The 144,179-nt window shown below is 38.5% G+C and overlaps 3 protein-coding genes and 1 pseudogene across 5 annotated transcripts; 1 reads left to right on the top strand and 3 right to left on the bottom strand.

Moving 5' to 3' along the window:
- LOC149844352 (purple acid phosphatase 18-like) overlaps positions 1-8,553 on the bottom strand; it is a 16,264-nt pseudogene extending 7,711 nt beyond the window's left edge.
- Positions 8,554-18,719: 10,166 nt separating this feature from the next.
- LOC149844351 (uncharacterized) lies at positions 18,720-19,349 on the top strand. Its single transcript, XM_089997131.1, has one exon. The coding sequence runs from the start codon at positions 18,720-18,722 to the stop codon at positions 19,347-19,349; it is 630 nt and encodes a 209-aa protein (XP_089853257.1).
- Positions 19,350-27,809: 8,460 nt separating this feature from the next.
- LOC149844350 (protein EXPORTIN 1A-like) lies at positions 27,810-101,720 on the bottom strand. Of its 3 annotated transcripts, XM_089994278.1 has the most exons (32): positions 101,351-101,720; positions 99,080-99,196; positions 87,000-87,092; positions 86,763-86,834; positions 86,433-86,540; positions 86,185-86,267; positions 85,873-86,011; positions 85,699-85,767; positions 85,475-85,552; positions 85,214-85,276; positions 85,023-85,067; positions 84,648-84,755; positions 84,448-84,546; positions 67,083-67,286; positions 66,747-66,806; positions 41,236-41,346; positions 39,967-40,064; positions 39,661-39,769; positions 35,455-35,520; positions 34,731-34,829; positions 34,562-34,642; positions 34,320-34,409; positions 32,931-33,016; positions 32,690-32,770; positions 32,386-32,568; positions 32,071-32,137; positions 31,880-31,990; positions 29,918-30,025; positions 29,688-29,825; positions 29,468-29,605; positions 29,270-29,374; positions 27,810-28,472 (listed from the first exon to the last, which is right to left on the bottom strand). In XM_089994278.1, the coding sequence occupies exons 1-32, from the start codon at positions 101,444-101,446 to the stop codon at positions 28,350-28,352; spliced, it is 3,228 nt and encodes a 1,075-aa protein (XP_089850404.1). In that variant the 5' UTR covers positions 101,447-101,720; the 3' UTR covers positions 27,810-28,349. The 3 variants fall into 3 exon arrangements, with proteins under 3 accessions (XP_089850404.1, XP_089850408.1, XP_089850410.1); XM_089994282.1 differs by lacking the exon at positions 29,270-29,374 and having other exon boundaries at positions 29,375-29,605; XM_089994284.1 differs by lacking the exon at positions 85,023-85,067 and having other exon boundaries at positions 101,351-101,616.
- Positions 101,721-103,926: 2,206 nt separating this feature from the next.
- Positions 103,927-142,347, bottom strand: LOC149844349 (protein EXPORTIN 1A). Its single transcript, XM_089997183.1, has 32 exons — positions 142,070-142,347; positions 140,060-140,176; positions 139,483-139,575; positions 139,251-139,322; positions 138,858-138,965; positions 138,610-138,692; positions 138,291-138,429; positions 138,117-138,185; positions 137,908-137,985; positions 137,634-137,696; positions 137,440-137,484; positions 137,064-137,171; positions 136,853-136,951; positions 128,180-128,383; positions 127,844-127,903; positions 124,682-124,792; positions 123,886-123,983; positions 118,109-118,217; positions 115,996-116,061; positions 112,643-112,741; positions 112,468-112,548; positions 112,230-112,319; positions 111,565-111,650; positions 111,301-111,381; positions 111,007-111,189; positions 110,721-110,787; positions 110,529-110,639; positions 107,255-107,362; positions 107,033-107,170; positions 106,811-106,948; positions 106,622-106,726; positions 103,927-104,677 (listed from the first exon to the last, which is right to left on the bottom strand). Exons 1-32 carry the CDS (start codon positions 142,163-142,165, stop codon positions 104,555-104,557), a joined length of 3,228 nt encoding a protein of 1,075 aa, XP_089853309.1. The 5' UTR covers positions 142,166-142,347; the 3' UTR covers positions 103,927-104,554.
- Between the last annotated feature and the right edge of the window lie 1,832 nt (positions 142,348-144,179).

Genomic DNA, 144,179 nt, shown 5'->3' with positions numbered 1-144,179 from the left:
ACACACACACACACACACACACACACACACACATATATCACATCTGTACAGTCCAAATTTTGAAAAAACATCAGAAATCCAATAACATGTTTCATTTAGCAGTGTGCCCATTTCGTAGGTTTCCATTTCCTTTGCTTGATCTGAATTAGTGAATGTGTTTATCATTTGCTTATTTACCAAAAAAACATATGAGCATGAAACATACATAATGTAATACACGTCTTCTATCTAATACCTACCCCAGTATATGTAAGATTCATGATATTACATGGGAATCTACTTGGAGGTCATGTACTTGTGACGGCAGTATATGTAAGATTCATGATATTACATGGGACTCTACTTGGAGGCCATGTACTTGTGACGAAAGTATATGTAAGATTCATGATATTACATGGGTGTAACGACCCGATCCGGGGCCTCTCGAGCCCGGGTTCGTGGACGTTAGTTCCCAGAGGGAAATTACTCAATAATCTAAAAAACAGCTCAAAATCGTGCCAGAATTTTTTTTCCTTTTATTCAATACTTGAAGGTCCATACATCCATTTACAATAGCATAACCATCCAAAGACAAAAGCATAATAAAAAGTAAATGAAAACCATACTTCTGATGTGGCTGATGTGGCAGAATCGTACTAAGTCCTGAGAGTGGTGGCAGCAGCCCCTGAACCTACAGTTGCAACCAAAAGAAGGGGGGTGAGTCTACAATCCAGTAAGATTCCATTTACAAATAGACACGACCGTTGCAACTGTAGTGAGCTCTAAGCTCCTAGTCTTAGTTTAGTTTGCTACTTATGCACACATGTTAGTTATGAGTTTTACCCCCTTTACCGCATCTCTATTATCATTTTCAAACAACTCTTCTACTCTAATCGGCTATTCCGGACATAGCCTCCTCGGGCGTAGCAACCCATGTAGACAACTCAGAGTCTACAATGTTGGCCAGACTTATGAACCACTCACAAACAACGTAGTCCAAACCGGCCCAGACTACGGACACAGGTGCTGCAGCAGCTCGCCGGTTGCAAGCCGGGAGCGAAGGGACTCAAACGGTAGCTAGCCGAAGAGCCAGGGTGGCTATACCTGCCTCCAAGGTGTCTCAAGAAGCTATACCTGCCCCCAAGGTTTTGTGGTTCATGCTACGTCCTACATGTGTCTAGTGGGCAATGTTTTAACCCCTAAGGGTCACCTAGAAACGTCTAAGATATTCCCAGGTTACTCACGAGGTATACACCTTAACATTACCCTAGACCATGCCTCCTAGTAGAGTTCTCATCACACACCGGGTGGTCATCCTATAACAACTTTTACTCAACTTTCACATCTTGAATTTAGTGCATTATACAATCCTCAATGTATATCCACTAATTACTTTTAACACATGTTTACATGTCTGAACTGTTAAGGATGGCAACCCACCACGGATTAATTCATGACACTTACAATGCCCCTCCCAAGGCATAAGCGTGACATTTCCCAAGGTAATACCTACCCTGAGACTCTGGAACTCTACCCTCAATTTTCACGTAACACATCAATCTCATACATGCAATCATGTCATGCCACATTTATTTCATAACTCAGAAAATATGCAAGATCAGGTTTAAGCATCACACTTGAACTTTATAGATTCCTAAGCATGCAAAACAATGTCTATTCTCAATAACAGAACTAGCATACTTGAAGCATTGAAATCACATTAAAGAATGCCTAAACTAGCTAGCATGTGTTTTAATTAACTAAGGAGGAATTTGCAAATGTTCACTTACCTGAAATGCTTTAAATTCCAATTGCAACCCTTGATCTGAAAACAACGAATACCTCGTATCATCAAAATTACCAAAACACCCTTAAACTAAATTGTCAAACTCTGACTTTATTTTGTTCACAAATCCCCTACTAATAGATTCTACCCAAGCTGTAGAATCCATGGATTCAAGAATCACATAGATCTGACTTCAGGCACTTGAGGTTTTACCGTTTATAGCGATGCATCACATAAAGGATTGGGTTGCGTTCTGATGCAACATGGCAGGGTTATCGCATATGCTTCAAGACAACTAAAGGTGCATGAGATAAATTATCCAACTCATGACCTAGAATTGGCTGCAGTAGTATTCGTACTCAAAATATGGCGACATTACTTATATGGAGAACAATTTGAGGTATTCACTGATCACCAAAGTTTAAAATATTTGTTCTCTCAAAAGGAACTGAATATGATGCAACGACGATGGCTAGAATTATTAAAAGATTATGATTTTGAGCTAAAGTATCACCCAGGGAAAGCTAATGTAGTAGCTGACGCACTCAGTCGAAAAGCAGAATCAGTCACAAGACTATCCATATCAAGTCTGCTGGTGAGCATTGTAGAACAAAAAGCAGAAGTACAATGTCTTCCGAGTCGACTGATGTTTGTCCAAACAACCTTAGGGTCAGAAATTTGGGACAAAATCAAAGAAAAACAACTCCTAGATCAAGAGTTAGAAAGAATCAGGTCAACAACAATCGATGGTGAAGATCCAAATTTCAAGGTAGACGACCAAGGTATGCTAAGATTTCGGGATCGGATATGTATTCCTAAGGATGAGGAACTTAGGAAACAATTGCTTGCAGAGGCACATCATTCAAAGTATTCCATTCACCCTGGAAGTACAAAGATGTACATGGATTTGAAGGATAATTTCTGGTGGAATAGAATGAAGAGAGATATTGCTGAGTATGTTAGTAAGTGTCTAATATGTCAACAAGTAAAGATTGAACATCAGAGGCTGGGTGGCCTATTGCAACCACTACTTATTCCTATATGGAAGTGGGCAGATACAACGATGGATTTTGTTATAGGATTTCCTAAGACCAGAGAATGAATGAATGCGATTTGGGTAATTGTTGATAGAATGACCAAGTCTGCACATTTTCTCGCATGCAAGACAACGTGTTCCTTTGAACAATTAGCTCGTCTCTTCATAAAAGAGATAGTGAGATTGCACGGAGTGACATACTCCATTGTTTCTGATAGAGATTCAAAATTTACCTCCAAGTTTTGGCAAAGCTTTCAAGAAGCAATGGGAACTCAGTTGAAAATGAGCACAGCTTTCCACCCGCCGACGGATGGGCAGTCAGAAAGAACCATCCAAACGCTAGAGGATATGTTGAGAGCCTGTGCACTAGAGTATCACAACTCATGGCACGATATTCTGCCGCTAATTGAATTTGCCTATAATAACAGCTTCCAAGTGTAATAAAATGGTGGTCTTCAACAAATGCACAAATAACTCACAAACAAGTGTCTATTGGAGACACTACAAGCATGACCCTTGAAAGGGTATAAAGGGAAGAACACTTGAAAAATAAATAATACTTTATTCATGAACAAAATGCTTAAGAAGCATAGTACTTTACATTGAAGGGGTTCACCCCTATATATAAAAAAAAATAGGAGAGAGAGGAGAGCTCATTTTGAGCTCTCCAAAAAGAGACGTTGGATTCCAACGTCTCTTAATATAGTTGTTGGACTACAGTCCAACAACATTTATTATTATAGCTGTTGGACTACAGTCCAACAGCTACTTGCACAGTCAAGTTCCAACAGGAACTTGACTGGATCAAAATATCTAGTTTCTATTGAACTAGATGCTAAAAAAGAAAATAAAAAATAGAAAAATAAAATAATAAAAGAAAATATAATAATATTAAATAATATATATATATATATATTGCAGTTTACATTTTAACACTCCCCTTCAAACTTACGGTACAATGAGCGAAAGTTTGTCTAAGAGGAAGTGAAATCTGGGAGCAGCGAAAGGCTTGGTGAAGAAGTCTGCTAATTGATATTCTGATGTAACATATGTCAGATCAATGGTTTCATGTAAGTATTCCTCTCTGACATAGTGACAGTCCATCTCAATGTGTTTAGTGCGCTCATGGAATGTCCGGTTGCTTGCAATGTAGATCACACTTTTGTTGTCACGATACATCTTTGAAGCTTGCGTTGCTTTAGCTCCCATATCCGCTAGCAATCGTCTGAGCCAAACAACCTCCATAGTGGTGGTTGTCATGGCTCTGTATTCAGCTTCGGTGGAGGAAAGAGAGACTTTCTGCTGCTTCTTGCACCTCCACGAAATTAAGGTTTCACCTAGGAACACACAAAAACCAGCAGTTGAGTGTCTATTATTGGGATCACCTCCCCAGTCAGCATCAGTATATGCAATTAAATTTAATGAAGATGAAGCAGACAAGAAGAGTCCTCGTGAAAGAGAGGATTTTAAGTATCTAATAATACGCAAAATCGCTCCCATGTGCACGGAGGTGGGAGCATGCTGAAACTGACTGACTGTATGAACTGCATGAGTTATATCTGGCCTAGTAATGGAAAGATAAGAAAGAGCTCCAACAAGTTGTCTATAAGGAGTAGGATCATCAAGAAGTTCTTCATCATCAATTTTCATTTTAACATTGGCAACTTCTGGAGTGTCTACTTTCTTATCATCTGTAATTCCAGACCTGGAAACGATATCAAGAGCAAATTTAGATTGAGATATCAAATACCCCCAAGGGGAATAAGCAACTTCAATGCCTAAAAAATATCTTAATAAACCTAAGTCAGTCATTTCAAAGTGAGTTTTAAGAAGAGATTTGATATTTGCAACTCCCTGTTTGTCGCCTCCGGTGATGATCATATCGTCCACATAGAGAAGAAGAATAATGATGCCTGCATCAGATTTCTTAACAAACAAAGCAATGTCAGTTAAACAAGGTTGAAAACCAATATCAAGCATAACATGACTAAATCGGTCATACCAGGCTTTTGGAGCCTGTTTAAGACCATAAAGAGCTTTTTCTAGATGAAGAGCTTTACCCTTAGGGATACTAATACCAGGTGGGGCTTCCATGTATACTTCTTCAACGAGATTCCCATTCAGGAAAGCATTTTTGACATCTAATTGAAAGATAGGCCATGTTCTAATGGAAGCCAAGGCTATTAAAGTTCTAACAGTGGTCATACGGGCCACAGGAGCAAATGTTTCTTCATAATCGATGCCATACTCTTGGGCATATCCTTTTGCTACTAAACGGGCCTTATATCTTTCCAGGGTCCCATCACTTTTGGTTTTGACTTTGTATACCCACCTACAACCTATAGGTTTCTTACCCGGAGGAATATCTTGTATCGTCCAAGTATTGGCCTTTTCTAGTGCATCCAATTCTATTTTCATGGCTTCTATCCATTCTATATGATTTTTTGCTTGAGAATAGGATGATGGTTCAACATATGATTGTATTAATGTAATGGCGGCCCTATACGTGGGTGAAAAAGATTCATAAGACACAAATTTTTCTGGAGGTTTAGAGATTCTAGACGTTCTTCTAGGTGAGACTTCAGAGTATTTTTGTAATGCACATGGAAGATTTTGCTCTCTACGTCTTGAATATTGTAGACTAACATCCCTATGGATTTGCTCTTCATTATCATCATTTTCAACAACAATAGGACTTTGATCATTGTCAAGGTCACATCCAACATCACATTCATTGGATTTTGAAGTTGGATCAATTAAAAACGAGTATTCAGTGACATCCTTGGATTTTTCAAATTCAAAGAAGCTTTCTTTTTCCAAAAAAGATACATTTCTTGACACATATAATTTGTCATTTTGAAAATCGAAACACCTGTAGCCTTTTTTATTATCAGCATATCCTAAAAAGGCAAATGGGATTGCACGAGGAGAGAGTTTATCATTTCTGTTGGTGAAAACAAAACATTTGCATCCAAAGACTCTTAATCTAAAATAATCTAGAGTTAAATTAACAAGCTTTTCTATTGGAGTTGTATTCTTTAATGAGGAAGATGGCATCCTATTAATGAGGTAGGTGGCAGTTAGGACCGCTTCAGCCCAAAAACTTTTTGGAACTTGATTTGCAATTAGCAATGTCCTAGTAGTTTCCATAATGTGCCGATGTTTGCGTTCGGCTAGGCCATTCTGTTGTGGAGTGTGTGGACATGATCTTTGATGTGTAATACCATGTAAATTGAGATAGTCTTTGAATTCGTTGGACATAAATTCTCCCCCTGAATCAGTGCGAAAAACAGAAATATCATTTTGAAACTTGTTTTTAACCATTTTATGAAATATTTGGAAGTTAGCAAAGACATCAGATTTATGTTTAAGAAAATAAATCCAAGTATGTCTAGAAAAGTCATCAACAAAAATGACATAATATGTATAACCACCTTTGGAAATAACTGGTGTGGGGCCCCAAACATCCGAATGTATTAACTCAAGTGGTCGTGAGGAAACAAAAGTTCTACTAAGAAATGATAACCTTTTCATTTTGCCAAGAATGCAGTCTTTACAAGAAAAATTTTCAGAATTACAAAATTTTTCCAAACTTGGAAAATATTGAATTTTAGACATATGAGGATGGCCAAGCCTTTTGTGCCATAGATCCAATTCTAATTTCTGAATATTATAACAAAATGCATTCTTGGGTAATTCCAAAAACTCCATGTAATAAAGTCCTCCTTCTCTATGGCCTTCCCCAATCAGCTTCCCTGACTGGCGATCCTGTACCCAACAACCATGAGAAGAGAAGGAGATATTACATCCATAATCAGATATTTGTGAGACAGATAAGAGATTCAAATTAAGTTTAGGGATATATCTAACTTCTGGGATAAAAAATCTTTTGGATTTTTGAAGATTTTCAAAACATCTTATTCCTTTTACTTCGAGAGATGTGCCATCGGCTGTAAAAACCTTTGACACACTTAAGGAATTTTTCCACGATATAAAAGGGCTGATTTGGTGGATTCAAACTCCGGCCTTAGACCATTCACAAATTGATAGAAATGTTCCATATCGAGTTGCTTTTGGCGAAGCTCGATGTCTTCGGCACAATGCCATTTGGGCTGAAGAAGAGCCAACTCTTCCCAAAGTTCAGACAACTCATTATAATATTCTCGAATAGTTTTATCTTTTTGAGTCATTGTCCGAACTTTATCTTGTAAATAGCATACATGTGCAATATCTTTAAGGGAATACATGTTTTTGAGGTATTCCCAAGCCTTATCGGCATGCTCAAACTTAGCTAGACTAGAGCATTTTTTAATGTCAATGCTATTGATGAGCCATGACATAATTTTTGCATGCCCTATCCTCCATTCTTTCCATTTCTTTTCATAAGTGGCTAACGCCTTACTCTTCTCTTCTTCCGTTAGAGGAACCTCTTTATCACCCTCTTTCTTGGTAAGAGATAGTTTAGGTTCCAAATCGGAACCATCCACTATACCCCATAAACCTTTTCCCCAAATGTGGTGCTTCATAATCGAAGCCCACATTACATAGTTAGTATCATTTAGCTTCATAGGAATGATGGTGATCTTATCATTGTCATCCATCTTTTACAAGGGTAAGAGAGGAATAAATAGGAGGAGAGAGAGAAAAATAAAAAGAAAAGAAAAAGAGTAGACAAAGGAATAAGAGAGGATACAAAACCAAATTTTTTTGTAGCACAAGTTCGCCTTTCTTCAAACAAATCTTCTTGAGCCAAGAACAAGGTGATGAAACACCTTTTGTAAATGTGGCACGGAAATCGAGGCGGAAGTACTTCAAGATCTAAGGATTTCGTAGCTCTGATACCATGTAATAAAATGGTGGTCTTCAACAAATGCACAAATAACTCACAAACAAGTGTCTATTGGAGACACTACAAGCATGACCCTTGAAAGGGTATAAAGGGAAGAACACTTGAAAAATAAATAATACTTTATTCATGAACAAAATGCTTAAGAAGCATAGTACTTTACATTGAAGGGGCTCACCCCTATATATAAAAAAAAATGGGAGAGAGAGGAGAGCTCATTTTGAGCTCTCCAAAAAGAGACGTTGGATTCCAACGTCTCTTAATATAGCTGTTGGACTACAGTCCAACAACATTTATTATTATAGCTGTTGGACTACAGTCCAACAGCTACTTGCACAGTCAAGTTCCAACAGGAACTTGACTGGATCAAAATATCTAGTTTCTATTGAACTAGATGCTAAAAAAGAAAATAAAAAATAGAAAAATAAAATAATAAAAGAAAATATAATAATATTAAATAATATATATATATATATATATGTATATATATATATATATATATATATATATATATATATATATTGCAGTTTACATTTTAACACCAAGCTAGTATTGGGATGGCTCCCTTTGAAGCCTTATATGGGAGACGTTGTAGGACGCCGCTATGCTGGGACCAAGTTGGTGAAAGAAAAACTTTAGGACCGGAATTGGTTCAGCAAATGGAGGAGCAAATCAGATTCATTCGTGAAAGACTCCAAGCAGCCCAAAGTCGTCAGAAAAGTTATGCAGATAAGAGGCGACGTGAGTTGGAGTTTGAGTTAGGTGATCACGTCTTCTTAAAGATATCACCGTTTAAAGGGGTAATGAGGTTTGGAAAGAAAGGCAAACTAAGTCCAAGATATATCAGACCCTTTGAGATTTTGAAAAGAATAGGTTCTACAGCCTATCAGTTAGCATTACCCCCATCGCTTTCCAGAATACATAATGTATTTCATGTATCTATGTTAAGAAAGTACGTGCCAGATCCTTCGCATATACTGGATACAGTGGAGTCGGTGTTAGACATCCAAGAAGATTTAAGCATTCGGGAAGAACCAATTGAGGTAATTGAATTTAAGAAGCACAAGCTAAGAAACAACGTTGTCCCAATGGTCCTACTGAGATGGAAGCAGCATAGTAAAGATGAAGCTACATGGGAGAATGAGGCAGATATGCACGCACAATTTCCCCAATTATTTTCGAGAAAGATTCAGGACGAATCTTTTTGTAAGGAGGGTGGAATTGTAACGCTCCCCCCATCGTGGGGGGGTTACGGAAGGAGAAGGGGGCGACGCCCCTTCCTCTCCCACGAATCAGATCGTGGGAGAGGAAGCAGGCTACCCCCATTTAATTCAGAAGGTGGGAAGGGGGTAACCGAGCAACCCCCATGGCTATAAAAGCCATGGGGAGGCTCCTCTCATCTCCCCATTCTAAACGAGCAGAGAAGAAGCGTGAAGGGAGAAGAGAGATAGGAACTCCGCTCGTCACCGACCACCAGGTAAGTTTTTCTCTCTGTCTTTTGATGTTCAACGCAGTGGTCATCGGCAACGGAGGTGTCACCAGCGAGTTGCAGAGATGCAGGAGCAGGGAGAACCCTCTCTATCTGGCTCTATTAGGGGGGTCACAAAAGGGGGGTTTCCCTCTGCTATTGCCGTCGTCAGTGACTGAAAATGAGGAGGTCCGACCACTGCCCTCGTCATTGCAGAAAAAGAAGAAGAAAAGGGGTTTTCCCCTGCTACCGCTGTTGGGTCGGCAACCACTGACGATCAGCGAGCGCTGACGGCGCTGCCCTGCTTGCAGGAAGCTGCAACAAGTCCGATGACAGTAGAATTTGACTATTGCTCGTCGTGATGACAAGCTCGGTCTGCAGTTTCTGCAGGTTGAGTCGGTCATCAGGCTAGATGTGAACCAGCCTCAGTTGGTCGACCAGACCAAGTAGGCTTACGCTGGAACTGTCCAGACCAAGCCAAACGAAAAAAAAAGAAAAGAAATGATGTGTGGATATATGTGTTGTGACAGACCATAACAGTCTATACGGACCGAGTCGGGTCCGAAGTAGTTAGCAGACCGAGTCGGGTTTGTAATGGTGGACCGTTTCGGCCCAGACTGAAGGTGGACCCAATATGGGTTAGACCGACTAAATCTAGACCGAGACAAACCGGATGCGGGTGCGATTGATTTATCGAGTGCGATGGAAAAATCAAAGTAACAAAGACTCAATTTTTCCATTACAAATTGGATTCGAGTTTGGATCTTAGTTTGGACCCAAAACTCAAGTTGGATTCAATTAGACGACCTGATTTAGATCCAGACAAACCCTTTTCAAGTAGGTTTGGATCAAGAATACCGAATCCATGATACAAATCATAGTTGAGTTGAGGACCTGAGTGGTCAAATGTTATTATGAGTGTGGATCTTAAAGTAACATGGAGTACAGATGGCATAGAGGTCATTGAAAGAGCAAAAAGACCATTTTGCCCTTGATATGCCTACAAAATATACAAGGCAAAGCTAAGTGCCCGAAGTCAGATCTATGTGATTCTTGAATTCATGGATTCTACAGCTTGGGTAGAATCTATTAGTAGGGGATTTGTGACCAAAATGAAGTTAGAGTTTGACAATTTAGTTTAAGGGTGTTTTGGTAATTTTGATGATACGAGGTATTCGTTGTTTTCAGATCAAGGGTTGCAATTGGAATTTAAAGGGTTTCAGGTAAGTGAACATTTGCAAATTCCTCCTTAGTTAATTAAAACACATGCTAGCTAGTTTAGGCATTCTTTAATGTGATTTCAATGCTTCAAGTATGCTAGTTCTGTTATTGAGAATAGACACTGTTTTGCATGCTTAGGAATCTATAAAGTTCAAGTGTGATGCTTAAACCTGATCTTGCATATTTTTTGAGTTATGAAATAAATGTGGCATGACATGATTGCATGTATGAGATTGATGTGTTACGTGAAAATTGAGGGTAGAGTTCCAGAGTCTCAGGGTAGGTATTACCTTGGGAAATGTCACGCTTATGCCTTGAGAGGGGCATTGTAAGTGTCGTGAATTAATCTGTGGTGGGTGTCCATCCTTAACAGTTCAGACATGTAAACATGTGTTAAAAGTAATTAGTGGATATACATTGAGGATTGTATAATGCACTAAATTCAAGATGTGAAAGTTGAGTAAAAGTTGTTATAGGATGACCACCCGGTGTGTGATGAGAACTCTACTAGGAGGCATGGTCTAGGGTAATGTTGAGGTGTATACCTCGTGAGTAACCTGGGAATATCTCAGACGTTTCTAGGTGACCCTTAGGGGTTAAAACATTGCCCACTAGACACATGTAGGACGTAGCATGAACCACAAAACCTTGGGGGCAGGTATAGCTCCTTGAGACACCTTTGAGGCAGGTATAGCCACCCTGGCTCTTCGGCTAGCTACCGTTTGAGTGCCTTCGCTCCCGGCTTGCAACCGGCGAGCTGCTGCAACACCTGTGTCCGTAGTCTAGGCCGGTTTGGACTACATTGTTTGTGAGTGGTTCATAAGTCTGGCCAACATTGTAGACTCTGAGTTGTCTACATGGGTTGCTACGCCCGAGGAGGCTATGTCCGGAATAGCCGATTAGAGTAGAAGAGTTGTTTGAAAATGATAATAGAGATGCGGTAAAGGGGGTAAAACTCATAACTAACATGTGTGCATAAGTAGCAAACTAAACTAAGACTAGGAGCTTAGAGATCACTACAGTTGCAACGGTCGTGTCTATTTGTAAATGGAATCTTACTGGGTTGTAGACTCACCCCCCTTCTTTTGGTTGCAACTGTAGGTTCAGGGACTGCTGCCACCACTTTCAGGACTTAGTACAATTCTGCCACATCAGCCACATCAGAAGTATGGTTTTCCTTTACTTTTTATTATGCTTTTGTCTTTGGATGGTTATGCTATTGTAAATGGATGTATGGACCTTTAAGTATTGAATAAAAGAAAAAAAAATCTAGTACGATTTTGAGTTGTTTTTTTAGATTATTGAGTAATTTCCCTTTGGGAACTAACGTCCACGAATCCGGGCTCGAGAGGCCCCGGATCGGGTCGTTACAGTAGTATCAGAGTTAGGTTTTTAATAAGAAAAATTGGATTGTAGAGGAAGAATTTTGTTAGAATTTGAATTAAGTTGAAGGTCCTAAGAGAACAATAATTACAACCATCCAAAGCAATATGTGGCAACAGAGTCATAGGAAGGTCCTGAACTTATGAGTGCCTCTTGTTAGCAGGAATGGATACTAACAACGATAGTGCCAACGAGAGCGACCGTAGAGGCAGTAGGAACTCTGGGAGGCAGAGGCATCCTGAAGTGATCCAAACAGATCAAATGGTTGTCGTTCTTTCGCTCTTCGTGACAGCCATGATGGATGTCACCAGGGCAATGAGGAGTATGACACCTTCCGTTCTTTCTCCAGCCCCAGTTTCAGTCATAATCAACAACTGGGGGTACAATGATTGAGAGGAAGAGGTAACATCACCCCAACCATCCGTTGGAAAATCGCCAGGGTCACGAGGGCGTCCTCCATATAGTCACGTCCGAAGAGGTTCACTGGCAAATCGAGGTGGTAGGGGAGCTGCAGCATGTTGCTCGGGCTGCGACAGGTCTCGTTTCGGCCAATATAGGGCAGGACCGAGCAATACTACCAGTAGCGGGAGAAGTCAGAAGCAACCCGGTGCATCCGGTCATGAGGGTGTACAAGAGTCGATGGCGCAACAAGGTAGAGGCACTAATGTCATGGAGAATGAACAAATAAGAGAATCAGTGCGACCTCTTCGAGGAATGGCCTTACTGAGGAGAGGCAGGGGACATATGAATAGGCACACATACTTACGTGCTCTTAGCAACATGGCAGTGCCAGCACCAGTTAGGGTTCCTTCAGACTCCGAGGAAGAAGAAGAACCTACTTACACCCCTCGTACCCCGACACCTTAGTGTTTGTTTTGTTTAAATCGTGTAATAAAGGCCTATGGTTGCCTAGTGATAGTAGTAAGTAACGGGTTGTATTACGGAACAACCCGTGAAAAGTTATAAAAACGTTGTTTTTATTAATAAATAGTAAGTTCTTATGTCAAATGTGCAAACCTGTGTGGAATCAAACGTAAATTTTAGTAATCACTTTATTCATATTGCAGTATGAGGACTCGTCAGGGAACATCATGTTAAAATGTATACTCAAAAACCTTATTGTAAGTATAAATATATATACTTATATATATAGAGATACGTATACATATGATATATGTATACGTATCTCTATATATAAGTATATATATTTATACATTTTCCCCTTTTTTACCCGAAAAGGGTATTTTAGTCCTTTTACTGTTTTGCGCATATTCCAATTGGAATATGTTGTAACTTTTTTCTTTATTTTTTAATTCCTTTATTTTTTAATTTTTTCTTTTTGTAATTTCAAAAAGGTGCCTTGGGGGTCTCCCCAATAGAGTCGTTGGGGAGCCCCCAACGGTCACAATTGTGACCGTTGGGAGCTCCCCAACGACTCCTTTGGGGAGCCCCCTTGCACCTCCCATTTCTTGTATAAATAGGGGTGTTCTCCCTTGTAAATTATTAAGCTTGAAAGTCTCAAGCATTTCCTCTTTTTTATGAAACACATGCATTATTGCATGTTTATTATTTTTACGCTTTTCGCGTATTGTGTTCAAGTGTTGTGAAAGTGCCTTCGTGCACTTCCTTTTTAAAAGTATTTATGCTTGTATGCGTATTGTCTCTTCATAGACAATTTTACATGGTATCAGAGCTCGGTTGGTGATTAAGGATCGTGGGATTCTTCTTTTTTCGAGTGCCTCGAAAACCGTGCCTTCGGATTCTTGGAAGTTGAAGTGGTGGATCTTGCTTCTCAAATATTTTAGAAGGAGCTTGTGCAAGCTAGAAGTTGAAACATTGTGTTGGTACGCCTCCTCTTTTTCTTTACTCCTTAATGGGTGAAAAAGAGTCTCACTTCACCCTTGGCTTCAAGTAGAATGGGTCCAACTACCATATTTGGGCCGGGAACATGGAGGCTCACATAAAAGGTAAAGGATTATGGGGTTATGTGCAAGGCTCTATTCTGGAACCGGAACCCAAAATAACCGTGATGGACGGAAATGAAATCAAGGTTCTTGAGGGAGAGGAAAGGGTCAAAGCTCTTGAAGAATACTCCAAGAAGCACGACGAATGGGAAATGAAGAACTTCAAGATTCTTTCTTGGTTCTTCGCATCCGTCGAAACAAAGATTAATGCCAACATTATCAAGTTCAAGAAAGCATCCGAAGCTTGGCATTATCTCGAGAAAATGTATACATCAAGAGATCTATCCCATAAGTATTACCTTCAAAAGAAGGCCATCTCCCTTACTCAAGGTGAAATGTCCATTAGGGAATATTATGCCGACCTCTCCTCCATTTGGGATGAGCTCTCCATGCTTGAACCAAAATGGAGTGGAGAGGCAATTGAACTCCGCCACAAGCAACTTGAAGAAGATCGGTTCTTCAATTTTTTGAATGGGTTAAGACCGGAATTTGAGCAAATAAGTTCATCTCTTCTTTCCTCATTTACTCCTCCATCTCTTGAAGATGTTCTCACCAAATTAAGTGGTGAGAAAACTCGTATGAGCTTATGTAATCAAGGATCAAATGTTCTTGTGGTTCCTTGATATCATGAAGAAAACAATGAGGTCAATGCTGTATCAAGACCCGGAAATAATGTAAAGACCTATCGTCCTCCTCATTTCAAATTCCAAAATCAAGGAGGAGATGGTGGACAAAGAGGAAAAAGAGACTATATCAAGACTATTTGTCACTTTTGTAAGGAACCGAGGCATATCAAGCCCGTATGTCCCAAATGGAAGAGGCTTCTCGCTATGGCCACCACCGGTGTACCACAAAAGGAAGAGGCATCATCAAGTGAGTCACTCTCGTTGAATCAAATAGTGGAAGCCCTTCAACCTCTTCTCAAGGGAGCTACATCCGGTGCCGCCGCGTCTACCTCTTCCATTCCAGGTAAAGTCTCTTGGCTTTTGGACTCAGGTGCATCTTTTCATATGTCCCCAAACATGTTTTCACTTTCCGATTTTTCAAAAAATGTTTCTCCATCCTTTGTTTCCACTGCGGATGGAACCTCTCTTGAAATTAAAGGAATAGGTAATTTTGAAAATCAAAGTTTTTCCATTCCAAAAATTAGATTTATACCTAAACTTAACTTAAACCTTCTCTCTGTTTCTCAACTCTCGGACCATGGATGCGATATTAAATTTTCATGTGACAAATGTTTAATACAGGATCGCCGGTCCGGGAAATTGATTGGGGAAGGCTTTAGAAAAGGAGACTTATACTATATGGAATCTCTCCAAGTTCCAAAATCATTTTGTAATGTTGCCCGGAACAAAGATATAAACATATGGCACAAAAGACTTGGTCATCCTAATGCCACCAAGTTATCTTATTTACATTTTGCGAAGGATTTATGTAAAAGTTCATTTTCCTGTAATGATTGTATTCTTGGAAAAATGCAAAGTTTGCCGTTTAAGCAAAGAACTATGTTCTCATCTAAGACCTTCGAAATTATTCATTCCGATGTTTGGGGACCCGCACCTGTTGTTTCAAAAGGAGGTTTTTCTTACTATGTTATTTTTGTGGATGATTTCTCCCGGTATTCATGGATCTATTTCCTAAAGTACAAACATGAAGTTTTTACATGTTTTAAAACCTTCCATTTAATGATCAAGAATCAATTCAATAGTAATATAAAGATTTTTAGAAGTGACTCTGGAGGAGAATATCTCTCCAACCAATTTAAAACATATCTTGAGGATCACAGAATTATTCATCAAAGGTCTTGTCCTAAAACCCCTCAACAGAATGGATTGGCCGAAAGAAAACATAAGCATATCATTGAGACCACTAGGACCCTGCTTATTTCTCAAAATATTCCTAAGAACTTTTGGGCTGAAGCAGCCCTCGCTTCTGTTTATCTGATAAACCGCTTACCATCTAGGATATTAGGAAAAATATCCCCTTTTGAGATCTTATATAAACTTGAACCTGATTATAATAGGTTACATGTTTTTGGGTGTAAATGTTTTATTCTAACGGATAAAAATGACAAACTCTCTCCCAAAGCTATCCCCTGCGCCTTTCTTGGGTACTCCGAAACTCAAAAAGGATTTCGTTGCTATGATCTTCGAGGTGATAAGTTATATGTTTCTAGAAATGTAACGTTCTTAGAAAATGAGAGTGGATTTGAAAAAAATGTTTCTCAACAAGAAAATTTTGATTACTCATTCCTTTTTGATTTATTGGCTAGTAATGATGATATATCTAGTGATGATGATGTATCATCAAATCACGATGAGGAAATTGATGGTGATGTCGAAGAACATAACCCTCTCAATGATCAAGAAAACAGGTTTTTAAGTGATTCGATAACCTACTCCCGTAGAAACCAAGACACCTTTAGAAGTGCCATTGACCAATATAGTGAGCTTGTACCTACTCTCGATCACCGAAGATCTGAGAGAAATAGGAGACCGCCAACTTGGTTTGTCTCTTTTGATTCCTTTTCACCCCGGTATAGGGCTTGTCTTAGTGCCATTCATTCTTATTTTGAGCCAAGGAATTTTGAAGAAGCTAAAAAATGTATAGAATGGCAAGAAGCCATGCAGAATGAACTTATTGCTCTAAAAAGGGCTGAAACTTGGGATTTCCAAACTCTACCCATGGGAAAGAAAACTATAGGTTGTCGATGGGTTTTTAAAGTTAAAACTAAAAGCGATGGATCCCTGGAAAGGTATAAAGCTCGCTTAGTTGCAAAAGGGTATGGGCAAGAGTATGGAATTGATTATGAAGAAACCTTTGCTCCTGTAGCCCGAATGGTTACAGTTAGATGTCTCATTACCATTGCATCTATTAAAAATTGGAATATTTTTCAAATGGATGTGAAAAATGCTTTTTTAAATGGAGAACTTAACGAAGAAGTGTATATGGAAGCCCCACCAGGCATGACGATTCCTAAAGATAAAGTTCTTTGTCTTCGAAAGGCTCTTTATGGTTTGAAACAGGCCCCCAAAGCCTGGTATGACAGATTTACCAGTGTAATGCTAGAAAATGGTTTCTCCTCATGTTATACTGACACTGCTTTATTTACTAGGAAATCTAAAGCAGGGATTGTAATATTGTTACTATATGTTGATGACATGTTGATTACAGGTGATGATGTTCAAGGAGTCAAGGGTATTAAGTCCGTCTTGACTTCAAAATTTGAGATGTCAGACTTAGGTTTTCTGACATATTTTCTTGGAATTGAGGTTGCTTATTCGCAACGTGGTTATTTTCTATCTCAGTCTAAACTTGCTTGTGAGATTATTGACAGATCAGGAATCTCTGATGACAAAGTATGCGAAACTCCTGAAGTTGTGGGAGCCAAAATGAAGATTGACGATGGTGTTCCTCTAACCGATCCTACTCCCTACAGGCAGTTGGTAGGTTCTTTAATGTATCTTAGCATTACTCGACCTGATTTGTCACATGCTATACACATCGCCAGTCAGTTCCAGCATGCTCCCACAACCGTTCATATGAGTGCTGTGCTTCGCATTATCAGATACTTGAAGGGAACGGTGAATAAGGGAGTATTCCTATCCTCTTCTTCTGAATTAAAATTGCTTGCTTATACTGACTCAGATTGGGGAGGTGACCCTAGTAACCGTCACTCCACCACTGGCTTTTGTATTTTCTTAGGAGAATCTTTGATCTCATGGCGATGTAAAAAGCAACAGAAGGTCTCATTATCATCCACTGAAGCCGAATACAGAGCCATGGCATCTACCACCATGGAAATAGTATGGATTAGACGCCTTTTGGAAGATATGGGAGTAGTTGTCAAAGAACCAACAAAGCTTTGCTGTGACAATAAAAGTGCAATTTACATTGCCAAGAACCACACATTTCACGAGCGAACAAAGCATATAGAGATGGACTGCCATTATGTCAGGGAAGAATACTTGAAGAAGGTCATTGATCTACCATACGTGACGTCTGAGTATCAACTTGCGGACTTCTTCACAAAAGCACTTTGTTCGCCTAGATTTCATTTCCTTCTTGACAAACTTGCGATTATCACACCGTAGGTTTGAGGGGGGGTGTTAAAATGTATACTCAAAAACCTTATTGTAAGTATAAATATATATACTTATATATAGAGAGAGATACGTATACATATGTTATATGTATATGTATCTCTATATATAAGTATATATATTTATACATTTTTCCCTTTTTTACCCGAAAAGGGTATTTTAGTCCTTTTACTGTTTTGCGCATATTCCAATTGGAATATGTTGTAACTTTTTTCTTTATTTTTTAATTTCTTTATTTTTTAATTTTTTCTTTTTTTAATTTCAAAAAGGTGCCTTGGGGGTCTCCCCAATAGAGTCGTTGGGGAGCCCCCAACGGTCACAATTGTGACCGTTGGGAGCTCCCCAATGACTTCTTTGGGGAGCCCCCTTGCACCTCCCATTTCTTGTATAAATAGGGGTGTTCCCCCTTGTAAATTATTAAGCTTGAGAGTCTCAAGCATTTCCTCTTTTTTATGAAACACATGCATTATTGCATGTTTATTATTTTTACGCTTTTCGCGTATTGTGTTCAAGTGTTGTGAAAGTGCCTTCGTGCACTTCCTTTTTAAAAGTATTTATGCTTGTATGCGTATTGTCTCTTCATAGACAATTTTACACATCATACCAGTCAAGAGGTTCTCAAGTAAGCAAGAGACAGGCAGGCCCTTCTCAAGCAAGGCCTGTGAGTGAGGGCTCTGCAAGGAGAAGTGTGGCAAGCCCCATTGGTCCTGTGTCTCCACAAGCATCAGATAGTCTACCTCCAAGGAGCATGGGAGCAGAAGGTGGAGGTGCTTCACCAGTTTCACCTCGACACGAACGTGCTACAGTTGGTAGTGGTGTGCCTCCCGGCTATACCACAGAAAAATTTTGTATGAGCTATTACAAAATTCACTGCATCAAAGTCAAAACCAAGTAGCGTCAGGAAGCAATTCTTGGGCCGAGAAGTTCAAGAATATGAGAGTGCCCACATTCGACGGAACTTATGGAGGAGTAGCAGCAGAGAAATGGATGATGCAAGCAGAGAAAGCACTAGATGCGATACAATGCCCAGAGGACCAGAAAGCATGGGTCGCGGCATCAAACTTAATTGAGGATGTTGAATACTGGTGGCGATCCATCAGAGATGTCCTGGGAAGTGGAGAGTTTGTTTCCTGGATTACCTTTAGGAACAAGTTCTACAGACAATTCTTTCCCAGGATCGAGAGGATGGAGAAAGAAGAAGAATTTAGAAAGCTCAAGCAGGGAAGTATGAGTGTAGCAGCCTACACCGCAAAGTTCAATTCATTATCCAGATTTGCGAAGGCTTTAGTATCTACTGAGAAGCAAAAATGCAAGCTATATGAGCGCAGATTAAAACCTGAAGTTCTGAGGATGGTGGGACCTCTGCAAATTCAAAGGTTCGACAGGTTGGTGGAGATGGCATCTCGGTACGAGTTTTGGGATGCTCGAATAACAAAATCGGAGATACAAGAGAAACCAAAGCAAGTACAACAAGGACAAACTAGTTCATCGTCCCGAAGGTTTTTCAAGAAGAGGCAAGGCAACGACAGATCTTCGAAACCACAGGAGGGAAGCAGTGCATAAAACAACAATAAGCAGCAGGGGAAGAAGCCTGAACAACCAGAAGCTAAGAAACCTCAATACCGAGGAGCGCCTTCCAAGGGAAACAACTGTAGGACTTGTGGCTTCAAGCATGAAGGTCGTTGTGATGATAAGAATATTAAATGCTACAATTGCGGACAAATGAGACACATTGCAAGGAAATGTCCCCAGCCCGTACAGGGAGAAGGAGCAAAACCCAGGGAGAAACCAGTTGCTTCAGGACGAGTTTATGCAACAACTCTGCAGGAAGCTTTGACTAGCCCTGACGTGGTGGAAGGTACACTCCAAATTTCTGGTGTTAGTGCACATGTTCTAATTGATTCAGGTGCTACACATAGTTTCATCACCCCTATTTTTGCTGCACTATTACATGTTTCACCAGTACCTCTAAAAATAAAATATCAAGTAGAGACACTAGTAGGAAAGTCGGCGTATATAGATGAAGTCATCCAAGGATGCATGGTACAAGTTGAAGAACGTCTATTGTCGGTAGACCTTCTAATACTGGACTTTAAGGGAGTGGACGTTATCTTGAGCATGGATTGGTTATCTAACCATCATGCAACGATTAATTGTCGAGGAAAAAGTGTCAGTTTTCAACACCCTGGAACTTCAACTATCACCTTTCAAGGCGTTAGAAAACTTGCAAAACCGATAATCATATCATGTCTTCAAGCCAACCGGTATCTACAGAAGGGCTGGATTGGATACTTGGCTTATATGAAGACTGAGGATGACGATAAACTTTTAGTCACAAAAGTAGAGATTGTACGGGAATTCATGGATGTTTTTCCGGAAGAACTTCCAGGACTTCCATCGGATAGGGAAGTAGAATTTCAGATAGATCTAGCTCCAGGTACAACGCCCATTTCTATTCCTCCATATAGGATGGGACCTGCTGAACTCAAAGAACTCAAGGATCAACTGCAGGAGTTGTTGGATATCGGATTTATCCAACCATCGATATCACCTTGGAGCGCACCGATCTTGTTCGTGAAAAAGAAAGATGGGTCATTGCGTATGTGTATCGACTACAGGAAATTAAATGCGGTGACAATAAAGAACAAGTATCCTCTGCCAAGGATAGATGATCTATTTGATCAACTTCAAGGTGCAGCCTGTTTTTCTAAGTTGGATCTACGTTCTGGATATCATCAGCTAAAGATTCGGGAAGAAGATGTTGCCAAGACAGCGTTTCATTCAAGATATGGTCATTATGAATTCCTAGTCATGCCTTTTGGGCTGACGAGCTGCATTCATGGATTTAATGAACAGAGTATTCAAACCATTCTTGGATAAGTTCGTAGTGGTGTTCGTGGATGACATCCTTATATATTCGGCTAGTAAGGAACAACACACAGAACATTTGAGAATCGTTTTGCAAATACTTAGAGGTCAAAAGTTATATGCTAAGTTCTCTAAGTGTGCATTCTAGCTTGATCAAGTGTCATTTTTGGGGCATATTATCAGTAAAGAGGGAGTGATGGTGGACCCAGCAAAAGTTGAAGCGGTAACCAACTGGCCTACACCCAAGAATGCCACAGAAATTCGAAGTTTTCTTGGGTTAGCTGGTTACTACAGACGCTTTGTAGAAGGATTTTCTATATTGGCAGCTCCCATGACTAAGCTGACAAAGAAAGAAATGAAGTTCGAGTGGAATGAAAAGTGCGAGAAAAGCTTTCAAGAAATCAAGAAGCGATTGACCACTGCACCAGTGTTAGTTTTGCCTTCTGGCACTGGAGGTTTTAACGTTTATAGCGATGCATCACATAAAGGATTGAGTTGCGTCCTGATACAACATGGCAGGGTTATCGCATATGCTTCAAGACAACTAAAGGTACATGAGATAAATTATCCAACTCATGACCTAGAATTGGCTGCAGTAGTATTCGCACTCAAAATATGGCGACATTACTTATATGGAGAACAATTTGAGGTATTCACGGATCACCAAAGTTTAAAATATTTGTTCTCTCAAAAGAAACTGAATATGAGGCAACAACGATGGCTAGAATTATTAAAAGATTATGATTTTGAGCAAAAGTATCACCCAGGAAAAGCTAATGTAGTAGCCGACGCACTCAATCGAAAAGCAGAATCAGTCATAAGACTATCCATATCAAGTCTGCTGGTGAGCATTGTAGAACAAAAAGCAGAAGTACAATGTCTTCTGAGTCGATTGATGTTTGTCCAGACAACCTTAGGGTCAGAAATTTGGGAAAAAATCAAAGAAAACCAACTCCTAGATCAAGAGTTAGAAAGAATCAGGTCAACAACAATCGATCGTGAAGATCCAAATTTCAAGGTAGACGACCAAGGTATGCTAAGATTTCGGGATCGGATATGTATTCCTAAGGATGAGGAACTTAGGAAACAATTGCTTGTAGAGGCACATCATTCAAAGTATTCCATTCACCCTGGAAGTACAAAGATGTACAGGGATTTGAAGGATAATTTCTGGTGGAATGGAATGAAGAGAGATATTGCTGAGTATGTTAGTAAGTGTCTAATATGTCAGCAAGTAAAGATTGAACATCAGAGGCCGGGTGACCTATTGCAACCACTACCTATTCCTATATGGAAGTGGGCAGATATAACGATGGATTTTGTTATAGGATTTCCTAAGACCAGAGAGGGAATGAATGCGATTTGGGTAATTGTTGATAGACTGACCAAGTCTGCACATTTTCTCGCATGCAAGACAACGTGTTCCTTTGAACAATTAGCTCGTCTCTTCATAAAAGAGATAGTGAGATTGCACGGAGTGCCAGACTCCATTGTTTCTGATAGAGATTCGAAATTTACCTCCAAGTTTTGGCAAAGCTTTCAAGAAGCAATGGGAACTCAGTTGAAAATGAGCACAGCTTTCCACCCGCCGACGGATGGGCAGTCAGAAAGAACCATCCAAACGCTGGAGGATATGTTGAGAGCCTGTGCACTAGAGTATCGCAACTCATGGCACGATATTCTGTCGCTAATTGAATTTGCCTATAATAACAGCTTCCAAGCTAGTATTGGGATGGCTCCCTATGAAGCCTTATATGGGAGACGTTGTAGGACGCCGCTATGCTGGGACCAAGTTGGTGAAAGAAAAACTTTAGGACCGGAATTGGTTCAGCAAATGGAGGAGCAAATCAGATTCATTCGTGAAAGACTCCAAGCAGCCCAAAGTCGTCAGAAAAGTTATGCAGATAAGAGGCGACGTGAGTTGGAGTTTGAGTTAGGTGATCACGTCTTCTTAAAGATATCACCGTTTAAAGGGGTAATGAGGTTTGGAAAGAAGGGCAAACTAAGTCCAAGATATATTGGACCATTTGAGATTTTGAAAAGAATAGATTCTACAGCCTATCAGTTGGCATTACCCCCATCGCTTTCCAGAATACATAATGTATTTCATGTATCCATGTTAAGAAAGTACGTGCCAGATCCTTCGCATATACTGGATACAATGGAGTCGGTGTTAGACATCCAAGAAGATTTAAGCATTTGGGAAGAACCAATTGAGGTAATTGAATTTAAGAAGCACAAGCTAAGAAACAAGGTTGTCCCAATGGTCCTAGTGAGATGGAAGCATCATATTAAAGATGAAGCTACATGGGAGAATGAGGCAGATATGCACGCACAATTTCCCCAATAATTTTCGAGAAAGATTCGGGATGAATCTTTTTGTAAGGAGGGTGGAATTGTAACGCTCCCCCCATCGTGGGGGGGGTTACGGAAGGAGAAGGGGGCGACGCCCCTTCCTCTCCCACGAATCAGATCGTGGGAGAGGAAGCAGGCTACCCCCATTTAATTCAGAAGGTGGGAAGGGGGTAACCGAGCAACCCCCATGGCTATAAAAGCCATGGGGGGGCTCCTCTCATCTCCCCATTCTAAACGAGCAGAGAAGAAGCGTGAAGGGAGAAGAGAGATAGGAACTCCGCTCGTCACCGACCACCAGGTAAGTTTTTCTCTCTGTCTTTTGATGTTCAACGCAGTGGTCATCGGCAACGGAGGTGTCACCAGCGAGTTGCAGAGATGCAGGAGCAGGGAGAACCCTCTCTGTCTGGCTCTATTAGGGGGGTCACAAAAGGGGGGTTTCCCTCTGCTATTGCCGTCGTCAGTGACTGAAAATGAGGAGGTCCGACCACTGCCCTCGTCATTGCAGGAAAAGAAGAAGAAAAGGGGTTTTCCCCTGCTACCGCTGTTGGGTCGGCAACCACTGACGATCAGCGAGCGCTGACGGCGCTGCCCTGCTTGCAGGAAGCTGCAACAAGTCCGATGACAGTAGAAGTTGACTATTGCTCATCGTGATGACAAGCTCGGTCTGCAGTTTCTGCAGGTTGAGTCGGTCATCAGGCTAGATGTGAACCAACCTCAGTTGGTCGACCAGACCAAGTAGGCTTAGGCTGGAAGTGTCCAGACCAAGCCAAACGAAAAAAAAAGAAAAGAAATGATGTGTGGATATATGTGTTGTGACAGACCATAACAGTCTATACGGACCGAGTCGGGTCCGAAGTAGTTAGCAGACCGAGTCGGGTTTGTAATGGTGGACCGTTTCGGCCCAGACCGAAGGTGGACCCAATATGGGTTAGACCGACTAAGTCTAGACCGAGACAAACTGGATGCGGGTGCGATTGATTTATCGAGTGCGATGGAAAAATCGAAGTAACAAAGACTCGATTTTTCCATTACAAATTGGATTCAGGTTTGGATCTTAGTTTGGACCCAAAATTCAAGTTGAATTCAATTAGACGACCTGATTTAGATCCAGACAAACCCTTTTCAAGTAGGTTTGGATCAAGAATACTGAATCCATGATACAAATCATAGTTGAGTTGAGGACCTGAGTGGTCAAATGTTATTATGAGTGTGGATCTTAAAGTAACATGGAGTACAGATGGCATAGAGATCATTGAAAGAGCAAAAAGACCATTTTGCCCTTGATATGCCTACAAAATATACAAGGCATAGCTAAGTGCTCGAAGTCAGATCTATGTGATTCTTGAATCCATGGATTCTACAGCTTGGGTAGAATCTATTAGTAGGGGATTTGTGAATAAAATAAAGTCAGAGTTTGACAATTTAGTTTAAGGGTGTTTTGGTAATTTTGATGATACGAGGTATTCGTTGTTTTCAGATCAAGGGTTGCAATTGGAATTTAAAGCGTTTCAGGTAAGTGAACATTTGCAAATTCCTCCTTAGTTAATTAAAACACATGCTATCTAGTTTAGGCATTCTTTAATGTGATTCCAATGCTTCAAGTATGCTAGTTCTGTTATTGAGAATAGACACTGTTTTGCATACTTAGGAATCTATAAACTTCAAGTGTGATGCTTAAACTTGATCATGCATATTTTCTGAGTTATGAAATAAATGTGGCATGACATGATTGCATGTATGAGATTGATGTGTTACGTGAAAATTGAGGGTAGAGTTTCAGAGTCTCAAGGTAGGTATTACCTTGGGAAATGTCACGCTTATGCCTTGGGAGGGGCATTGTAAGTGTCGTGAATTAATCCATGGTGGGTTGCCATCCTTAACAATTCAGACATGTAAACATGTGTTAAAAGTAATTAGTGGATATACATTAAGGATTGTATAATGCACTAAATTCAAGATGTGAAAGTTGAGTAAAAGTTGTTATAGGATGACCACCCGGTGTGTGATGAAAACTCTACTAGGAGGCATGGTCTAGGGTAATGTTGAGGTGTATACCTCGTGAGTAACCTGGGAATATCTCAGACATTTCTAGGTGACCCTTAGGGGTTAAAACATTGCCCACTAGACACATGTAGGACGTAGCATAAACCACAAAACCTTGGGGGAAGGTATAGCTCCTTGAGACACCTTGGAGGCAGGTATAGCCACCCTGGCTCTTCGGCTAGATACCGTTTGAGTTCCTTCGCTCCCGGCTTGCAACCGGCGAGTTGCTGCAACACCTGTGTCCGTAATCTGGGCCAGTTTGGACTACGTTGTTTGTGAGTGGTTCATAAGTCTGGCCAACATTGTAGACTCTGAGTTGTCTACATGGGTTGCTACGCCCGAGGAGGCTATGTCCGGAATAGCCAATTATAGTAGAAGAGTTGTTTGAAAATGATAATAGAGATGTGGTAAAGGGAGTAAAACTCATAACTAACATGTGTGCATAAGTAGCAAACTAAACTAAGACTAGGAGCTTAGAGCTCACTACAGTTGCAACGGTCGTGTCTATTTATAAATGGAATCTTACTGGGTTGTAGACTCACCCCCCTTCTTTTGGTTGCAACTGTAGGTTTAGAGACTGCTGCCACCACTTTCAGGACTTAGTACGATTCTGCCACATCAGCCATATCAGAAGTATGGTTTTCCTTTACTTTTTATTATGCTTTTGTCTTTGGATGGTTATGCTATTGTAAATGGATGTATGGACCTTCAAGTATTGAATAAAAGAAAAAAAAATTGGCACGATTTTGAGCTGTTTTTGAGATTATTGAGTAATTTCCCTCTGAGAACTAACGTCCACGAACCCGGGCTCGAGAGGCCCCGGATCGGGTGGTTGCAATGGGACTCTACTTGGAGGCCATGTACTTGTGACGAATTGTGGCTTAGGAGAGAGGGAGGAGACGTCAATATAGATGCTAATGACGGCGAAGATCAACAAAAAAGAAAATTAATGATTCATCGAAAACCTTACAGAGAAAATCCACGTGGGGTTGGGGGAGAAAAGGAAAGAGGGGTGATAGGTAGGGGAAAACGCCAACCTGTTGGGGAGAAGGAGAGGAGGCCAAAGGCCTGGGCTTCCATCTCCAAGAAAGTCCAGGTTCCGACGGGGAGGCAGCAGCACATATCTCTCGTCCGCCACGGCCGAAGCCAACAACAAGGACACCATGATTACCAGTAACGTTGCAGAGGAGTCCATCATCTTCAACCCTCGCCCTGTCCTCTTCCTTCCTCGTGCGCTACCTTCCACCACCCTCCCAGCTAGTTGCGAAAAAAGGGGGAAAGCGTTCAGACGCAGACGCAGTGCTGCGAACAGAGACAAACAAAGGACATCGTCGGGTTTTCCCTTCAAATGACCAAATTGCCCCTCAACTTTGGAGTCGCAGCAGACGCAATCCCTTGGTATAAAATCGTTTTCCCTTCAAAACATATTCCGTTGTCGTCTAGTCCAGTTGGGACATATGGCTTTCACCCAGGCGACCCAGGTTCAAATCCCGGCGACGGAGGGTTTTTTGTTTTATGACATTTTTTTAGTGGCAGTCCCACTGGAAACAACACTACCAGTCCACTGGAACCACGCCAAAGCATACACCACACCCCTCGGCTCAGTTAGCACGACCTTATCCAGCCTAATCTAACCGTGTTGTGGGTCAGGTCCAAGGAAGGCGAAGAAACCTTCATCACCGTTCATCCTTAAGGCATACGGAATCCAAAAACCACCCAACTAGCTAGTCCTCACCAGGGTTGCACATGGCTTTTTGCAGATTTTGGTTGTCCCAGGTTCGAGCAGATCCAACTCTCCAATGTATTTAGGTCCGATCCCCTTTGGGGGTGCACTACCCCGACCTTGGTCTTCTGAGAAGGGTTTGAGTGAGAGCATGCCTGTCTGGATCCGAAAGATGGTAAAATATGCCTGAGAGAGGTGAAACCAAAAGAAACTCTGGTGGAGGCCCGCAGCGACACTGACGTAGAAATCGTTTGCCTAACTTGAGAGGGGCAAAAGTCTAATCGAACCGTCTAGTAGCTGGTTCCCTCTGAAGTTTCCCTCCCTAGTCCTCACGTGGATTTGCCCCCGCAAGGTTTCCCAAATGCCATTGGCTGTCTAGATGGGCGTCATCAAGGGCTGACAAATGGACCGTATTAAAGTGTGAAATAGATTACGAGTTTTATTTCCAAGATGATGGGTGTGAAGGAGTCAGACGGTTTTTTCGGTCCAAGGTGCCTTCGACACAATCGGCACTCAGTAAAGGCACCCTGCAATTGGTTGGCAAAACCTCTAACCTTCTATCGCTTGTCCAAGCGTGTCATGTGTGCCGCGCAACCATGTTAACGTGTCTCTATGACATAGCATAGAATGTGTTCAGCCCCAACCGATGTATCCCTGTGAAATAGCATATAATGCGTGCAGCCGCAAACACTGGATGTCGCGTAATGCCTGCGGGCCCCTCGTTTTAAGAGGGAGGCCCCCCACACCTCCTGCCACCTTCAAAGGGACAGCTACTGGTCCACGCTAAACACTAGATTGATATAGAGGGCCAAACCCATCCAAATTTGTGGTACGGACACGTGCTACGACGGATTTGGGTACTAAGCTTAATAGCCCAACCTTAATTCCTCAGCTGATTTGAGGTCAATGGATTCGAGAAAACGTGAAAGGAATAGCTGCCAAGCCGCTGGCTTCTAACCATTAGATATGTTGATCCTGAATTGAAGCAATAAGATCTACAGCCATCCGCTTGGTACTGAAATACACGAAATCAAGTTCAAATTGTGAAACTACTGATTTTGTTCATTCCCCCAAATGTTATCCAGGCCCCACACCAACAACTCGCCCAAAAGAACACGCCCGCCAAGCCCAGGAATTACAGCAAGTATCAGTTCGTCACCACCACCCACAATCAAATGAAAGAGAAAATCAGAAAATCACAAAGCCTCTAAGAATACAAAATAGCTTGGCAGAAACAAACCATTTCTGCAAAAACCGGAAAGTCACAGGAAACAACCTTACTCTGAAGACAAAACACCTGCAGCCGGAAAAATACCCCTAAACGCAACCATGAAACCAGAGAGCCATCACTACCTCAACTAACACAAGCACATCATCCCGAAAGCATCATCAGTAGTCCACAGACAGCTCTTGCACCAGGAACACATCAACACCCCCGTCCATCATAAAGGGAGAAGAAAAGAGTTGCTTCATACTTTTTTGGTACTTGTCATTGAATAGAATCAGGCAATTATCAAGACGGCTCCTTGGCGTATTTGGAGAAAGAGCAGTAATTTATGAGTGGCAGTCAACAACTATGAATCAACCATCTCGTCTTGTAATTCATTGGGCGCAATGAGACCTGGAATTGAAAGCATCCGTTGCCGGTCCCTTTCTCTCTGAGCTGCTGCTTCCTCAGCATAGAGATCTTTGTTGTCCTGAAAGTTCAAGAGGGAGTCAATGAAACCCATAATTCCTTTTGTTACCAGTCAGCAAAGGACAGTAAACTGATCATATCTGGACTTAGCCACAAAATTGGATAACCCGACAGATTCTGATACTTCTACAAAATACATTCCATCATATCCCACTTTAGATATGTGAGACAAAATACCCCCTTAAATAATGGCTGAAGATGGACATTCTTTAACAGCTAAACCATCACTAATCTAAACTTGATTAGAGAGAGAGGAGAATGAATCAAAAGAAAGAACTAGAAAGACCCCAGAACTACAACAGCCAAACGACCTAGTTAAACACTGAAAAAATGACCCCCAAAAGCATAAAGTGAAAAAAAAATGACTAAACAAAGGATCAAAATTGTAAAGAACGTGATTAATGAACAAAAGACAAGCCCACACAATCAAAGTCAAAAGTTCAGTGATGATGGGAGCCATATAGGTATACGTGAAACAACCTTTCCATATAGCATGAAATCAACCAGGGACTGGATACTATGGGAACATATAGATATGACGTGAAACAACTTTCACATATACCAAGAAATACACAGGGACTGGATACCAACAGACGCAAGAAAAATGCACAGGAAAGTCCCATACCAAGTTAAGATAAATCACTTGCATTGAAGAAAAGTAGAAAATCCAACAATCATATGGCCACCATCTTCACACAGAATTCATCATTATGAAACAAAAAAAGGAAAAAGGCAAGCAGCTGACATGCCCAATCATTTAACCAACACTAAGAAAATGACACTAACTACAGACTGTACCTGAGCAGAAAATTCTTTGGATTGAACAAGGAAATCACGAATATGGTTTTTAAAGGTGGGAAGGTCATTCCTTAATTCAAAAAGCCCATCAACAAAGTGAGTTACCTGAAAAACAAAAGAACATTTTAAGATGTGGCATGACAGTTCACTTGCATAAAATCCAAGGTAGGTCTTCTTTAGGTCCAGTTGGTTTCTAACCTCTGCTGTTGTCATGTTAGGGAATGATGTTCCAAGCAGTTTTATAGTATAGTCACGAACAAAAAATGTATTATTTGGATAGGTATATGGAACAGCATCCACATCCCACAACGGCTCTGTCAATGAACCAGAATCAACCTGCAAATGCACAATTGCAAGTATCCCGCATCATAGAGGAATCAAGAATAGAGACTGGGAAAAAAGGGCCAAAATCAAATACCAGCGAAAACAAGTGCTGCAGCACTAAAACATGCAGTTTGAAACCAGGTTTGTGGAATGTATCTGTCAGAACAGCAAATATCTCTTGCACAATTGTGAGGAAATAGGCCTTGTGAAACTGATTACAGAAATCAGAAGCCTGCAAAAGGAATAAAAAAGACCATCAAAACATAGAAATGGTCATCAAGAAGGAACAACTATGAACCAGAAATTCAAACAAAAAAATCTAACCTCAAAGTTTTTTAGCATTTCTAAGAGAAGGTTAAGGCCAGTCTCGGCAATATTTCTTTCAGTATGTCGAAATGCCCAGTTTATAGAATCCATTATAAGCTTCAATTGCTGCAAGAAAAAAAAAATCTGTTAATGCCAACAAAAAAACCCACATCCATGAGGGTACAATATAACATGAAAACAAATACCAGAAGAAAAATCACAGAAAGGCACCAGACTTGATGTAATGCAGGATGCTGGGATCCTAAAGATGAATAAGATCATGACAAGATACAAGGCAAGAAACTAGGGCCCTCATGAAGTTTGTCATCCCTAACTTCGCCCTAGATATATCATAATTTTTTTGAAGAAAAATAGAAAAAAGATCTTACAAAAGGTTAGGAATTATGAGTTATTCATGAGGAAAATAAGCAAGTATCACTGCTCAAATGAATACACAAAATTATACTGATTTGCTTTCCTAAGATTTCCTTCTTTTCTTCCATATCCACACCAAATTTATACATACTTTTTTTTTGTTTAGGTTTTATGTGACCATATGTGCAATACCATCTAGTCGTATCCAAAAGGATGATAAATTTAAAAATATGATAAAAAGTATAAACAGTTTTCAGCATTTGGGAACAATTCAGAGTTATGTAACAGGAAAACACCCAAGCAATGATCTTAGTTAAAGATGTTCTGAAAACAAAATCACGCAGGGTCAAATACATTGACATGATATTCAGGTAAGAAAATTATGCGATAAAAGAAAAAAAAGGCCATACAGACATTGCAGTAGGGATGCACAACGAACCAAGCCGGCCCGGGCTCGGCTAGAGCGGTAAATGAGCAGAGCTTGTACTAGCTCTGAGGCTCTGACCGAGCAAACAAGCCGAGCATTATTGGCCTACTGAGCTCGATAAGGCTTGGTTAAGCTTTTCCGAGAATTTCGGACCTGCCTCGCCCCTGAGCAGCCCCACTTACCTCTCTCTCTCTCTCTCTCTCTCTCTCTCTCTCTCTCTCTCTCTCTCTCTCTCTCTCTCTCTCTCGGGGAGGAGAATGAGAAATTTCTCGCATGGTAGGAGGATGAGGAAGATGAAGAACAAGGACAAGAAAGAGGGGAAGAAGGAAGAAGAAGAAGAAAAAGAAAGGCAGTGGTGGCTCAACGGACCACTGGTGGGTACTCTCTCTCTCTCTCTCTCTCTCTCTCTCTCTCTCTCTCTCTCTCATCCTTGACCGAGCCCGGGACTGCTCGGTCCGTTGTGCTTAGTGTGAACCACTGACCCGGGCTTGGCCCGATTAAGCTCGGCTCGGGACGAGCTCGAGCGAGCCTGTACATCATTTTTTTGGCGAGTCGAGGTTGTACATGCCAAGCCCGGCTCGATCCCAGCCTGTGTGCATCCCTACATTGCACTAATCAAGTCACGAGCTGAAAATCATTTCAATATAGGGTCAACCTTTAAAAGATAGATATATAAGTTCTACCAATAAGAGAAATCTATTGAAAGTGATAATATTGAATTCGGATGCACACAGAAAAAATTATAGAGGAAACAGCAAATAAGTTATCAAGTATCTAAGATTCCAAATACTAATCAAAATAGCCAAGTGGTTTTCCCATTTCATTTGCTTAACACTTTTCACTGACCCAAAACAAATTTTTTAAAGAAAAAAGGGAAGGTCAATATAAAAAGGCAAAAGAAGAAAAAAAAGGATGTTGGTCAATGGTGCACATCACCAGGGTGAAATATACACGCCAACAAAACAAAGTCATGCCTACTTTGAATGAAAAAAACTTGCACCTCAAGCCGTTTGCCTCCTGCTTGCAGGAGTCAACTTTCAAAGAACCACAACAAATTGACATCATAATCTGATCCTACCAATCCAACAAAAGACAAGGGCATTCAACATATTGGGTAAGCAAACATAAAAACCATGCATGTGCATTCAAACAGACAACCAAAAATTATGTTAACACACCTGACTTGACAAGTGAATTAGAGCACTGAAACAATGAGTAGCAATGGCCCGTAATAATGAGAAAAACTTTAGCCGGTGCTCAGGGTAATCTTCAAAGTTCTTGGTTATCATCTGCAGAATGACACAGTAATGGGGCTGAGATTTTCCAAGTCAGGCAACAAGATGAAAGGAAAAATAGAGGTGAAATTTACCTCAAGGGTACACTCAAAAACAGCTTCAAATATACGAGGTACATCCTCTGTCATGATACTTTTGTACCTATTCGTGGCAAAGTTGATAAATGAGGAGATGTGAGGATTGAAATAGATGTTTGTGAGAATATGAGAGCATACAATTGCTCCCGAAATGAGCACCTCACAACTGTTTTATGAACAAAGTGACTGTTGAGTATGAGAAGAACTATTGTGGACAGTAACTTGCTCCTAATGCATTCACTTGAAGAAATAAAGTGCAGCAAATGAAAGCAAAAACACCCAAAAAGGGACAAAACAGGAAAACAGAAATACTTGTTTATTATAGTTGCAAATACTGATAAAACTTCAGACTCTCGGGCATCTGGCAAATTCCTAGCATAGTCACCAAGAACAGGGTCCATCATTGGTGGCACAAACTGCTTTCCTATCTGCGACTGATCTTCAGCCTTGTCCACAAAAGTTTCAATCAGCTTCAGTGTTTCTCTCTTGACCGACCTGTTTGATAGACAAGGCCATATGATAAATCACTCCAAATTAGTGACTATCTTCCTCAGAAGGACAAAAATAGAAAACATCTGTAGATGTTCTTGACTACAAATATCCAATTTCATGTTACCTCAGAAGTTTTACATAGGATGTTCTTGATGCATATGGGCCTCCTTCGAGTATGCTGCTTGAAATAAGTTCACTGTACATTCTGTTTTAAAGCATAAAATCAATAACACAAAGCAATCATTTTTCCTTTCATTGCAGAATCAAGAAGAGTTAGCCAAAATATGGTTTTTGTCTAAACCAGTGATCTAAAGCTGCCTGATTTACACATCTACAACGAAACAACATATGAGGGAGAGAAATACCTGTACACATTAAGCATATCCAAAAAGATCAATGATATCTGAGATGAAAAGTATGTTCCAAGCGAACTGGAAACACTGGTGTTTATCTGCCAAACAAGTTCAAAACAAATATTAAAGGAAATTGCTATTAAGAAGCCGCACCCATGTTGTACAGCAGAAAAAAAGACTCTTAATGGTCTAAGCATGAAAATAGATCTCGATCAACAATTCACAGCAAGATTTCTCCAAAAAAGGACCAGTATGGGGTAATATTCTAAAACTTTTATTGCAGCCAAAAAAATCATCTAGTAACATGCATAGCCTGCTATGTCACATGGGTGCGGGTGCGGGGGTGCGACACTTTCAAAAAACTTGGGTGCGGGGGTGCAGCAATATATATATATATATATATATATATATATATATATATATATATATATATATATATATATATATTATAACTTTTGAGTTTTAACAGTTAACAACATTAACACTAATGAATGTTCATCTTGGGCATGCCCGAGTCGAGCTAGGTTAATTTGGGTTGGGTCAGGTCTACTCAACCCCACTTTCATCCCTACACTGCAGGGCGTAAAACATAAATGGACATGATATTTTACTGGTCAAAGCAATTAACTTTTCTAATGCATTTATTGATTGCTTATATATACATAGAGGGAGTAATTAATGGGAACTGAGCAGTCCATTCCTTTATTAAATCTCCACCCCTCGGCTGTTACATCTTTGCTAGCCTCTAAGAAGTTTCTTCCCAAGATAAAAGTAACAAAAAATCATGTAGAATTAATTCTTTTTTCATTTTCTATGTAACCCCTTTAAGTAACCATTAGTGGTAATGTCCTTACTTTTTCCATGATGCCTAGGAACATGTATCGGCTAGTATTTACCAACCAAACACAAGTTACAAGAAGCAAACAAATACTTCATCAATCAGCCATTTTTTTGTTCAAAAATTGGACACAAATGCGCCTGGGTGCGGTCGCCGCACCTGCACGCGTACCCGTGTTGCGTCGACTCGGGTGCGGCACCCAGTTGGCTGAATCCCTGTGACATAGATAGCTTGCATTATACAGTTTAGCAATAATCATGGAAAGCATAATAATTTTCAATCAAATCAATAGAATGGAAAGATGGCATTCTTAGCTTTCTTTTGTTTTGAAACCTTCCTAGTATGGCTATTATTGCAGGACATTTTATTCAAACATTTTTGTAATAGCTCTCCATAGCTTCTACCCAAACAATTTCTATCAAACGCTACAGTATAAGTTGCTGTTCTCTACTCATTATTTTGGTCATATATTCTACTAGGAGATCAACAATGCTTCAAAAAAGCATCACAAGCAATGTATACATTAACAGATAGCCGCAAGCTTGTGAGGATGAAAAGATCACCTGCAATATGTCAAGTACAGTTCTAATAATGGCCTGATCCTTCAAAAAATCAACACTTTGGCGTGCTTGGCCAATGATCTCAGCCCATCGCTGCAAGATAATTAATGGTTTCAGTCATGAAGCACCTAAAAATAAAGACGCTTGTCCTGAACAGTTAGAACTAGGGTAGAATTGAAATGCAGCACAACTAAAGAGTAAATAATGGCTACATTCAAAGGCAAACTAAAAGCATTTGACAGGACCTGGTTAGGGAACTGCATCAACCTCAGCAGATATTCATCTCTTTTCTGAGGGTCAGATTCTGCCTGAATCATATGACCAACCTGCAAATACTCAGCAAGCAATCATTTTCGGCCGACCAATGATTAGACATAATGATCAAAGAATTTGAGATTTAGATTTCTAACACACCGACTCATAGAATGTATGAATTTGATGAGGCTCAAGATCCACAATAGTAGTCGAGAGACCAGTTAAAAGCTCAGATACAAATGGCTCACTTTCTCCGACCTGGAAAATTGGGGTAAAAACTCATTATTCAACCATCAGATTATAGTCAGACAGGTTGTCCTCAAGATGATTAAAACACCAGTAACTAGAATACCAACAAAAAAGGAATTCCATTTGGTGACACATGCAAACATCTCATCTCTGGCAACCTACTTTATGTTACACCGTACTGTAATACCAATTTCACTAGAATAGTAAATGCATTTGCACTAGTAGTGTACAGGATGGCTGCCATCAGGCACTTGATTGGTTGCAAATAAGATGGATATTAGGATATACCATGGAGAAACAAGGACACCATCAAGAGAAACACCACCCAGCAGTAGCAGGCATCTAGGTACATTAAATCTACAGTCAATAACTTAAAATAGACCACCTTCAGAACATATGCTTCATTTTATACTATAGAACTGATCATCCCTTGGTGAAACTGTCTCGCCACCTCACATAAATAAAAGGACTTAATTGGGATGAGTTATCAATGGTAAGCATTTCATTTGTTAAATAGTAGTAATGAATCATGATCAACTGATGAAGTACAGCATTAGTAGAAAAAGGAAACAATTACTCATAAAAGGAACAATGAACAAAACCTTCAAATGAATAAATTAAAGATTGTTCTTACCTGAACAATCACAAACTTCCTCTTGCATTTCTGAACAATCTTCAAGAACGTATCACAGGCCATATCCTGAAAAGGGTACAGAATAAGTTGGCAATCGTAGGCAAGCAAGAATATACCACAGAGAACTGCCTACTAATCAGAGATGCATCCCTATCATGCCATGATATACACACTCAAGGCAAACATGCACAAAAGCAGATGCAAAAACACAGATGGGGGAGATAGATGGGTTTAATGTGTGGAAGACATCCAACTGGTAACAAATACAGCAATCAAACCAAAAACAAGCATATATCATTGGGGACAACATTAATGACTGGAGAAGCAAAAAAAGTAGAAAGCCTAAAAGAGTAAAATTCTACCAATCACATACAATGCACACAAATACGGCAGTTAAATGGAATGGCTAAAAACTGCAAATAGTTTGATCCACCATATCTTATTTGAAGGACAGAAAATGATCAGAATCTAGATAACATAAACAGAAATAACCAGTGCCATTTGATAATAGGTTTATCAGTAGCCCAACCCACAGCATCATGTCATGAGATCAAAGTTGTTACTGGATCATGCAATGTGGTGTGTATGAGAGAGAGAGAGAGAGAACAGTGGTTCTTATAAGCAGGCAAAAATGCCTAGTCGAGTGAGAAAAGGAAGCACTAGATCCATCAGCATCCAAGCACACATAATCAAGACAAGCATGTGGATACCTAATTGCTATGTCACAGGGACTCGGCAAAACAGATGCCGCACCCGCGTCGATGCGACGCGATGCGGGTGCGGCACCAGGTGCGGTCAACACGACCCTGGGTGCGGTCAACGCACCCAGGGTCATTTTTGTCCATAATTTGGGTGTAAAAAAAAAAATCCCCCGATGAAAAGGAGGATTAGGGCAAAAAAAAATTTTTGCCATAATCTCTCCTCTCTCTCCCCCGAGCTCGAGCTCTCCCATCGCCGCCCCCAGCTCCGCCTCCCAAGCTCCTCCTCTCATTTCGCAGGTATGTCTCTCACTCTCTTCTTGGGTCGGCTGGGGAGGGGCCGAGCACCCCCCCCCCCCTCTCGGTCTATTGTTGGGTCGGCAGGAGAGGGGTTGAGCCTCACCTGCTCCCTCGTTTTTCGGCACAGGAGGGGCCGAGCCCATCCCCCATCTAGCTCTTTTTTTGGATCGAAAGGGGAGGGGCCGAGCCCCTCCCCCATCTGTTTGTTTTTTTCTTTGGGTCGACAGGGGAGGGGTCGAGCCCCTCCCCCATCTGTTTTTTTTTTTGGGGGGGGTCGACAGGGGAGGGGCCGAGCCCCATCTGTTTTTTTTCTTTGGGTCGACAGGGGAGGGGCCAAGCCCCTCCCCCCATCTGTTTTTTTTTTGGGGTCGACATGGGAGGGGCCAAGCCCCCCTCGCTCTCGCTCTCTTGTTGGGTTGGCAGGGGAGGGGCTGAGCCCCCCCTTCTCCCTGTGTTTTCAAATTGATTTGAAAATTGTAATGTATTTTTTTTGTGTTTTCAGGATAAAAATGACGGATAAAGGGAAAGGACTTGCATCATCCTCATCCCAACATGTGAGTTCTGCTGCTAGTTTTGCTGATAGTTGCAGTGGGATTGATGATGTGGGGCCACTATGGATACATGTAGATAAACTTGCAAAAACTGGAGAAGGAGGTGGTGGAAACAAAAGATTTCGATGCAAGCTCTGCGAAAGAGATTTTGTTGGGTCTTACACAAGAGTGAAGGCTCATTTGTTGAAGATACCAGGACATGGCATTTCAGCTTGCAGAAAAGTTGATGAGGCAATGCGAAGGCAATACAAGAAAATACAAGAATATGAGAAGAGAAAGGCAATGACTGATTCTTCTGCAGTCAGTGTGCCATTTGCAAGCCACCAAGAAGATGCTGAAAAAAAAAGAAAAGTCAATCTAGGAGGTAGAGGAACGATACAAGCAGCATTCAATATATATGGAAGAGAAGAGTTGGATATAAAAGTTGGGAGGTATTTTTATTCTGCTTCACTCCCATTTAATGCGGCTAGAAATCCTTATTGGAAGGATTTAGTAACATCCTTGGCAAATTGTAATTTGAGTGGTTATGTGCCTCCAAGTTCAGAAAAAATACGAATCACACTTCTTGCAGAAGAGAGGGCAAATGTGGAGAGGTTGCTAAAAATTAAAAAATATTCATGGGAGCAAAATGGAGTTTCCATTGTGTCTGATGGATGGACAGATATTCAAAGGCATCCATTAATCAATTTCATTGCTTGTTCGCTTAGTGGCCCAATATTCTTGAAAGCAGTTGATGCATCTGGGGAATATAAAAATGCAGAGTATTTGAATGGATTGTTTATAGAAGTGATAAAAGAAGTGGTACAAATCATTACAGACAACGCTCCGGTTTGTAAAAGTGCAGCGTTGAGTTTGGAGAGTGAGTACCCTCATATTTTTTGGACTCCCTGTGTAGCACACAGCTTAAATCTAGCCCTAAAGAGCATATGCAACCCCAAAGAAGAAGAAAATTCGCAAGCATATGTTTTATGTTCATGGATTGAAGATTTAGAAAGAAATGTCAAAAGCATTAGGAATTTTGTTGTTAACCACCATCGTGCTACTGCTATATTTAATAGGCATTCTGATTTGAAATTGTTGAAGGTCGCTAAAACACGTTTTGCGTCCATCATTGTGATGATGAAGAGGATTAAAAGAGTGAAGAATGCTTTGATTAACATGGTGACTGATGAAAATTGGACATTCTATCGTGTTGATGATGATATGAAGACTCAAGAAATTAAGAAATTCATTCTTGATGATGAGTTTTGGGACAGAGTGGTATACTTCCTTCAATTTACGCAACCTATTTGGGAAATGTTAAGAGAAGTTGATAAGGATGAGCCCATGCTTCACAGAGTTTATGAAATGTGGGATAATATGCTTGAAAAAATACAAGCTATAGTTTTCATGCATGAAGAAAAAAATCATGCATTGGATGATTCAGATTTTTTTAATCATATTCATTCAATTTTAGTCAGAAGATGGGATAAGAGCAACACTCTTTTGCATTGCATGGCACATTCTCTTAATCCAAAATATTATGCAAATAAGTGACGGGCTGGTGGTATTGGTCGTGTCCCTCCAAATTTAGACCCAGAGCTATCAAGACATAGAAATGTGTATGATAAGACTTTTTCCAGAAGCATGTCTTCTACATCAAGTCACACAAGAGTTTGAAAAATTTTCATCTTCGAGATTATATGCACCGGCATTATTCGCGAGAGAAGAAGATAATATAGATCCTATCACATGGTGGTCAACATTTGGATCAAAAACACCTCTTCTGCAACGTCTTGCATTAAGATTGTTATTGCAGCCTGCTAGTTCATCTTGTTGTGAAAGAAATTGGAGCACATATTCTCAAATTCACAACATGAAGAGAAACAAACTCACCAGCAAGCGTGCAGAGGATTTAGTATATGTTCATTCAAATCTTCGATTACTTTCGCGAAGCAATGATGAATACAGGTACTAATCTGCTCTCTTAGTTATTTGATTATTTCTTAGTTTTCATTTAAATATACTTGTATTGTATTTATCATTTTCAAATTGGGTTTATAATGCAGACAAGGAACATCCAAATTTTGGGATGTAAACCCAGAAGAGTGTGACTTCGAGGGAGAACATGAATTCAACGTAACAAACATGGATTTAGCTGAGCCCAGTATTCCTTCTAATGATGCATTTGATGATGAAGAAGAAAATTATTAGCATCCATTACTTCATCAGGATATACTTTGGTATGTAATTTAGTTCTTTTATGCAATACTTATATGATTGATATTTAGGTCGATTTATGTAATTGCTTTACTTATTTGATTGATAATTTGATATTTAGGTTGATATACTGCATGCATGATGAATCATATTATGAGTTTACGACAATGTTTACTGTTAAATGTTAAATTGTTAAAACTTCAAAATTATATATATATATATATATATATATATAAATTTTTTTTTACATTTTTGCCCCTGCTGCACCCCCGCACCCGCACCCGCACCCATGTGACATAGCCTAATTGACTAATGTCTGGTTAAACATATCAATGATAATGAAGACTAGCAGTCCCTTATTCAATACATGGTAATATGCTGGCACAATCAGAATAAAGACACAAACAGAAACCACGTTGGCCCAAAATGGATAACAGAAAATATAAGAAAAAACTGACCTGAACTCCAGGATGAGTTTCATGCATAAACTCAAATAACTTGTTTACAACAGTCTTAAGAAATTTCCAGTGAGCCCTCAAAAATCTTGGGTACTGTCCAACCACATACCTGCATAGTTAACAATAAGAAAAATTAGAATGGCCATGCATGCGCAAGGTACACAGACCAGAGCAAGCACCATACTTATATCACTATACACTCCATGCAGCCATGATCGGGCATATGTATATGAATGCGCATAAGAAGAAGCATGCACTTGAAGGGTAAAAGAAAAGGTAAAAAATGAAACTACCCATGATACTCACATGATATTGCTAGCTATCACAGCTTTATTGTCTTTCCCTTTCGTGATTTCGCACAGGTTTAGTAAATCACGGATAACCATAACCAGAAACCTGTTTTCCTGCATAAGATAAAAATAAAAAGTAACATTGTTAACAAACAGACAGAAGAAATATGAGTGCTTCTATGGTGGCACAGTACCACCATAACTTATGGTGGTACACACTTGATTTAATGATTTACAATTTTTCATAGATCTAAGATCCAAAAGCAAAATCTAACCTTTGGAGCATGTTTAGCATATTATATTTACTATTTGCAAGTACTAAAATTGACTCAGATATGATGTTTTATGGATTTTCGAACCACCCGTATCTTAATGAATTGTTATTGATTTTTACCATCTCAAAAATTGAATCTTACAATATATTAAACATGATAAAACATTCTAACATAGCAAATAAATTACTACATCTGTACGGTTAAATCTAACATTTGGTGGCTAGTTCCATACAAACAAAAGTGAGTATCACCGTATGGTAACATGGTACAGAACCACCATATATTTTCCCAAATATGAAAATATAAATGTGATCTAGACGTATGACTCTTTTTAGCCAAAGGAGGGAGAAAGATGTGCCCCCAAAAAAAATTTATACTGTGCCCAACCGAGAAGTAGTTACATACATATGACCAGCAACGAGAAAAAAGTAATCAAGCAAGCACAAAGTAATAAAGCAGAATGGAGCATTGGCACATGAGAAAGAGAAGCATGCAGGTGATCAGCCACAATCATTGGCATCTACGATATTTCACATGTTTTATTTAATAAAGTAAGTCATCAACTCAGTAATTTACCATCATATACTTCTAACTCTTCGTATGTACAATGTTTGCCTCTCAAAAGAGAGGTGACAAGCCGGAATCCCACCCCTCTTTCTCTCAAAAGTGGTGATACTGAAATATATATAGATCACAAAATGTATTATTCAACTTTTATGTCAAAATTTAATTATATAAAATAAAACATGATTCATTTTATTTTATTTTCTCTATCCATTCCTTTTATTTTGTAATATTTTTTATAGGCAAGCTGGGAGATAACACTTGCAGGATTCGAACACAAGTCCTCTCGGTTGTGATGATGCAACCCAACTATCCAGCCATCTCATTTGTAAACTTATTTACAACTAGCAATTTTTTTAGAACAGTAATCATGAATACAAGTTGCCTGCCCCAATATCGTTTGCTATTGTGAAATACATGTGGATTACAAGATTTTCATAAAATACCTGCTCCTCCACCATAGACCCAGATATCGATCCGATGGCCCAACAAAGAGTGTTCAGGTTATTCCAAGTCCATTCCTCTCCATTTAACTGCTTGTTTAGCTTCTTCAACATCTGCATTTCACACAGAAGATATAAATCTCAATACAGTTGATATATACAGTACCACCAACTTGTAATAAATTAAACATCACGAAAACAAGGGGGAAGTCAAATTAAGAGACAAAAAAGGTTTAACTCGCTTATCTCCAAGAATGCCTGACTCAGAAAGAAAGTGTCTATTACAGAGCATAGTAATGCTTGGAAGAGTGAAAAATAATGCATAAAAGTTCACCCTCCAAACAAAAAAATAATACACAAAGACAAAACAACCATCATGGTTCTACCATGTGCATAACCTCATGTGGCAGTTGGGGGGTCAGCAGACAATGGGTTGAGAAACTTTTATGGAAAGAACCTAAAATAGGAGGCAACATGAAACAACAGTAAACTTTTTGCAACATGACTTTGTAGTCAGGAGACCATTTTATTAATCAGGAACAGGAATAAATTATACTTGAAGTTCATATGAAAATAGAACCCTTTTTAATCAAATGAGATAAGGTTGTGCAAAAACCAAACATTTGAGCTTTTAAAGCACAATAGAATTTTTTTTATTACATGGGGAAACCACCCTTGGGATCATAGACCTGGTTGCACTGGTCTTAGCCTGTCATATATACAGCCACAGTCCCGTTTGTTATCTTGATATATCTTGATGTAATTTAGTATGCCCACAAGGGCATTTTCCTCATTTCATACAGGTTATTTTGATAATTTAGTCTGCCCATCAGGGGCATTTTGGCCATTTCATACATGGGTATTGTTGTCAATGCACCCATTATAGACGTTGTGGCATCTCCCAACGGTCATAAATATGACATTTGGGAGCTCCCCATCGTCTATAATGGGAGCTCCCTTGGTCTCTCATTTGTATATAAACAAGGCTCAAAGGCCTTTGTATTTTCATGCTTTTCTTAAAGCTATTCATTAATAATAATATATGTTTTATGTGTGTTCTTGTCTCTTTTGAGACTATTTAGCACTTATGTGATTGTGTTGTGCCATAGTGCATTATTTTCTTGCTCGGTGATCATGTGTTCTCGTTGGATCATTCTCTTTTGTGGCTCCCGTACACTTCATTACACCGTTAGCATAGAACTCCATGGGAGACCCCCTCGGCCCACAGGGATCCTCCTGCTAAAGCACAACAGAAGTCTCATGACATGTTTGCTACAGTTCCATATAACCAAATACAGTAAGAAGTTCCGCATACAAGAATCAGCCAAATGGAACCAACATGATGTTAGAGAGTAATGTTACTTAGATTTTTTGGGCGGTTATCTGTAAGGGTATTTTTATCTTTCAACCACATATGTGCAATCATGTCATTTACCCTATTTTATAGGGCATTCTGCTTGTACATAGTTAGAGATGCCTTAATGTGGAGGAGCATCGTTTTCCACCTTAACCCATTTCCTACGATAATCTTCTCCTTCTCAACACTTGACAATACTTGTCTGTGCACGCACACGTGAACAAGCACTCCCACCCTCTTAAGAAGTTTGCCCCAAAAGTTTCTCTCCACAGAACACCATTACGCATCATTTCACATGTAAATATAGGGATATTTCAGACAGTATCAAGGCTCAGATCTGCATCTACGAGGTAGAACAAAAGGCACACTTTATCACCTGATGACATCAGCATGGTGGGCAATGAACAAAAGTTAAAAGCTCGGATGATTTTGGGTACTCTCGCATTTGCCAACAAAAGATTTTAGAAGCTGTTTTCTCTAGATTTTGTGTAATATTGAAGGCCCCGTGGACCTTTTAATGTATTATCTGCCAACCAGTCTCACACCCTGTTTTTTGAAGAAATAAAGGCTATGTGACCTCTCAGTCAGCTTTTGATGGGTAATAGTGAGTTGGGCACAGTGTGACAAATATCGCGAGATTTATGAAAATCTCGCGATAATATCGCGAGAAATTGCCTGAAAGTTTAAAACGGCAATTTCTCGCAAGATTTATGAAAAAACATAAATACCGGGATTTAAACGTGATATTTACGTTTTAAACGGCTATTTATCGCAAAAAAAATCCTATATTTTTTTTAATTAATTTTTATTAATAATTTCTTATAAAATATTTTTTTATTTTTTAATTACTTTTTTATTCCCGAGATTTTGCCGAAAAAATGCGAGATTTATGGATTTTTTTCAATTTCTCGTGAGTTTTTGAAAAATGAGAAATTGCTGATAAAAACTTGTCACTATGGTTGGGCAGTGAGGTTAGAGAAACCCACACCCTCTTAAGAAGTTTGCCCCAAAAGTTAGGGGTGTTTGAGATTGTTTTAAAGGGCTTTTGGTGAGTGTGAGGCTAGAGGCAACCCTAAGTGGGAACCAGTTGGTGAGTTGATCATAAAGGGCCTGTGATAGATCCCAAGAAAGCAAATTTGTAAGGTAGAGTTAATGTGTTTGCGGAGTAGAAGAGTAATGGCTACTCATAGAAGTGTAAAACGGGTGATCCAAGTGATACAAAATTGAAGAAAAGGAAGGTCCCAGGGTCAAAAATACCTCAATTTTGAGTGGTGTGGAAGGATTCCAAATCACAAATGTAAGGTTGGATGATAGGAACTATAAAGAACGGACAGTCATTGGAATTGGCCATTCCTGCAAAGGGTAAACGGGAGTAGATCAATGGAAAACATAGAAGAATGGATGAAGAGTCCCCAATACACAAAGCCAATAAAGGAGAATGCACTGGACATCTCTTGGATTCTATGTCACATGGGTGCGGGTGCGGGGGTGCGGCACTTTCAAAAAACTTGGGTGCGGGGGTGCAGCAAATATATATATATATATATATATGACCCTGAGTGCGGTCAACCCAGGGACAGGTTGACCGCACTGGGTGCCGCACCCAAATCGTGTGGCGTCGATGCGGGTGCAGCACCCAGATGGCCGAGTCCCTGTGACATAGCTTGGATTCTACAAATAGATGTTACCAAACATTGCTAGGACATTTCCGTATCTACATACGACAGAGGAAGTGTAAGAAGCAATAGTGGAGGCATATTTCAAGAAAAGAAATGTAGTAAAAAAGTATGAGATACTTGATAAAAATAAGAAAGTGTCATCAAGGGAGTAGGACCATAAGTTAGTACTATGTGGAAGTGGAACAGTAGAGATCATGGGATGAACTGTACTTTCTCAAATTGACTGTCCAACATGTGCAACCAAAAAAAATGAGACAAGTGAAAGGAGGAAGTGTTTGATTTCCAGTGGGAGCAGTAGAATATGAGGTCTTTAAGGTGAACATTCTTGGTGAAGAACCATCGCTAGGAACCACCTACTCTCTTCTTCTAAGAGAGAAAGATAGGAGGATGTTGGAGCCTAGCAATGAAACTAATGTTGATAGATTGGCTCTTGTGGGAGGCACATGTGAATCTAATTCTACATTTGGATGTAGAGGAGTATCCTCCAGTCGAAGAGGTCGAGGAGTGTAATGCTATGAAAAAGGCTGAGGAGTGTTTGGAAGCGATGAAAAAGATAAATTGAAATGCTGTCACTGTGGGGAGACTCATCACACCAAAGAAGATCGTTGGGAGTTCCATGCATCCAGTTCAAAGGATAAACAAGGAAAGGTCTCTATAAACGAACTAACTACCAAGACAAACCCCATGCCCCTAGGCAGCTCAGTAAGATTTGTTTCTTCACAGATCAAAAAGACACCTAACTTATCAGCTATTTATAGAAAGCTGCTCAAACTTTGGGGTATTACATTTTACCTCTGAATACAATTCAAATGCCTGCTTGAGGCATAAAATAAAATTTGTCTTTTTGTTATAAAAAAACTATTTCTATGTCATTTTGTGCTCTTTGTTAAACAAATCAACAATGAGTTCATTTTAGCCACTTTGACTAAACAAAGTTTAATTGAATGATTTTGACTAAACATGTCTTTAAAACATAAGTTATAAAAGCAGTCAACTAAACGTAATAACCAAAATGTTCAGTGGCTTTCTCTAAGTAGCTGGTAAGTTGGTGGCATTTTGTAAATTACTTTTAACAGAATTTTATCAAGGGTGAGGTTAAAGATTGAGGCTGCTGAAAACATTGATCATTCTTCACCTTTGACGCACCCATCTATCAGAAAAAGTTGAAATTTTAACTTGGACTTGCACCAAAGTTTGGAAATAAACCTTCTATCTAACGTGTTAGTGATGCAGCCTTCAATGGGTTTTGCTAACGGCAGTGAAGGCACGGCCACCTGATGCCGGCTGCAACCTCACGTGGCCTTGATGGAGGTTGTGAAGGCACGACGTTACACAGTCGTGAGTTGAACAGACTAAAAGATTAATACCCCACCCAGACGGTGAGGCTTGAATGTATTTATTTCAATGCCAAATGTCAATGACAAGTTGCTGGATAAAAAAATGAACGAAAGGCAAACAATGAACAGTAACAGTAGTAGAAAGTGAAGAAAAAAAAATGACAGGGAAACAAAGGGGAGCTGCTGAAAAGAGAACTGCGGTTATTCTTCAAAAAAGGAGTCCCTTCATGCAACCCTAGACAGTGCCTTTAAAGATGACCACTGGATCCGGGTCTCGGGTCCCAGACCCGGACCCATGAAGGCTTCAATTCGGGGCTGGATCGGTGTTGAGCCGGGCCTTTCCTCTTCTGGAGTAGGTGTGCATTATCTTACTGCATCGAGTCCACTCACCTGTGGTCGGATCCTGCTGCTGGATCCGATCGTCCATTCCAACTGGTGGGTCGGGTTCCCTAGTCGTGCTAGGGTCACACAGTACCGCCTGCTCTGCATCATTCTCCCCTGGTTGGGAAGAAGTCGACTGTGACGACTTGTTGTCCCCACAGTAAGCATATAGATCAGACACATTGAAAATCGGGGAAATGTTCCAATCGTTGGGCAGTTCCAAGAGGTAGGCATTCGGACCTAATCGACGTAGGACCTTGAATGGACCATATTGCTTAGGGCTCAGTTTACTATAAGTACCCACGGGGAAACGCTCAGGACGTAGGTAAACCCAAACAAACTGACCAACTTGAAATTGAATGTCGCGACGACCTCGGTCAGTGAAGGCTTTGTACGCTTCGTAACTCTCAACGAGTTTGGCCCGGACTTCCCTATGTATATCACGCATGTATTCAACGACATCAAAAGCGTCTGGAGTTGGGGCGGGGAGACCGGACACTGGAGCTAGATCGACGACATGAGTGGGCGACCGACCATAAACCAATTGAAAAGGCGACTTGCTCGTAGACCTATTGATGGAATTGTTATACGCAAACTCGGCTTGAGGCAAGACTAGATCCCAAGTTTTGACATTTTCCCCTACGAGAATCCGCAACAAGTTTCCTAAGGTGCGGTTCACAACTTCGGTTTGGCCATCGGTCTAGGGGTGGTACACACTACTGAACCGAAGCTTGGTCTTCAATAAGACCCATAACGATTTCAAAAAATGGCTCATAAAACGAGTGTCAAGATCAAAAGTGATCGTGTGAGGTAAACCATGAAAGCGGGTGACATCCTTGAAATAATAGGACGCTATTAAAGAGGCGTCGGTGGTCTGCTTACACGGGACAAAAATAGCTATTTTGGAGAACCGATCAACGACTAAAATTGAATCAAAATGATGTGGCGTTCTAGAAAGGCCCACGATAAAATCCATGGATACGTGCTCCCATGGTCGTTTAGGAATGGGTAATGGAGTATACATGCCACTATTCTGACGATGACCCTTAGACACTTGACACACATGACAACCTTGAATGAACTTGGCAACATCTTTGTGCATTTTGGGCCAAAAGTATCATTCATCTAACAGAGCAAATGTCTTATCATGTCCGAAATGCCCAGCTAACCCTCCCTCATATAATTCGGAAATCAACTGAAGCCTAAGGGAGAAATCAGGCATACATAATTTGTTCCCACGAAAGAGGTAACCATTATGAATACTAAAACGGGAGTCGATGGTGCGATATGAGGAGATGCACCCCTCCCAGACTTGCTGAAAATCAGGGTCTGTTGGGTATAACTCCTTGCACTGCTCGAACCTAATGACTTGCACTGACATGGTCATCAGAAGGTTGTTCTTCCTACTAAGAGTGTCAGTCACCTTGTTCAGAGTACCAGATTGATGGCGAGTCGAGAAAGTGTACTCTTGCAAGAAGCTAACCCACTTGGCATGACGAGCACTCAACTTCTTTTGACTATTCAGATACTTCAATGCCTCGTGGTTTGTATACAAGACAAATTCTTTATAAATAAGATAATGTCTCAAATAACGAAGGGCTTGTACAACGACATAAAACTCAACATCGTAAGTGGAATACTGGCACCTGGCCGGAGTCGACTTCTCACTAAAGAAGGCAATAGGTTTACGGTTCTGACTCAAGACCGCGTCAATTCCCACCTTGAAGGCATCGCACTCAACCTCAAAGACTGCACTAAAATCAAGAAGGGCTAAGACAGGAGCACTAGTCATTCTCTCTTTGATGATTGTAAAGGCCTTTCTCGCAGCCGGTGTCCAATGGAAACTAGCACCCTTTAGGCATTCTGTGATGGTGCTAAAGTTTCTCGCGAAACGTCGGTAAAAAGTGGCCAACTCGTGGAAACTACGGACCTCTCCTACAGTCTTTGGAGTAGGCCAATCTACAATCGCACGAACTTTCGCGGGATCTACCTTAACTCCATCAGATCACACAATGAAACCTAAGAACACGACACTGGATGTCATAAACTCACACTTTTTCGCATTGACATACAATTTTTCTCTCCTCAAAATTTCTAAGACCCGACGCAGGTGACTCAAATGATCGGACAAAGACGAACTATAAATCAAAATATCATCAAAATAGACAACGACAAACTTCCCTATACACGGACGCAACACTTGGGTCATTATGTTCATAAAAGTATTTGGGGCGTTAGATAACCCAAACGGCATGACTAACCACTCGTACATCCCATCACGTGTCTTGAATGTTGTTTTCCACTCATCCCCCTCTCATATACGAATCTGGTGATACCTGCTTTTTAAATCTATTTTGAAGAAAATGGAGACACCAGATAACATATCAAACATATCATCCAAACGGATGATGGGAAAACGGTATTTGACCGTGATGCAATTGATCGCACGACTATCAACACACATGCACATAGACCCATCTTTCTTAGGAGTAAGCAGGGCGGGTACTGCACAAGGGCTCACACTTTCACGAATAAAGCCCTTTTGTAGTAACTCCTGAACATGCCTCAACAACTCGGCATGCTCAGAGGGGTTCATGTGATATGCGGGGAGATTAGGGAGACTCGACCCTGGCACAAAATCAATCGCGTGTTGCACGACACGCATGGAAGGAAGCCCATCTGGAAGGTCATGTGGCATAATGTCGCTAAACTCTTCAATAAGGGGGGCGATGTCTGTAGGAACTGATAACGACGTACTCAACGACTTAGCCACCACAACATAACAATAACCATGCTCATGACAATGGTTCAAGAAAGACCGGTAGGATAGCCCCGCAAGCCGGGGAACTCGTTGAGGCTTATCTACCATGGGAAACCTCGTCTCCTTGATGGGGAGAAGGATTATCTTATGACCTTTAAATATGAACGAGTATGTGTTCCTACGACCATCATGAATGGTCTTGCGATCATACTGCCAAAGGGCGACCCAACAGGATGTGACACACGCTCATAGGGGCTACATCACACCACACCTCATCGTGGTAGTGCTCCCCCATGGAGAACCAAACTAAACAACGTTGGGTGATGGGAACCTCGTTTCCTTTCTTGAACCACGCCATCTTGTACGGGTGAGATAGTTTCTCTGTTTTCAGGTTCAAGGTAGACAATGTGAAAGTAACTTTAACAAGATACTACAGCCAATAGAACAATATTCTTGAAAATAAATACGTACACATACGCACAACAAGAACACTTGAAACACTTGTGCACAAAAGCACAAAACACGAACTCACAAATGTGCAAATGCACTCATAAGATTCATAAACAACAAAAGATTGGGCAATAATCCCAAAACCCTTAAAGAATACAAGAAATAGTGCCCATATATATAGGGCATTGAGAAGCCTTGGAAGGGGCTCCACATAGTCGTTGGAGGGGTCCATCGACTAGTGGGTTGGGCCCCTCCCAAGGCAAGTACAAAATTAAAAAAAGAAAAAGAAATTAAAGAAAAAGAAAAGAAATACAAGCATATTCACGAAAAAGAATGTGTAAAATGCCTAAACTACCCCTAAGACTAAAGATAGAAATATATATATTTTATATATATAATAGGTAGATACATATACATATATATATATATATAAAATATATATACTAAATTACAAGTTTGATTTACATAATTTAACACCCCCCCCTCAAACTTGGAGGATGACCGAGAGTTTGCCAAGGATGAAGTTGAACCGCGGAGCACATAAAGCTTTAGTAAAGAAGTCTGCCAACTGATACTCCGACGTGACATAAGGAAGGTCAATGACTCCTTTGAGATACGTCTCATGAACATAGTGACAGTCCATCTTGATGTGTTTAGGCCGCTCATGAAAAGTGTGATTTTTCGCAATGTAGATTGCACTCTTGTTGTCGCAACACAGCTTGGTGGGCCCTTCTATTGTGATCCTCATGTCTTCTAGCAACTGATGAATTCATACAATCTCCATGGTAGTAGTCGTCATAGCACGATATTCGGCTTCAGTTGAGGAGAGTGACACTTGTTGTTGCTTCTTGCATCTCCACGAGATTAGTGAGTCTCCTAAGAATACACAAAAACTAGTGGTGGAGTGACGGTTATTTGGGTCACCTCCCCAATCAGAGTCAGTATAAGCAATTAATTTTAAATCAGAAGAAGAGGACAAAAAAACTCCCTTATCTAGAGTACCCTTTATGTATCTTACGACTCGCAAGATGGCACTCATGTGAACTGATGTATGCGCATGCTGAAACTGGCTTGCAGTATGGACTGCATGAGATATATCTGGTCTGGTAATACTCAGATACATCAATGATCCTAAGTTGTTTGTAGGGTGTAGGATCCGAAAGAGGAACATCATCATCAATTTTCATCTTTGCCCCTACCACAGCAGAAGTTTCACAAACCTTCTCATCTGTAATACCTGATCTGTCAATGATCTCAGAAGCAAGCTTAGTTTGAGATAAAAAATACCTTCTACGAGAGTATGCTACTTCAATCCCCAAAAAGTAAGTTAGAAAACCCAAATCAGACATTTCAAATTTATCTTTCAAAATAGATTTTATACTCTTAACCCAGTTAGAATTACTTCCAGTGATGAGCATGTCATCCACATATAATAATAAGATCATAATCCCTGCATTGGATTTTCTAACAAATAGAGCGGTGTCAGTAAAGCAAGAAGAAAAACCATTTTCAATCATTACAGAATTAAACCTATCATACCAAGCCTTGGGGGCTTGTTTTAAACCATAAAGTGATTTTTTAAGACGAAGCACTTTTCCCTTGGGAAACTCCATTCCAGGTGGAGCATCTATATAAACTTCTTCGTTCAAATCGCCATTTAAAAAGACAATTTTAACATCCATTTGATAGATGTTCCACTTGTTGATAGAGGCAACAATTATAAGACATCGGACAGTGATCATACGAGCTACAAGAGCAAAAGTTTTCTCATAGTCAATACCATACTCTTGACTATATCTTTTTGCAACCAATCGAGTTTTATATCTCTTAAGAGATCCATCACTTTTAGTCTTTACTTTGAAAACCCATCTACATCCTATTATTTTCTTACCTTTAGGAAGATTTTGACACTCCCAAGTTTTGGCTTTTCTCAGAGCTTCAAGTTCATTATCCATTGTTGTAATCCATTAAGGGCACTTTCGTGATTCTTCAAAGTTTCTAGGTTCTATATAAGAATGAATGGCACTAAGATAGGCTCTATATTTAGGTGAAAAAGAGTTATAGGAAATGAACCTAGAAGGAGCTTTTCTAATTCTTTTGGTTCTACGGGGGATCACTTCACTCTGAGGAGCTCTTGGACTAGCATTATCATATCTTTCAAGAGCACTTCCAAAGGTGTTTCGGTCTCTATGACTATAGGTGATAGGATCTCTAGGTAATCCTTCATCAATAGGTTGATGAGATGAAGAGAGCAAGGGAATGTTTTTCTCAGTTTCAATATCACTAAGTCATTTTGATCCGACTCATCATCACTAGTATCATCGTTTTTATCTAGTAGAACAAATAGAAAAGAATAATCTACATTCTTATCATGAGATTCACAATTTTCGAAGCCACTAAAATTTTCCAAAAAACTCACATTTCTGGAAACATACAGTTTATCACTTTTGACATCATAGCAATGAAAACCCTTTTGGGTTTCAGAATAGCCAAGAATAGCACAAGGAATGGCCTTTGGAGAAAGTTTGTCATTTTTATCAGTAAGAACAAAAACATTTACACCCAAAGACCCTTAACCTGCTATAATCAGGTTCCTTTTCGTATAATTTTTCAAAGGGAGAAATTTTGCTTAAATTTTTTGATGAAAGTCTGTTTATGAGATAGACAGAGGTAAAGGCTGCCTCAGCCCAGAGATTCTTTGGAATGCTTTGTGAGATGATCAAAGTCCTAGTTGTTTCAATGATATGCCTATGCTTTCGTTCGGCTAACCCATTTTGTTGAGGGGTTTTCGGACAAGATTTTTGCTGAAGAATACCAAAACTTTCAAGATAACTCTTGAATTCATTTGAGAGGTATTCTCCTCCAGAGTCGGACCTAAAGATTTTTAGGCTTCCATTGAATTGATTTAAAATCATCATATGAAAATTTTTAAAAGTTGAAAAAACTTCATGTTTATGTTTAACAAAATAAATCCAACAAAACCTAGTGTAGTCATCCACAAAAATCACATAGTATAAAAATCCTCCCTTAGATATCACAGGAGCCGGACCCCATACATCAGAATCGACAAGTTAAAAAGGTTTTGTCGTAAACATGAATCTTTGAGGAAAAGGCAAACACTTCATCTTCCCAAGAATACATTCATTACATAAAAAATCACTTTTACAAAGATGTTTAATAAAAGGCAAATAGGAGATTTTAACAATATTGGGATGACCCAATCTCTTATGCCATATATGAATATCTTTGTTTTGAACAACATTACAAAATTGACTCTTGGGAACTTGAAGAAAATCAACGTAGTAGAGGTCTCCTCTCCTATAGCCTTCCCCAATCAATCTCCCGGACTGGCGATCCTCTATCCAACATTTATTAAAAGAGAATTTTATATCGCAACCATGGTCCGAGAGTTGGGAGACGAAAAGAAGATTTAAATTTAGTTTTGGGATAAGATGAATTTTTGGAACAAAGAAATCTTGTTTTTCAAAATTGCCTATTCCTTTGATTTCAAGAGGTGTTCCATCCGCAGTTGAGACAAAGGATGGAAGAGAATTTTTAGAAAAAATTAAAAAAGAGCAAGTACTTGGTGTCACGTGAAAAGATGCCCCAGAATCTAAAAGCCAAGATGTCTTACCGGGAGGGGAGGAAAAGATGCCCCAGAAATATATATTTTAAATATATAAAATATATATTTCATATATAATTTATATATATAAAAGAAGATACATATACATATATATATATTTCATATATGTATATGTATTCATCTACTTGTATATATAAAATATATAATTAAAAACACACAAAAACCAGTGGAGTGACGATTATTTGGGTCACCTCCCCAGTCAGAATCAGTATAAGCAATTAATTTTAATTCAGAAGAAGATGATAAGAATACTCCCTTGTTTAGTGTGCCTTTATGTAACTCATAATCCGCAATATGGCACTCATGTGAACTGATGTTGGTGCATGTTGGAACTGACTTGCAGTATGAACTGCATGAGAGATATCTGGTCTAGTAATACTCAGATACATCAAAGATCCCACAAGTTGTCTGTAGGGGGTGGGATCGGAGAGAGGAATACCATCATCAATCTTCATTTTGGCTCCTACTTTAGCAGAAGTTTCACAAACCTTATCATCTGTAATACCTGACCGATCAATAATCTCAGAGGCAAGCTTAGTTTGAGATAAAAAAATACCCTCTATGAGAGTAAGTTACTTCAATACCCAAAAAATAAGTTAGAAATCTCAAATCAGACATTTCAAACCTATCCTTCAAAATTGATTTTATGCTTTTAACCCCTTTAGAATCACTTCCGGTTATAAGCATATCATCCACATATAAGAGCAGAATGACAATCCCTGCATTGGTTTTTCTAACAAATAAGGCAGTGTCAGTGAAACAGGAAGAAAAACCATTTTCTAACATTACGGAGTTAAATCTATTATACCAAGCCTTAGAAGCTTGTTTTAAACCATAAAGTGATTTTCGAAGACGAAACACTTTTCCTTTGAGAGTCTTCATTCCTGGTGGAGCATCCATATATACCTCTTCATTCATATCACCATTTAAGAAGACGTTTTTAACATCCATTTGATAGGTGTTCCATTTGTTGATTGAGGCAACGGTAATGAGACATCGGACAGTGACCATTCGGGCCACAGGGGCAAAAGTTACTTCATAGTCAATCTCGTATTCTTGACTATATCCCTTTGCAACTAATCAAGCCTTATATCTCTCAAGAGATCCATCGCTCTTAGTTTTTACCTTAAATACCCATCTACACCCTATTGCTTTCTTACCCTTAGGAAGATCTTAGAACTCCCAAGTCTTTGCCATGTTGAGAGCTGAAAGCTCACATTCCATTGCTTTCAGCCATTTATCATTCTTTTTCGAATCTTCGAAGTTTTTGGGTTCTATATAGGAATGAATGAAGCTACGGCAGGCTCTATGTTTAGGAGTAAATGAATCATATGAAATAAACCTAGAAGGCATCCTTCTACTTCTCTCAGTTCTTTGTAGGTTTTCATCATTTGTTGAATTGGACCCACTAGGTTCACTGAATTTTTCAATTGCACTCCTAAAATTGTTTTTATCTCTATGGGTATATGTTATAGGATCTCTCAATGCTCCTTCACTTCTATGTTGGGAGATAGGTGGATGGGAAGAGCCATCTTCTTTATCATTGACGTCATTATGAATGAAATCGTCATCACTATCATCACTATCATCATCATGTGCTAACATTTCAAACAAAAAGGAGTAATCCATGTTTTCTTCCAAGGGTTCACTCCTTTCAAAACCATTAACATGTTCCATAAAACTCACATTTCTGGAAACATATAGCTTGTCATTCTCAATATCATAACAACGAAACCCTTTTTGGGTTTCAGAATATCCAAGAAAAGCACAGGCAATGGCTTTTGGCAAAAGCTTGTCATTCTTGTCAGTAAGAATGAAACATTTGCAACCAAAAATTCTCAACCGACTATAGTCGGGTTCTTTGGTATACAATTTTTCAAAAGGCGAGATATTGTTCAAGTTTTTAGAAGGTAGTTGATTTATCAGATAGACAGATGCTAAAGCCGCTTCAGCCCAAAAACCTTTTGGGATGTTTTGAGAAACAAGTAATGTTCGAGTTGTCTCTATTATATGTCTATGCTTTCTTTCGGCTAATCCATTTTGTTGAGGGGTTTTGGGACAAGATCTTTGGTGAAGAATACCATGACTTTCAAGATAATTTTTGAATTCACTTGAAAGGTATTCTCCACCAGAGTCTGTTCTAAAAAATTTTAGATTCTCATTAAATTGATTTTTAATCATCATATGATAGGTTTTAAAAATTGAGAAAACTTCATATTTGTGTTTAAGAAAACAAATCCAACAATATCTCGTGTAGTCGTCAACAAAAATGACATAATATGCAAAGCCTCCTTTTGATAGGACGGGTGCTGGTCCCCATACATCCGAATGGATAATTTCAAAAGGTCTTGTTGTAAACATAGATCTTTCACAAAAAAGCATTTTTTTCATTTTCCCAAGAATACAGTCATTACAAGTTAAATCACTTTTACATAGACTTTTAACAAAAGGTAAATGAGAAATTTTTGCAATATTTGGATGTCCAAGTCTCTTGTGTCACACATTAATATCCTTTTGTTTGACAACATTACAAAACGGGTTCTTTGGAATTTGAAGGGAATCAACATAGTATAAATCGCTCTTCCTAGAGCCTTCCCCAATCAATCTCCTGGACCGGCGATCCTATATCCAACATTTGTTAGATGAGAACATTATCTCACACCCATGATCCGAGAGTTGAGAAACAGAAAGCAAATTTAAGTTTAATTTGGGTATAAATCTAATTTTTGAAATAAAGAACCCTTGTTTTTCAAAATTTCATATTCCTTTTACTTCAAGAGATGTTTAATCTGCAGTTGAAACAAAAGATGAAGAGGGATTTTTTTAGTATTCGGAAAAAGAACTAAAACTTGGGGTCATGTGAAAAGAAGCACCCGAATCTAAAAGCCAAGAGGTCTTACCAAGAGGAGAAGAGGTTGACATGGCGGCTCCGGAAATAGCCCCTTTTAAAAGAGGTTGAAGTGCATCCACGATTTGTTGCAATGAAAGAGCTCGATTTGAAGATGACGAGCACTCTTCCTTTTGAGGTTGGGATATAGTAGCCATGGCAAGTAACTTTTTCCACTTTGGGCAAATAGGCTTGATATGCCCCGGTTCCTTACAAAAATGACATAAAAGCTTGCTATAATCCTTCTTCGCTCCTTGACCACTTGAGTTTTGATTCTTGAAGTGAGGAGGCTTGTAGGTCCTTAAGTTGCTCCCTGGTCTTGAGACGGCATTAACTCCTTCATTTTCTTCATTATAGGAAGGTGTAGCTAGAACACTTGGGTTGTTTTTGCTTATACCCATACGAGTCTTTTCCCCACTTAGTTTAGTAATTACATCTTCAAGAGAGGGGGAAGTGAAGGCGGATAAAAGAGAAGATCGGATTTGTTCGAATTCAGGCCTAAGCCCATTCAAAAAATTAAAAAATCTATCTTCTTCCAATTGTTTATAACGAAGCTCTATGGCTTCTCCACTCCACTTGGGTTCGAGCATAACAAGCTCATCCCCAATAGAAGAGAGTTCGGCAAAATACTTCATTATAGTCATCTCTCCTTGACGAAGAGTTAGAGCTCTCTTTTGGAGGTAATATTTATGAGACAGGTCCCTAGAGGTGTACATCTTCTCAAGGTACTCCCACGCTTGAGAAACCTTCTTAAACTTGATAATATTGGTGTTAATTCTTGTTTCTATGGATGAGAAAATCCATGAGAGGATTTTAAAATTCCTCATCTCCCATTCTTCATGCTTTTTGGTGCAGGCTTCAAGAGCCTTGGCTCTTTCTTCGCCTTCAAGCATTTTTATTTCTCCTTTCTCCATCAAGGTTATCTTTGGCTTCGGTCCGGGAGTCGAGCCTTGAACATAACCCCAAAGCCCTTTTCCTTTAATATGAGCCTCCATGTTTCTGACCCAGACGTGATAGTTGGACCCATTGAGTTTGAAGCCGAGAGAAAAATGAGAGTCTTTTTCACCCATTAGATGTAATATCCGGAAATTTTTAAGTTCTTTTTTTTATAATATTGTGAAATTCTTGAATTTCATGCCAATATAGAATCCTAAATTCTTTAAAAATGAATGTTTGAATATATTCGTAAGACTTAAGGGGTTTAATTATGTTAAAATGTAGTAAATTTAAACCCTACACATTTTAGGATATTAGAGACAATTCTAAGAAATGTCTAATTGAAAACGTTTTTCTTAAAAAGAAAAATTTTGATTTTTCTTTAAGTAAAAATTTTTAAATAAAGTAATTTAACAAAAGTAGATTGTAAAAATATACATATTAATATGCTTAATAAGTTGGAATTAGCTTATATTCAATTCCTTTACATTTTCACATGATTTGTGGTTATATAAAACAAAAACAATTTTTAATTAGAATTTTATGGTTATTTAATTATAGTTTAATAAAATAGATTTTTTTTATTTATAAATTAAACCCATTTTATTATTTTAGTAGGAGCCAATAGGTGGGCCGTCCCATCCTATGTGGCATCTTATTTCCAATTTTATCCTTTGGAAATAAAGGTTTGGTGATTTTCAAGTTATTTAAAGCATGAAAAGTCAAAGTGGAGATCAAGGGCTCCAAATGGCTTTCATTAAAGTGATCAAGGGCTGGAATTAATTGCAGCCCATAACCTAACTAATGAGGGGTTATAAAACCCTCTCATAGCCCACACCCCCTTCATTTGGGCTGAAAAAAAAAAGTTGTGGAGCTTCTCTCTCCACCAAAAACTCTCTCCTCTCTCTCTTCTCTTTCCCTTCTCTTTTTCCCTTTTCTTTAAGTTTTTTTTTTAGCTTCTTGAGTGCAAGATCCAGACTTCAAGGGGTGTGGGGAGGTCATCTAAGGTCCCCACCTTGCTGGAAGAAGGAGCTGATCGGACGGATCGTGCAAAAGGATCCATCCAACCATCAAAAAATGTTTTATTCAACAAAATGTAGGGTTTCTATGCTTTTCTTGCAAGAACGGAGTTCTTGGCATGAATTTTGATATTTTTTCATGAGTTTAGATCATGATCAAACCCTCCTAATTGTGGGTTTGACTCAGATCTAATGATCCATGGCAAAAACATGTTTTCCCCTAAAGAAAACCATTTTTGAAATCGGGTTTATCATAAAAATCGGTTTCTTAGAAATAGATTTGTAAAATATATTTGTATTTGATTTATTCTATGATTTTTATGCAAATATTAGTTTGGATTGATAGATTATGAATTGTTCCATCTACTGTGAATATTTTAGAATTTTCGAAATTTTATTTCATGCGTATTTCCTATTTCTTTTAATTTTTCTTGGGATTCGGGTGACTCGGTTTGATTCACCCAAATGCAAATCTCGAAATTCCAGGTTTTGACGAACAGATTGTTGCGTTGGAAAGCTAACTCCATTGTGCATCTACTGTAGAAATTTGGGCTTTGTTCATGAACCGAGCACGTCTCTGTGACAGTCGAAACAAAAACTGATAGGTTTGTAGTAAAACATGCATAACTCCCTCAAACGGAGAAGTTTTTACAAACGGGTTGCGGCTATGGATAGCTGACAACAATTCCTATATACTGTAAAAATTTCAGCTCTGTTCATGGAGCCAAAAAAATTCTATGAGATGTGTACCAGTCGGACAGAGTTAAGAAATTGGAAAAAAATAAATTAAGGCTCAAAGGGTGCATAGTATATATGTTTTTATTCAATTTCTTTATAGAATTAGTATGCATTACGTGAATGATTATGCAGGTCTGATTTTATGCAATCTTATATGATTATGACATGAATTGTAAATGAAAGGTTACACGTTAAAGATTTAAGATCAAAAAGTCCAATGAATACAAGTTTATGTTTTAAATTCTAAAAATGTGTTGACTACATGTATGTTCATGATATCGTGATGATATCATTGTTTCATTGATATAGATGTTCATATATGTTCTCCTTATTGCATTGGTCATATACATGCATATGCCTTATGATGTGTGAAAATGAATAAGATATTTATGTTACGCATGTGTTCAAGTGTCTGTTACAAGTTTAATTAAGTGATTTTGTCCAATGCTTTATAAGAATGCATCCATGACCATAAAGTGGTTTAAGTTTAATGTTGCATAAAAAGTATGATTGTAATCAAGTAATCATGTGACATTAAAACCCAAGATATTTGTTGGGAGAGTAGCAAATGATACAAAACTTCGTGGGGCAAGTCTGTTATGGGCACGGAAGGTTGTTCCTCCCCTCCCACGATTTTAGGGGGAAAACCTCTGCATGAGGAAAAAACTGATGCATCGGGTTGAAAGGTGTTGGGAATCTCTCTCGTATTAACGTCCCTCACCCTGTCTTAGTGAATGGACCTGACCAGGCTAAAGTCACCCATGTATGTAAAACACGTCATGTGTCATGGTCCTGATCTGAAAATGTTTGCCTATGTCGAATCAGCAGGGCTAAGAAGTGATAACTTAAATGGTGTGTGCATTAATTTGGCATCGCATGCATCATTTAATTAAGAAAATGTAACTAAAGATAAGAAAATATGCATGCATTGAAAGAGCTTCTGCATATGGTAAGTCATTCATACTATCTGTTCATGCATGGTGTATTTTAAATGTATGGATTTATGTTTTTCTGTTATATATGAAAATTCTAAACATGCATGAGTTGTTGTATGATTGTTTAAGTTAAATTAAATGTTAAACCATGAAATTTCTATTGAAATCTTTGTCTTGTTATTCTGTCTTACAAGTTTAGCATATTTACTCTACTGAGACATGTTGTCGGCCCTATATGGTTTAATATTTTTCAGGTAATGAGTAGGTACTTACGTGCGAAGGCGGAAAGTTGCGACGGGGACTGAGCCTACCTTTCCTCTGCTTCATGAAATCTGAACTCTGATTTTTACATTAATTCAATTCAAGGACAAATGTGATTAATTTGGATATTTGTGAAACCTAAATATTATTTCATGCATAGTTAATGTATGGTTGCAAGCATTCATATGAAATAGCACGCCAAGTTTTATGCCCAATGTGTTTTTCCGCTATTAACTGCTAAAAGATTTAAATGTATTTCAAAAAAAAAATCCACCAATTTCGGGTTATAAAAATTGGGGTGTTACATTAGAGAGGAGAGATGATGAAAAAGAATACGTACCACAAAGGATTTTTAGACCTTTATTGATAGAAGAGTCTTCTAAAATATTGGATGAACAATCTACTTCAATCACCAAAAAAATCGAGGGCATGCTTTTCGAGGCACCCGAAAAAGTGAGAATTCACACGATCCTTTTTTTTCTCCAACCTTGCTCTGATACCATGTGAAGAATCATTGCAAACAATCAAGTTTTCAAATAACCTGATACTTCAAATACTCAATACACAAAATAAATGCAAGTGTTTATAAGCTTTACACCACAAAAGAAGTGCAATAAATGCACAGTGATTATAAGCTTTACACCAAAGAAAGTGCAATAAATGCACAGTATTTATAAGCTCAATGAGACAACTCCTTACTCTAATACATACATACAATGGGCTCACATAGCCCTTATTTATAAGCAAACTTAAGAGACGTTGGGCTATTCCCAACAGCTCTTATTAGAGACGTTGGGAATCAGCCCAACGTCTATCTATATTTTTAAAACTGTGTACACAGTCAATGGCTGACTGTTGTACACTGTACACAGTCAACAAAAACATTATATAAAAAAAACAAAAATAAGAAATGAAAAAATTACAAAAATAAAAAAATAAAAAGAAGGAATTACAATCATATTCAAAAACATGAATATGCGTAAAATGTAAAAATGACTAAAATACCCCTACAGCCAATACAATAAAGAAATATATATTTTATATACACAAGTAGATGAATACATATACATATATGAAATATATATATGTACATGTATCTTCTTTTATATATATAAAATATATATAGAAAATACATTGTCTTATAAATTACAATTTAACAATAGCGGCTCCGGAAACGCCTCCCTTGAGAAGAGGTTGCAATGCTTCTACGATTTGTTGAAGAAAAAGAGACTCACTTGATGATGAAGGTTGTTCCTCCAATTGGGATGCCATAGCCGTTGCAATTAATTTCTTCTATTTAGGCCACTGCCCTAGTTCTTTACAAAAATGGCAATTCAATTTGCTATAGTCTCTTTTGCCGTACCGATCATTTTCTCTTTGACCTTGGTTCTTGAAATGAGGAGGTATATAGGTCTTCACATTATTCCCCGGTCTTGACACGGCATCAACCACTTCACAATCTTCTTGAGTAGAAGAGGTAAGAAGAATGCTAGGATTATTCTTGCTAATCCCCATACGGGTTTCTTCACCACTTAACTTAGTGATTACATCTTCAAGTGAGAGAGATGTAAAGGCGGAGAGAAGAGAAGACTGAACTTGTTCAAATTCGGGTCTAAGACCATTTACAAAGTTGAAGAACCGGTCTTCCTCAAGTTGTTTGTGCCTTAATTCGATAGCTTCTCCACTCCATTTTGGTTCAAGGATGGCAAGCTCGTCCCAAATAGAAGAGAATTCGACAAAGTACTCCCAAATGGACATCTCATTTTCTTGGAGGGTCAAAGCCCTCTTTTTTAGATAGTACTTATGAGATAAGTCTCTTGAAGTGTACATTTTCTCAAGATACAACCAAGCTTCGGAAGCTTTTTTAAACTTGATGATATTGGTGTTTATCTTGGTCTCAACGGATGAAAAATCCAAGATAAGATCTTGAAGTTCTTCATCTCCCATTCATCATGCTTTTTAGAATATTCTTCAAGAGCCCTGTGTCTTTCTTCCCCTTCAAGGATCTTAATATCCCCTTTGTTAATGATGGTGATTTTGGGTTCCAATTCCGATATTGAGCCATGAACGTAACCTCAAAGCCCATTTCCTTTAATATGGGCTTCCATATTACCGGCCCAAACATGATAGTTTAAGTCATTAAGTTTAAACCCAAGAGAGAAGTGTGAGTCTTTTTCGCCCATTAGAGAGGAAAGAAGGCAAGAAATAATACGTACCTCAAATATTTTTCGTGTCTTTCTTAATAAAAGAGACTTCTAAAATATTGCTCGAAGAAGGTGATCTACTTCAAACTTCAAAATTTTGAAGGCACACTTTTCAAGGCACTCAAACGGAGGAGACTCGCAATTCTTCTTCTTTAACAAGGCTCTGATACCATGTGAAAGTATCGTTAACAAGATACTACAACCAATAGAACAATATTCTTGAAAATAAATAGATGCACATGCGCACAACAAGAACACTTGTGCATAAAACACGAACTCACAAATGTGCAAATGCACTCATAAGATTCATAAACAACAAAAGGTTGGGCAATAGTCCCAAAACCCTTAAAGAATACAAGAAATAGTGCCCATATATATAGAGCATTGGGAGGCCTTGGAAGGGGCTGCACATAGTCGTTGGAGCCCCTCCAACGATCACAAATGTGACCGTTGGAGGGGTCCAACGAATAGTTGGTTGGGCCCCTCCCAAGGCAAGTACAAGATTAAAAAAAGAAAAAAAATTTAAGGAAAAAGAAAAAAGAAAATACAAAAGAAATACAAGCATATTCACGAAAAAGAATATGTGCAAAATGCCTAAACTACCCCTAAGACTAAAGATAGAAATATATATATTTTATATATATAATAGGTAGATACATATACATATATTATATATATGTATATGTATTACCTTATATATATATATATATATATATATATATATAATATATATACTAAATTACAAGTTGGATTTACATAATTTAACAGACACAACGCTCTCGGACACCATGTTCTCACAAGCACCGGTGTCGATAATAACATCGCATGCGTGGCCCTCACAGTTGCACCGGGTTCTAAAGAAGTTGTTCCGCAGCCATTTTGTGGGGGTCGACTCACGAGGTGCGGTCAGAACATGACGGATGGATAATAGATTTTCGACGTTGTCGTCGAACTCTACGACTTCCCTCTCATCCTCATCTTCGACCAAAGACTCACTCTCAGATGTTGACTCAACAATACCTTCGACGAGATGGATGTTCTTGCTCATAGTGGGACACCTAGATGTGACATGCCCTAACTCCTGACACCTAAAACAACAGATGGTAGAATCACTAGGTTTGGCTTTAGACTGGGCATTAAATGCGGGTCCAGACGGGTCAGGTTTGCTAGGTTCTGCTCTAGGGGTAGACTTTGAGTCCTCCTTCCTAGGGGAGCTTGCTCCCTTGGTTGAGAAACTCGACTTGGGTCGACTGGACCGTTCACTACGGGAGGTCCTATAGTCCTGCCTCATTTTCAACTTTTCCTCGATGTTCATGACATAACTGCTTGCCTGATCTAATGTTTCAACTGTGATACAACTAAAGTCGTCAGAAATGACAGGATGGAGACCAGAAATGTACCTCGTGACCTGCTGGCGGGCAGTTTCCTCGATCTGCACCCGTAGAGAAAGACGATGGAACTCGGCAGTGTACTCCGCCACAGTTCGAGTGCCTTGACGCAGGGTCAGGTACTCCTTGTAGGCTCTCTCGACGTGATTTGAAGGCACGAATTTTGACTGTATCTATCTCTGCATCTCCTCCCACGACTATACACGCTCTAGTCCATGTCGCTCTCTCGATCGTTGCAACTCCACCCACCATGTTTGTGCTAGTTCTCTCAACTGAGTAGACGCTAGAGAGACACGACGATGCTCAGCTACGGTGTGGTAGTCAAAGAAAAATTGCACGACATAAGACCAGTCGAAGAACCGCTCTACGTCGAACCGCCCTGCAAACTCTGGAAGGTCCAGCTTCACCCCATAAGTAGAGGGGTGCTCAGGTGCTCTCTGCTGACGAGCCTCTACCATTCCTGCAGGATACTCGTTCCAGAAAGTGTCATCATCCCACACTGCTTCATTATCCTCTATGCGGTACTGCTCGCTTGGGTGTTGGTGCTGACGAACTCCACCGAGGGGTGACTGACGCTCAGGTCACGCCGCTCCCTGCTGAAACTGTCGCGGCCTGGTTTGCCCACGGGTGGGGGTCGCTGTTGCACTGGTATATAAGGAGGTCCCACTAAAGGTGGACGGGTTTGTTGGGTCTCTGGCTCTAAGTGGGTAGGAAATGGGTAATACGGGTTTGGGTTATGATAATGGTGTAGGGTCGGGCGAGGAATTGGGTTTTTGGATCGGGAAGGGGTTACTAGGTTGGTTTGAGTTCGGGTATCGGGTTGGGTTGGTATAGCACTGGGATGATTCGCCCGACTGGATATGGATCGGGCCTAATCCTAAACTACTCGTCGAACCCAGATTTGGATAGGTCGGGTTGGGGATCGAGTTGTGGGGGTAAAGGGCTTGGTTTGAACTCGATCCACGGTCCATATGATTATGGGTCTGGTTTTGACCCAGCTCAAGATCAAGCTGGAGTGTCGCCTGGGTCTGATACAAGTTTGGGTCGGTAGGAGATCCATTTTGGGGTTCAAAATTCACGGGTTGGGTCCAGATTTGGAGCGAACGGCGAACCAAACCCAACTGGGTAGGCTGGGTATAGGGTTGCAAGACCCGGACCCGCTCTCGAGAACCCAAAGGGTGGTCCTCGGTAATAAGGCTCGGACCCGATTAAAATAAGTTCCTGACCGGTCCCTGAGGGGTCAGGTCCGGACCACAGGGGATCGATCCCCTTAGTCTTTGAGTTTCCTGCGACCGCACCCCCGCGCGGGCGCTGGGAGGGTTGACAGACCCATCCCGACGCGAGCTGACATGCCCACGGGCAGATCCGACGTCACACTCGGGCCACGCAGGCCGGGTCCAGCCTGCATTCCCAGGTGCATGGGTCGATGCCGGACCTACGGGTTCACGCCAGTGAGGGAAGGATCTCCAAGCGGTCCCGGGGTTGGCTGCGTCGCAGTCGCACCAGGGTTCAGGGTTGGCATACCTTGCTGGAGCGTCTCTTGATAGGCAGTTCGGCACAGACCTTGCCCAAAACCCTCCAGCGATACCGCAGGCTGAGGACCCAGTTGGGTTGGGTCGATCGTTGCAGCCGTGATGATGCTTATTGCACCATCGCCCACTGTGGTACCCACTGGTTTGGTTGTCGCCGAGTTCGACCCTGTCGTCGATTCTATGGCGACGAGTCGACCGTCAATCCCATCCAACCTCTTTGTGATCCCAACCATTTCTTTGTTCATGTGCAGCATATTCTCTTGCATTTTTGTCATGATCTCCATCATGCACATCATTGGGTCTTCGGTACCGACTTCTTCCCATTCTTTGCCGCGTGCCGGATTCGTTCCTCGCCTCTTGAGCCATGCGGCTGCCTAAGGAGGATGTTTGGGCTCTGATACCAAGTTGATGCAGCCTTCAATGGGTTTTGCTAACGGCAGTGAAGGCACGGCCACCTTATGCCGGCTGCAACCTCACACGGCCTTGATGGAGGTTGTGAAGGCACGACGTTACACAGTCGTGAGTTGAACAGACTAAAAGATTAATACCCCACCCAGACCGTGAGGCTTGAATGTATATAAATGCCAAATGTCAATGACAAGTTGCTGGATAAAAAAATGAAAGAAAGGCAAACAATGAACAGTAACAGTAGTAGAAACTGAAGAAAAAAAATGACAGGGAAACAAAGCGGAGCTGCTGAAAAGAGAACTGCAATTATTCTTCAAAAAAGTAGCCCCTTCACATAACCCTAGACAGTGCCTTTAAAGATGACCACTGGATCCGGGTCTCGGGTCCCGGACCCGTGAAGGCTTCAATTCGGGGCTGGATCGGTGTCGAGCCGGGCCTTCCCTCTTCTGGAGTAGGTGCGCGTTATCTTACTGCATCGAGTCCACTCATTTGTGGTCGGATCCTGCTGCTGGATCCGATCGCCCATTCCAACTGGTGGGTCGGGTTCCCTGGCCGTGCCAGGGTCACACAGTACCGCCTGCTCTGCATCAGTTAGACTTTATCTTTTCGTGTCATCTTGGTTAAGTGAGAACTCTACTATTTACTTGATTAAGATAAAATGTATGACACAGGCCGAAGAAGAAATTTGCCAAAATAATGAGCTCTTGCTAGAAAAATATGCATATGAAATTATCAAGATCTTATGGAACTCCAAGAAAAAAGAGACTTTTAAAACAAAACATATAGATAGTCCTCAGCCTCTGGCAGACAAGACAACCTATGACACAGCTAAAGAACATGAAAACACACTGTTTTGTGAGTAGTTTCCAATTAGCATATAAGGTAACACAACAGGTAGTAAAATGGAATATCCTGTGATACAACAGGGAGTAAAATAGAATATCCCCGTGAGTTTCTGACAACAACTTCTACAGTTCTACTACAGATATGATTCCTAGTGGCATAATTGGAACATTGACCAATTACCAGGAGCCACAGAAGCATTTGCTGAACAGCAAAAGGCAAAGGTGCAATGCCATAGGACATTTTTAGTATTCAAATAATACAAGCACAAATTTTGCCAAAATCTGTTCATCAGGATTACAAATATTTTCAGGAAAGGCCAGACATGAAAACTTCAAAATTCAGATAAGCTAATTAAATCAACAGACGTAATATTGATTTTGCTACCATCAGGTGGTAGAGCAACTGATGCAGAAGTTTAATTGCTGATGCAGACATGAACTTACAATTCCTCTACAGGAATATTGATTTATAATGCAAAGAAAACACAACTGGGAGAAATATCCACAGGATCTTCATGGTTCCAATAGTCCTTAAGAAGTTTTAAAACAAAAAATGTTTGGCATATGGATAGCCATAAACAGTAGAAGAATCATATAATCACATAGAAAACTATGAACAGCAGACAATGTGAGCAAAGAAGCACATGTTATTATAAGTTATAACAGAAACCTAACCATAACAACTATCTTAAAAAACAAAACACTACAGAATTGCCTCATACAAAAGATTTTTGAACGCAAAGCACATACCTGCTGCTCAGTGTCTTCATGATCTAGATGTGACAAGTATATAAGTGTTTCTCTCATAATCTGCAAAGTACAAAAATTATATACAAAACAACCAGAAAAATGTCTACAAAAAAATTTATAACTACATAACAGTTAAAGTAGAAACAACAGCATGATAAATAATCTGAGTAATCTGCAATATAGTGCAACCCTAATGACTAAACTTAGCAATAGAAGAAGTAAATAAAACAGATCCTCATTTTATTAAACAGAATATTTGAGACCCAAATATAAAAGAATAAAGGGCTATGATGATCAGAATTGAATAACAAGTTTCCAAGATCTTGTTAGTCCAACCTTATACTGAACAAGAACATCATTGTCTTTCATAGTTTCGCGGACAATGTTCCCATTTTCATCCTCTACAATGAGAACCTCTTCAGGTTTTGCCATACGGCAGATCATAAGCATTCTCAGCTTAGACATTGGACCAGAATATAACTGACGCCTCTGTGAAAGTTGTGAACCAAGACCATCAACCATACCAGAGAGTAAAGGTACCTGCAATTACATGGTGTTGAGTTGGCAAAATTAATGACACAAATTGTGATTTAACAAGATTCAAGATGAAATTTTGGGCATATACTAACATGAAAATAAATGCTCTTTTCTGAAGCTCTTTGGATGGAAGCTGATCCATGGAACATTAAAATAAGGTTGCTCATGAGCAAACGTAGGTAGTGGAAGATGCATATAATAAAGGACCACGCAGAACAAAAATAAAGTTGTGTATGGGACAAGCACAGAATGTGCAAGATACATATAAGGGCCTATAGTTGTCAGCACCATAGAAGTAAATATTAACAGTATAAGATGGTTTATTAAAAGAATACAAACTAAAGAAGGAATAACCCAAAATCCATAAAGGCAATAACAGAATGACTTGCTCCCAAGAACTTCCTTGTCAAGCCAGTGAAACTCGAAGACATGGGGATAAATAAAAAGAACGGATTATACTTAAAATCATTTGCTCTCCAATGCAGCCATTAAATCTGTCAAAATGTATAGGGCTCATTTCCATGTACTAATTAGCCAAATTTTTGCTCAATTCACAATAAGCAGCCAAAAACATCTTTATATGAAATTTCAATTTTCCCTTATTCCCAAATATATAGCAATTTTTCGTTTATTGACTTGCAAAAACTCAAAAGTTTTAAATTTCAGTCCACAAGGGATATTATTGCCATAGCCCAGAATATCATTAGATGTAACCTTTGATGAAGTAACTAAGTAACGCCCCACCAAAAATTTTCCATGATAATAATTATTTGAATGCTTCTCATGAAACCCATTCAAGGAGTTGAAGGTAATGATTTTGGGGGAAATGAGTATGATCTTATCGTTATTTCAGCTAATGCAGATGAAGAACTTGAACATTTTTAGAAGATAATATACTTGTAGAGAATCAAAACACAATGAGGGACTAAATTCTAATAAAATTGATGAAGCAAAACATGTGCAGCCAGCCGATGATCAAGCATAGCCAACTTTCAATCATATAGGCATCTCTCATTCAACTCAGTTGGAAGGCCAATAATAGAGCGTGTGTACGTCAAAAGATCTAAGGATCGAGAAGGAAAATCCACAACAATAGAAGGCAGAGAAAAGCAAAGAAACCAAACACAAAAGAATTAAAAATGTAATATCTCGTAAATTTTCCTGATATGTTTCAAGTTCGAAAATATAATTTTTAATTCAATAATTATATTTAATGTCAAAAAATAATAAATAATTAAATATGGGCTCACATCAATATGGGTTTGGACATGGCTTAGGGCCCATTGAAGAAATTCATACATAATGTGTAATACCTGTGATTTTTATTCATTTTTTACTTTTAAATTCGAGCGAATTCAAGTTAAAATTAGGTTAAATACAGGAGTTATATGAAACTAGGACCCTAGTTAGATCTGCTATGAAATGTAGATCTTGTAGGAGATCTGATTTGGCAACTTTGGATATGAGTTGATTCAGAAAATGCGTTTTTCAAATCAGACCGGTCTCTATTTTGGGTCTTTTTCATTTGGATCAGAGTCGACTGGCTTATATATATATATATATATATATATATATATATATATATATATATATATATATATATATATATATATATAGTTTGATGTCAATATGAATCTAGACCTAATCCAAGATCAATATTCATTTGTGCCCATGAATGGGCTGAAATCCAAATGGATATAGATTTGGATCATAGGTCCATCTCAGACCCATAATCCATCCATAACTTATTTAAAACAAAGGGAATTTAAAACTTTAAGAAACATATATGTGTTTTAAGGATGTCCCAAAAAAATCATAGTGATTCAATCATGCATATATGTGTTCTAAGGCTGTCAAGAAAATTTCATAGTGACTAAATGATGCATATAAGTATTCTAAGGCTGTCAAAAAAAATTCATAGTGACTCAATCATGCATATATGTGTTCTAAAGTTGTCAAAAAAAAAATCATAGTGATTGATTCAATCAAGCGTATTTGTGTTCTAAGGTTTTAAAAAAATATTCAATCATGCATATATGTGTTCCAAGGCTGTCAAAAAAAATTCATAGTGATTCAATCATACATATATGAGTTCTAACGCTGTCAAAAAAATTTATTGTGATTCAATCATGGATATATGTGTTCTAAAGTTGTTAAAAAAAATTCATAGTGATTCAATCATGCATATATGTGTTCTATCGTTGTCAAAAAAAAATAAAATCATAACGATTCAATCTTACATATATGTATTCTAAGGCTGTCAACAAAGTTTCATAGTGATACAATCAATGCATATATGTGTTCTAAGGCTGTCAAAAAAATTTCATAGTGATTCAATCATGCATATATGTGTTATAAGGCTGTAAAAAAAATTGATAGAGATTCAATCATGCATATGTGTTCTAAGGCTGTCAAAAAAAATTCATAGTGATTCAATCATGCATACGTGTGTTCTATGGCTGTCAAAAAAATTCATAGTGACTCAATCATTCATATATGTGTTCTAACGTTGTCAAATAAAATCCATAGTGATTCAATCATGCATATATGTGTTCTAAGGCTGTCATAAAAATTGTATAGTGATTCAATCATGCATTCCACCAATACCCATCTCTATCATATCTGATCGAGATCCTCGGTTTACTTTTCGGTTTTGAGGCCACTTGCAACAGGCCTTAGGTACAAAGCTGAAACTGAGTACCGCTTTTCATCCGCAGACCGACGGTCAGCCAGAAAGGACTATGCAAACACTTGAAGATATGCTACGAACCTATATGTTGGATTAGAAAGGCGAATAGGATAAGCATGTGGTTTTGGCCGAATATGCCTATAATAACAGTTATCGTGCAAGCATCGGCATGGCGCCTTTCGAAGCATTGTACGGACGACCTTGCAGATTGTCTGTGTATTGGAACGAGGTTGGTGAACGCTCGATGGAATCACCTACCGTGTTGCAGCATTATACTCAACAAATCAAGATGATCAGAGATAGACTACTATCAGCCCAGAGTCGTAATGTATTCCATGTATCTATGCTGAAGAAGTATTTTCAAGATCCGTCACATGTCATCCAATATAAGGACGTGGATAGAAAGGAAGACCTAACAATAGCAGAAAAAACAGTGAAAATATTTGAACGAAACGAGCGAGTCTTGAGATCAAAGACCATTCCTCTCTTCAAGGGGAGATGGCAACACCATGACATTGATGAAAGCACTTGGGAACCTGAGGCCAATATGCGAGAGAAGTACCCCAATCCTTTTGAGTACGCACTTACATGTAAATTTCGAGGACGAAATTTCATTTAGGGGAAAAGGATGTAATAATCTATTTTTTCTCATTAATTGTTTGAAAACTATTTAAAATAATGCGTAAATTATTGAATTGGGCTTGGGATCCGTATTTCGGATCCAAGATCCATAACGGATCTATACATGTATATATAACATGTTAATACGCAGACCCGCAGTGGATCCATTTGGATCCAACCTACGGATCCACACCGTAATGGGGTGTCACGGATCTAGACCGTGTCTGGATCCCAGGTCTCAAACCCGAACCTGGGCCATGCCCCATGAAAAAAAAGGGATTTTTAAGTGTAGGGGCGTATGAAGGCCCGATAGAACCTGTTAGGGTTCTGAAGGAACCCTAACGCAATGGAAAGGGGGAGGGGAGGTGTGTAGCCGTCGGAGTGAGGGTAACGGCCTCCTCCCTTTTTGGGAGGCCACCCTCCTACTAATGGGGTCCTGAACCCCTCTTCCTCCCACTCTCATCTTCTCTCTCTGCCTTCTCCTCTCTATCTCCCTATCTCTCTCGCCTTCTCGCTCCCACTCTCGAACAACTTCGCGGTGGTGCAATCGGAGTCGACCGACTTCCCCACGTGGTAGCAGTAGCCTCCTTGCCGGAAAAAAGTAGGGTTTACTGTCTTTTTTTCTCTACGTGTGTGTCATGGGTTGAGCCTATGGTGTGGGTTGTCCGAAAAACCCAAATCAATCGATTTGGGGATTTCAGTTGTTGTGAAGGGAACCCCTAATTGAAAAAAAATATAAGGGGGGAAGGGGGATTTAGAGTGTTCATTAGTTGGCTTATACTACCGAAAACCCCAAATCCCTTATTTGGGGGTTTTTGGATTTCTGCTAAGGAGAGGGTTTTCGGATTTTGATTTGGGTTAGGGTTCGATCGAACCACACCCGCACCCACTGGTGCATGTAAAAAAAATGAAGATAAGTATGGGGGGCGCTGTGCAGGCTCGATATAAGGCGTGTTAGGGTTCAAAACCCTAACACAGGCCAAATCATAAGAGAGGGGGGGAATGTGTGCAGCCGTCAAAGAGATGAGGGTAACGGCCTCCTCCCTTTTCGGGAGGCCACCCTCCTACGAAAACGCGTACGCTCCTCTCTCTCTCTCTCTCTCTCTCTCTCTCTCTCTCTCTCTCTCTCTCTCTCTCTCTCTCTCTCTCTCTCTCTCTCTCTCGACTTCTCGCTCTCCCTCTCGAATCTCTTGCTCGGCAGCAGAGCAACCATAGCCCGAGACATTCCACTCGCGGCAACAGCCACCTCGCATAGCAAGGTAGAATTTTACTGTTTTGTTTCTCTGTTCAGTATGTCATGGATTCAAGTAGGTGGTATGGGTTGTCGTAAACCCCAAATTGACATATTTGGGGATTTCGGTTGTTATGAATCCCTAATCGTAGGTGTCTCTGTGATTTGAGCATATGCACTCATGTGCAAGCGTGCAAAGGGTTGTTGTAGAACCCAAATCAAAAAAAATGGGGATTTAATGGGATGTCGTAAACCCCAAATCGACAGAATTGGAAGTTTCGGTTGCTATGAACCCCAAATCAAAAGAGGAGTTCTAAGGGCTGTCGTAAACCCCAAATCGGCAGATTTGGGGATTTAGACATTTCTGTAACGTGTTCAACAGAAATTAATTTTGGTATGAATGTTTGCTTTAAAAATATTTAGTACAAGGTTAATGAAGGAAATTTCTAATTCGTATGAAGTTGAGGAGCAGTTGCAATAAAACGTCTGTTGTTGTAACGGTAGGAGTCTCATCTTGAGTGCCGGTTCATCGTCAGCCCCTCTCTCAAAAATATAACCTTCTCTTGATCATAGTTATGGCTCCCTTCTAATCACTTATATCCTACCCTAGATCACAGCTTTATGAGTTTTCAAGTGACCCCTGTTAGTTGGGCATAGAGAAACTGCACTTATTCTTTTATGTGCCAGATCTATTGCTCTTCTGGGGTTTTGGTCTTCCAGGATTGACTGTGCTTAGCAGATTAATGTTTGGAGGCTCCTTGAGATTCGATCTTATAGGACATATAGTGGCACTATACTTCTGCTGGCCTTCTAGGTTAATGTTGCTTATCATCTATCAGTCTTGTGCGGTGGCGTCCGGCTCCATTTGGTCTTCCCTTCTTGGATAGATAAGACTTGCCATCTTTAATCGCAAGTCTGTTGTCTGAAAAAAAAAATATGGTTAATTCCACCTGATTACATCTGATATGATTTAGTACAGATTTAGGTATATATCCTCTTTTGTTAAGCTGAAGATGTCATACAAATGACCCATAGGTTATTTAGTTCCTGCATTTTTTTTAATGTGAATCCTTTATTTTCAACATTTTAGAAATCTGGTAATTATTTTATTCTAGCATTTTAGGAACCTGAGTTTTCCCACAGGTCTGATCCTTCGAAAAATCTCTGGGCTGCAGGGTTGCTTGTTGGGATTTCCTGTAATTTATTAAATAGAACTCGGTGTAGTGCCCTATGTGTTTCCAATTGATATTTAGGGGTTAAATATAATGGCTGAATGATCATATGTAGGAAGTTAATACAAATTAAATTTCTGTGAGGATCCATGATAGAAATTTACATTTTTGTGTGTCAAGGTCCATGTTGAAACTCTGAATATGTGCATTTTCTACATATTAATGCATAAATGAATTAAGGTGAAAACACCACAATATGTGTTTGTGCATTTATAGTTTCAACCCAACTATGTGCTCAGTTTGAAAATCGACAATTTTAATATTAAAGATCAGTCATGAGTCTCAAGCATCTTTATGAATGTAAAAGAAAGAGAAAAATCAGTTTAGTGCTACATAGATGATCTGTAATCATAACTCAGTTTCAGCTACTCTAAAAGTAAGCTGCATGTGACATGATCCATTGTTACAAATGAATATGAACAACAAATGTCGTGATTCTACGTAGATTGGTGGTGGTTCTTATGGTGGGCTTAAATAACTTGAATTGTGGAAAATGGTGGTTCATATCAGAGTTACCAGTAGAGGAAGCGGGAGCGGGAAGCGAGGCAGTTTCAAAAATTTAGGAAGTGTGGGACCACTTAGAAGAAAATTATGAACCGTCTCGAAAGCGACCTAGGAAGCGACTTAGGAAGCGAATCGGAAGCGAGGGGGAAGCGAAAAAAATGAGGAAGCAACGGGGAAGCGTGGGGGAAGTGTGCTTCCCATAAAAGGGAAGCGTGCTTCCCAAAAAAGGGGGACGATTCCCCCACACGTTTCGGAAGCACGACGTTTCGCGCTTCCGAAGCGCGTATCGGGGAAGTGCGCTTCCCCTTACTCCTAGGCGCTTCCGGTAAATCTGGTTCATATGCATATTCTCTATGCATAATGTGAATGGCGTCTTGGCTGTTGTGTAAACCTTGCATGCTAAATTACAAAAAAGGGATTTGTGTATTCTCTCTAGATCACCCATATGTTTGATGAATGACGGTTGGCTCATGTAGAATAAATTGATAGGTATAATTGAATGAACTGATGTTCTTAAGGATGGATCCATAGTTAGATATATTTTGTGATGTTATCTCCTACATATGAATACCAATCACATGTGTTGTACTCTACATCATTGATGTTTACAGGTTTTATACCGTGTAAGTTTAAGATTTGGTTTATTGTGTTCCCGGGAGAATCTCAGATTAAATCTCAATTTATTATTATTCCTGTTATTTGGAAACTTTGATGTCAATATTTATTTAGAATAAAATTAATGTTGTTGCTTGATCACTCATGTAATGCGCCTGAATGCTTAACCCAATGAAATGGTTGTTTCTGCTGATATATAAAAAAAAATCTTCTAAAAATTTGGGTTAAAATTTCGAGGCGTTACAATAGGTCCATCTCAGACCCATAATCCATCCATAACTTATTTAAAACAAAGGGAATTTAAAACTTTACGAAACATATATATATATATAGTTATATAGTTATAGTTATAGTTATGATAGGGTAGAGTTCTACAGTTCTACCTTTGGTAGAACTCTACCCCAAATGGCATATACTAGAGGAAGTTAGGATAGGGTAGAGTTCTTGGTAGGACTCTACCCCAAACAACACTTATCTACAAAGAAGGTGTGACACCCCTTAATGAGGGAGTCTCTCTCATTATAAAAAAAGAGAGAGGTTACACCTCTCTCAAAAACGTCAAGAAGAAAGAGAGGGAGAGAGAGGAGCATCTTCAACGTCTCCTCCTTCCTCTAAGTTTTTTTTTTCACAAATCCGAAAAGCAAGGTACGAGATTCTCACTCTATTCCGATTAGTGAGAGGATTTGTGTGGGTTGAATCAAGTATGGGTTTGAGAGAGAACTCAAATCTGTATATATACATACAGATTTACAGATTCTATCAAATCTGGAACTATGTTGGCTGTATTGGATATTGATTCTTCATTTAGGTTTTGATGGGTCTGAGCGTCAAAATTTTTAGCGCAGTCGTAATAGAAAGAAAAGTGTTGTGATTGAGATGATCTTTCTTTTCAGCCATATATATATATATATATATATATATATATATATATATATATATATATATATATATATATATATATATATATATATATATATATATATATATATATATATATATATATATATATATATATATATATATATGTTGTTAGCTTTAAACTGATGATTTGTTTTCAGCTATGTCACAGGGATTCGGCTAGCAGGGTGCCGCACCCGCATCGACGCGATGCGGGTGCGGCACCGGGTGTGGTCAACCCGTCCCTGGGTGTGGTCAACGCACCCATGGTCATTTTGGTCCAATTTTCGGACTTAAAAAAAATGCCAAGAAAATTTTTTTGCCCTATATGTCACAGGGATTCTCCAACTAGGTGACGCACCCCCCCCCCCCCCCCGCCCCTGATGCACTCAACCTACCCTGGGTGCAGTCAACACACCCAGGGTCATTTATGTTCAACTTTTGGACTTTATATATATAATTTTTTATATTTTTGCCGCACCCCCGCACCCGCACCAATGTGACATAGGTTTTCAGTTAGCATAAACATGATTTTAAATTTGTGTGTTATTGAATCGAGTTCAAGTTGGAGGTATCATGACTTGTTAACCAATGCTTATAAATCTGACTTTACCTTGATTGAATGTGTAGTTGTTCCAAAGTTAGTTTTATTTTCAATTTAAGAAAAAGAAAACCTGATATTTTTTGTTGTAAGTTTTGTAGTTAACATAACTCCGCCTGTGTATAACTGTTTAGTTATACACTGCCGGTCCCAAGCCCGGATAAAGGAGGAGGGTTGCGGTAGGCCTGTGACAGCCAGCATAAAAACTTTGTCATACCCTATGAAAATGAACCAATATGAGAATTTCGTTGGGGTGTTCCCTACTGAGTGACGCGTTGTACTCTCTAGGCCCGAAGGCAGTGATAAATGGGCAAGGGTTGCTAGGTCGTCGCCCAGAAGCGACGCGTCACACCGGCGTCCGGGTGTAGTGTCAAATAGGCAAGGGTTCCCTCACTTTGTTGGACGGGTGGGGGTAAAGAAGTTAGTCCAAGACCATAAAATTAGGTTAGCCACTTGGAACATAGGGGCTTTAACTGGTAAGTTGGTAGAGTTAGTAGATGTTATGTGTAGGAGAAAGATTGATTTTTTATGTCTTCAAGAGACCAAATGGGTAGGTGAGAAAGCAAAAGTGATAGATTTGGTATACAGGAATAAATAGGAATAGGAATGGAGTAGGGATTGTTATGAGTCGTCAGTTTATAGATAATGTAGTTGAGGTCCGTAGGAAGGGTGATAGAATTTTACTTATTAAATTAGTATTAGGTACGGATATTATTAATATTATTAGTGTTTATGCACCTCAAGTAGGTTTAGATGATTCCATTAAGCATCAATTTTGGGAAGATTTAGATGGAGTAGTACAAGGGATATCTTATGGAGAAAAGCTTTTCATCGGCGGTGACCTTAATGGACATGTAGGCATTAGTAGGGATGGATTTGAGAGTATCCATGGAGGCTATGGTATAGGAGAAAGAAATGAAAGTGGAGAAAGGATTTTAGATTTTTGTTTGTCCTATGATATGATCTTAGCAAACACTCGGTTTAGGAAGAGGGAGTCTCACCTAGTAACATTTAAAAGTGGGGTTAATACGAGTCAGATAGATTTTTTCCAACTTAGAAAGAGAGATAGGGGTTGTTGCATCGATTGTAAGGTTATACCGGAAGAAAGTGTAGCTACACAACATAGAGTCTTAATTTTAGATCTTAGAATTAGACAATGCCGCAAAAGGGATAGGCATAGGATAGATCCTAGAATTAAGTGGTGGGCACTGAAAGGAGCTAAACAAGGAATGTTTGTAGAGCAGATAGTTAAGGAAGTTGATTGGTGTCTCGAGGAGGATTCAGAATCAATGTAAAATAAGATAGCGGGTGGCATGAGAAAAGTGGCTAAGGAGGTATTGGGTGAGTCTAAAGGCGGTGCACCACTAGGTAAGGATACATCATGGTGGAACGAGGATGTCAAATTAGCTATTAAGGTTAAAAGAGAGTGTTATAGAAATCTAAGTAAGAGTCGTGATAATGAGAATTTAAAGAAGTATATGATAGCAAAGAAGCTAAAAAAGTTGTTCGAAACGCGAGGGCTAAGGTATATAAGGAGGTTTATGACAAGTTGGATACCAAAGAAGGCAAGAAAGATATTTATAGGCTTGAAAAGATGAGAGATAGGAAATCGAAGGATTTGGGTATGGTTAGATGTATCAAAGATGAAACGCAAAGGGTTTTAGTCAAAGATGAGGAGATTAAGGAGAGATGGAAAGATTATTTTGATAAGCTATTTAATGATAGTCATGCTCAAGATCTTGGAGACTTCTCAATTCCTTTTCATGAGATAAATCGTGACTTCATGCGCAAGATTCAAAAGAAAGAAATTGCAGAGGCTTTGAAGAAAATGAAATCAAGAAGGGCAGTTAGCCCAGATGGTGTACCTATCGAGGCTTGGAAATGCTTGGGAGAGAAAGGTTTAGAATGGTTGACAATTCTTTTTAACTTGATTTGGCGATCAAATAAGATGCCTAATGAGTGGAGGAAGAGTACTTTGGTGCCTTTATATAAGAATAAGGGTGATATACAAGATTGCACAAACTATCGTGGTATAAAACTCATGAGTCATACTATGAAACTTTGGGAGAGGGTGATTGAGTCTAGGTTGAGGAAGGTTGTCATGATATCAGAGAATCAATTTGGTTTAATGCCTGGAAGATCAACTATGGAAGCTATACATCTTCTTAGACAACTTATTGAAAGATATAGAGAGAGGAACAAAGATTTGCATATGGTTTTTATTGATTTAGAGAAGGCATACGATAGAGTACCTAGGGACGTTCTCCGGTGGACAATGATGAAGAAAGGTGTTTCTCTCAAGTACATTAGTATAATGAAAGATATTATGAAGGAGTAGTAACCAATGTCCGCACTTGTGGAGGGGTGACAACCAATTTTCTGATAACGGTTGGGTTACATCAAGGATCTACTTTAAGCCCTTTCCTATTTGCGATAGTGATGGATGAGCTTACGAGATCAATTCAAGAAAATGTACCGTGGTGTATGTTGTTTGCTGATGATATTGTTTTGATTGATGAGTCTAGAGATGGGGTTAATGCTAAGTTAGAATTATGGAGACAAACATTGGAAGCTAGAGGTTTTAAGTTGAGTAAGAGTAAGACTGAATATATGGAATGTCGGTTTAGTAAGCAACGAAGTAGTGATGGGAATGTAGTGAAGCTTGGTGAGCAAGAAATACCGGTGAATGATTATTTCAAATATTTGGGATCCATCATTCAAAAGTATGGAGAAATTGATGGAGATGTAAATCATAGGATAAAGGTTGGGTGGATGAAATGGAAAAGTGCAACTGGAGTGTTGTGCGATCGTAGAATGCCGTTGCGGTTGAAGGGAAAGTTTTATAGGACGACTATTAGACCCGCTTTACTATATGGTACGGAATGTTGGGCTACCAAGAGACATCATATTCAAAAAATGAGTGTAGCTGAGATGCAGATGCTTAGATGGATGTGTGGAAATACAATAAAAGATAAGATTCGGAACGAGGAGATACGTAAGAAGGTAGGTGTTGCACCCATTGAAAATAAGATGCGAGAGAATCGTTTACGGTGGTTTGGACATGTTCGGCGAAGGCCTAATGATGCTCCAGTTAGAAGGTTGGAGAAATGGGAAAATATATTAGTTAAAAGAGGTCGGGGTAGGCCTAGAAAGACTTGGATGGAGATGATAGGAAATGATATGAATGATTTGAACCTCACCGAGGACATGGCATTGGATAGAAATGATTGGAGGAAAAGGATTCATGTGGAAGACCCAAAATGAATTTTTTTTGTTCATATCGCTAACCCCAATTGTTTTGGGATGAAGGCGTAGTTGTTGTTGTTGTAAGTTTTGTAGTTAACATCTGATGCAAAGCAGGCCAAGAATAGCAGCAAGCAGAGTTTGTCTTGGGTCCAGGTCTTAACCCGAGACCCAGATCCAGTCAAACCCTTTTAAATAGACCCTCTTAGGGTTGCGTGGGCAGGCAGAAATTTCAGAAATCACAGCCGCAACTTTCCTTTCCTCTGCAGTTTTCTTTTCTTCATTTTTTTATTGTTTTCTTTTACAGTCTGACGCCTTTGTTGTTTTCCTTTTGGTTATTATTGCTCTGTCAGTTGTTTTGCAGCAGTCCTTTACTTCTTTTTGTCATTACTTCCTTTCTTCCCTATTGTTTATTATTTCCATTGTTTCTTTTCAGTTTCACGTCAGTCTTTGCAGCCTTTCTTCACTTTGTTTATTTGGTATTCCAGCCGCAAGTTTCAGTTTTACTTATTACTTGTCATATTCATTGTGCTCCCTTACCGATCTCATAATAAAGTATCGCTCGGATTGATTGATCTGAGTTTTCTGGTTCACATTTCTTGTGAATACTCGTGGCTGATCGAATGGCTATGCGTTTGAAGACCAACATCATGTCAACCCCTCACTGCGTTGGATCGTGCCCCTACTTGTTGCACCCAAGTGCATCCCAGAACCCGATCTCCCACTAGAGTCGTGATTTTCACCCTCTGCTCCAGGGTGCCTCGCTGGAGTCCGATCTCCTCACTGCAGCACATTGGCACCCATTAACGTGGGTTGTGTGCTAATCGAGTAGCATCAACGTCAGCCCCATTAGTGTATCAGCGTCGACCCCTTTGTTACACCAAAAGCGTGTCCGGTACCCATTACGTGAAGGCCGACCTCGGATTTTTCCCTCCGTTGCATCAACATCCCAGCAAGAATATAATATTTCTTGGATATGTTAGATCTGATGCCCAGGTACAGAAATTTTGTTTCTTGTTGTCTCTTTTCATGCCCAGAATTTCTGTGGATTCAAAATTTAACTGTATGTCGATAGTGGATGTCGGAGTGAGTTTGTAGATTTGTTCCAATCCTTGTTTCACAGCAAGGTGGGTCGATGAGAATGTATATATATGTATTCATAACAAGTCAGAAATATATATGCCAGTCAGTCTATACATATAAAACAAGTCAGAAATATATACACCAGTCAGCTTGTATGTATGCTGATCTGGATATATATATTTCCATATATTATGCAGCACACACACACACACACACATATAGAGAGAGAGAGAGAGAGAAAGAGAGAGAGAGATCAGCAAACATACAGGCTGACTGGTATATATATTTCTGACTTGTTATGAATATATATACCAGTCAGCCTGTATGTATGCTGATATATATATATATATATATATATATATATATATATATATATCGACTGAGATATATATATTTGTATTCATAACAAGTTAGAAACTGTCACATGCGTGCGGGTGCGAGTGCGGGGATTCGGCATTTCCAAAAAACCCGGGTGCGGGGTGCGGCAGGGGCAAAAATGTAAATATATACATATATAGAGAAGGGGGTCCAGGGGTTCCCCCGGCGCCGGTCGGGGTCCAGCATTTTTTTGCTGGTGTGTTTGTTTGAAGACTTGTTACCCACGTTCTGCTTGTTGTGTACTTTGGCACAACGGGACAAAATTGATGAACCAAAAGGATTGGCAATCTGATCGACCCAGCCTGCTGCGTTCTGCTGACTGTCATGATTCAATCATGTCTGAAACTCCCTGGTCTTCACGAAAAAAAATATAAGCAAAAGGTTTGATGTGGTTTGTTGGAGAGAGAATCTTCACGAGGCCTACGGCTCCACTGCCACGCCACTGCCTAGGGTTCTTCAAATTTCATTTTATACACAGTTGCACACAGATCACAACTAAAAGAAATTTATTTGATTTGACATGTGGAAAAGAGAGGTCTACACAAGGCTACGGCTAGAGCACCCATCTCGTCAGGAGAAAAGTGAATACTAATAGCCACCAAGGCTACCACCACCATTATCATTTATTATGGAGAGAGAAAATCCTTGACGAAGAAGGATCATCATTTTCAAGTTAACAGTATGTTTTCCAACGCTGCGAATTAATTGTTTGGAGGCAGGAATAGCATGGGATGCCAACAAAGCTCGTCAGATGTTGTGGACACAAGTGCCCCTTTATAAAACAAGAGCAGCAGCAGCAAGCAGTTGTCATCAGAATTTTTTTTTTTAAATTCCGCAGCCCATTTCATAGCGCAAATTTTTTTAAAAAAAAATCCAAAAAATGGACCGAAATGACCCTAGGTGTGGTCAACGCACCCAGGAACGGGTTGACCACACCCGGTGTCGCACCCTCGTCGAGTCGCGCCGACGAGGGTGCGGCACCCTTCTAGCCGAATCCCTGTGACATAGGTCAGAAATATATATACCAGTCAGCATGTATGTATGCTGATCTGGATATATATATTTTCATATATTATTCAGAACACACACATATATATCGACTGATATATATATATATATATACATGTGCATGTGTGTATATCCGGCAGTCAAATTTCTATGTATTTAATAGGGTATACACTTAAATGCATTCAGACTTGCAGTTAGTGTCTTCTGATGTTTTGGTATTCTGATTTCCATAACTTAATGTTTGATTCTTTTTCTAATGATTTAGTTATATGCATACCATGTTTAACTTCTTGTTTTAGTCTTGGCATGCACAAAATCAATCATGTGAATAACTATGTTGCAATCTGATTTCAGTGTTTCTCTCAGTCATGCCTTTAGAAATATGACTATAGTAATTGCCGCATTGCATACATGATGAATTGTGTTATGTATGGGGTTTGCTTCCTTAAATATGAGTATTGTTTTGTTGAATGAATTAGAAATCATATCTGAAAAGGCCTTTTTGAAAACTACATTTTACTTATGTTATCCCTAAAAATCTGATTTCTTTTGGAATCATGAAATCTGGTTGGTCATGGATATTTTATTGAATCTGAACCCAATGAGTGTCAAAACTAGTCGGTCTCAAAAAGTTTGGATTCTAAACCAATATGATAGATTTGATTGTGGTTTATAAAATTTGCACACTTACTAGCCATGAATATGTTTTGGTATCATGTCTTGCAAGCTGTGAACATTAAATTGTTCTCGTCTATGGATGGTTGTTGTTACTCTGAGATGTGCAATGCTATTTAATTCACGTAAGTAGTTACGTGTGAACCACATGTGTAGATCATATTGTAGTAAATTGAAAATTGCATTGCAAAACTATTTTGGTATTGCCTTTGAATTAATTGCATTGTTGAATGGATAGGGCAAGGGCTCGAATTTTTTATTGCATGTTGATTTGCATAATTGTTCTTGGGTAAAAAACTCTTAATTAATTAAGATAGTAAAAGACTCAAACAATATAATAATTTTCTTCCTTGGTGTCTCTTTGAAAGGGTGAGAACCTTGGATAGCGTTCATGAGAGACCGTGAGGATACTAACACGGTGTGCATTTATTATCCCCAAGAACCCGTTGTGTAGTTTTAATTTCCGACCACGTTTTTAGGAAGCTTTCAGCCACTTTGCCTCGGAGTGGTGGTGTTGACTCAGCTGTAGTTATTGGTATACCAAGAAAGTGACGTCAATGGATGATAATTTCCTAGTCATTATGGTATTAGGTGATTATTCTTAATGTTCTGATTCCTAATATCAGTCGAAGAACAAGTGTGCAACCCAGTAATTAAAATACAAATTGTGTTAAGTTATGACTGAGAACTGTCTTGAACCTCGAAAACTTGGGTCGTTTTGAGTATCTGCGGGTTTGTAAGAATGTGAAAATTAAATTTGTATGCATTAAATAAGGACATGCATGCAAAAGCAATTTTGATAAATTAACTTAAAAAGTTATTAATGCATGTTGCATTGATTAATGCATTCCTAAATGTTTAGCATTAATTTTATGCATCCCTAAATGTTTAATTTACCATGAAATTATGGTTTTTTTGCTTAAACTGCATAAATAGTAAAATTGTTCTACTAATATGTTACCCGTGATTCCTCTTAAACTTGTGTTTGATTTGATGCAAGTTAAATTCCTTACTGTTGGATTTTGAGAGAATCTTGTACGAGAACTTCGATTCTTACCCGTTTTCTAAAAATGTTTTTCAGGTAATGAGGCTCCGTGATGATGGGACTGGCTAGCTAGAGGACTCGAGGTTTATGGTCTGGTGGCCCGGGTTTTGACGTACACTAGATCAACCGGATTTGATTTGAACATTTATTTAAAATCGTATTGACAATATTTGATTTAGTAAATCAATTTTCAGTTCATGGTTTAAGTTGATTACATGTCCGAAATGGTTGATGGTATGTGAATATTAAATTTGTAATGTAGCCCTGGTCCCTGGAATGTTTTCCACAATCGTTTAAAAAAAAATCTACATTTTTCGAGGGTCAGTTTGGGGTCGTTACAGAAAAGGTGAAGCAAAAAAGACATCAGATTGAAAAATTGGTCTCTTATGAGGCTTGCACTCATGCTTTTCAAATTTATTTTCATGAATGGTAAAAGAATACAAGTAGATAGATGCTATGAGTGAAGAGAATGCAGCTTTGCATCTCAATCACACATTGACGTGGTCAATTTTTCCAAGGCTGCAAAATAACAATGTTACGTTTTACAAAGTAAAAAACAGAAGACTAATGAGTTTAGGCAAGGAGTCTTTCAAAGATTGTATGGTCAGGAGTCTTTTGCATGATTTAGGAACCCAAGGAGGACAATCCACCATATATTGTAATAATAGACATGCATTAGCTCTCGTTGCTAATCCAATGTTACACAACAGATCTAAACATGTTCATACTGATTATCATTTTGTGTGCGAGAAAGTTAAAAATGAGGAAGTCAAAATAAAGTTCGTGAAATCAGAAGTACAAGTGGCAGATATGTTTACAAAAGGACCACAAAAGAACATATTTTGATTCTTACAAGGCGCACTGTAGGCGTTGGAAGCCCTTGCATAACTTGAGGAGGAATATTAGCTGAAGTGTAGTCAAGGCACACTTTTGTCATTTTACCTGGTTATTACTTCAATGTTCATGTCCTAGATCTTCAACTTCATGCTATGTATCATTCTTTTACTGTTTGTCTTAAAATTGGTATAATTTTTGTTGTTCATGTGTGTGTTATGACTAATATTTAAACATGTTAGCCTCTTGTATTAGCCCCTTATTGAGGGCTTCCCTTATTAATGACAAGAATCATTTTGGGGCCTAAACACTCAAGGAAATCCTTCCCCCTCCTTCCTACCTCTAAAGTATTCCAACTTCTCCACAATCGCCAATATGAACAAAAACCAATCATAATGAACCTGGAACCTTAAGAAAAGAATAAAGAAAAAGAAAAAAAACTTTTGGCAAGTTCAGACACACCAAAGGGATTCCATTACAGAAACATGATATAATACTGTCAGATTACCTGAAGCCCCATCATGCTTGCAGAACTTGAAGGACTATCTATACTATGGTGTGCTTCAAAAAGCTCCGAGACCAATGAATTCCAATAGTCTAGGCAAACCTTCACATATATATGAAGAAAAGATGAGCATTTGCATTCGACCACAACAAGTAGCAATGAGAAAACAGCAATTATAGGTCAGAACATAGCATCATCCATACCTTGAAAACCTCTGTGTCATCAACATAAGAGATTCCAATTACATGTTCAAGACCCATAAGAAGAGCAGATCGATTCTCACTAGTAGTTTCAAGAATTTGAATATGAGACTGCACAGAAATTTTTCTTCTCAGGTGGTGCAAAACTCACTCAAATCCATGTAAGCTTTTCCATATTGAGAATATAAAAAATGATAGTGGATAATGGATGTTACGCACGCAATTCTCAAGTATAATCAAGATATAATAGGTAATAAAAACCACAGAAACCAACCAGCAAAACACATCATCCTAATCAAAGAAACTTTTGTATGCAGTAAACATCTGTAAAGAAATCACTTTCACACAAGAATGTTGCCACCAAGCAAAAGACCTTGCCTTGAAAAAAGAAGTGAAGAAAAGAGCCAGGTTTTGAATAAATGCCTGCATAGAAAGAAAAATATGTAGATGCATAAGAAGTGACCTCAGGAAACAACCAAATCCTAGGGAGATCGACTGGCATGTTTGCAGATGAACAATCTTTTAGAAGCACCCCCAAAGTAAAGGAAAAAAGATGAGGTCAAAGTTACCTGCTCCTCACTGGAACCATTAACATATGCTTCCGGTATATTTGTTCCTGGGGGGAGAATTATCTGCAGATCATAACACAAAATTCAAAATCAAGCCATATCAAAAACAATTTAGAGTATAGAAATATTTCAGCATGACCATGATTATTTGTGTCAACCAATATATAAGCAAAAAAGTAGATAACACAAATATGGAGTACAAAAATAACAGAAATAGGGCCCTTCAAGAATTAGCACATGACATACAAACAGGTCTAATACCTGCAACTGTACCATAAAAACAGTATACATGGTGATATACTGACTGTCATAGAAATCTCCAAATTGAAGGGCAGCCACCTAGGGAAAAAACATACAGAAAAATGAAGAACTTATAAATAAGCTTAAACGATCTTAAATACTCAAAAGATAAAAAAAAACTGCAAGTAAAATACAGACTTAAAATCAGCACCTCTGTTTTTCATTTAGGAAATTAAAATCAGTACCTCTGTTAAACATTGCAGTGTTAAATTTCTGTATGATGCAATTGGAAAGAATTTCAAAAGCGTCTCCAGCTATTCTCCCACAGAAACAACCAAAAAAATGAAGTAAGCTTTGTGTTACAAGTTCTGCAAACTATGAAATACTGAAAATGCTCTCCGAGCTGCTCAAGAACCAACCAATGGAGACTCAAAAATATAGCCCAGAGGGATCCATGACAGAAATGCATGAAGTGTTGCTAATGTTGCCCTTATAAGTTCCGTTCTTTGGGACATGGACAGTACATATAAGCATAGCTCATGTATAAGTTGAAACTCACTGCAACAAGGCCAACAAAAATACAAAAAGGTTCAGATTAAGAAAAGTCAAACATTTTATAACTATGTATGAAAAGGTACAAAGGCGTTTGGCTTAAAACACAAAGAGGAAGGTGACCATAACAAATAAAATAAAAAACAAAACTTGAAATAAAGGACTTCACTTGAGGTTACCTGTTCAATGATTGTTTTAATTCTTTGATCTTTTGCTGTGTCATCTCTCCTCTTGAAAAATCAAAAACTTCCTCACTCAGAAGCTGACAGCAAAAGACATATGTTAGCCCAAACATCATAGCAAGACCACATCAAGCAGATAACAGCCGATGCTGTTTAATTCTAGTTGATCTTTTCCTTTTTGTGGTAGCACTGGTGGACTACAAAAGCTAGAGAGTCAAACACAGTTACAGAATTTCAGATGTTACCTTTAAAATAGCCATGCAATTCTCACATATTGTTTCACTACTCTTTGCAGCTGAAACAAGATCAGAAATAAATGATGGCCATCTAACAGGCCATTCATGTTTCAAGACCTGCAATACAGAAAAACAATTTTGGAATTGAAATCACTGCACTCCCAACTGAAGAAGTGTTTGCATCAGTTGAAAGACTACGTGCTATGTTTCAAGCTCTTTTCTTCTGCTATATCCATGTGTGTGTGTTAGCTCACATGAAATGCTGAGCAAAATTTGCAGAAAACTGATGTAAAGGAAAAAAAACAAAAGCACAAACGACAGAAGATTCTTTAATCTTACCTGAACAAGTATAATATTAAGTTTATTGACATAAAGCCTTTCCCTCCTAAACGAGATCTCATTACTTGAGAGCTATTTTAAGACAAAAAACATCAAAAAAATATTAGCATAAGGCACAAAAGCAAAGAAATACAAAATAAGCAAATCACCAAATAATGCAAATAACTTTTACACAAAAATTACGAGCTTGAATAAAAATATTCTCAATTGCGAAAATAAATGAATTCCATAGCTTACTTGTACAATAAGATCTGAAATGTAATTTTTTATCCCATCTCGTTGTTCAACAGGCAACGCATTCCACCGATATTTGATGACACCTTCCAGGACCTGCATATCAAGGAAAAGCAGGTTGTTATTCAAATTTAGACACTTGACAACCCATATGATAAATGAGGGTACAAACGACAATAAAGTTAGACTTCATTCTATGCTCTTTCTAATAAACAAAGTAAGATAGCAGGCAACATCAATCAAGAATAGACAATATTAAATAGAAAGGCACCAGCAAGGGATGCAGAGGACAAGTTTCCTTGGGGAAAAATGTTTTAACATTGTAAAGACACAAAAAAAGAAGGAAAGTTCAAAAAAGTTGTGCTTGGCATATATTCCATTATCTCTGTTCCTTTCTGAACTAATAATATTTTGATTGCAGTCATGGCATAACATCCCTGACCTTCATTACACTAATAATGCTTGGATGATATTGGAAAAACAAGCTAGACAACCAAGCTTAATAGTAAACAGTGTTAAAATCAAGATGAACATGTAAAAATGCATTTAAAGTGCTGTTCTAGATGGAAAGTAGACAGAGAAAAACAGGAAAAATACAAATCATGCTCCAAGAAGATCCTGATCAGGGATGTGATACTGTTCGAGAATCACACAAACCTCACATTAGACGTGATAAAAGCCTCTAATTAATAAATAAAGCATGCTAGATACATCTGTATGATAAGATTTAACATTTGGTGCGTAGACCCATACAAATAAGAGTGTGTACCACCTTATGGTATCATGGTACAAAACCACTTATATATTTTCCTGTATAAACGTGTGTGTGTGCCATCAATAACACAACTTTGGCTCCTCTTTCTAAGATTCTAAGGAATTAACTAGTCAATTAGGATATATTTACCGCCTTCAATCTTCAATGATTAGTCAAGGAAATTACAATTTACAACAAAGATTAGTTCATGGCTTAAGGATTGGCTGGAATCAGTGCACCAGCCCTTCTTTAATAAATAGGTGGGATTGGTTCAGTTGCTCTTTCAGTCAACTTTCTGTTAAAATGTATTGTATAATCAAATGTATATATTGGGTTGTGTAATTAGGGTATTTGACCAGGGGTATTTTGGTTATTTTTGTACATGTAATAGATGTTGTCCATTAGGGACAGGTTAATCATTTTATTAGGCTATTATTTTTTGTCTTTATTGATTTAGTGTATGGGCATTATGGTCTTTATGAACATAGAGATGCTGGACTGCTCCCAACGGCTATAAATATAGCCCGACTCTTGGGAGCTCCCCAAGGCCATAGCCTCTTGTATAAATTGAGGGCTTTCACCCTCATTTGATTTTATGTTTTTTCTAAGCATATTGAAATAATAGTTATTTTATATTTGTGTTCTTCCTCTCTTTTGAGAGGTTTATGTTCTTGACCATTTGTGGGTTTCATGTATTTGGCCCATAAGTGGCATTTGTATTTGTATGTGCACATTTGTAGCCCTTTTGTGGCATTGTTGTAGTGCACTTGTTGTTTCATTACACTTTCAAGATGGAGTAGAAGATTGGCTTTCAGCATGCAACAAACTATGTCACACGGACTCGGCTAGGGAGGTGCCGCACCAGAGTCGACATGCCCCGACACGGGTGCGGACACGGGTGCGGCTTCGGACACGGCCCGGACTCGATCAACGCCGAGTCGAACTCGGTCAACGAGTCGAGGCCGAGTTCGTCCTTGTTTTGGACTCGGTCAATGTTGACTGAGTCCAAAAATATCCATTTTTAGGGTAAAAAACAAAAAAAAATGATCTTTTTATATATTTTAAAATATATATAGCATGAGTCTCAAACATAAGCCCCAGAAAAAAAATTGGATCAGGGGGAGCCCCCGGACCCCCCCCCCCTTCTGCAAGGGCAAAAGTACAATTTGCAAAGTTTATAAAAACACTCATGTTGGTGCCAAACTTTAAAGGACAATATCCACATATCCACATATCCACATATATGCACACAGGACATATTATTATTATTATATATATATATTTAAAATATATATATATAGCTGAGTCCCCATGTCCAAAATTTTTAAAATTGCGCCACACTCGTGTCGCACCCATGTGACATAGGCAACAACATATATTCAGTGGATTAACTGCAGTTACTACATCGTCTTAAGAGGGAAATTACTCGGTAGGTCTCCCTTTCCCAGTAGGATCAGTAAGGGAATGAGGTGAAACCTGCAAGCTGCAAGTATTTGAAACCAGTAACCGTTCGTTAGAACATAGAGGAGAGAAAGAGTTTTGTGTCTGCTATTGAGACCCCTATTTCGGTGTTATCAATATTGCATCATATTGTACGATATAATACATTGAAACACATTATTGGCTTTCAATATGAAACAACATAAAAATTTGCAAGGTAACAATTATGGGGTCTTATCAGCTCATATTGCACAATACGGGTGTGCAGTATGTTTATTGTACGAGTCGATTCTCTTTTTCTTTTTTTAACTTTTTCAACGACTAGAAAAGTGGAAACCAGACACTTTTGGGCCCCTTTTTAAACTAAAAGGGGTCTTTTTAACTCCATTTTCTCTCTTTAAACTGGTTTTCCCACTCCTCTCTTTTATTTTGAGATCAAATCACCCCCCAGAAATTGGGAATTTGCCCACAACCGAGCCCTATGAGCTTGATGGAGCTACATATACCATTTTCACTCCAACCACCTTTTTTGTGCTTCTAAAGCTCAAAACCGAACTCAGAAAAGTTTACTAAAGGTATTTTCTGCAAGATCCTATGTGATTGAAGCTAGAGGAGGGCTTCAAACTGCTAAAAGGTATTTTGTTAGAAATCTACCATCGTACAATCCCTAAAGAGGTGTTTGTGTAAGGATCTTAAATTTTGAAACAAATTTGCGACGTAGCAACTTTGATCTTTACTATTTTAAAGAGTTTTTCATTGTTTTAAATTTTTTGTATGTACTTTTTGGTTTTAAAGGTAGATTATATAAATTTAAATGCAATGCAAAGCAGGACGGAGTCTGGCCTACACAGGGTGACCCAAGCGTGTCCATGGATCTTGGCACCAATGGGATGGACGATCGGGCCCAGACAATGGATCTGATCGCGAGTCTGGTGCCCCAGTGCAAGGAAGTGGTGCCCCTGCGCACTTACTCAGGGCGAGCCAAGGCTGGAAGCAGCACTGTGCATTGATAGCGCCCCGATCCACCAGCAGCAACAACTTACCTCGGGTTCAAGGACTGGACCCGAGACCCAGATCCAGTCATGCATTATTAATACCCTGTTTAGGGTTGCGTGAAGGCAGAGAATACTGAACATTGCAGCAGCCTTTTCATTTTGTCTTTCAACAGTTTATTTTTTTTTTATTCCTTTCTTTTGGTTAATGTTCCTTCTATTGATCAATTGAATTCTATATTGAAAATAAAAACAAGTGTTATCGTTTTCGGTGGACCACCCTCTTATTTTTTGCATATCGCACGACCGTGAGGGTCGTGCCATCATCGTTCGAGATCAAGGGCACCAAAGTCGGTTCCCTCACTGCATCAAAGTGGTATCAGAACACCAGGGTTCCTCCTTCGTCAGCGGCATGGCTCAAGAGGCGGAGAACGATCCTGCAAGTGGAAAACAGTGAGAGAAAACCGGCAACGAAGATCTGATGTTGTGTATGATGGAGATGATGACCCAAATGCAATAAAATATGTTGCGCATGAACAAAGAAGTGGCAGGGATATCAAAACGGCTGGATGGATTCGAAGATCGGTTTGTCGTCCTTGAATCACCGGTGGAACAACACGCAGCTTCAATACCAACATCGGGAGCAGATCTGGTTCATGGCGCAACGGCTCGCATGAATCCCATCTTCGTAAAAACAGGCCAGCCGATGCATCCTCTGCCTGTCCGTGTCACCGCCTCGCCTTCGGTCCCCCCTCTCCATTCAGATCTGGGTACCCTCCAATTGAACCAAGGGATCGCGGTAGGACCCCCCCCCCATCGCTCGGGTGTACCACAACCCTGGCAGCGAGTCCCTGCCACTGCGTTGCAGGCTGGACCGGGTCTGCAGGACCCCAACGTAACGTTGGGTCCAGCCGCAAGCTTGGGTTCATGGTTGCGAGCCACGAGGGTTGCATCATAGGCCAGACCTGGTTTGCAGGACCCCAGCATCACGTTGGGTCCTGCCGCGAGTCTGGGCTCGTGGCCTCGAGCGACAAAGGTTGTGCCATAGGCCTTGTCGGGTCTGCAGGACCCCATCGTCACGTTGGGTCTTGTTGTCGGTCTGGTCACGTCAGCCCGACCTTGAAAGGCTCCCCCTTTCCCTCCTGAGCCCGTGCATGAAGGCCTTGTGGCAGCACACCCACGAGCGGGAGCCGGTGGGCCCCTTTGGCTTGGGCCAAATCCGAGAGGGTCCGAACCAAGATTCTCCTCAGCAGGGCCCAGACCTGGTTCTCAGGGACCATCCCTTGGGTCCCAGGGAGCGGGTTCGGGCCTCGAACCCCCTTATTCGACTTACCCAGTTGGGTCCGGCTCGTGAGTCGCCCCGAACCAGATCCAACCTATTACTTTTGAACCCCAAAATGAATCCAATGTTGACCCAAACTTATATCGGACCCGGACGAAGCTCCAGTTTGAATTTGAGCTGGGTCAAAACCAGACCCATTTTGTTACAGATCAAGGATCGAGTTCAAACCAAGCCTTCTCACACCATAACTCGATCAATGATCCTACCCACCCCATTCTGGGTCTGACGAATAGTTTAGGACTTGGCCCGATCCAGATCCAATCGGGTGATTCATCCCAATACTACACCAACCAAACTCAATACGCGTACCAGCCCCAATTCGTTAACCCATCCCCGATCCAAAACCCAGCACCATACTCGACCCACTACCTCTACATTAACCCAACCCATAACCCAGACCCATATTATCCCGTTCCTACCCACCTAAAGCCTGAGACCTGACCTCCTGTTATATTGGTGCATCAACGCCGGCCACAGATGGTTCCCACTCACGGGCAAGCCAGACAGAGACTGATTCCTATGCAGATTCAGCAGGTGCCAGCGCGACCTGAGCGCCGACCACATGTTATGGGAGTTCGTCAGCACCAGTTACCAGGCGAGCAGTAGCGCGGAGAAGGAGATGATGTCGTGTTGGATGATGATGCTTTCTGGAACGAGTATCCTGTAGGAATGGTGGAGACTCGTCAGCAGAGAGCACCAGAGCACCCCTCCACCTACGGGGTGAAGCTAGACCTTCAGGAGTTCGCAAGACGATTCGAAACAGAGCAGTTCTTTGACTGTGCCTATGTCGTACAGTTTTTCTTCGACTACCATACTGGAGTTGAGCATTGTTGTGTCTCTCTAGCATACACTCGGTTGAGGGGTCTAGCGCAAACATGGTGGGTTGAGCTGCAGAGACTGGAGCGCATACAAACATGGGTTGAGCTGCAGAGGTCGAGGGAGCGGCAGAGACTAGAGTGCATACAGACATAGGAAGAGATGCACAAGTTGATGCAGTCAAAGTTCGTGCCTTCAGACCACGCCGAGCGAGCCTACAAAGAGTATCTGATCCTGCGTCAAGGCACTCGTACCGTGGCGGAATACACTGTTGAGTTTCATCGTCTATCCCTGCGAGTGCAGATCGAGGAGACCGTTCGCCAGCAGGTAACGAGGTATATTTATGATCTCCGTCCCGCTATTTCTAACGATTTCAATTATGTCACAGTTAAGTCATTAGATCAGGCAAGAAGTTATGCCATGAATGTGGAGGAAAATTTGAAAAGTCTCCCGCAATGACCCGTCCAGTCGACCCAAGTTGAGTTTACCAACCAGGGGAGCGAGCTCCCCTAGGAAGGAAGACTTAAAGTCCACCCGTAGAGTAAACCCTAGCAAACCCGCCAAGTCCGGACCCGCATACCATACCAGATCCAAGGCCAAGCCTAGTGAGTCTACCATTCGTTGTTTTAGGTGTCAGGAGTTAGGACATGTTGCGTCCAAGTGTCCCACCGTGAACAAGAGCGCCCATTTCGTCGAGGGTATTGTTGAATCAGCGTCCGATAGTGAGACTGAGGGTAAATCGTTGGTTGAAGAAGATGACGAGAGGAAAGTCGTGGAGTTCGACGGCAACGTTGAAAATTTATTGTCTATCCGTCATGTTTTGACCGCACCCCAAGAGTCGACCCCTGCAAAATGGTTGCGGAATAACATTTTTAGAACTCGGTGCATCCTTTCATATGTCCCCAAACATTTTTTCACTCTCCGATTACTCGAAAAATGGTTCCCCATCTTATGTCTCCACTGCGGATGGAACCTCTCTTGAAATTAAAGAAATAGGTAATTTTGAAACTCAAGAGTTTTTTATTCCAAAAATCAGATTTATACCTAAACTAAACTTAAATCTCCTCTCTGTTTCTCAACTCACAGACCATGGCTGCGATATTAAATTCTCTTGTGATAAATGTTTAATACAGGATCGTCAGTCCGAGAAATTGATTGGGGAAGGCTTTAGAAAAGGAGATTTATACTATATAGAATCTCTTCAAGTTCCAAAAGTTTTGTGTAATGTTGCCCGACATAAAGATATAAATGTGTGGCACAAAAGACTTGGTCATCCTAATATCACCAAGTTATCATATTTACATTTTGCAAAAGACCTATGTAAAAGCTCTTTTTCTTGTAATGACTGTATTCTCGGAAAAATGCGAAGTTTACCTTTTGAGCAAAGAACTATGTTCTCTTCTAAAACTTTCGAAATTGTTCATTCAGATGTTTGGGGACCTGCACCTGTTGTTTCAAAAGGAGGTTTTTCTTACTACGTAATATTTGTGGATGATTTTTCCAGATATTCGTGGATATATTTTCTTAAGTTTAAACATGAAGTGTTTTCGTGTTTTAAAAATTTTCATTCAATGATTAAGAATCAATTCAACAGTAACATAAAGATTTTTAGAAGTAACTCTGGAGGAGAATATCTCTAGAAACATGAAGAGATGATAAGCTATATGTCTCTAGAAATGTAACTTTTTTAGAAAATGAGAGTGGTTTTGAAAAAAATGTTTCTCAACAAGAAAATTTTGATTACTCCTTATTCGACTTATTGTCGAGTAATGATGATATATCTAGTGATGATGATGTATCATTAAACCATGAAGAGGAAAATGATGGAGATATTGGTGAACATAACTCAATCAATGAACAAGAAAGTAGAGTTCCAAGTGAGCCAATAACCTACTCTCGTAGAAACCAAGACACCTTTAGAAGTGCTATTGATCAATATAGTGAGCTTTCTACTACTCTTGACCATAGAAGATCTGAAAGGAATAGAAGACCTCCAACTCGTTTTGTCTCTTTTGATTCTTTTTCACCCCGATATAAGGTTTGTCTTAGTGCCATTCACTCTTATTTTGAACCAAGAAATTTTGAAGAAGCTAAAAAATGTATAGAATGGCAAGAAGTCATGCAAAGTGAACTTGATGCTCTTAAAAGGGCAGAAACTTGGGATTTCCAAACTCTACCTATAGGAAAGAAAACTATAGGATGTCGATGGGTCTTTAAAGTTAAAACTAAGAGTGACGGTTCTCTAGAAAGGTATAAAGCTCGCTTAGTTGCAAAAGGGTATGGGCAAGAGTATGGAATTGATTACGAAGAAACATTTGCCTCGATCGCTCGAGTGGTCACGGTTAGGTGTCTTATTACTATTGCATCTACTAAAAATTGAAACATTTTTCAAATTGATGTTAAAAATGCCTTCTTAAATGGTGATCTTAACAAAAAAGTATATATGGATGCCCCACCAGGCATGATAATTCCTAAAGATAAAGTTCTTCGTCTTCGAAAGGCTCTCTATGGTTTAAAGCAAGCCCCCAAAGCCTGGTATGATAGGTTTACCAGTGTAATGCTGGAAAATGGTTTTTCCTCATGTTATACTGACACTGCTTTGTTTACTAGAAAATCTAATGCAGGGATTGTAATTTTGTTGCTCTACGTTGATGATATGTTAATTACAGGTGATGATGTTCAAGGAGTCAAGGGTATTAAGTCCGTCTTGACTTTAAAATTTGAGATGTCAGACTTAGGTTTTCTGACATATTTTCTTGGAATTGAGGTTGCATATTCGCAACGTGGTTATTTTTTATCTCAGTCTAAACTTGCCTGCGAGATTATTGACAGGTCAGGTATTTCTGATGACAAAGTATGTGAAACTCCTGAAGTTGTGGGAGCAAAAATGAAGATTGACAAGGGGGTTCCTTTAACCGATCCTACTCCTTACAGGCAGTTGGTAGGTTCTTTAATGTATCTTAGCATTACTCGACCCGATTTGTCACATGCTATACACATCGTCAGTCAGTTTCAGCACGCTCCTACAACCGTTCATATGAGTGTTGTGCTTCGCATCATCAGATATTTAAAGGGAACTGTGAATAAGGGAGTATTTCTATCTTTTTCTTCTGAATTGAAATTGCTTGCTTATACTGACTCAGATTGGGGAGGTGACCCAGGTAACCGTCACTCCACCACTGGTTTCTGTGTTTTCTTAGGTGAGTCTTTGATCTCATGGCGATGTAAAAAGCAACAGAAGGTCTCCCTGTCATCCACTGAAGCCGAATATAGAGTCATGGCATCTACCACCATGGAAATTGTATGGATTCGACGCCTTTTGGCAGATATGGGAGTGTTTATCAGAGAACCAACAAAGCTGTGTTGTGACAACAAAAGTGCAATTTATATTGCCAAGAACCACACCTTTCACGAGCGAACAAAGCATATAGAGATGGACTGCCATTATGTCAGAGAAGAATACTTGAAGAAGGTCATTGATCTGCCATACGTAACGTCTGAGTATCAGTTTGCTGACTTCTTCACCAAAGGTCTATGTTCGCCCAGATTTCATTTCCTCTTTGGCAAACTTGCGGTTAGCACACCGTAAGTTTGAGGGGGGGTGTTAAAATGTATCTCCCAAAATCGTTGATGTAAATATAAATATATATACTTATATACATAGAGATACATATACATATAATATTTATATGTATATGTATCTCTCTCTCTCTCTCTCTCTCTCTCTCTCTCTCTCTATATATATATATATATATATATATATATATATATATATATATTTATATATTTTTTTCTTTTTGTTTACCCGAAATGGGTATAATTGTAATTTCCCTTCTTGCGCATATTCCATTTGGAATATGTTGTATTTTTCTTCTTTTTATTTTTTGTATTATTTTTATTATTTTTACCTTTTCATAAAGGTGCATTGGGGGTCCCCTCCTTTGGGAGCCCCTTTGCACCTCCTTCCTCTTTTATAAATAGGGGTATTCCCCCCTTGTTTTCTTTAAGCTTGAGAGTCTCAAGCATTTGCTTTTTTCTATAAAATACATGTCATAGTGCATGTTTATTATTTTTACGCTTTTGCGTACTTTATTCAAGTGTTGTGAGAGTGCCTTCGTGCACATCCTTTCTAAAGTATTTGTGCTCGTATGCGTATTGTCTTATCATAGACAATTTTACAGTAAAAAGCAGCAAAAAGTCTCTCTTTCATCAACCGAAGCCGAGTACAGAGTCATGGCTACAACCACCATGGAAGTAGTCTGGTTGAGGCGACTGCAGAAAGATATGGGTGTTGAGAGCACAAAAGCATCACGGTTATGTTGTGACAATAAAAGTTTCATTTACATTGCCAGCAATCGAACATTTCACGAACGGACCAAGCATATTGAAAGGGATTGCCACTACGTGCATGAGAAATTTCTACAAGGTATCATTGAGCTTCCATATGTCTCATGATATCAACTGGCATATTTCTTTATCAAACCTCTTGTTGCTCCACGATTCCACTTTCTTTTAGACAAACTTTCGGTTGTTCAATCATAAGTTTGAGGGGGAGTGTTAAAAGTTGTAATCTCATAGACAATCTCATATGTAAATACCACATCATATGTAATCTTTTAGTTTAGTTACAATAGGATAGCTAGTTAACTTTATTTTATTTTTTTTGGTTTGGACCATTGTAAGCTTATGCTTTTTGACCAAGTCAAAAAGCATAAAGCAAAAACCTTTGGACACTTTCTTAGACCTTTGCTTTTTTACTAAGTCAAAAAGAAAAGTCCATGAAAGAGTCGTTGGACACTCCAACGGCTCTATTAGAGTCGTTGGAGAGTCCAACAACTCTTTCTATGGATCCCTTCTTCAACATTATAAATATGGGGTTTTGTCCCCTTGTAATACATACTTTTGAGTTGGGATTTCTCCCATTTTAATGAAGTTTATTTTTCTTCTTTGTGCATACCCTTTTTTGAGTATTTTGTATGAACCCTAGTGGTTCTTGTGCTTGAGTGAGCATTATTTGAGAGCTATTTTTGTTGTGAACTTCTCTTCCTTACAGTGTATAAATAAGGGGGTGATCCCCCTCTCCATTGTAGCAATGCTTTTATGCATTTCATATGAATGAAATAAAGTTTATTATTTTATCTTTTGTGTTCTTCCATTTATGCCTTTTTGTAGGTTATGATTGTAGTGTCTTCAATAGACACCTATCATAAGCATTTGTGCTTTCGTGAAAGATCCTCATTTCCTTACATGCATTACCAGTCTTGATTCACAAATTGATTCATCATAAGCTTCCAGATTAGCAGGCATAATTTTGTCTTTTTTTTTCCTCTTTTTACTTTTTTGTTAGTAGAGTAGCCCTGCATAATTGAGGTTCCCCATTAAATGAAACTTATACTTTGATCTCCTACTCAAAGAAGGCCCATGACTGGCACATGTAGGGGTAGAGTACACACACTGAACTGGCCTCATTCAATCAAATCAAATTGTCATGAAATCCAATATTGTTTCCTCTGTTTAATTATGCAAATATAAGATGCATTAGTTGGAAAATAGTTATTAGCATTGGCATTAATATGGCATTCTTTTCTGGCGAATAGCATCACTTAAATACCACTGTTAGATTGGTGCATAAGCTTCGGGGTCCCTTTCAGAATTGGCTGGCTGTAAGAGCTATTGAAGTTTGACGGTAGAAACTCTAACAGAGGGACAACAAATCCAGGCAAATTAATGAGAAAACGGTTAACTGCTGAGGTTGGCACTTATACTCTGTTATTCACTGTTGACTTGGTTCACTGTAGGAGAAATGCAAATAAGACAGTAGATATGGTAGTGCATAAGCAACAGATCCAGTTGACAATTGAAATAAATAATCAGTTAACTGTAAACAACGACACTTCCATGGAAAAAGATATTTACAGCAAAAACTTTTGATTATTTAAGAAGACTCCTATCACAACCTCTTACTCCTCTTTTTGGTTAATAGGTAACAAACAGTGAAATTTATTAAATGAAAGAACAATATTTAAAGTATAACAAAAACATAAGTTGTTCAGCACGAGCCCAACTGAAAGGATACAACTTCAAGTTGCATCAAATTAAGAAAACAGCAAATGTTTTCAGACACAAGATTTCCACTGAGAAAGATGCTAACGGCCAACATCAAGGTGGTTATAGAAGGTGATTTTTTCCTTATGTGTGTGTTGCACTCTTTAGGCAGCCCCTTTATTTTCAGAGGCAAAGTGAAAAAGGCAATAAAACAAATGTATAACTTAATTATCAGAAGCATAGTTTGAAAGTACGCAACCTGAAGCAAGATGTGAGATATGATTTGGTAAAGAGAAGATTTAGTAAAATATTTAAACCATGGAGTAAGATTTTTCAACATGCAAGGATGAACATCTAAGAGTAAAAATAAAAATTTGTTCTTCCACATAAATGATTTAGTATAGATAGAACTTGCTGAGTCAGAATTTCTTGTAAAAAAATAATGCAAAAGAAATGCTCATCCCTCCATTCAAAATCAAAAGCTAACTTGGGTGCAACATGCACAAAGAAATATAACATAAGCTTCCCTAATTCATATGGATAATGACCTCAATCAAATCACAGATATGGAATTACAAAAGTATGAGATGAGACATTTCATAAAGTGATATTAGTAAATGCCGCTGTAGATACTTCTAATCTAACTACTAGTATATCATCTGCAAAGCCATGATCTATGAACAGGATAACTTGCCTGAAGAGCAAAGAACTTGGTATTGAGGTTCTGTGAATTTTGCAGAATGTGAACTACTTGCAGCCACGTATCAGGGCTATTCTGTAACTCACGCAATATCTGATCTGCAGCAGCTCTCTGCCACAAAAAACCAGAAGCACCACTGTCAGTAATAGAACTCCATCAACTGGATTTGTTCAGAATTCAAATGATTAATGCCAAAAAAAACCTTGTCAAAAAATACAATAGCACATTCTTCCTAATCGCCTAGCACTGAAAGGATTTAAAAAATAAATAAAGTGCTTATCAAAATAACTTTGAATTTCAAAATCATCAAAAAGTAGAAAACAAAGTCTTGTTGACAAATGGAACAGGTAAGGTTATATGCTCTTTGCAAACAAGCAACGACTTTCACTGTGAGTTTTCAAATGTCTCACTTTGCATTGCAACAAATGCAGCAAAATAGCTGCAAATACAATAATGCAAGCTGGGTTTTTCACTGATTTTTTCCACATATGCTGAAATGCAGCATCGTTCCACGAATGGTAAAAGCTTTGATGAAGTTTCAATATCATAGCTTAAAATAAAATAGACTAGAGAATTAACGTTTTACAAAACAAGCATGAGACAGGATATAGTTCAGAATTTAAAAGGATTAAGTAACTCAAACGCAATCCCCAACCAATTTGCAACCAAGCCCAAGAAAATGGGCATGATTTAGTTTAAGAAAGACAAATAAATAAATAAAAAATAATGATATAATCATTGAATGAATAGTTAAGCATCATAAACCTGAGAGATGGTCACAACTAGTCTTTAAGAGAGAGAGAGGGAGAGATGTTTTGGTCATTCAAATAAAGTAATATTAGCTAATCAAAATCAAGAACTAGCATAATCATGTTCTCTAGATCAGCTTCGTAGTGCATACAGTTGTGAAAATGTTACATAGGCTACAAGCAACACATTATCACAAAGAACCAAACTTTTCCACGCATATCTTCCTTCTTCCCTTTTCCAATTTGATAAGAAACATAACTACCTTGATGCTCAAAAACGTGACCAGCAATAGTGCCACTTGAATTAGAGTTTCCAAACCAAAATCATGCACGTGGGATACTTCAGCATATCAGAATAATAAATCCGAGATATTTGCATTAAAATACCAAGCAAAATAAAATTTATCATTTCAATTAAATAGGAAGAAAATACAGACCATAGTCTTTTCTGAAATTTCTCTTCCAAGAAAGTTCCCTTTCACTAGAAAACCTTCCGGTGTCCTCATGTTTATCCTTCTCCAAATTAGATACATTTTTATAAGAGGATCATTCAGTATCTTCATGCAATCTCATGATAACATCCAGTTATTGTTTTGCTGATGCTCTGAAAATATTTTAACGAATTTGAGATTTATTTTACCAAACTTCATCAAATTTATTGATGACCTTTTCCACAAACGCTCGCTTTTTCTCTGCATTAGAGAACGGCAAAATGCAGGCTTACCAATCATACATTTTGTAGTCATGTTAGGTTGGTATACTTCTCGGAATCTCTTCCCCTTTTTCCTCGTTTCCTCTCCTTCATGACTCACGAACTTCCACAAGTGTTGTGTTTCCTCCGTACACAAATGTATGTTTTTCTACTTCAATGATTTTATGGCAACTTTTGTCATCATTTGTTTCAGTTGATATGGGATCTTCATTTTCTTTTCCATTGAGGGTTGGTTTTTCTTCACACATTCATGCGCATGTTTCTGGTCATGTTAACAAACTAAGCTACCGAGTTTCCATAGGGGCGTCTTGAGCATGCTGCTAGAAGCCAGAAATCTCTCAACCATTAGTGATCAAGGATGGACTGAAGTAACCTTAGTTAAACGGACGAGAATCATCGAAAAATGTAAGCGGGAGGGGAGGGCGGAGGGGGAAGCAGTGCAGAAGGGATCGGAACTGCTAGGCCCTATCATGACGATCACGTAATGACAGTGGAACCCCAGCCTTTCAAAACAAAATGAGCACCAAACATCACAAGCCCAATCCCACTCCCAACGAATTAGGCCTCAGAAACCTATAAACCTCAATACGGAACCACTCGAAGATTCACATAAAATCAAACACGGGAATGAAAGATGGACAACCAAAAAAACGAAAAAGAAGATCCACCCAAGCAATGCGGCAAAGACCAAACCGGGAGATAGCTGAAGACGAGAAAAACCTTAAATTTTCCACGTAAAGAAGAAAAAAGAAAAGAGAACAGGAGCATCCATCATCGAGGAATGAGTAGAAAAAAGAGGCGTACCTCCTCCTTAGATCCTGTGCCGTAGAAAGCAGCGACGGTAGCGTCCAGGAGTGGGACATCGATAGGTTGACTGAGGTCTCTGAGCTTTTGCGCCATGGTTGGGATCTTCTTCCCACGGGGAAGAAGCTCCAAACCCTAGAGGCACTGCAGAGAGGGAGAGAGAGAGAGAGAGAGACCCACAAGAACAAGCAGGAGGGAGGGCCACACCACCTCCTGACAACAAATCCTCCCCCCGACGGAAAAACTACGCGATGCGCGACTGAGACTGGAGGAGTCGGAAGGGAGCCCGCTTCTTAAAATATACTTTGAAAGTCTCTCTCTCCCTCTCTCTGTCTCTTGTTTTTTTTCTTTTCTCCGTGCCTTTTCTTTTGCTACCAGCAATGCCTAGCCTTCTTTCTTTCTCTCTCTCTCCATGTATTGTTTATTTTATACAAGCGAAAAGAAGGGCGGTCAAGGAAAACGAGAAAAAGCGCTTCCACTTCCGGCTTGTCCAATTTTCCCCCGTTCGCTTTTTTTTTTTAAGTCAAACTGGGGTTAGGCAGACCTCTACCAGTTCATTGATCAATAAGGTAAATTGTATACAAAAGCACCCTTTAAAAAGGGGTGTCAATCTTGGGTTGGTCTTTCCAATAGTTGGTCAATCCCTAACAACTAGCAAGCTGAGCTAAGTTTTTAACCAAAAACATGTTTAGATTTGGATCTAAATCTAACTCTAACATTGGAAGAAAGCCATGGACTTTTTATTGGCTATAAGCATCAGTTCAAGATCCAACAAAAAATTGTGAAACCTCTTCCTTTCATGCCCAAATAAATATGTTTCTGGATCAATAATATGGGTTACATCCAAGTCAGACCTAAATAGATCTCCACCTTTCTGAAATCCTACTTTATATTACAGTAACATAGTTTTATCATATATAATTTACTATATTAGCCTCTTCAATTCATTATTTTACCATTGGCTGAAAAATAATATCTTAAAAATGTTAATATGCCAGTTTAATTTCAGAAAAATCTTAATATGTGAAGAAATGCTATATATAGGGAAAAGAGAGAACACACTGTTAAATGTGGATAAGTTTCCTAATAATCAAAGCCTTCTTGTTTGAAAAAGTGTATCATAAACTTTTATGAATATATTGGTCATTACAATAGGTAACTAATGGAGGTTGTGGATGGTTACTGATATAGGTGACATTTGTTTAACCCAAGGAAAACCTTTCATGGGTAATTGAAAACCTTAAAAAGTTTGATATACATCTGAATTAGATCCAAAAGTTTGGTGTTTGTCTAAAAATTTACCTATATTAAATGAATAATGATTGTCATAGCAAGTAACACTTTTTCATTTAAAGACCCAAAGCCCCAAGTGGCCAAGGATTATAAGAAGCTCTCCTTTATCTTTAGCTGTTTTAAAAACTCTATCTTTATATATCATTTAAAACCCCTTCAATTTTGACAAACTTTTTTTTCTAGCTTTTTTTTTAAACGAAACACAACTCTTTAACATTGATTCGGAGTCTCCGACACACTACTAATTTTATTTTGACTTTCTAAAAATTCGCATGCTGACTGTTCACATCAATTTGTCAAATAGTTGACAGCAGGCATTGATGTGACAAGCGTGGCAAATCCAATATGACAAAAGCAACCATCTTAATATGCAGCCAACAAGACATTAAGCGTTTGGATATTTTGAAAGAGAATTCTCTAGAAAAGTTGAAATATCATTCCAAAGAAAAATCAAGAAAGAGAATTCTCATTTGGATAACTAGGGTGTGCTCAATGAATTCTTTTAAAAATTCTCAAGTTATTAAAAAATTTTCTCATGTTTATAAAAAAAATACTTTTGTTTTGTTTACCTCCCTTTGCCTCTCATTTTTTTCCCTTTTTTCCCTTCCCTCTTTTCCTATTCGATAGAAAGGGGGCAAGGGTTATGGTGAAGCTGGAAATGCCACCTGCCACCTGCCACCATTCACTATGTCGGCACCAAATTCTGACACATAATGGTCGGTGGGGAGGTGCACTAGCTGGTTGCTGCGCTTGGTTTGAGAGGTGTGTGAGAGACAGGAAAGGATGCGGATGAGAGAAGGAAAAGAGTACGACGAAGGGTTGGGAAGAGCTTATATGCTCTAAGAATTAGAGTTCCCACCTTAAAAGATGGGAACTTTAATTAGGCCCTGTTTAGAATCTCGGTGACTTACCACTCCGGTGACCACAGTTCCCAAACAGAGTCTAAGAGATGTTGAATTCTAACTACCAGAAAAAGAAAGGAAATGGATCCAAACAAATGAGTCTGAAGTGCTAGGTCATTAGAATTCTATTTCCACCAATTTCCCATGTAACGAAAAGCACACTAAAGGGAAACAATGGGAGAAGCTGGCGCGGTTAGAACACGATCACTAAATTGACATGCAGAGAACCGAGGCCACTACCACTGATTAGCGGGAGTAAAACTCAACCTCAAGCTCCGTCGATTACACGCCAACGGTTTCTAGATAGCGTTGATGGAATTGCCCAAGATCAATATAAATGCATAAATGAAGTACCCTTGTTTCATGCATACCATCCCCTGGTTTGTTCTAACAATTCGTCATGGCGTGTTTAAATGAAAGCAATAACACGGTGATGTAACATCTTGCTATGCTGTCGAATATTACACTAAATCAATAGTCAAAAAGTGAAAACATTCATTTTGTTCATCCCTCGAATGGTAATCAGGACCCATCCACCCACTCGCCCAAAAAAACAGACCCCCGTAGCTCAGAAATTACAGCAAGAACCAGTTTAACACCACCACCCGGCAACCAAGTTAAAAAAATTGAAAAGTATAAAGCCTTCAAGTATACAAAATAGCTTGCAGAAACAAACCATTTCTGCAGAAACTACACCAGAAACACCTGCAACTTGGTTGAGCATAAACACCGACTGCATTTGGTCAGCCGAAAAAATACCTGTAAATGCTACCGGTGAAACCAGAAAGCCAATCCCACCTCAACTAACACCACCAACATCATCCAGCAAGCATCTATCAGATAATCCACAGACAGCTCTTTCATCACCAAAACATCAACAACTCCCCGGTCCGTTTGAAAAAGCAATTCTTGATACTGTTTGGGTCTCATTGAATGAAATAGGGCAACATCAAGAGGCTCCTTGGCGCACTTGGAGAAAGAACAATAATTTATGATTGGAAGCCAACAGCTATGAATCAACCATCTCATCTTGTAATTCGCTTGGGGCAATGAGCCCTGGAATTGAAAGCATCCGTTGCCTGTCTCTTTCTCTCTGAGCTGCTGCTTCCTCAGCATAGAGATCTTTGTTGTCCTGACAGATCAAGAGGCAGTGAATAAAACCCATAGCTAACAAGAAAAGGACTGTAAACTGAAGCTCTGTCACAGTTAAGAAACCATCACCAGAAGTTTAAAATCACGATTAAATTTTAAAAGCATACTCATAAATATCACTGATACTTTGAAAATACCAGAACTTTATCACAATATTTTAAAGATCGATAGTATATTAAAAAATGCAATCTTTTCTAAATATTAACGTCCAAAAATAAGTCCGATATCTTCATTTTAGTGGATAAAAACATATTTTACAAGATTTCTACACACACACACAAATATATATATATATATATATATATATATATATATATATATATATATATATATATATATATATATATCATAAGGTGGTACACACTCATGTTTGCATAGATCTAGCCACCAAATGGTAAATCTAACCATACAGATGTGTTTAAGATGATTTATTTAGTATAAAAAAAGGTTTCATCATGTTTAACACAACTGATAGGGGTCGGCCTAACCCCAGCTTTCTCTGTCAAAAAAAAAAAAAGATTTCATTTTTGAGAATGTGAAAATCAACGGCTCACAATTCATTATAATAAGAGTGGTTTAAAAATGACATAAAACATCATATTTGAATCAACTTTAACACATGAAAATAATAAGTAGAATATGCTAAACATAATTCAGTGGTTAGATTTTGCATTTGGAGCATACAAATGAATATATATATCATTGTCAACATTATCGCCGATATAGATATTGAGAATATATCACGATATTTTCAATATATCTTGCGATAATATCACGATAAATATCGCTACAGAAAACTGCGCCTGTTTTCAGATTTTGCTTTTCTTAAAAAGCCCCAAATTTATTAAATATCAAAATTTGAAAAAATCACTATAAAATTTTTTTTAAAGCTACCTTGGCCTCAAAATTTTGTTTGATTTGGTTCAAAAATCAAATCAAATCGATGAGTTTTGCATATTTCGTGATTTTTTTGTTACTTGTTAGTTATGTAGTTGGTTGTTACTTGTTATGTTGTGTTATGTAGTTATTAATTTCTTGCTTGGTAGTTGTTAGCTGCTAACTTAGTTGCTCGTTTATCAATTTATCTTGTCTATTTTAAGGTCTTTATCTTAGTTTTTTTTCTATTTCTGTATTTTTACTTATTTTAAAAAATTATTTAATTATTTATATATTGCTGAGATTTATCAACTTTTGAAAATCTCTCTGAGAAATTACCTTTAATGATATACGTGACTATGATATATATATATATATATATGAGTGATGATAATATACAAAATGAAATATGCACAATGAAACATGTTAAATGGCCTTTTCAGGGGATTTTTATTTCTCCTTTAAACCTCAGTGATCTACAAGCTTGATTTCATATGGATCAGCTCTTTGATCATCCAATTCCTTCCTTCCCTTGTTGGTGAAGCATATAGTATCACAAGTCATGTCATTAAGAGGACTTTTCTGCTCAGTTGGAGCAGCACCCGCATTAGTGGTGGTGGTGGCTTGAGCTTTTCTTGTTGGTGGAAAACTCTATTGAGATGGTTATGGAATGCATTCCTCTCTTTTTCTTGATAGGTTCCATGTGCGTGAGTGTGTATGTTTCCCCAAAAAACTAGTTTTTTTTTAAATATCGTAAGACTTTCCAATGCCATTACCCAAGAAAGAGATTTGTGACTACGATTAAAAGAAGCATGTAAAGGTTACAGTACAGTGAAATGGAATGTGTGAATGAGATAGCTGTGATTGTGTGCGTGTTGGGTTGGGTTGGGTTGGGTTGGGTTGGATGGGGGAGAAAGAGGAAGTGAGAGAATTCTACAATCATATCCTCGTACAAAGAAACTTATCATTATGAAACAAAGAAGAGGCTGATGAGATGCCCAATCATTTAAGCAAACACACTGAAAATAATATCTACTCCATACTTTACCTGAGAAGAAAATTCTTTGGATTGAACGAGGAAATCACGAATATGGTTTTTGAAGGTGGGAAGGTCATTCCTTGACTGAAAGAGCCCATCAACAAAGTGAGTTACCTGGGAAGGAAAGGAACATTTGTAAGATTTTGGCATAACATACAAAATTCAGTTCACTTGCAAAGACAATTGCGGGTTTCTAACCTCTGTCGTTGTCATGTTAGGGAATGATGTCCCAAGCAGTTTTATGGTGTAGTCACGAACAAAAAATGTATTATTTGGATAGGGCAAAGGAACTGCAGCTGCATCCCACAATGGCTCTGTCAATGAACCAGAGTCGACCTGCAAATGCACAATTGCAAATACCTCGCATCTTAAGAAAAATGAGGAAACAGAGACAGATAAAAGGAGGCAAAACTCAAATACCAGCGAAAACAAGTGCTGCAACACTAAGACATGCAGCTTGAAACCAGGTTTGTGGAATGTGTCAGTCAGAACAGCAAATATCTCTTGAACAATTGTAAGGAAATAAGCCTTGTGAAACTGATTGCAGAACTCAGAAGCCTGTAGGAGGGTGAAAGAACATCAAACCATAGAAAATCTGATCAAGAACGTAGTAGGGCTCTAAACTTGACTAAAAATTTGAACCTGAAAATTCTTCAGCATTTCCAATAAAAGGTTAAGGCCAGTCTCAGCAATATTTCTTTCAGTATGTCGAAATGCCCAGTTTATAGAATCCATTACAAGCTTCAATTGCTGCAAGAACAAAAAAAATTACTAGTTACATAAACACCCATAAGCATCACATACGATTTAACATGGAACAAGTACCAGGGAGAAAAAACCCACAATAGGCACACATGAGGTAGTGCAGGACGCTGGGGTCCCGAAGACTCATAAGACCATGACAATGCAAGGCAAGACACTACGGCCTCATGAAGTGTGGCACAACTAACTTTGCCAAGTAATTATAATTTTTCCAATTTTAAAGAAATATAGATTATTGGGATCTTGTAAAAGGCTAAAGCAATTATGAATATTTTATGAGAAAATTATGCAAGTAACAATGTCTTTGTCTTAATTTTCAAAAGAATGCAAACTCAAATAAATAAACATTATTCTGATTTGCACTGTTAAAATTTTCTTCTTTCCATCCATATATATATATATTCCTTTTCAGGTCCATTTAATCACCATTAATGTGTGCTACCATCCAGCCATGTACAAAATAATTATAACCAAAAGATCTAAAATGAAAATGCAATAAGGGTAAGGGGCAATTTCAGGGACACGTAACAGGAAAGCAAGTAAGAAACACTCTAGCTAACAATATTCAGTAAGCAAAAGAAAAGGTCAAATACATAGGCAACACTAACTAATAAAAACAAAAGCCATACCGACAGTGCAGCTTTCAAGTCTTGAGCTGCAAATAGCTCATGGTTGCCTTTTAAAAGTATATGCACAAGTTCCAGTAACAAACAAAAACCTTGGAAATAACATATGAATTGGGAAGAAAAAGTAGAGAAAACTATGAAAAAAAGGAACAAATATGTTCAAAAGTCCAAATATTCAACCAAAACAGTAGTATTCTTTCCCTTTCTTCTGTTTAAAACTCTTCACTATCTCAAAATGAATTTTAAATACAAAAGAACAAGGTCAAAAGGGTGGGTGGAAAAAACACATCAGGATGTGCTTGGTCAAAGAAGATCACCAGGGAAAGATGTGCAATCCACCAAAGCAATGCCTAGTTAAAATGACATGCTTGCACCCCAACACAAGGTGTGTGCCTCCTGCTTACAAGAACCAACATCAATAAAACTACCACCAATTGACATTACAATCTGATTCTACTGGAACAGATAAAAGGACATAAGCATTCAAAAGAAAAGTTGGGGTATGGAAACATAAGAAGCCACATGTGTGCATGCAAACAAAGCTATGGCACATAGGTGTGGGTGCAGATGCAGATACTTGTGCTGAAGGTATGGCACAGCAATATCTGTGTGTGTGTGTGTGTTTGTGCATGTATATATTTATATATGTAGTATAAATAAAACTGGACTTGGTTATGGTCTATGTCACATGGGTACAAGTGAGGGTACGGCATTTCAAAAATTATGGGTACGGGGAGACGGCTATATATATATATATATATATATATATATATATATATATATATATATATATATATATATATATATAAAGAGAGAGAGAGAGAGAGTTTGGATCTGGGGGTGGTGTTAAGATTAACGTAATAATATATATTATATATATTGTAAATATATATAATATATATGGGAGACAAGTCAAAGCTAGTCTGACTTGCTCCTAACGGCTAGAATTCTAGCTGTTGGGAGATCTCTCTCATTCCCTAATGAGAGAGGTTGTCTCCTCTCTATTCCACTTCTTCTCTTCTTCTCTCCTCTACTTTTCTCTATAAATATGGGTGGGTGGTGCCTTTGTAAGGTGAGAGAGTGATGGGTAGTTCTATATATTTTTTAGTGTTCTTGAGTGCATTTTGTAGTGAGGTTTTTATGTATTTATTTTTTATGTATTTTATTGTTCATTATGAATAAAAGCATTTATTCACAAAACTTTTATTAGTATTCAAATGTATTTTGATTTGGCATTTGCATTGCGATTTAGAATGTCTTGTGTTCCGCATCATTTCATTGCAGATGGATTATGTATGAATCCACTATTTTTCATGCATTTTGTGATTTTAATGCATAACTCCCATAAAAGAATACTCCTTATAAAGAATTACATGTTATTAAATCATAAATATTAACAATTATGTATAGTGGAATACTTATATAGCTTAGTCATTCATGTCATGTGCTAAATTTAGTGATTATACAATATGAATTTTGATTTTTTCCATATCTTAACACTAGAAAATGCATAGTCCTAACTCGTCCGAGTTACCGAGTCAACTTGTTGACTCACAAGTCAAGGGGTCGGGCGATCCGACTCTGAGTCACGAGTTTGCCAACAATGCTCTCTCTCTCTCTCTCTCTCTAAAACCCGATTTTTCAAAGAGAAAAAAAATCGGACTCGGGTTGGATCTGAATCTGATGCAGACCAGAGTCTCCCCCCCCCCCCCGTACTTATAAATAAGCATGCGAGGAAGGGTTCCGCTTACGCAGAAGAGGAAACCCCACCCCCGGCTCTCCCTCTCTTCTCTCGTTGTTCTCTCCCCAGACCCTCGCTCTCGCCCTCTGATCTTCTCTCCCTCGGTTCGTCGACGACCTTCCGTCGACCCCCCCCCCCCCTTCTCAGGTGAGCTCTCCATGTTCTCACCCTCTTCTCTATGTCTCTTGTCTCCTCGGTTCGTAGGGAGGGTCGCCGCACCCTCCCTGTTCTCTCTCTACTCGATTTGTCGGGGAAGGGCGCAGCCCTCCCCGCTCCTCTCTCTCTCTCTCTCTCTCTCCCTTTGTTTGGTTTCGCAGGGAAGGGGCACCGCCCTCTTCCTTGACCTCTTTTCTCTCTCTGTTTGGGTGGGGCCGGACTCGGCCTGGTAGCCGAGCCCACCCCACCTCTCTCTCTCTCGGGGTTGGGGCCTGACTGCTGAACCCACCCCACCCCTCTCTCGGTTTGAGTTGTGGTTGGGCTCGACCGAGTAGCCAAGCCCACCCCACTCCCTCGCATTTGTCTGGCCAGCGGGCAGGGGCTACGCCGTCCAGCCATGTCGACACGGGTATGGCGGGTGCAATGGAGTGTCGGTGTGACATAGGTTATGGTTAACCCAGATCACTTTCAGATAGAAATTGATTTCGATGTGGTTCATCTCACCTGACACAGCAAAAACCGTGTCCAAGTGTCACACGCGGACCAACGTGGGTACAATATGGTTGTGTTTACCTTTTAGAAGTATACATGTTACATAGAGAAAAAGAAAAGTACCACTGTGATAACGCACCTGACTTGACAAATGAATTAGAGCATTAAAACAATGAGTAGCAATTGCACGTAATAAAGAGAAAAACTTCAGGCGATGCTCAGGATAATCTTCAAAGTTCTTGGTAATCATCTGCAGAATACCATAGTAATGTGGTTGAGAAAATTGCAAGTCAGGCAGCAAGATGAGAGAATAGATGGAGGTGAAATTTACCTCAAGGGTGCACTCAAAAACAGCTTCAAATATGTGAGGCACATCCTCTGTCATGACACCTTTGTACCTACATGTAGCAAAGGTGATGAATGAGATGGTGGTGCCGGTGCTTGAAATACATGTTTGTGAGAATGCAAGAGTATAAAAATAATACTCCTGAAACGAGCACTTCATAACTGCTTTATAAGAATAAACATTGTGGACAGTAACTTGTTCCTAGTTTATTCATTTGAAGAAATAAAAGTGCAGCAGATGAAAGCTAAAACACTGAGGAAAATAGAAATACTTGTTTATTATTGTTGCAAAAACTGATAAAACTTCTGCCTCTCGGGCATCTGGCAAATTCCTAGCATAGTCACCAAGAACAGGATCCATCATTGGTGGCACAAACTGCTTTCCTATCTGTGACTGATCTTCAGCCTTGTCCACAAAAGTTTCAATCAGTTTCAGCGTCTCTCTCTTCACCGACCTGTTTGATAGCCAATATCATGGGTTAAACCACCAAAAATTAATCTTTATTGAAAGAAGAAAATAGAAAACATGCATGTGTACTTGACTATAAATATCCAATTCACATTACCTCAGAAGTTTTACATAGGATGTTCTTGATGCATATGGACCTCCTTCAGCTATGCTGCTTGAAATAAGTTCACTATACATTCTGTTTTAAAGCACAAAGGCATTCATTGACAAGAAACCATAAGTTTTTTTTATCTCATCACATAGGCCCTAACACAAATCAAGAACATTTGGCCAACTAGGATGTTTGTCTAAACTGCAGCTCCAATGGCTGTCAATTTTTCAAATCTACAACTAAACAATGAGTGAAGAATCAGATGAATACCTGTACACATTAAGCATATCCAAAAAGATCAATGATATCTGAGACAAAAAGTATGTTCCTAATGAACTGGAAACACTGGTGTTCTTCTGCCAAACAAGTTCAAAAGAATTATCAAATAAAATTGCTAAAAACAAGTCACAACCATCTCGTACAGCAAAAAACAGGTACTTTAATGGGATAAGCATATGATAACAAACCTAGATCAAGACTTCACAGCATCCCTGATGCAGATGATTTCTTTAACAATGACAGTGAAGGGCAATAATCTAAATTTTTTATTGCAGATGAAACTCAATCATCTAGTTACTTGAATAGCATGCATCATATAGAATAATCTTAACCAAGCCAAACATGTTACATCATTCAAATCAACAATATGGATTATATGATTTAGTCAGTGCATAAGCACCAGAAACCAGTTAACTAAATTAATAAAAGATTATGATGGATTAGAACAAGAAGAGATATATGGAGACAAAACTTGTTAGATGGGGATCCCTAATGCTATAGCAGATAATTTAAAACACAAGCAACTTATACATTAACAGATGGTTGCAACGCTTGAAAGTAAACAATATGAGATATTGAAACATTCCAAAACAAGATTAGTTTCGACAAATCTTCTAAAAACATATGAATAATTTTTGGTGCCATGAAATGATCACCTGCAATATGTCAAGCACAGTTCTTATCACAGCCTGATCCTTCAAAAAATCAACACTTTGGCGTGCTTGGCCAATAATCTCAACCCATCGCTGCAGGATAAATAATGGTTAAGTCATGTAGCGCCTAGAAACAAAAACGCTCGTCATGAATCATTAATACTAGCGCAGGATAAGACGCAGTACAACCAGAGTAAATACAAGCTGCATTCAAATGCAAACTGAAAACATTTGAGAGAACCTGATTAGGAAACTGCATCAATCTCTGCAGATATTCATCTCTTTTCTGTGGGTCAGATTCGGATTGAATCATATGACCAACCTGAAAATATTCAGCAAGAAAAATACCATGCATTATCATCCTACCCAATGTTGGAATTGAACATCAAAGACTTAAGTTTAAATTTTTAACAGACCGATTCATAAAATGTATGAATTTGATGGGGCTCAAGATCCGTAATAGTTGTAGAGAGACCAGTTAAAAGCTCAGATACAAATGGCTCACTTTCTCCAACCTGGAAAATCAGGATGAAAACCAATTATTCAACATTCCAATGATAAGGCCGAATGAGTATTACTCAGTCAGGTTGCCTTCAAGATGATTAAAACACCAGGAACTAGAATACAGAGAGGAAAAAATAACCTAATTTGGCAACTATGTGCAGGAGAGCTCATGCACATGCACAAGCAAATGCCTCATGCCTGTGAATCTATTTTACAAAATACCTGGTGTAATATAGTGCTTCAGCACCAATTTCACAAGTAGTTTTATCACATTTTGCACTCGAATAGACAGGATTATTGCCAGGCACCTGATTGCCTTCAAATATGGACTTACTATGTAGGAAACAAAGACTATATAAAAGGGTATGAAAACACCATCTAGCAGTGCTAGGCAGCTAGTTTCAATATAATGTTAGAATTTAACCATCCTATGGGGATCCTTGTGTTAAATTATAACTTAGAAGTATATATATATATATTGTATTCTGTTATGTAAACTGAAATACCCATCAGGGGTATTTCAGTCATTTCACTATGTAATAATTCAGTCCTCTAGGGACTGACTTGTCATTTGTTTATTTATTAATTTTCTGTTTCCTTTTTTTATTTATTGTACTTTATAGCTGTTGGGTTCTCTTATTATGTTATATTTGATTGATGATTATACTAGGAATACTTGGATCTATTTTCTTAGGCATAAATCTGATGTATTTTCATCTTTCAAAAAAAATCACAAAATTGTGCAAAACCAAATTCAAAGTAATATTGTCATTTTTTCGATTAGGGGGAGAATACTTCTCTAATGATTTCAAAAATTGTATGAAAGAACGTGGGATTTCACATCAAAGATCTTGTCCGAATATCCGTCAACTAAATGGCTTAGCCGAGAGAAAGCATCATCATATTATTGAAACTACGAAAACTTTGCTTATCTCAAAAAATGTTTGAGAAAGGTTTTGAGTTGAAGGTGCCTTAACTACGGTTTATCTTACCAACTGAATGCCCTCTTCTTTATAAAACATATCTCCAATTGAAAAACTTTATAAATCCTCTCCAAATTAAGTAGTCTAAGAAAAATTGGATGTAAATGTTGTGTTATTTGAAAAAAGAGACAAATTATCCCTCAAAGTCATTGAATGTGTATTTTTTGGTTATGCCAATAATAAAAAAGGGTATAGATGCTATAATAAATGACAAATTATATGTTTCAAGAAATGTAAACTTTTTCGAAAATGAAAAAGGTCTTGATGAGCCTAAGAATGATCTTGAGTATTCCTTTCTATTTGACTTATTGCCAAAGAAGGTTTTTGATGAACTTATACATGTTAATGACGATTTTGATGATGTGCATATTGATGACTCTAGTGTTCCCATAGAAGATACTCAGAATCGTGATACTCAAATCTATTCTAGAAGAACTGTTGAACATCTTTCATGTGCACTTGATAGGTAATCCGAAAATCAGAATCTAGGAGAAACTAGTGTTAGAAATTATAGTAGAACTTCTAGACTTCCTGATAGGTTTGTGTCATATAAAACCTTTTCACCTAAATATAGAGTTTGTTTTATGTCTATTCACACCATAGTTGGCAAACCCGGCAAGTCGACTCGGATCGGACCCCTAATGGGTCACCAATTCAGGTTACTGATCCTAATGTCGATTATAAATTTTTTTATCATGTATTTTATGATTTTAATGCACAATTCTTATATAAAGTCACTTATTATGAAGAATCTAATATTGTTCCATGAAAAAAGTTAATACAACAAACAAAAAACAACTTAATTGTTGACATATTAGCTTGAAGTTTAGTTATTTTCATGTCTTATTTATGTGCTTACACTATAAAATATAGTCCTGATTCATCTGAGTCACTGAGTCAACCCGTTGACTTATGAGTCAAGGACTGGACGATCCGAGCCCAAGCTTGCCAACTATATTTCACTCCTTTCATGAACCCTTAACCTACAATGAGGCTAAAGAAATTCCCGAATGGATTAATGTCTTGAACCTAGAATTAGGAACCCTTGAGGTAGCCAAAACCTGGAAAATTCAACCACTACCTATAGGGAAAAAGACTGTAGTGTATATATATAGTATTATGTTTTTGTAAACTGAGATACGTATTAGGGGTATTTCAGTCATTTCACTATGTAATATATGTCAGTCCTCTAGGGAATGACTTGTCATTTGTTTATTTATTAATTTTCTGTTTTTTTTATTTATTGTACTTTATAGCTGTTGGTCTGGTCCAACTAGCCGTTGGACCAGTCCCAATGGCTATAATTATAGTCGTTGGAGCTGGGCTGGTCCAATGGCTAGTTGGGTCAGCCCCCTTGTGCCTTGGAGTGCCTATTTAAAGGCACTCCCTCTCTTGTATTATGTTTTTGTAAACTGAAATACCCATTAGGGGTATTTCAGTCATTTCACTCTGTAATATATGTCAGTCCTCTAGGGACTGACTTGTCATTTGTTTATTTATTAATTTTCTGTTTTTTTATTTATTGTACTTTATAACTGTTGGTCTGGTCCAACTAGCCGTTGGACCAGTCCCAATGGCTATAATTATAGCCGTTGGGGCTGGGCTGGTCCAATGGCTAGTTGGGCCAGTCCCCTTGTGTCTTGGAGTGCCTATTTAAAGGCACTCCCTCTCTTGTATAAGCAATGCTTTCTAAAGCATTTTCTAAGTGAAAGTTATATTTTTTGTGTGTGTTGTGCTAAGCCCATAGTGGCTTTGTATGTCCTATTGTATGTTTAACACTGGATGCACTCTTTTGTTTCTTGTTTGCCCTTATTGGGTTCTCTATTGTACATTTGGCTGCTCCTTTCAAAAAACATGATTCAGAATCACTTTCTAATTTGCTTGAGATTCAGAATCACATGGGATCTCATGTGATTTTGAAGCTCAAGCAAATTGAAAAGTGACATTTTTGCAAAGGAAAATGAGATTCACTTTCTCACAGCTTAACGTATCAGATTCACTTTCTCATTCAAATGAGAAAGTAAATCAGAATGATCCAACCCAACGTGCTCTAAATAGCGTGCCCTGAACAATAGATCATCCTCAGATGACTAGGTCATCCTCGGGTGAGATTGTAAAAAGACTATCAATTTGATTGATCTAACACTGGCAAGCATTTAATTTTTTGAACAGTAGTTCTGAATCATGATCAAGTATAGCACTGGAAGAAAAACAGTATAATTGAAAAATAAAGGGAACAATGGTGAATGCTTCAAATGAATAAACTGATATATTGTTTTTACCTGAACAATTACAAACTTCCTCTTGCATTTCTGAACAATCTTCAAGAATGTATCACAAGCCATATCCTGACAGTTACACAGAATAAAATGTCAATTATAAGCAAGCAAAATATATAGCACAGTGTTCTCTTAACCACAGATCATCTCTATTGTGTTATTATATAAAGTTATAAACAAGAAAAACATGCATGCAAGCAGATTCACACAAACACAGATGGGGACAGCTGTAGGCTTAATGTGTATAAGATATCTAACCGAAAACAAAGACAATAATCAAACCCAAAGCAAGCAAATATCAATGTGAAAACAGTAAGAATAAGTAAAGAAATATCAAATGAATAAAATACCACCAATCACATACAATGGATGCAAGTTTGGCCAGTTAATGGAAACACATAAAACAATGAATCGTTTGATCAACCAAATCTTTAGTCTTGGGATTTGTGTGTTTTGGGACCTCCACGTGTTATGAGTTTTGATATTTTGTAACTGAACTATGTATAAATGAACTCTCATTTGAATGAAATGAAAAGATTAGTTGGTTTTGAATCTTGGGTTCAATTCAGTGTTCAGTGTTTTCTCTTAAATCGGTCCGTTGTTTTCAATATCATTAAAAATATCATTTCAAAAAAAATCTGCAAATTTGGAGAGCATCACAATCATTGGTATCAAAGCGAAGTTATCATAATGGTCAAAGATTCGAAATAGAAGCTCGAGATCCGCATCCTGCCAACCGCCTAAGCCTATTAGTATGGGTAGTATTTTAGTGTGAGGTATGAATATGATTGTTGTTTGTTTGATAGAAGCATTGAATAGATTGTTTGTTTCCAGGTATGTTGTGTACATCTGCAAGTTAGTTCCTATAGTGATTAGATTTATTTGTACATTTTTATATGCCAAGATATTCAGGTGACTGGATGAGTCAGGGGGATTTTATTATGGAGGCTCTTTTGGCCCTTACCCAAACTGTGTAGACGCAGTCGTCACAGGGAATAATGTACAAGAGATTCATGAGCATGGATCCTCCTTTATTTACGGGTACTAATCCAGAGCGAGCTGAGTTCTGAATCCAAGATATCGAGAGCGTGTTCGAGGTTTGAAATGTGCCCGCATCAAAAATATGTTCATAAGTGATAGAACAACCCTACAACCTCATTAGGCTCACATACAGTACACCAACAGGTCATGTATCCATTTGGTTCATCTCTAGAAGCAAGTCATGTTCATCTGGCTAACTTTTAGAATCATGACATGCATTCAACCACAAGTTCTCAATTCAAGACTGTTAGGACATAATTTCTTAGTCATTAGAAATTTGTGCCATAAATCATACAAAATGATTTTGGCTCTAAAGACTTTTACTGCTGATTCATAAACATGTTACCATGTGGGCCCTACAAAGGTTTATCTGGACAACAAATGGTCAAAATCTAGACTACATACATCATAATACCATCTATTTCTATTGGCACAAGCATATAGATAATAGGTTCATCAGTCACCACAATTCAAGGCACAAGCAAGTAATTATTATTGAATCATACAATGTGTGCTTGTGTGTGAGAGAGAGAGAGAGCACATACTTATCAGTAAAAGGAAATGTTGGTCCTTATTATAGATAGGCAAAAAGGCCTACATACATCATAATACCATCTATTTCTATTGGCACCAGCATATAGATAATAGGTTCATCAGTCACCACAATTCAAGGCACAAGCAAGTAATTATTATTGAATCATACAATGTGTGCTTGTGTGTGTGTGTGTGAGAGAGAGAGAGAGAGAGCACATACTTATCAGTAAAAGGAAATGTTGGTCCTTATAGATAGGCAAAAAGGCCTAGTTCGCCCAAGAATGGAAGCACTAGATAATATCTAAAGAACCCATCTATGTCCCAGAACACGTAATCAAGACAAGCATGTAGATAAATTTTGATTGACCAACTGTAGCTAAACACAACATTGATGCAAAAAAAAGGCTAATCCAACATTTATCAAGCAAGCCCATACTCATCCAACACATTTTAATACAATAGCTTACTAGAGAACAAAGACACAAAGAGAAATCCTGAAATAGATAATGGATGATATAAAAAACTGATCTGAAGGGCTGACCTGAACTCCAGGATGAGTTTCATGCATGAACTCAAACAACTTATTCACAACAGTCTTAAGAAATTTCCAGTGAGCCCTCAAAAACCTGGGGTACTGTCCAACCACATACCTGCAAAGTTAACATTAAGCAAAATAAGGAAAATCATGTGCATGCTATTAAAATACGTAAATACATTGTATATATATGTGTGTGTGTTGTATACATGCATATGTATGTGTACATATATGTATATATATATATATAGATTCTTTTTTTATTGTAAATTATTTTTATTTATTTTAGTCAACTAGAGTTGACTAAGACTAGCTGTTAGAGTTGGTCTAACGACTAGCCATTAGACTAGATCTAACAGCTAGATTTCTAGTCGTTAGATCTAGTCTAACTGCTAGAGAGTTCTCTCTCTTGTCTCTTATTGCTGTCTTCTCTCTCCCTTACAACAACAACAAACAACAACAACAACTACGCCTTCATCCCAAAACAATTGGGGTCAGCGATATGAACCAAAAAAGAAATTCATTTTGGGTCTTCCACATGAATCCTTTTCCTCCAATCATTTCTATCCAACGCCATGTCCTCGGTGAGGTTCAAAGCATTCATATCCTTTCCTATCATCTCCATCCAAGTCTTCCTAGGCCTACCCCGACCTCTTTTAACTAATATATTTTCCCATTTCTCCAACCTTCTAACTGGAGCATCATTAGGCCTTCGCCGAATGTGTCCAAACCACCGTAAACGATTCTCTCGCATCTTATTTTCAATGGGTGCAACACCTACCTTCTTACGTATCTCTTCGTTCCGAATCTTATCTTTTATTGTATTTCCACACATCCATCTAAGCATCCGCATCTCAGCTACACTCATTTTTTGAATATGATGTCTCTTGGCAGCCCAACATTCCGTACCATACAGTAAAGCGGGTCTAATAGTCGTCCTATAAAACTTTCCCTTCAACCGCAATGGCATTCTACGATCGCACAGCACTCCAGTAGCACTTTTCCATTTCATCCACCCAACCTTTATCCTATGATTTACATCTCCATCAATTTCTCCATACTTTTGAATGATGGATCCCAAATATTTGAAATAATCATTCACCGGTATATCTTGCTCACCAAGCTTCACTACACTCCCATCACTACTTCGTTGCTTACGACATTCCATATATTCAGTCTTACTCTTACTCAACTTAAAACCTCTAGCTTCCAATGTCTGTCTCCATAATTCTAACTTAGCATTAACCCCAGCTCTAGACTCATCAATCAAAACAATATCATCAGCAAACAACATACACCACGGTACATTTTCTTGAATTGATCTCGTAAGCTCATCCATCACTATCGCAAATAGGAAAGGGCTTAAAGCAGATCCTTGATGTAACCCAACCGTTATCGGAAAATTGGTTGTCACCCCTCCACAAGTGCGGACATTGGTTACTACTCCTTCATACATATCTTTAATTATACTAATGTACTTGAGAGAAACACCTTTCTTCATCATTGTCCACCAGGGAACGTCCTTAGGTACTCTATCGTATGCCTTCTCTAAATCAATAAAAACCATATGCAAATCTTTGTTCCTCTCTCTATATCTTTCAATAAGTTGTCTAAGAAGATGTATAGCTTCCATAGTTGTCTTCTCTCTCCCTTGATGTATATAAATATAGGACTTCCCCCATTGTTTGGTATGCTACTTGCATACTTGTGATCAATCAATAAAATAATATTTTTATATTGTGAGTCTTCTTTGTCTATACCCATTGTGGGTTTTGTGAGTGTGCCCTTAGTGGCCACTTTTGTGTTTGCCCATTGTGATTCTTGGTGGATACTTTGTTCGTGATCGAAGGCTCTTGGTTTTTTTAATGGTATTAGAGCTTGGATATGCTTGCTCATTGGTGATTGACGTTCAAGTGTTCTTGTGATCGTGTATTGCACTCTTGAAGATTGGATTGATTCTTTGGTTTGTGTGATAGTGGATCTTAACCAAAGTTCATGGTGTGGTAAGTGTGCTCTTTTGTTATCAACATCTATCTCCCTTTCTCACCTCATCTCTCTTTTCTCTCTCTATCTCGCTTCCTCTTTGTAAGAATGGATGACAAAGAAAGTGTCACCATCATACCCAATAAACTTAACAATACCAACTATGTAATGTGGTCTTCTATGAGGATCATATTTGGGGAAAAGGATTGTGGGGATTAGTTGACGGATCCAACCTGAAGACTAAACTAATTCTTACTAAGGTGGAGAAATAGAAGGAAGTTCCTCTTTTGGATGGGGAATGAAGTAAGGCCATATTCAACTACAAGAAAAAATGGAAAGAGTAAGAATGGGACATGCCAAGATAATGTCTTGGCTCGTTAATAGTATTGATATTAAAAAATGTTCATGTTAATAATGCCTGAAAATACCTCAAAAATAGGTATTCCCTAAAAGATATTTGACATGTGTGCAATTTAAAAGACAAGGTTCGGATGATAACCCAAAGAGACAAAAGCATTAGAGAATACTACAATGAGTTATCCGAACTTTAAGAAGACTTGGTCCTTCTTGAACCAAAGTGGCATTGTTCTCAATACATTGAGTTCCCACAAAAACAAATTGATATAGAGCATTTTTACCAATTCGTAAATGAGATAGTACCCGAATTCGAATCCACTAAATTGACTCTTGTACATAGAGAAAAAATCCCATCTATTGTTGTACTATAGAAGAGCTAAGTATGGAGGAGAATAGGTTGAAGAAAAATTCACTCAAGAATGATGAAGAATCCATTTTAGTCGTATCTAGGTTGAGTACCTACACTCGCACATACAAATCACCTCAATGGACACAAGGCAACGAGTATGACAACAAAAGAAAAATTAGTTGTCATCATTGACATGAACCAGGACATATTAAACCTATGTATCCAAAGTTAAGAAAAAGGGAAGAAAAGAATATGGCTACGGTTGAATCACAAGAGACTAAGGACGTAAACAACTTACAAGATTCATCCGTTGGAATAGTTAAGTCCTTGTCACAATTGATAGAAGCTTTTCAACCTCTTCTTAGAGGGTCATATTTTTTAACTGAAGTCACGGTCTCATCCTACTCCAACCCCAATAAGTTTCTTTGGCTTCTTGATTTCAGTACAGTGTTTCACATGACCCCAAATTTTGATATTTTATTTGAATATCATACTAACTCAAGTGTGCTTATTGTTTTCACTGTCGATGGCACATCTCTTACTCTTAAATCGAAAGGATAGGGACTCTTGGAAAAAGCTTTCGAAACTCTAAAAAGATGTCAATTCCAAAAATTAGATATATTCTCAAATTGAATTTAAATCTCTTATCTGTTTCACAGATATCGAACCATGGTTGTGATATCTCTTTTTCATCGAATGGTTGTTGAGTGCAGGATCGCCAGTTGGGAAAGTTAATTGGGCAAGGCCATAGAGAAGGAAGTCTATACTGCATGGATATTTAGGATATGCCCAAGAATACATCTTGTTGTAATGTCCAAAAATTAGATTTAGACTTATGGCATAGAACATTAGGACATTTAAATGTATCCAAAGCTCCATATTTTAGAAACTTGAAAAATTTTTGTAACATTGATAATTTTAATTTGTAATGATTGTATTCTTGGCAAGATGAAAATATTACATTTTTATAAAAGAACTTTTGTTTCTACTACACCACTTGAGCTAGTTCATTCGGATGTTTGGGGTTCGACACCAATTATGTCAAAAGGTGGATATGCATATTATGTGATTCTTGTGGATGACTTCTCTAGATATACTTGGATCTATTTCCCTAAACATAAAACCGAAGTTTTCTTGCATTTTCAAAACTTTCATAACTTAGTCAAAAATAGGTGCGGCAATAACATTTTTATTTTTCGTATTGATTCAGGGGGGAGAATTTTTATCAAAAGAATTTAAAAAATATTTCAACTTGGATGGCATTACACGTCAAAGATCTTACCCACACACACAACAACAAAATGACTTAGCCAAAAGAAAACATAAGCACATTGTAGTAACTACAAGAACTTTACTTATTGTCAGTCATGTACCTAAGTTTTTTTTGGGATGAAGTCGCTTTAACCGTTGTGCATCTTATAAATAGAATGTCATCTTCATCATTACAAACTATTTCTTCTCTTGAAAATGTTTTTAAACTCACTCCTAATTATTCTAGATTGACATTTTTTTGTTGCAAATGTTTTGTTTTAACCAACAAAAATGATAAGTTTTCGCCTAGGGTCATTCATTTTGGTGTTATAATCCTAAAAATGAAAAATTATATGTTTCAAGAAATATCTTTCTTAGAAAAAGAAAACTTCTCTGATGGTGAAAAATATAAGTAACTGAGTACTCTTTTATACTTGATTTTGGTTTTAAGCAAGATGTTGATGATTGTGATTGTGAGTTTGACCTTGATAATGATAATGAAGTTATAAATGATGTGATTAGTGAGTGAAGAGCAATCCCATAGTGACAAAAATTACTTGCAGTACTCTAGACATAGTGTCCCCAAACCTTCATGTGCACTTGAGAAATATTTTGATATCGAAAACCAACATAAAGTGGAATAAGAAGATCATCTAGATCCTTCAAGCCATCAGAAAATTTTGTGTCTTATGATTCTTTTTCATCCAAGTACAAGGCATGTATATTGTTAATAAATTTCTATGTAAAACCCTCAACTTATGCTCAAGCTAAGAGACTTTTCAAGTGGGAAGAAACTATGAGAGTAGAGTTAGAAGCCTTAGAAAAATTCAATACTTGGACATTTCAAGACATTCCACATAACAAGAAACCTATAAGTTGTAGGTGGGTATACAAGGTGAAAACCAAGAGTGATGGAACCCTCGAAAGGTATAAAGTCATCTTAATTGCCAAAAGATATTTTCAAAAATATGATATAGATTATGAGAAAAATTTTGCTCCCATCGCTAGGATGACCATTATTATGACATTAGTAGCAGTAGCCTCCACTAGAAGTTTGCCTATATATCAAATTGATGTTTATATTGATGTTGATTGGAGAAGTGATCCCAATAATAGACACTCAACTACGGGTTTTGTGTATTTTTAGGAGAATTCCTAATTTTGTGGCGATGCAAGAAGCAAAACAAGATCTCTTTTTCATCAATGGAAGTTGAATATGGAGTCATGGCTACTACCACAATGGAAGTAGTACGGCTAAGTAATTTGCTGGCAGATATGGGAATTCAAGTAACATGAGTCTCAAAAATGTGTTGTGACAATAAAAGTACGATATACATTGCAAGTAACTGTATTTTTCACAAGCACACCAAACACATCGAGATGGATTGTCACTACCTACGAGAGGAGTATCTACATAGCAATATTGATCTGCCCTATATTATATCAAAGTATTAGTTGATGGACTTCTTTAAAAAACCTCTCAACTCTTAGGTTTCACTTCCTTTTAAGAAAACCTTCAGTAATTATATCGTAAGTTTGAGGGAGAGTGTTAAAATATGTAAATATATTGTATATATATATATATATTCTTTTCTTTTTTATTGTAAATTATTTTTGTTTATTTTAGTCAACTAGAGTTGACTAAGACTAGCCGTTAGAGCAGGGCCATTAGACTAGATCTAATGGCTAGATTTCTAGCCTTATGCATCTATGGGTACACAGAGCAACACACATACCATACTTGGCAGCCATAAGCAGGTATATGAATATACATGTGCATAAGAAGCAGCATGGGTGTTGTGGAAAGAAAAAGGTAAACACTGAAACTACCCATGATACTCACATAATGTTACTAGCAATCACAGCTTTATTATCTTTCCCTTTTGTGATTTCACACAGATTCAGCAAATCACGAATAACCATAACCAGAAACCTATTTTCCTGCAAAGGATTAAAAAGAAAACAACAAAAGTAACATTACAACAAAAGAATGGCAAACAAGGACAAACTTTAAAATATAAGTACTCGTTAGCCAAGTGAAGGAGTGGGGGCAAGAGCAAAAGCATCATGAAAGCTCAAATAAAGGAATAACAGAACATTGGCAAATGAGGTAAAAAGATGCATTTTAGTGGTAAGAGAGCCACAATCAGTTGTATCTAGGATATTTAGCTTGTTTGATGCAATCAATAATCTCAGCAAGTCACAATCATATATACTTACTCATCATTTGTATATTTTCAGATCCAACTGAAAAAAATAGAGAAAATCCCAAAAGCTGAATTAGGCCAGTATTGCAATTTATCATTCTCTTCATGGAACTTTGTCTCCTACTCAAGCATACTTGGTTAAAGCCATGTTTTCCAAAGCTTGTGGAGAGGTGCATCATCCAGAAAGCAAGTTTATGGGGGGGGGGGGGGGGGGTGAATCAAGTGGTGACATTAAAATATATATAGCTTGCACAATAAGTTGTTCATCTTTATGTCGAAATTTATTTTATTTTTCTTTCTTATTTTCAAACCCATTTACAATAGAATAGTTTTTCAGTAGAATAAAAGTGTAAGCACAAGTTGCTTGTCATAATATCATTTGCTGTTCATGAAAATGGCAACACCCACTTGTACAAGATTCAGATAAAGTACCTGCTCCTCCACCATAGATCCAGATATTGATCCAATAGCCCAACAAAGAGTGTTCAAGTTATTCCAAGTCCATTCCTCTCTATTTAATTGTTTGCTTAGCTTCTTCAACATCTGCATTGAACAAAGGAAAGATAGAGCTAAATAAAGCAAATATATTCAATTCCACAGACCAATAACAAATTCAACATCACAAAATAATGGATGAAACAAAATTAAGAGATAGAATTTAGGGAAACTTTCAAATAGCCCCCAAACTTTTGGGTCTAATTCATGAACACACCAAAAGTTTGAGAGTTTGCAAATTCGCACCAAAGTTGTAACTTAGGTTAATCAAATCCCCCCAATCATGAAATAACGTTGGGTTGTTCTTGGGTTAACACTAACTCATGTTTTAAAATTACCATTTTACCATTGTAACTCATGAGATGAATTACTAATTTACCCCTATTCTAGAAGCCTGGACAAAGTTTGACCATAGTCCTGTCAATAAAATTTATTTAATGTAAAAAGGTCTATTGATTAGAATGATACTCGAACTCTTAACCTCCCCAATATAAAACAAAAACACTAACCACTACACCAATTAAGAATTTATTGAAAATTTCTAGAAAAAAATTATATAAGCATGTTTAAATTCCAGCAAGCCAATCAATCCAATAATGACCCGACCCACCGATGGCATCACCGGGTCCGTGTTTGGTATGCGTACGCATGAAATTTCGAGTTTGGACTTGGCTTTGCTATCAGGGACGGGTCATTGTTATGTTGATTGGTTTTAGGGTTGTCAATGGGTCGGGTACCCGACCTATCAAGGTATACCTGAACCCGACCAAATGATAAATTTTTGGGTTCGGGTTTTGCTGGGTCACAAAAATGGCATCTCAAACTCAGACCCGCATAATTTCATAAATTTATTTTTATTAAAAATACTCGGGTCAGGTACCTGGAAAAAATCATGTACAAACCTGGACTGCATATTGCTTAGGTCTGGTTTGGGTCGGCTCAAATATCTTTCGGGTTGGTGCTTTCATGCCCATACCCAAAAATTTGAGTTCGGGTTGGGTCGGTACCTGATACAAACCCGACATGTTGACAACCCTACTTGTTGGAATTTAAACATGGTTGTTTTTTATTGGGGAGGTCAAGAGTTTGAGTATCATTGCAATAGTTGACTTTTGTACATTAAGTACATTTTGTTGACAGCCCTATGGTTAAACTTTGTACAGACTTTTAGAATAGGAGTAAATTAGTAATTCATCTCACGAGTTATAAGGGTAAAATGGTAAATATAAAATATGAGTTGTGTAAACCCAAGAACAACACAACTCATGATTGGGGGAATTTGATTAACCCAAGTAAAAACTTTGGTGTGAATTTACAAACTCTCAAACTTTTGGTGTGTGCATGAATTAGGCCCAAAAGTTTGGGTGTATTTGAAAATTTTCCTAGAATTTACAAGAACTTGCTTAATCTCCAAGAATGTGTGAATCAGGAAAAAAACACCCATTACAGAGCATGGCAATGCCTGGAAGAGAGACATGATGACCGTGATAATGCATAAAAGTCAAAAAACCATCACAGTTCTACCATGTGTGCAATCTCAGGCCACAGTTGGGGTCACATTGAAAACTAGGCAAAATTAAAAATTACTTGACCAACAAAGACAAACAACCATGTCTCCTCATGGGAACTCAGTCACAATTATGATTTTTTTTCAACAGAAGAATGTTAACATGGACCAGGTTGAAGGCTGATAATTCTGAAAATGTCTGTTGAACTTTTCACATTTGTTGTGAGTCTGTGACCATTTTTCACAAGCACTGATGAAATTTTAAATGTGACTTTGCATGAAAAGGATTGGAAATTAATCCTTACTGTATTTCTCTTTGATGCCTTTTGGTTAGACAAGGTTTAGAGTTGCAGTTTGGAAAGCGGGAAGTGAAGCACTTCCAAAATTTCAGGAAGCGGGAAGCGCGGGACGACTTAGAAGTGAACCAAGAATCATCTCGGAAGCAAGAAGAGAAGCGAACCGTAAGTGACCTAGGAAGCAAGGTGGAAGAGAGGGAAAAGAGAAAAAAGAGAAAAATGAAGGGAAAGCAAGCTTCCCCTAAATGGGAAGTGTGCTTCCCAATTCTTTTTGGTGCTTCCCAACACGTTTGGGAAGCACCACATTTTGCGCTTCCAAAACATGCTTCGGGGAAGTGTGCTTCCCCCAGGTCCTATGGTGCTTCCGGTAACCCCGTTACTTGATTATGATAAAATGAATGATGCAGATCAAAGCTGTTAAGTACCAAAATAATTGAATTTTGAACAAAATGAGATCAATCACAAAAAAGGATCATCAACATCCCGGGCTCCCATAAAACCTATTTGCACTTGCATGGCTTATTCGTGTAATTTCTCATTAAGAACAGTACATATGGGGAAATAACATGAGAATGAAATAGAGTATCATTGTTACAACACCGACTTCTACTATGACATGCATCCAGGTGGTAGAGTTGGAGAATTGGCCAACTACTATTTGGTAACCACAGAATAACAGCAAACAACTGTGTAATGTCGTAGAACTTTTCAGCATCTCACAGAAACATAATACAACTGCAATTTTGCTTATAATCATCATTAGGATTACAAACATTTACAGAAAAGGCCACTGTTACGATAATTGGGTAATGCCATAGAACTTTTCATAACAGCAAGAATGCAAGCTAATATAAGTTATTATATGTTCATCATGAGGATTACAAATAATTATAGAACTCGAAAACTTCAAACATCAAGCAAGCTGATTAGATAAACAGCATGAAAATAACAAGTTCAGATGCATGTAAATACCAAATACTATATCTTGTTTTTGTTACCATCAGATGGAAGAGGTATGTTGATGCAGAAGTTTTAACTGATGATGTATATGTGAATTTAGAATGCAACTATGAATTTGTTTGAGTTATAATGAGAAAACAAAAGAACAGGGAGAAATATCCATAGCATCCTTGCAGTTAAGTCTTCAAGATGTAAGGGCTGGAATTTTGATAGCATAAAGCTTAGACGAATCTGATACAATACAAAAAAAGCAGGCAAGCAATTCTACCGAAGCACATGGTATTACAGCAAGACCTAAGCATAACTGAGTCACCTCTTTGCATGTGAAGGACATACCTGCTGCTCAGTATCTTCGTGATCTAGATGTGACAAGTATATAAGTGTTTCTCTCATAATCTGCAAATTACAAAATTATAAACAGAGTCCAGCAGAAACATGCATCAAAATGAATTCAACAATTATAAAACAGTTAAAGTAGAAACATAAGCAAAATAAACATTGAGTAATAGTGAATGCAGAGCACCACCAATGCATAACATTAGCACTAGAAACTAAAAAGAAAAAACACATTTAGGATATTAAACTGAAGATCTGAAACCTAAATAGAATAGAATAAGTGCTACAGATTATCACAATCAAATAACAAGTTTCCAAGAACTCGATTAGCCCAACCTTGTACTGAACAAGGACATCATTGTCTTTCATAGTTTCCCGGACAATATTTCCATTTTCATCCTCTACAATCAGAACTTCCTCAGGTTTTGCCATACGGCAAATCATAAGAATTCTCAGCTTAGATAATGGACCAGAATATAACTGACGCCTCTGTAGAAGTTGTGAACCAAGACCATCAGCCATACCAGAGAGCAAAGGCACCTGCAATTACAGATTGTTTTAGGTTGACAAGATCAATGTCGTGATTTAAAAGATGCAACAAAGATAGATTTATATATAACTTCATGAAAAATAGACGTTCTTTTCCGCAGATTTCTGAAAAGTTGCAAGCTGAATGAAAAAAAAGAAAAAAAAAAAACACAAGAGCAGACCATGGTGAACACAGTTGATCATACAAGCTTAGGTTGTGGAAGATACACATCATAAAGAACCACACAGAACATAAATACATTGTGTATGGGTAAGCACAGAGTTGCGCAAGATACATACAATAAGGGACAGAAATTGTAAAATTATGTTTCATTCTATGTCACATGGGCACGAGGTGTGGATTCTGGTACTGATACAGGTTCGAGGGTACGACACGGCAAATTTTAAAATTACAGGTAGGGCGTGTGTGTGTGTGTGTTTGTGTGTGTGTATATATATACATACATATATATGGATTGAATGAACGTTCAAACCCGTATGTTATATAAAATATAGCTTATGGATTTAGGTTTAGATTACAACCGAACTCAAATCCATACGCTATATTTTTATGACATGCGGATTTGGGTTGGGTTATAATCTAAACTCAACCCATATTGTTTTTATATTAAAAAAAGGTTTTTTTTCCTTAACCAATAAGAAAAGAGGGTGAGAAGGGGGCAGGTATGAACCCCCACCACCTCTCTCTCTCTCCTTTTTCTTCTTCAGTTCTTCTTCCTCCTCCTCCCCTTCTTTTTTTATTCTTCTTTCCTCCTTTCCTCCTCCTCTTTCAAGGAAGAAGGTTCAGGTCAGCGGGTCCCGGGCCAGGCCCAACCCCGGCCCAGGACACACCTGGTGCACGGGTAGTACCCAAGCCCATACCTGACGCAGGTGAGTCAGCCTCCCCGACACACCCATGCTACATAGGTTTGACTTGCCTAAAATAGCACCATAAGTAAATATTAACACTACAAGGTGGTTTGTTAAAAGAGCAGTGTCTATAAATATAAATAGAAATATTCTGTTTACAGATAATCTCATCTTCCATGTAGGATAATTCAACAGCAAGACATGAATCCTCAGCCTGAATATTGTTTCCCTTCAATCTATGCAATATTCCATCACTGTCCATCCCTAATGAAATGCTCCAAATGTTTGAATTAAAATCATACAAATAAATGATGATTAAAGTATAGCTGGTTTGTCCAAGATTCATGAGTCTTTCCAAAAAGTAATTTGTTTCAACTTCTCATCAAAAGGCACTGCCTCTAGTGCAATGTGCTACCAACATATTTTATAGGCAATTGCCTGAATCTCCGATCATATGTGTCATCATAATTCATTATCACACAAAAAGGAAACTGAAGGGGTTGCATTTGCTATATTGATTAAAACCTGCAAAAAGGAAATGGATGACTGTTCACACCTGCTATAGCTAATCAGAACATGTATCAAATGCCTTAAGAGCTAGCCAAATTCTTTGTGTGTTAAAGAGGCACGATAACCGAAGATCAATATAGCATTCCATTCATGCATTTTTGCACATGCGATTGTATGAGGGAAAGGTATAAAATACTGTTTACAAAATCATGATTTTTTCAACTTCAGAAAATTAGGGTGTGGTTGGACACATCCTAAACATATTTTTGCAATTTCAAACCACATTGAGACAATTAATCATTCAGCAACGAATTTTGGCATGTTGGACACCAAAAGTGGTGTGTTAAGATATGTAAATGGTGATAGAATTCTGAAAGAAAGAAATGTTTATCTGATACCTAAACTTGTTGATGATAATCATGCTTAAGTCAAATTCACTCCCTTCTCTGTACAAGTCGAAGACCTCCGCACGAGAGAAACATTCGTTGAAGGAAAAACACAAGGCAATATGTACGTATTTCAAGAAGATCCATGTCATTCGGCCTGTCATACCCACGTTGATTCGAAGTCATCATTAGAGTCATATTATTTTTCTCCTGAAAATGTTCTTAGTATCTCTTAATATAATAAGCCTTTTCTATGGCACAGCCGGTTAGCACCTTGTGGAAGTTATTTTATTGAGAAACTTGCTTCCAATAATCTCATTCCCAAAGATAGTCTCAATGTGGAAGAGGGAATTCAAAGGTGTCCCAGTTGTCTTTCATGTAAGAGTAAATTTTCATTTTGTTAATAAAAGAGCTTCACGACCTTTTGAGATAGTGTATTCCGATGTATGGGGGTCTGCTCCTGCTATTGTTACCTCTGGTTCCGGAAGCAAATACTACTTAAATTTTGTTGATAGCTACTCTCGATTCACCTGGATATTCTTCATGAAAAATAAATCGAAAGTTTTTCCTCTGTTTCAGAACTTTCTCTCTGTAGTTAAAAATCAATTTTCTAAGTCCATTCAATTTTTTCAATCTGATGGGGGAGGGGAGTTCACATCCAGTGATTTTATTTCTTTTCTTCAAAATAATGAAATAGGAAGGGTGTCTTGTCCACACACACCACGATAAAATGTGATTGCTGAACGGAAACACAGACACATCGTTGAAAGTGCGATGAGTATGATGCATGACAGCAATCTCTCTATTTCCCTATGAACAATAGCTTTTCATTATGTCGTACATGTGATAAATAGACTACCTATGGTTGTGTTGGAAAATAAGTCTCCTTAATTGTCTTTGGATGTGTTTGCTACGTGCACGTTGATCAATCTCTGAGAAACAAGTTTCAGGACAAGGCTCAGAAATGCAGGTTTGTGGGGATATGGAGACGACTATAAAGAATGCAGATGTTATGACCCTGCTAGAAGATAGTATCAAAACCTCGAGAAATGTCGTGTTGGACGAGCTGAATTTTGATCATAAAACCGACATCGCTGATAAGTCATCCTCCATAGTTGAATTTTACTATCCTTAGCTGAGTTCAAAACTCTTTGTTGGTTCAAGTGAAGAGTGGTCAACGGACTGCATGCATCAGGAAGAAGATAGGCCGGAAATCTTTGAAGCATCAGGCTTTCAGAATGGTGTTGAAACACCGTCGTTTGTCCAAGGCAAATATAAGGGCATCTCCTATACCCGACAAAGGAGAGAGACTGCAAGCCTCTTAGATCATGCACCAGAGGATGCATCTACTTCCTCACATACACTTGAGGTCAAGAGATCTAATCACATGTGGCACCTTATTGATAGGTGGGTCAACTATAACAACTTCTCCATGGACTTTCAGCTCTTTCTGACTACCCTTGAAAAAGAAGATGAATCTATCATGTACTATCAGGCAGCTACCTCTAATAAATGGGTAGAAGCTATAAATGATGAAATGCAAGCCCTGCAAGAATGTGGAACATGAAAAATTGTCCCTAGACCATGTGACAGGAATGTGGTAGGATGCAAGTGGGTTTGCAAAATAAAATATAAACCAGATGGAACTACTGAACGATACAAGGCGAGGCTCGTGGTAAAAGGGTTCACGCAAGAAACGGGGCAAGACTACGATGAGACTTTTAGTCTAGTTGTCAGAATAGGGATGATTCGAATTATCCTCTCCTTAGTTGCTGAGCATGGTTGGACATTGAGTCAGCTGGATGTAAAAAATGCATTCTTGAATAGGGATTTGGAGGAAGTTTACATGGAATAAGCCCCTAGATATTATGAGCAGAATTGTAAAACGCATGTGTGTAAATTAAAAAGGGCCATCTATGGCCTAAAGCAAGCATCTTGCTCTTGGTTTGATAGCTTCTCTCTTGAGATCCAAAAGCATGGATTCTCTCACTCCCTACTGGATCACTTATTATTTATATTTAGAAGAGAAAATGTGATCATTTTATTACTAATCTATGTAGATGATATTGTAATCACAGGAAATTCTGAACACACTAAAAAGGTAAAAAGCCTGCTAGGTCAAAGGTTCAAGATGAAAGATCTTGGTACCCTAGGTTATTTTCTTGGGGTAGAAGTTGATAGACGGACAGATGGCTTGACTCTCACTCAGCACAAGTACACCATGGATGTTCTAAGCAAAGCAGACATGAAAGATTAAATCTCTGGGAACTCCAAGTGTCCTTCACCTAAAATTGATTGCCCACGATGGAGACTTGTATGAAGACCCCACTAGGTACCGAAGTCTAATATAGATGCTACAGTACCTCACATTCACTCGACCTGACATCGTTTATTCAGTCAATTAGGTGTCAATTCATGCATGAGCCATGTACTGGACGCATGGAGGTTGTTAAGAGGATACTCAGATACTTAAAAGGAACAGTTGGATATGAACTGATATATTCTCAAAAATCGTCTGGTAAGGATGCGTGTGAGCTTACTGTCTATTGTAATGCAAATTGGGCAGGGGATCCAGATGAACGAAGATCTATTTCAGGACATTGTGTATTCATTAGCAAGAACTTAGTATCCTGGAGTAGCAGAAAACAGAAAGTCATCGCTAGATCAATTACTAAGGCCGAGTACAGATCCATGGATGCAACTATTGTTGAAGTCACATGGGTTAGACATCTACTAAGCGAAGTGGGAGAGGTGATTTCTCGGATTACCTTGTTGTGCGACAATTGAAGTGCCATTAACATGTCATTCAATCTGGTACATCACAATTGAGATAAATCAACATTTTGTGAGGCAGGAAGTTGAAGAAAAAGACATTGCACCCGAATTTGTTAACACCGAAAATCAAGTTGTAAACATATTCACAAAAGGCTTGACAAAGGATCGCTTTTGGATGCTTAAGAGCAAGTTGCTCATGGTTCAAAACCATGATCAACATGAGGGGGGTGAAAAGATGTTTGTATTTTCATGTGTACATTTTTTATGTATTTCAGGTATGGATCTTATATCAAACCCAATCCATACTGTAATATATCTTTTTTAGAAAAAGAAAAAAAGTTGAATTTGAAAACCCTAAGGACATAATTGAGTATTTTTTTCTATTGGATCTAATTTCAAACACTGGTGATTGTGATGTTAATCTTGACGAAGATCAGAATATCAGAAATGATAGGGTGAGTGAAGAAGAATCTCATGACAATGAGATAAGTGAAGAACAATCTCAAAATTAGAACTTTATTCAATATTTCAGGTATAGTTGTTTTGAACATCCATGTGCCCTTAAAAAATATACTAATGAAAATCATGTAGAAACACAAACTAAAAGGTCATCGAGAGTATCAAAAAACCCTGGGAAATTTGTGTCCTATGAGTTCTTTTCACCTAAGTTTCAAGCTTACATTGCATTGATGCATTCCTATATAGAACACTCAAACTATACTAAAGCAAATAAACATTCTAAATGGGTAGAAGCCAAGAGGGTAAAATTAGATGCTTTAGAAAAGGCAAATACTTGAACTATCCAAGATATTTTCCAAGGAAAGAAACTCATATGTTGTCGATGGGTCTATAAGATAAAAACTAAGAGTGATGAAACCCTTAAAAGGTACAGAGCTAGGTTAGTTGCCAAGGGATACTCATAAGAGTATGGAATAGATTATGAGAAAACATCTGCACATGTTGCTACGATGACCACAGTTAGAACCGTAGTAGCTCACGCGTCTCTGAATAAATGGCCTATATACCAAATGAAGGTTAAGAACGTATTTCTCAATGGTAAATTGGTTGAAGAAGTATATATGGAGAAACTGTCTGGTATAGTTATTCTTAAAAGAAAGGCTTTTTGTTTAGATAAAGGCTCTGAATGGCCTTCAACAAGCTCTAAAAGCTTTGTATGACAGATTTAGTCATGTTATACTTGATGTTGGATTTCAATCTTGAGTAACCCACATAGCATTGCTTGTTAAGATTTTTGATATAGGTATTATTATTATTATTATTCTTTATGTGGATGATATGATCATCGCAGGAAGTGACAAAAAGGGAGTTGAAAACATTAAAAGACTTTTCAAAACACATTTTCAAATGACTGATTTGGGGTTTTTGAAGTATTTTTTTGGTATAGAAGTTGCTTATTCTTCTAGAGGTTATTTTCTAACTCAATCTAAAATTGTTTTAGATATTGTTGTCAGGTCAGGTATTTCAGATGATAAATGAAGATTGTTGATGAGAAACTACTTGAAAATCCAACACCATACAAGCAACTTGTCGGGGCTTTTCATGGGGGAAGATATTGAAGGTTACATTTGCACATGCCTGATCTGACAGCAGGATAAGCTGAGTAATCAGAAGCCCGCAGGACCATTCGAACCTCTTCTTATTCCAAGTCGTCTGTGGAAGAGCATCTCCATGGACTTTATTTTGGGACTACCGAAATTGAATGCTGCAGTTTGAAATTTGTGGTGGTCGATTGATTTTCGAAGTATGCCATCTTCAAGTCGATGTCACCCACAAGTACAACCGAGCGAGTTGCAAGATTGTTCGTGAAGTACGTTGTGACCAGCTTAGGGATTCCAGAGAACATGGTCAACGACCGCGACCGGCGCTTTACAGGAAAGTTTTGGCAGGAAGTGTTTCGATTGTTGGGGATGGAGTTGCACTTTTCAACGTGCTTCCACCCCCAGACGGATGGCCAAACAGAGAGAACCAACGCTCTCCTTAAAAATATATATATGGCACTTTGTAAGCTCAAATCAGAAAGACTGGGTAGTCCTTCTGGACGTCGATTAGTTCTCCCACAACTTGCAGAAGTGTGAATCATCTAGCTATAGCCCCTTTGAGTTGGCAACGAGGAGACAACCCCAGCCGTCGTACACCATCGCGGTGAACTATAAAGGCAAGGCGCCACTTGCATACCGTTTTCATAAGACTAGCAGGATCAAACATTGGCCAAGATGTTCCTGCACAAAGCTGCCAAGAGGATGAAGAAGTGGGCGGATCATAAAATCGCCCTGCGAAGTTCAAAGACGAAGACCTAGTATTAGTCAAGTTGTACCATGAGAGAACCAGGATCTCCCAGGGTCTCCATCAGGGCCTCGTCCGCAAATATGAAGGCCTCTTTCCTATCATCAAGCGAGTAGGCAACCTCATCTACAAGCTTAAAGTTCCTTCGCACTTTTAAACACATTCAGTCTTCCACGTGAGTAACCTAAAGTCATTCCATGTCAATGAAGAAGACAGCAGCCGCAACCAGCCAACGCGTGCACCAGCACCTTTCTGCACAACTGACGCTAAAGAAGTAGAATACTGCATGGATCATATGTGCAATCGTCAATGACAGATCAAAGAATATCTAGTCAAGTGGAAAAGATTGCCAGAACAAGAAACCAGTTGGGAGAAAGCGAAGAACATCCACCAGTTTCCCTCAACAGTGGACAAGTACGAAACATGGGCCTTGTCGCAAAGGACGTTGACAGCTTAAGTGGGGGAGAATGTTAGGCCAAAACTTTTTGCGCAGTTTTTGCCTTGTAATAGCCTACCGAAAGCCTTGTGTGGCTTACAACGGCCTTTCGGCCTTGTAATGTTTGTATAGAGTTGCATACATGTAATTTTGCATTTTCCTTAATGAGATTGTAGTGCATGACACTATTGTATATTTTCCTACGTTCAATGAATTGAGTGTTGTTGAACGTTCCTCTCTCTCTCTCTCTCTCTCTCTCTCTCTCTCTCTCTCTCTCTCTCTCTCTCTCTCTCTCTCTCTATGTGATTGTTGCATCCTTGTAATTGTGTATTTGTATGCAATACTGCCTGCGCGCTTATTGCTTTCGAAAATATCCGTTGCATTCGCTTTTGGAACTCGCTAAGGCTTGTTGGGTCAACGTTCGCCCAACGCCGCACGAGCCTTTGAAGTTTAGCCCATGACACTATCTCTCACAACGTCTCTTTTGGAGACTCACATTTGTATATAAATAGGGGTGAAAAGCCCTCTTATTTGTATGCCTTCATGCATAGATTTGATCAATAAAATAATATTTTATTCATTGTGTTTTGCCCCTTTAGTGGGTGTTTGTGTGTGAGCCCATTTTGCACCTTGTGTATTCCTTTGGTGCTTTGGTGGAACTCTTTGAGTGTCCACTCTTGTTGTTTCGGTAAATATATTTTGGAGGACCTTGTTTCCTTACACCTCCAAGTCGAACCAGCATCATGTGTTCACGTGTCTTTGTGACATAAGTCACATGGAAGTATGAACAGTCTAATGTATAGGAACGTTCCTAATGATAGATATGGTCGACTCACAGTTGTAGAATACTCCAAAAAAAATTGGCCAGGTGATCCTACTACAAGAAGGTCAATAACGGGACATTCTGTATCGTTGGGCTCTAGTTTCATTGGGTAGACAAAATCATAGAACGGTCTCAAGATCTAGGGTCCATGTCACCTGAGCAACAACAGGCCCTGGGTGCCCACCCATAACTCTAAGAAACAAGCAAGGACCAATCTTTCATGTTGTAACTATGGTCTTAAAGGGGAAAAGTCTAGTCATATTTCAATGGTCAAAGGACTTTAGAATCTGAACCAAAAAAAAGGAAAGAAAAAATTGCATGTTCACAAACACCAAAGGGCATTAACAGAAACATGAAACAAAATACTTAAAGAGTACCTGAAGCCCCATCATGCTTGCAGAACTTGATGGATTGTCTACACAGTGATGTGCTTCGAAAAGCTCCAAGACCAATGAATTCCAATAATCCAGGCAAACCTATATGTCCATATTAAGAAATGGAAGAGAACTTCCATCAACCAAAACAGCAAGTACCAATAATAAACATCCAAAACACCACTTACAGGTTAGAACATAACATCATCCATACCTTGAACACCTCGGTGTCATCAACGTAAGAGATTCCAATTAAATATTCCAGACCCATAAGAAGAGCAGATCGGTTCTCAGGAGTAGTTTCAAGAATTCGAATACGAAACTGCACCAGAAAATTGTCTTTTCAGGTGGTGGAAAACTCATTAAAATCCATGATATAACTTTATTCCACATTGAGAATATAAAACAATAGCCCACAACCAATGTATGCAAGCAGTTCTCAGGCACAAACAAGACCAATGATAAGTGATTATAAAACCACAAAATAAACCATCACACTCAATCTTATTCAAAATGAATTTCTGTATGTAGGAATATCTGTGAAGAATCATCCCAACCAAGAGTGCCCCCACCAAGCAAAAAGACCTTGCCTTGAAAAAGGAAGTAAAGAAAAGAGCCAGATTTTGAATAAATGCCTGCATAGGAACAAAAACGCATATATGCATAAGCAGCTGTGGCTTCAAGAAACAACCAGATCCTAGGGATATCTAATGGCGTGCTGGTTAAGTGATCAATCTTTTGGAAGCATCACCATAGCAAAGGGAAAAGATGAACTCAAGGTTACCTGCTCCTCACTGGAACCACTAACATATGCTTCTGGTATATTGGTTCCTGGTGGGAGAATTATCTACAGATTATAACACACAATTAAACTTCAAACCATATGAAAAAAATTTCACAACGTAAAAATCTTTTCAGCAGGCATGGCGATTTGTGCCAACCAAGGCATAAAGAACACAGCAGACAATACAAATATGGAAATACAAAAATAACCAAAAAAATAGCCCAATAACAATTCTTTTCAGTATTAGCACACCACATATAAACAGCTCCAGTACCTGCAACTGTACCATAAAAACAGTATACATGGTGATGTACTGACTGTCATAGAAATCTCCAAATTGAAGGGCAGCCACCTATAAGAAAAGATGAATGAAGACCAGCTGAATGAAGACCACCTCAAAAGCTTTCATAATGAGCTTAACTATCTTACAAATAGCCAAAAGCAAAACCTGCATACAGGATCCTGAGGATTTAAAATCTGTACCTCTGTTAAACATTGCAGAGTTAGGTTTCTGTATGACGCAACTGGAAAGAATTTCAAGAGTGTCTCCAGCTATTCTCCCATGGAAACAACCAAAAGTCAAGTGTAGCCTTACAGGTAAGCCCTCACCAAACCATAAAATACTGGAAATGCTCACCAAGCTGCTAAAGAACTAACCAGTGGAGACTCAAAAATATAACCCAGAGGTATCCAAGATAGGAACGCATGAAGTGTTGCTAGTGTTGCCCTTATGAGTTCTGTTCTTTGGGACATGGACAATACATATAAGCATAGCTCGTGTATAAGTTGAAACTCACTGTGACAAGACCAACAGCAATTATCACATTGGACGTTGTTTCAAACAAAAAAAAATGAATGCAACAATATATGAAAAGGTAAAAAGGTTTTTGGCTTAAAAAAAAGTAAATTAATAAGGAAAATTAATAGCAAAACTAATAGCAAAACTTGTCATAATAAAGGACCTTGCTTATGGCACCTGTTCAATGATTGTTTTAATTCTTTGATCTTTTGCTGTGTCATCTCCCCTCTGGAAAAATCAAAAACCTCCTCACTCAAAAGCTGATAGCAAAAGGCACTCGTCAGCCCAAACATCATAGCCAGAGCATATCAAGCAAACAATAAATGTTGCTGTTTAGTTCTAGACTATCTTTTCCTTTTTGATGTTGCAGTGGAAGACTAAAAAAGCTGGTGAATAAAAAATAATTTCATAATATCAGGTGTTACCTTTAAAATAGCCATGCAGTTCTCACATATTGTTTCACTGCTCTTCGCAGCTGAAACAATATCAGAAATAAATGATGGCCATTTAACAGGCCATTCGTGTTTCAAGACCTGCAATACACAATAACAATTTTGGAATTCAAATCACTGTACTGTCAACTGAAAGAGGAAATATTTGTGAAATGCATGAAAACATAATACTGAGAGGCTAGCATTATTTGACAGACTACATGCTAAGTTTCACATTCTTTTCTTTGTCTGCCGAGTGTATGTGTGTGTGCATGTGTGTGCATCAGTACAAAAAATTGTAAACGGTCTAATGAGCAAAATTCTAGCAGAAAGCCACTCTAAAGGAAAGTGAATACAAAACATTTTTAAAAAAAGTCAAAAACTTACCTGAACAAGTATAATGTTCAATTTATTGACATAAAGCCTTTCCCGCCTAAAAGAGATCTCATTACTCGAGAGCTATTTTAAGAGACACAACATTGAAAAGAAAAAAACATAAGCCTAGGAAGCAAGAAATACATTAGGAAATTACCAAACTAACGCAATTAACTATTATGCAATACAGGAGGTGCACTAAAAATATTTTCAACTGCAAAAAGAAAAAAATTTCATGACTTACTTGAACAATAAGATCTGAAATGTAATTTTTTATCCCATCTCGTTGTTCAACAGGCAATGCATTCCACCGATATTTAATGACACCTTCCAAGACCTGTATATCAAGGAAAAGCAAAATCTTCTCCAAATTCAGAAACTTGACAACCCATATGACAAATGAGGATACGAGCAATAAGCAAGTTGAGCTTATTTCCTTGCTCACTCCTTAAAAAGAAAACTAAGAAAGCAGGTGACATGAATCAAGTGCATACAATCTTCCAGAGGACAAGTTTCCGAAACTTCATAAAAGATTTTATAGAAATAGAACTCACTGAGTCAGAATTTCTTGAGAAAAGAAAGAAAAAGACATGTCTGCCCACCACATTCAAACCCCAAAGTTGCCTTGGGCTGCAAGATGCATGATGAAATATGATACAAGCCCTTCCAATTCACATGGACAATGACCTCAACCAAATAAATGTTCACAAAAAGCAGCAGTTGAGACTTTTCATGAAGCAAATCAGTGAATCCTGACTTAGATAATCCTAAGAACTAGTTTATGATCTGCAAATACAGCAGCCATGAACAAGATAACTTGCCTGAAGTGCAAAGAATTTGGTATTCAAATTTTGAGACTTTTGCAGAATGTGAACTACTTGCAGCCATGTATCAGGATTATTCTGCAACTCGCGCAATATCTGATCTGCAGCAGCTCTCTGCCACAGAAACCAGTCGCAAAAATTTCAGCAGTAGACATCCATGAATAGAATCATTTTAGAAGTAAGATAACCAATGTCAAAAACAAATTTCGAGAAGTATCATTGCACATTCTCCCTGATCTCCTTGCAAATGAAAGGAATTTTAAAAAATGCTTATCAAAATAACTATAACTTTTTAAATCAGCACAAAGTAGACAACAGAATCTTGCTTAAATGACAAAGGGGTAGAGTAGGGTTGTCAGCTCTTTGCAAACAAGCAACCATTTGAGTCTTTGAGTTTCAATCATCTCACTGTGCATTGCAACAAATGCAGCAAAATACCCACAAATATAACTACGCAAGTTGGGTATTTTTTTCTTTTTTTGCAATGCTGAGATGCAGCAACATTCCATAAAATGACAATGAATATTTGGTGAAGTTTCAACCAACAAAGCTTAAAGATAAAATAGACTAGACAATTAACATTTGGCAGAACAAGCATGAGATGAAGAAAAATATAAGCATAGAATTTGCAATTTAAAAGGACCTAGGCACTCTAAGAAGTTGCAAACAAATTTGTGGCCAAGTCCAAAGCAAATGGGTTTGATTTAGTTTAAAAAAAATAAGTAAATAAAGAAAAATGAATACGTACTATAATTGCATGATAGTTAAGCATTGCAGAAGCGGGAGCACAATAACAACACAGTGAAGGCCATATATATAATCTTCAAAGAGAGAGAGAGAATAAATATTTCGTCATTTAGATCAAACTAATGTCCACTAATCAAAATCAAGAAGTAGCATAATCAAGTTTTCTAGATCAGCTATGTGGTGCATATAGTTGTGAAATATATTATTTACACTACAGCACAACACATTAACACAAACGGCCACACTTTTCCATGCATATCTTTTAATCTCCTTGATGTTCAAAAGTGACCAGCAATAGTGTCAATATTAGAGTTCATAATCCAGAATTATGCACATTGGGCACTTCAGCACAGAGTTGTCAGTCAAGGAAGCGGGAGAGAGAAGTGATTCCCGACGCTGAAGTGGGAAGCGATGCCCGTCTAAAATTTTACGAAGCGGGAAGCGACCTAGAATTTGAGTGGGAAGCTAATAGGAATCGAGTTTTCCAGATAGTGGGCAACAAAATTTTGTTAAAGGCTCCAAGCCCCCTAAAAAAAGAAAACTTATTTTTTGATATTGGAAAGCAAGTGGGAAGCAAGCCCGAAGCTAATGGGAAGCCAGCAAGAAGCCAGTGGGAAGCGAGCAAGAAGCGAGTGGGAAGAAAAATGGGATGTGTACTTCCCCATAATGGGAAGTGTGTTTTTCTTTTCTCGTGTGGTTGCTTTTTCTTCCCGCATTCATGCTCATGTTTCTGGTCATGCTACTGAAAAAGCTACCGGGTGTCCATGAGAACGTCTTGAACATGCTACTAGAAGCCGAAAATCTCTCAACCCATTAATGGACAGGGATGGACTGAAGCAACACTAGTTGAACGACGGAGAGCCATAAGAAATGTGGGGGAGGGGTGAAGAAATGCAGAAGGCAGAGGAACCACTAGGCCGTATCGTGACGATCACGTAATGACCAGTGGAACCCCAGGTTCCGAAACAAAATAAGCACCAAACATCACAAGACAATCCCGCTCCCAACAAATCGGGTCACAGAAACCTAGAAATCTCTATACGGAACCAAGCAACCACCCAAGCAAAATCAAACACGGGAATGAAAGATAGACATCCGAAAAAACAAAAAGAGGATCCTCCCGAACAGTGCAGTGAAAGCCCATGCATGGACACCACACCAACGCATCGCCGATAACCATAGAAAAGCCCTAAATTTTCCACGAACAAAAAAAAAAGAGGCATCTATCATCGAGGAATGAGTGGGAAAAAAAATATGTACCTCCTCCTTAGATCCCGTGCCGTAGAAAGCAGCGACGGTGGCGTCCAGGAGAGGGACGTCGATAGGTTGACTGAGGTCTCTGAGCTTTTCTGCCATGGGGAAGGAAGCTCCAAACCCTAGAGGCACTGCAGGGGGAGAGGCACCAAACACCAGGAGGGACACAACACCCTCCGCTAACAAAACCCTAATCTTCCACAGGGACAAAACTACGTGATGCAACTGATGCAGGAGTTGGAAGGCAGCGCGCTTCGAGTGGATTTTTTAAACGGAAGTCTCTCTCTCTCTCCGTTTTTTTTTTTTTGCTCTTATTTCCCTAACCGGGTTTTTCTCTATTCATATACGCGTGTTTTTTCCTGCATACGCCCGACCATACTGGTATTTGGAAATTGGAAGTGAGAAAATAATAGGAATAGTGAAAGTAGGGAAAAATTATACATAGATAAAAAAAAGTTCAAAAATCTAAAAAATAGGATTTCTGATAAGAAAAATTACTCTGATAAAAAAAAATCAGAGGAATTTTTCCTATCAAAACAAACTTTTGCATTAGGCCTACCATTCACCCACCGCACACACAACCATAGCATTATCTGTCTTCCTCCCAACCACCACCATTTTCATGTATTCAAAAGCGCTATGTGGTGCCTAGTTTTCTTATACAAATCAGTGTAACAATAGGAGGACTAGTTGGTATCTTAATTTAAAATATATAAAATTATAAAAGTTATGCAAATAAAATGTTAAAATTAATAAAAAACATGTATGCAACATAAAATCAACCAATAATAAGCAAAATATATCAAACATTACAAATCTTGCTCAAATATTAAAAATAATTAAATAAGCAAAGCAAACAACATAGCTAGGGAGAGAGAGGCGGAGGGACGGGAAAGAAGAAGAGGCAGAGAAAGGGAGAGAGAGTAGAAAACAATGAAGAACTAGAAGTGGCAGAGGAAGGGAGGAGAAAAAGAAGAAGCAAAGGAACGGAGAGAGAGAAAGGAGAATAAGAAGAGGGAGAGGAAGGGGGAGAGAGACATAGGGGAGGAGAAGAAGAAGAATAAGAGACGGAGGAACGAAGATAGAAGATGAAGAAGAAGAGGCGAAGGAAGTGGGAGAGAAGGCGACGAGTAAGGTCGATAACCTGAGAGAGCAAGAGTGTAATACCCTGATTCGAGAGCTCTAGAGTCTGGGTCCAGTTGGTATTACTTCTCAGATAAAAAGTATACAGAGTTCGCACAGAGAAAAAAATATGGTTAATATTTTTTTTTAATAGACTCAAATTCTTTAACAAAGTTCGTCATTCATAACATGCAGAAATAAAGATTATGTGAATGTTCAAAAAAAAAAAACTAAAAATTATGTATGTTGCACAATCAAAGCAGCTGATTACATCTTGCCTCCACTCATGTACCTGAAACTTACATTGCAATTATATAAGGGGTGAGTCTATAACTTAGTAAAAAATATTTATAATCAATAAATTACTTTACTTACAATTGTAGTGGGCTTCAAACCTCTAATATGAGTTTAGTTTTTTACACACCATACATGGTTTGTATATTTTATATTTTTTCCTTAACTCTCTCAATCTAACATTCAGTCGTAGCAGACTATAACACTAGGTTGGCTATACTTATCATATCTGTTTATGGGCGTAGCAACATGTGTAGAATACCTTAATTATATATTGTTGGTTAGACTATGAATCATACACTCTCAGTAATCCCCTAATCACCAAACACTGCAATGAAACAACAAAGAAGACCCCACACACAGTTAGTCGGTAGCTCAAACTCAAACTCGGCATGGTTCATACAACATCTTAACCATAAATGACTTTCAACCATCGATGGCTGTCTAGAGTCTCTAGAGTCCCAAATACTGTATAAATATAAATTATTGTCATATCTTAAGTTCATTACCTTGAACATTACTCTCAAGCTCGTGTTTTACTCGGTATCTCAAGACTACCATCATAAAATAATCGTGAGGAGTCTTATTTCCAAACTCAAAATCATATTAGAGTTCACATTCTGTATTATATTAAGCATGCCAAGAGGTAGATTCTTTACATCATTAATTTACAGGTAACCCACCCTTTATGATAGTTGCA

This window comes from Nuphar pumila, chromosome 2, assembly GCF_984573655.1.
Source record: "Nuphar pumila chromosome 2, dmNupPumi1.hap1.1, whole genome shotgun sequence".
NCBI lineage: Eukaryota > Viridiplantae > Streptophyta > Magnoliopsida > Nymphaeales > Nymphaeaceae > Nuphar > Nuphar pumila.
Note: the sequence above shows the minus strand (reverse complement) of the source record. Positions and strands in the feature narration are given on the sequence as shown.

Excerpts from the sequence above, each read along its gene's own strand:
- LOC149844349 (XM_089997183.1), bottom strand. The coding sequence starts at position 142,165 with ATGGCAGAAAAGCTCAGAGACCTCAGTCAACCTATCGACGTCCCTCTC. Across the intron at positions 140,177-142,069 it reads GCACGGGATCTAAGGAGGAG|AGAGCTGCTGCAGATCAGAT; the intron begins GTACATATTTTT and ends TTTCTGTGGCAG. Across the intron at positions 107,363-110,528 it reads TAATTCATTTGTCAAGTCAG|CAATTGAAGCTTGTAATGGA; the intron begins GTGCGTTATCAC and ends TTGTTCTTGCAG.
- LOC149844350 (XM_089994278.1), bottom strand. The coding sequence starts at position 101,446 with ATGGCGCAAAAGCTCAGAGACCTCAGTCAACCTATCGATGTCCCACTC. Across the intron at positions 86,835-86,999 it reads TTTCAGATCTTATTGTACAA|CTCTCAAGTAATGAGATCTC; the intron begins GTAAGCTATGGA and ends GTCTTAAAATAG. Across the intron at positions 66,807-67,082 it reads ATGTTCTTGTTCAGTATAAG|ATTATGAGAGAAACACTTAT; the intron begins GTTGGACTAACA and ends TGTACTTTGCAG.
- LOC149844351 (XM_089997131.1), top strand. The coding sequence starts at position 18,720 with ATGAGAGTGCCCACATTCGACGGAACTTATGGAGGAGTAGCAGCAGAG.